General features: G+C 44.9%; 3 protein-coding genes and 1 non-coding gene across 6 annotated transcripts; 1 reads left to right on the top strand and 3 right to left on the bottom strand.

The window, feature by feature from the left end:
• Positions 1 to 21,671: 21,671 nt before the first annotated feature.
• Positions 21,672 to 33,547, bottom strand: TMEM230 (transmembrane protein 230). 3 transcript variants are annotated; one of them, XM_033185710.1, is made up of 5 exons: positions 33,391 to 33,523; positions 31,995 to 32,100; positions 29,822 to 29,935; positions 26,368 to 26,490; positions 21,672 to 22,768 (listed from the first exon to the last, which is right to left on the bottom strand). In XM_033185710.1, the coding sequence occupies exons 1-5, from the start codon at positions 33,456 to 33,458 to the stop codon at positions 22,628 to 22,630; spliced, it is 552 nt and encodes a 183-aa protein (XP_033041601.1). In that variant the 5' UTR covers positions 33,459 to 33,523; the 3' UTR covers positions 21,672 to 22,627. The 3 variants fall into 3 exon arrangements, with proteins under 3 accessions (XP_033041601.1, XP_033041599.1, XP_033041600.1); XM_033185708.1 differs by lacking the exon at positions 31,995 to 32,100 and having other exon boundaries at positions 33,391 to 33,547; XM_033185709.1 differs by lacking the exons at positions 31,995 to 32,100; positions 33,391 to 33,523 and adding an exon at positions 33,186 to 33,361.
• Positions 33,548 to 35,147: 1,600 nt separating this feature from the next.
• Positions 35,148 to 40,172, bottom strand: PCNA (proliferating cell nuclear antigen). The gene is made up of 6 exons (XM_033185707.1): positions 39,722 to 40,172; positions 38,893 to 38,990; positions 38,733 to 38,800; positions 37,604 to 37,798; positions 35,640 to 35,763; positions 35,148 to 35,558 (listed from the first exon to the last, which is right to left on the bottom strand). The coding sequence occupies exons 1-6, from the start codon at positions 39,940 to 39,942 to the stop codon at positions 35,479 to 35,481; spliced, it is 786 nt and encodes a 261-aa protein (XP_033041598.1). The 5' UTR covers positions 39,943 to 40,172; the 3' UTR covers positions 35,148 to 35,478.
• A 1,820-nt stretch (positions 40,173 to 41,992) lies between these two features.
• LOC117069155 lies at positions 41,993 to 42,115 on the bottom strand. The gene has a single exon (XR_004431405.1). It is a non-coding gene; the product is annotated as a small nucleolar RNA SNORA26 (small nucleolar RNA).
• Positions 42,116 to 50,943: 8,828 nt separating this feature from the next.
• On the top strand, positions 50,944 to 123,140 carry CDS2 (CDP-diacylglycerol synthase 2). The gene is made up of 13 exons (XM_033185706.1): positions 50,944 to 51,332; positions 98,191 to 98,327; positions 99,558 to 99,654; positions 100,989 to 101,086; positions 103,136 to 103,275; positions 107,155 to 107,213; positions 107,833 to 107,915; positions 110,075 to 110,162; positions 110,975 to 111,043; positions 111,905 to 112,057; positions 114,337 to 114,456; positions 115,014 to 115,117; positions 115,383 to 123,140. Exons 1-13 carry the CDS (start codon positions 51,276 to 51,278, stop codon positions 115,513 to 115,515), a joined length of 1,338 nt encoding a protein of 445 aa, XP_033041597.1. The 5' UTR covers positions 50,944 to 51,275; the 3' UTR covers positions 115,516 to 123,140.
• Positions 123,141 to 142,644: the final 19,504 nt, after the last annotated feature.

Raw genomic sequence — 142,644 nt, 5'->3', positions numbered from 1 at the left:
GGTTAGAGCCGCTACTCAGGAATGACACATATTGCTTGAACTCACATTTCCTCGCCAAGGCAAGTCACGTGGGAAGTCACCCTCCTTTAAGAGATGAGGAAGTTCAATCCAAACATGAGCCCAGACAACTGGGCCACTTGTTTTTTGTGTTTTTTGAGACACAGACTCTTGCCCTGTTGCCTAGGCTGGACTGCAGTGGTATGATCACGGTTCCCTGCAGCCTCAACCTCCTGGGCTCAAGCAATCCTCCCGCCTCAGCCTCCCAAATAGCTGGGACTACAGGCGTGTGCCAACGGGCCCAGCCTACATTTGTTAATTCATTATTCCAACACTATTTATTAAATAAGCTATCCTTTCTCTAGTGATTTTAATTGCCCATTTATCATATACAAAACTTTTGTTGATATTTGTGACTCTTTTTTTTTTTTTTTTTTTGAGACAGAATCTTGCTCTGCCACCCAGGCTGGAGTGCAGTGGCCGGATCTCAGCTCACTGCAAGCTCCGCCTCCCGGGTTCACGCCATTCTCCTGCCTCAGCCTCCCGAATAGCTGGGACTACAGGCGCCCGCCACGTCGCCCGGCTAGTTTTTTGTATTTTTTAGTAGAGACAGGGTTTCACCGTGTTAGCCAGGATGGTCTCGATCTCCTGACCTCGTGATCCACCCGTCTCGGCCTCCCAAAGTGCTGGGATTACAGGCTTGAGCCACCGCGCCCGGCGATATTTGTGACTCTTTTTGCATAGTGTTTCTGTTCCATTGTTTTTTCTTTCAGTGCCTATGCAGAATTACCCTGTTTTAATTTCTGTAGGTTTATAATGCTATTTTATCTTATTGTTTTAGAGACAGGGTCTTGTCATGTTGCCCAGGCTGGCCTTGATCTCCTGGGTTCAAGGGATCCTCCTGCCTCAGCCTCCTGAGTAGTGGGACTACAGGCATGAGACATCACGCCTGATTTATAATGTCATTTAATATCAAAGAGGTTAAGTATTCTCAAGATCCTCCTTTGACCTTTTCTTGGCTATTATCTTAATCTTTTGTTTCTAGATAGATTTCAGAATCACTTTGTCAAATCCCCCCACTCCTTCTACGTGATTTTGATTAGAATGGAATTGCATTTGTACATGAATTTGCATTTCTTTATAATATTGAGACATTAGGTTTTTGTTTTGTTTTTAGAGACAGCTTGCTCTGTCACCAAGGCTGGAGTGCAATGGCACAGTCATAGATCACTACAGCCTCTAACTCCTGAGCTCAAGTGATCTTCCCACCTCAGTTGGGACTACAGGTGCAAGCCACTGAACCCACTTTTACTAGTGGAATGAAATAATCTTTCCATCCCCTGGGAGCATGGTCACTCATGACTGAAATCCACTGAAATTTTTAAAAGAGAAGAAAAAAAAAGTGGAAAGCCTTATTTTCTCCTTCTCTTTTCTTTCTTGAGACAGGGTTTTGCTCTGTCGCCCAGGCTGGAGTGCAGTGGCGCAATCCTGGCTCACTGCAACCCCTGCCTCTCAGGCTGAGGTGATCCTCCTGCCTCAGCTTCCCCAGTAGCTGGGACTACAGGTACGCACCCCCATACCTAACTAACTTTTGTATTTTTAGTTTAAAAAGCTAACTGCATAGTTTTTGTTCGCTTGTTTGTTTGAAAAAAAATCATAACATCTTACTGAGATACTTAAAAAGATTATTTTATAAAACTAGTAGTCAGGCGCAGTGGCTCAAGCCTGTAATCCCAGCACCTTGGGAGGCTGAGGCGGGCGGATCACAAGGTCAGGCGTTCGAGGCCAGCCTGGTCAACATGGTGAAACCCCATCTCTACTAAAAATACAAAAATTAGCTGGGCGTGGTGGTGCTCGCCTGTAATCCCAGCTAGTCATGAGGCTGAGGCAAGAGAATCACTTGAACCCGGGAGGCAGAGGTTGCAGTGAGCCGAGATCGTGCCACTGTATTCCAGCCTGGGCGACAGAGTGAGATTCTGTCTCAAAAAACAAAACAAAACAAACAAACAAAAACTAGTAAAAGCCGGATTACCATATTCAGAAACTTTCTATTAATTTGATCTTCAAGTATTTTGTTTTATAGTTATTGTGAATGAGACAATGTTCCTAAATGTTATTCTAGTAGAGTAGAAGTTCTCTCAATTTTGATATTATTTGTAACCATCTATCCTGCTGCTGAACTCTCTTATTAGTGCAAACAGCTGTTTGAAAAAAATCTCTGTGTCCTTAATGTAAAGGTTGAAAAAAAAGAAGAAAAATCCTCTTGGTTTTTGTAAGTTGCAATGAATGTGTTCACAAATTATGATTAGTCTCTCATTCTTTCTTTCTTTCCTTTTTCTTTTTGTACCAATTTCATACTTCTCATTTCTACAGCAAGACTGAAAGTTGCTGTGTTAACCAATACATTTTAATTTCTACTGTCTTCTGTGACCCCATGACTGCTTCTCTCCAGTCTGGCAGCAGCTAGGGTGTTCAGTGCCTATTGGCTTAGGGAAGGAATGACACAGCAGAATGTAGAAAAAGGAAGTCAAGTTCTTGAACTTTTTAGTTTCTAAAGTCTTTCTCTCTCTCTTTTTTTTTTTTTTTTTTTTTTTTTTGAGATGGAGTCTCAGTCTGTCGTAAAGTTGGAGTGCGGTGGCGCAATCTCGGCTCACCACAACCTCTGCCTCCTGGATTCAAGTGATTCTCCCGCCTCAGCCTCTTCAGTAGCTGGGTCTACAGGCATGCACCACCATGCTAATTTTCACCATGTTGCCCAGGCTGGTCTCAAACTCCTGGCCTCAGGTGATCTGCTCACCTTGGCCTCCCAAACCTGGGATTATAGGTGTGAGCCACTGCGCCCAGGCTTCTTTCTCAGACTTGAAATAGCAGATGAGGTGAGTGAGACTCTATACCAGGTTACACACTGTGGCCCTTGGACCCCTGCTGATCCATGAACTGTCTATTACTGTCCATGATGAGTTAAGTACAGATACTGAGAACATTTAGCAGCTGTTATAGCAATATGATGTTGTCACAATATCCAAGTGCATGATTGGCAGACTCATTCAACAGTGTACAGGCCAAAAAGATTAATTCATGGCAACTGGAAGTAAAACAAAACTGGTCTTCCATCATAGATTGCTTGATAAGTGCTTCTTTAACTAGAAGTCTCTAGATGCAGAGAAAGAAGAGAGTTAGAGAGAAGCACGTGGGTTTGAATCTGAGATGTGCCCCTGCATCTTGTCCCCTCCCCTAGAAGCCCAAAAAATTGCTGTAAGTGGGTGGTGGGGGATGGAAGGGGTGAGCTGCCAGCAGGAGAACAAGAGATATCCTTGACGAACCAGAAAGCTGGAATCTGAAGGCACCCATGCCCTTTTTCTAAGTAGAGTCTGGTAAGTAGCAAGACAGTGAAAAGGCTATGGGCACAGCAGGGCAGCTGGGTCTGGCAGCCCACATGGTTCTCACGCACGCATCCCAGCATGGGCTGGGAGCAGCAGAACAATTTGATGTGTGTCCAGAAGGAGCCCAAAGGCAGCAAAAAATCTTGAACACTCCCACGAAGTAGGCACACACGTCACCTAAAGCTCCCACGTGCCCAAATGGGGTGCAGAAGGAGCTAAGAGACACAGATCAGAAGAATGTTCATAGCTGAGAACAGGGAACAAAACCACAGCTACCTGTATCACCAGTACCCAAGGTCTAGACAAAACAAAACACATCTTAGCCATTGTGGACACTCAAGAGTCAGATGCTCCTCCTTTCTGGAGGCCTTGACACCAAGTGACAGTCCTCCCTGCTTGCTATCAGAAAGGGGAACACTCTTATTATGGCCAGGAGTAAATTTCCATCACCTGGGAGAATGGTCACTCATGTTTGAAATTCACTGAATTTTTTTTTTTTTTTTTAGACAGAGTCTTGCTGTGTCACCCAGGCTGGAGTGCAGTGGCGCAGTCTTGGCTCACTACAAACTCTGCCTCTCGGGTTCAAGCAATTCTCCTGCCTCAGCCTCCCGGGTAGCTGGGATTACAGGCACCCACCACCACGCCCAGCTAATTTTTGTGTCTCTTTTTTAGTAGAGATGGGGTTTCACCATGTTGGCCAGGCTGGTCTCAAATAGTTGACCTCAGGTGATCCACCTGCCTTAGGCTCCCAAAGTGCTGGAAGCCACCACGCCCAGCCATTCACTGAAATTTCTAAAAAAGAAGAAAAAAATAGGAAAGCCTTGTTTCTCTCTCTCTCTGTCTTTTTTTTTTTTTTTTTTCCGAGACAGGGTCTTGCTCTGTTTGCCCAGGCTGGAGTGCAGTGGCATAATCCCGGCTCACTGCAACCTCTGCCTCCCAGGCTCAGGTGATCCTCCTGCCTCAGCCTCCTGAGTAGCTGGAACTACAGGTGCATGCCACCATGCCTGGCTACTTTCTGTATTTTTAGTTTTTAAAAAAATAACTGCATAGTTTTTGTTTGTTTTGAGACAGAGTCTTGCTCTGTTGCCCAGGCTGGAATGCAGCGGCATGATCTAGGCTCACTGCAAGCTCAACCTCCTGGGCTCAAGCAATCCTCCCCACCTCAACCTCCCGAGTAGCTGGGATTACAGGTGCCCACCACCACACCCGGCTAATTTTTGTGCCGTTAGTAGAGACAAGGTTTCACCATGTTGGCCAGGATGGTCTCAAACTCCTGACTCTCAAGTGATCCACCCACCTTGGCCTCCCAAAGTGCTGGGATTACAGACTTGAGCTACCATGCCCAGTCTTAAGGAAACCCTTATTTCTTTTTTTTTTTTTTTTTTTTTTTTTTTTGTGGCGAGTCTCGCTCTGTCGCCCAGCTGGGTGCAGTGGCCGGATCTCAGCTCACTGCAAGCTCCGCCTCCCGGGTTACGCCATTCTCCTGCCTCAGCCTCCCGAGTAGCTGGGACTACAGGCGCCCGCCACGTCGCCCGGCTAGTTTTTGTATTTTTAGTAGAGACGGGGTTTCACTGTATTAGCCAGGAGGGTCTCGATCTCCTGACCTCATGATCCCCCGTCTCGGCCTCCCAAAGTGCTGGGATTACAGGGAGCCACCGCGCCCGGCAGGAAACCCTTATTTCTTTTTCTTTTTTTTTTTTTTTGAGACGGAGTCTCGCTCTTTGGCCCGGGCTGGAGTGCAGTGGCCGGATCTCAGCTCACTGCAAGCTCCGCCTCCGGTTCACGCCATCTCCTGCCTCAGCCTCCCGAGTAGCTGGGACTACAGGCGCCCGCCACCTCGCCCGGCTAGTTTTTGTATTTTTAGTAGAGACGGGATTTCACCATGTTAGCCAGGATGGTCTCGATCTCCTGACCTCGTGATCCGCCCCCTCGCCTCCCCAAGTGCTGGGATTACAGGCTTGAGCCACCGCGCCCGGCCTGGAAACCCTTATTTCTTGCAAGGCTGTCTGTATACTGACATTCACACCTCCTTTGGCTTTGTTCAATCAAAATGACAGATGTGGGCATTTTTGCCTTGTTTCTGATTTTAATGGGAATGCATTTGGTATTTTATTATTAGTTATGGCATTTGTGATTAATTCTTCATATTCTGTTTTTGTTTGTTTGTTTGTTTGTTTTTTTCTTTTTGAGACAGAGTTTCACTTGTCACCCAGGCTGGAGTGCAATGGTGCGACCTTGGCTCATTGCAACCTCTGCCTCTCGGGTTCAAGCGATTCTCCTGCCTCAGCCTCAAGAGTAGCTGGGATTACAGGTGTGCACCACCACGCCCAGCTAATTTTTGTATTTTTAGTAGAGATGGGATTTCACCACATTGGCCAGGCTGGTCTCAAACTCCTGACCTCATATGATCCGCCAGCCTCAGCTTCCCAAAGTGCTGGGATTACAGGCGTGAACCACCACACCCGGCCTAATTCTTCATATTCTTGGTGATGTTAGGACCCATCTTTTTGAAGTTGGTTAGGGAGATTTTTTTTTTTTTTCAGGAGCGGCGGTTTAATACAAGAAAGAGAAAGAAAAACAGCTCTCTCTATTGAGAGAATGGGGACCTGTGAGAGGAAAGACCTGGCTAGGGAATTTTAATATGCCTTTTTAGTAAATCAGGGATAGATGTTGAATTTTATCAGACGGTTTTTGGCTTCTATCAAGAGAGTCATACGATTTTTCTTCTTCAACCTATTAGGGCAATCAAGTACACACAGATTTCCTTAATAGACCTTTGACTTTGCCTATTTGTTTTAATCCACAGCTTGGTTTTGTCTTATTATAATTTATTTACAATCTTAAAATCAGTATTTATAGATGAAGTTGGCATGTACATTTCTTAACACATTGGTTTGGATGAGCTTTGATATAAGTGTTCTACTAGGCTTGTTAAATGGATAGTGATGCTTCTAAACTTTTCTCTTGCTTTATTTATTTATTTATTTATTTTATTTTATTTTTTGAAACAGAGTCTCGCTCTGTCACCCAGGCTGGAGTGCAGTGGCGCAATCTCAGCTCACTGCAAGCTCCGCCTCCCGGGTTCACACCATTCTCCTGCCTCAGCCTCCCAAGTAGCTGGGACTACAGGTGCCCACCATGCCTGGCTAATTTTTGTATTTTTTTTGTAGAGATGGGGTTTCACCGTGTTGGCCAGGATGGTCTCAATCTCCTGACCTCGTGATCCGCCCGCCTCGGCCTCCCAAAGTGCTGGGATTACAGGCTTGAGCCACCGCGCCCGGCCTGGAAACCCTTATTTCTTGCAAGGCTGTCTGTATACTGACATTCACACCTCCTTTGGCTTTGTTCAATCAAAATGACAGATGTGGGCATTTTTGCCTTGTTTCTGATTTTAATGGGAATGCATTTGGTATTTTATTATTAGTTATGGCATTTGTGATTAATTCTTCATATTCTGTTTTTGTTTGTTTGTTTGTTTGTTTTTTTCTTTTTGAGACAGAGTTTCACTTGTCACCCAGGCTGGAGTGCAATGGTGCGACCTTGGCTCATTGCAACCTCTGCCTCTCGGGTTCAAGCGATTCTCCTGCCTCAGCCTCAAGAGTAGCTGGGATTACAGGTGTGCACCACCACGCCCAGCTAATTTTTGTATTTTTAGTAGAGATGGGATTTCACCACATTGGCCAGGCTGGTCTCAAACTCCTGACCTCATATGATCCGCCAGCCTCAGCTTCCCAAGTGCTGGGATTACAGGCGTGAACCACCACACCCGGCCTAATTCTTCATATTCTTGGTGATGTTAGGACCCATCTTTTTGAAGTTGGTTAGGGAGATTTTTTTTTTTTTTCAGGAGCGGCGGTTTAATACAAGAAAGAGAAAGAAAAACAGCTCTCTCTATTGAGAGAATGGGGACCTGTGAGAGGAAAGACCTGGCTAGGGAATTTTAATATGCCTTTTTAGTAAATCAGGGATAGATGTGAATTTTATCAGACGGTTTTTGGCTTCTATCAAGAGAGTCATACGATTTTTCTTCTTCAACCTATTAGGGCAATCAAGTACACACAGATTTCCTTAATAGACCTTTGACTTTGCCTATTTGTTTTAATCCACAGCTTGGTTTTGTCTTATTATAATTTATTTACAATCTTAAAATCAGTATTTATAGATGAAGTTGGCATGTACATTTCTTAACACATTGGTTTGGATGAGCTTTGATATAAGTGTTCTACTAGGCTTGTTAAATGGATAGTGATGCTTCTAAACTTTTCTCTTGCTTTATTTATTTATTTATTTATTTTATTTTATTTTTTGAAACAGAGTCTCGCTCTGTCACCCAGGCTGGAGTGCAGTGGCGCAATCTCAGCTCACTGCAAGCTCCGCCTCCCGGGTTCACACCATTCTCCTGCCTCAGCCTCCCAAGTAGCTGGGACTACAGGTGCCCACCATGCCTGGCTAATTTTTTGTATTTTTTTTGTAGAGATGGGGTTTCACCGTGTTGGCCAGGATGGTCTCAATCTCCTGACCTCGTGATCCACCTGTCTTGGCCTCCCAAAGTGTGGGGATTACAGGTGTGAGCCACCGCGCCTGGCCTCTTTTGCTTTAGATTCTAGAATGCAAAATTACCTACAGTCTTTCTTCGATGTTTAGTAGAAATTTTCCATAATTTTGTTCAACTAGGTCTGAAAATTTGGGGGCATAAGAACTTTTTCTCTCTATTTTAGGTTCAGGGAATACATGTGCATAATTTGTCACATGGGTAAATTATGTATCATGGGGGTTTGGTATACAGACCATTTCGTCACCCAGGTAATGAGCATAGTACCCAAAAGGTAGTTTTTTGATCCTAACCCTCCTCCCACTATCCACCATCAAGCAAGCCTCAGTGTCAACTGTTCCATTCTTTGTACCCGCGTGTGCTGAAGGTTTAGCTTCTGCTTACAATAAGTGAGAATGTGTGGTATTTGGTTTTCTGTTCCTGTGTTAATTCACTTAGGAAAACGACCTTCAGCTCCATCTGTATTGTCGCAAATAACATGATCTTGTTCTTTTTATGGCTGCATAATATTCTATTTTAATTTTTATTATTATTGCTTTTTGGAGACGGAGTCTTGCTCTGTTGCCCAGGCTGGAGTGCAGTGTCACAATCTCTGCTCACTGCAACCTCCGCTTCATGGGTTCAAGTGATTCTCTCCCTCAGCCTCCTGAGTAGCTGGGACTACAGGTGTGTGCCACCACAGTCAGCTAATTTTTGTATTTTTAGTAGAGATGGGGTTTCACCATGTTTTCCAGGCCAGTCTCCAATTCCTGACCTCAGATGATCTGCCTGCCTCGGCCTCCCAAAATGTTGGGATTACAGGTGTAATCCACCGCATCTGGCCCCATAATATTCCATGTTGTGTATGTACCATGTTTTCTTTATCCAGTCCACTGTTAATGCAACATAAGATCTCTGGTGACCCTTTTCCTATCCTCCAGAGTTCGTTGGTGTATTCCAATTTTCTATTTCTTTCTGAGTCAATTTTAGTAATTTATATTTTATCTTTAAAATAGTCCATTTCCTTTATTTTTAAAAAGTTCATTTCATTTCCATTTTTTAACTCACACACAAGGTTGTACCTAATATTCTGTTATCTGAATGTTTATCCCTGAATCCAGAATTTCATCTGAAAATTGTGTTCTTGGACTCCAGATCGCCCCCTACAACAACCTCTCTGATCTCACTATAGGTACGAACCTTCTTTTTGTACAAGTTTCTCCTGTTGCTGGTAGCAACTCTCCTCCAATTCGCCTGTTCCATTTTTTTTCATGCTACTGAATCTTTTTTCTTTTTCTCTCTCTTTTTTTTTTTTTTTTTTTTTTTTGAGACAGAGTCTCACTCTGTTACCCAGGCTGGAGTGCAGTGGCACAATCTCAGCTCACTGCAACCTCTGCCTCCTGGATTCAAATAATTCTCATGGCTCAACCTTCCAAGTAGCTGGAATTACAGGTGTGCGCCACCACGCTAATTTTTGTATGTCTCGTAGAGATGGGGTTTCACCATGGTTGCCAGGCTGGTCTCAAACTTCTCACCTCAAGTGACCTGCTCACCTCGGCCTCCCAAACTGTTGAGATTACAGTGAGCCACTGCGCCTGGCTTCCTGAATCTTTTCATGAGCCAAGTTCCTCTTTACATCTTTACCCGAAGGAGCCTGTTTTTTTCTGGCATCAGGAGTTGTGATACGGGTTTCCTGTTCTAATCTTGTAGTCCCAGACAAAAAAAGCCACACTCTCTTTAAACTTATTTATCAGATTTAGATGATGAGCTGAGAGTGAAGAGAAGGGCTGGACCCCCAGCTAGGGTAGGGGACGGGAGGCCAGGCTCCTTTCCATGACATAAAGGACTCTTCAACATCTCCCCTGCCTGCATCCTAGCTACTCAGGAGGCTGAGGCAGGAGAACTGCTTGAACCCGGGAGGTGGAGGTTGCAGTGATCAGATATTGTGCCACTGCAGTCTAGCCTGGGGGACAGACTGAGACTGTCTCAAAAAAAGAAAAAAAAGTATCTGTATATATTTTTATATATGCTTTTTTTCTGGAAGAATACAATGACAGATTGTTAATACGGAGTCTTTAATATTTTGCTTAATATAATTCCATCTTTAAATGAACAATTCTTTTTCTTTTTCTTTTGAGGTAGGGTCTTGCTCTGTTGCCCAGGGTGGAGTACAGTGGCACAATCACAGCTCACTGTAGCTTCAACCTTCTAGCCTCAAGCAATCCTCCCACCTCAGCCTCCCAAGTAGCTGGGATTACAGGTGCACACTGCCATGCCTGGCTAATTTCTTATTCATTTGTTTAGTTATTTTTTTGATGCAGAGTCTTACTCTGTCCCCCAGGATGAGTGCAGTGGTGTGACCATGGCTCATTGGGGCCTCTACCTCCCAGGCTCAAGCAATCATTCCGCCTAGCCTTCCAAGTAGCTGGGACTATAGGCATGTACCACCATGCTCAGCTAATTTTTGATTTTTTGTAGAGATGAGGTCTTGCTATTTTGCCCAGGCTGGGCTCGAACTCCTGGCTGCAAGCAATCCTCCTGCCTCAGCCTCACCAAGTGCTGGGATTATAGGCATGAGCTGCGATGCCTGGCCAACAATTATTTTTCAAAGTCTGGAAGATGACATAGGAAAACCCAAGACTGACTCTAGAAGACAGAGACACCATCACAGCCTCACCTGTGTCCAGATTTCAACACGTAGCTGTCTCCCTCTTAGACAAAAGACAACCTTGCCTTCCAGCCTTCACTCCAGAGTATCAATTACTCACAGGGTTTTGAACTTTGGAACCTGATCATTTCTAGGTCTTTCCCAGTGCTTTGTACACTCCAGGTGCTTTCCAGATTTAGATGATGAGCTGAGAGTGAAGAGAAGGGCTGGACCCCCCGCTAAGGTAGGGGATGGGAGTAAGGAATGAGCAAGAGGACGTATTTCTTTTTTTTTTTGACACAGAGTCTCATCCTGTCGCACAGGTTGGAGCAGCGGTACGATCTACAACCTGTACCTCCTCTCCCCTGGCCTGGGTAGAGGCTGGCTTCCCGTCCCCTACCCTAGCTGGGGGTCCAGCCCTTCTCTTCACTCTCAGCTTATCACCTAAATCTGGTAAACAGGCCCAAAGAAAGTGTGGCTTTTTTTTTTTTTTTTTTTGGTCTGGGACTAGAAGATTAGAATAGGAAACCCGTATCACAACTCCTGTCACCAGAGAAAAACAAGCTCCTTTGGGTAAAGATGAGAAGAGGCATTTGGTGGAGGAGCTGGGATGACAGGCACGCACCACCACGCCTGGCTAATTTTTGTATCTGTAGTAGAGATGGGGTTTCATCATGTTGGCCAGGCGAGTCTGAAACTCCTGGCCTCAAGAGATCTGCCCGCGTTGGCCTCCCAAAGTGCTGGGATTACGGGCATGAGCCACCACACCCAGCCAGGACATACTTAAAAAAAAAATGTTTCAAGGTCAGGCACGGTGGCTCACACCTGTAATCCTAGCACTTTGGGAGGCCAAGGAGGGTGGATTGCCTGAGGTCAGGAGTTTGAAACCAGCCTGGTCAACATGGTGAAACCCCATCTCTACTAAAAATACAAAAATTAGCCTGGCGTGATGGCATATGCCTATAATCCCAGCTACTCTGGAGGCTGACACAGGAGAATTGCTTGAATCCAGGAGGCAGAGCTTGCAGTGAGCCGAGGTCATGCCACTGCACTCCAGCCTGGGCAACAGAGGGAGACTCCGTCTCAAAAAAAAAAAAAAAAAAAGGTTTCAAACACAATTGATTCAAATCAACCTCCCTCAAAGAGAAGGAAAAAAAAGCCAGCATTTTCCATAGGAGACAGAGATTTGAAAAATGAAGCTGTGTTCATGTCTCCTAACTCAGCCAGGTCAGCAGAAGGGCAACCCGGAAGCAATCAGGTGTTTTTTTATTTTTTTGACACAAGGTCTCAAAAAATCCTCCTGCCTCAGCCTCACAAAGTGCTGGGATTATAGGCATGAGCCTACTGCACTCAACTGGCTGGAGTGCAGTAGCATGATCACAGCTGACTGTAGTCTCCACTTCCTGGGCTCAAGGATCCTCCCACCTTAGCTCCCTGAGTATCTGGGACCACTGGTGCATGCCACCACACCTGGCTTAATTAAAATAAATTTTTTTTGTAGAGATGGGGTCTCACTATGCTGCCCAGGCTGGTTTCAAACTCCTGGGCTCCGGGAGGCGGAGCTTGCAGTGAGCCGAGATCGCACCACTGCACTCCAGCCTGGGCGACAGAGAGAGACTCCATCTCAAAAAACAAACAGACAAACAAACAAACAAACAAACAAAAAATCCTGGGCTCAAGAGATCCTCCCATCTTAGCCTCCCAAAGTGCTGATATTACAGGCGTGAGCCACTATGCCCAACCCAGAACCAGGTTTAAAAACTGTGGAGGAGGCAATGGCGATAGGCGGTCTAAGCAGCAGGTGGAATGGTACTGTTAATGATATCAAGTTCATCTGAGTGGGGGTGGGAACTTAGTATAATAGATCTTAAAGGGATCACTCTCACTGCTGTGCTGATAAGTGACTATTTTATGTTGATAATATACTGAGATAAAAATGTTATGGTCATAAAATAAAAGTTGATTGCTGTAAAATGTAAAAAAGAGTTCTTGGACATTAAAACCATGATACCAAGTAACAGAGCTGGGTGGTGGCTCACGCCTGTAATCCCAGCACTTTGCGGGACTGAGGTGGGCGGATCACGAGGTCAGGAGATCAAGACCATCCTGGCTAACATGGTGAAACCCCGTCTCTACTAAAAATACAAAAAATTAGCCGGGTATGGTGGCACGTGCCTGTAGTCCCAGCTATTCGAGAGGCTGAGGCAGGAAAATTGCTTGAATCTGGGAGGCAGAGGTTGCAGTGAGCCGAGATCACACCACTGCATTCCAGCTTGGGCAACAGAGTGAGACTCTGTCTCAAAAAAAAAAAAAAAAAAGAAATAAAAGAAAAAAAATAATAACAGAAGAGTAGACGGCCAGGCATAGTGGCTCACACCTGTAATCCCAGCACTTTGGGAAGCTGTGGTGGGCAGGTCACTTTGAGGCCAGTAGTTTGAGACCAGCCTGGTCAACATGGTGAAACCCCGTCTCCACTAAAAATACAAAAATTAGTTGGGTGTAGTGGCACAGGCTTGTAATCCCAGCTACTTGGGAGGCTTAGGCAGGAGAATTGCTTGAGCCTGGGAGGCAAAGGCTGCAATAAGCTCAGATCGCCACACTGCACTGCAGCCTGGGCAACAAAGTGAGACTCTGTCTTAAAAAAGAAAAAAAAAAAACAAAAAACAAACAAACAAAAAACAAACAGTAGTAGAAAGTATAACAGAGGGCTGGGCACAGTGGCTCATGCCTGTAATCCCAGGACTTTGGGAGGCCGAGACCTGAGGTCAGGAGTTCAAGACCAGCCTGGCCAACATGGCGAAACCCCATCTCTAGTAAAAAATACAAAAATTAGCCAGGCATGGTGGCACGCGCCTGTAATCCCAGCTACTTGGGAGGCTGAGGCAGGAGAACTGCTTGAACCTGGGGGGTGGAGGTTGCAGTGGGACGAGATCACGCCACTGCACTCCACCCTGGGTGGCAGAAGACTCCATCTCAAAAAGAAAAGAAAAGAAAAGAAAATATGACAGAGGAGTTGAAAGAAAAAAAACTGAGGAAATCTTCCACAAAGGAGATCAAAAAGACAACAAAAATATGAAAAATAGAAAAAGGGGCCGGGCGCGGTGGCTCAAGCCTGTAATCCCAGCACTTTGGGAGGCCGAGACGGGCGGATCACGAGGTCAGGAGATCGAGACCATCCTGGCGAACACTGTGAAACCCCGTCTCTACTAAAAATACAAAAACTAGCCGGGCGACGTGGCGGGCGCCTGTAGTCCCAGCTACTCGGGAGGCTGAGGCAGGAGAATGGCGTAAACCCGGGAGGCGGAGCTTGCAGTGAGCTGAGATCCAGCCACTGCACTCCAGCCTGGGCGACAGAGCGAGACTCCGCCTCAAAAAAAAAAAAAAAAAAAAGAAAAATAGAAAAAGGACCAACATCTAATGAAAAAATTCCAGAAATAGGAAACCAAGGTATGAGTGAAATAAATTATCAAATAAATTAATTTCAGAAAATTCCCTAGCACTAAAGGACATGAGTTTCCAGACTGAAAGGGCCAAGAGCACCTGGCACAATGGGTAGTGGGTGCTGAATAGAAATAGGCCAACAGCAGGACATGCATTGTGAAATTTCAGAGCACTGAAGACAATTCTACAAGCATCCAGAGAGAAAAATGATGACAAAGGAAGAACCAAGAATCAGAAGTCATGCGGGAAGCTAGAAGGCACTACAGTCACTTCCTCCCCTCGAGGGACAATGGGCAGGAAGAGGACAGGGCAGCACCCTCCTTTATGGAGAGAGTTCTTTCTGATGAAACGGATGGGAGACTAGGGGATATATACAAATAGGGTCAGTTTGGGCTTAACTAGGGACACATAGATACATAGAAAATCATGCAAACAAACCTGATTACTAACTCCAAGGAAAAACTAAAAGTTGTGTCAGAAGGAAAAGAAGTCAGTCATACTAAGTGTTCTGGCTCAGCTATGAATAGCGTTTGTGTATCCTTAGTAACATCAACATTAATATTGATCCAACCAAAATGACACAATTATATGGACAAATGGAGGGACTGAAAGTACGTGTCTGTGTCGAAGGATGATCAAACAGCAGCCCAATCTGCAGCACTAGATACAGTCAGTTGATAAGGCTTAATACTGAACAACTGTGAAATGGTAATAAAAATATTTCACATGGACATGAAAGTCAATACTAAAAGCTTCATCTGGAAGAACTGAAGGTGGTTGTCTCTTGGACAGAAAGGAGTGGTTGCCAAGAACTACTGATTTTCATGATAAGCCTTGTTGAATTTTTTTTTTTAGGCAGGGTCTTGCTGTCACCCAGGCTGAAGTGTAGTGGCGAGATCATGGCTCACTGCCTCCTTAAATTCGTGGACTCAAGCGAACCTCCCACCTCAGCCTCCCAAGTAGCTGGGACTACAGGTATGGGTCACAGAGCCTGGCTAATTTTTTTTATTCTTCGTAAGGATTTTTTTTTTTTTTTTTGCTGTTGTTGCTGTTTTTTTTTTTTTTTTTTTGAGATGGAGCTTCGATCTTGTTGCCCACGCTGGAGTGCAGTGGCATTACTTCGGCTCACGGCAACCTCTGCCTCCCAAGTTCAAGCAATTCTCCTGCCTCGGCCTCCCAAGTAGCTGGGATTACAGGTACGCATCACTACGCCTGGCTAATTTTTGTATTTTTAGTAGAGATGGGGTTTCACCACGTTGGTCAGACTGGTCTTGAACTCCTGATCTCAGGTGATCCACCCACCTCGGCCTCCCAAAGTGCTGGGATTACAGGTGTGAGCCACCGCACCCAGCTGGTATTGTTATTTTTGTTGTTTTTTCTCCCAAATATTTTTGATCTGCAGTTGGTTGAATCTACAGATGTGGAACCCAAGGATATGAAGGGCTGACTGTACTTATTTATTAATATTACTTATTGGGCCGGGCGCGGTGGCTCAAGCCTGTAATCCCAGCACTTTGGGAGGCCGAGACGGGCGGATCACGAGGTCAGGAGATCGAGACCATCCTGGCTAACACGGTGAAACCCCGTCTCTACTAAAAATACAAAAAAAAAGTAGCCGGGCAAGGTGGCGGGCGCCTGTAGTCCCAGCTACTCGGGAGGCTGAGGCAGGAGAATGGCGTAAACCCAGGAGGCGGAGCTTGCAGTGAGCTGAGATCCGGCCACTGCACTCCAGCCTGGGCGACAGAAAGAGACTCCGCCTCAAAAAAAAAAAAAAAAAAAAAAAATTACTTATTATATTTGTTCAGTTATTTCAAATATGGATCTATTTCTATGTAAGTATACTGCAGACTTCTGGAGGATGGGCATGGTGGATGATTCCTTTTTGATACCTACCAAAGCTATGTCCATAGTAGATGCCCCAAAGATAATTCATGGATAAACATAAACGTCGAATTCAAGGTGACTTGATATGCAAATTTAAATCAAAGTCTGGAGATAAAAACCAAGGTTAGATTAGAGCTGTCACTGTAGTTAAGACATTTGGAGAATGTAAGTACATCAAGATAGAGCTGCATTCAAAGTTCTGTGGTCTACTTTTTTGGTTAATTTTTTTTTTTTAATGAAGAGATATTTTTGTTCTCAAAGTACTCTCAAGTTTCAAGTTTTGGTGACCTGGGACTTGGTATATAAATATGAATTTACTCTGCCAACACCCTATGTGACTTTCTAGACTTTATGCCTGACTCCTTTGTTTTCCTAGATTGCAAAGTCGTAATTTCCACACACTGAGATACTGAACTTCTTTTATTGCTGGTCTGATAAGATTGGCAGAGAGAGGTTAGTTTCTTGCCCCTTGCTGGAGGTGGGGAGATGAAAACACCAGGGAGAAAAATATAGTGGAAGATCATCTTGAGTTGATGTTCAGAATGAGGAGTCCTCAATCCTGGGCCAGCATCAGTCCATGGTGCTTTTGGTCTCACTGTGGTTTCACTCCCCATTACATGGGGAGAATACTTGACATTTTCTGACATCCCGGGTCCAACATATGCATATCAGTAAATGTAATACACACGTAAAGAGAATGAAAGGCAGGCTAGGCATGGTGGCTCATGCCTGTAATCCCAGCACTTTAGGAGGCCAACGTGGGCAGATCACCTGAGGTCGGGAGTTCATAACCAGCCTGACCAACACGGAGAAATCTTGTCTCTACTAAAAATACAAAATTAGCCTGGGTGGTGGCACATGCCTGTAATCCCAGCTACTGGGGAGGCTGAGGCAGGAGAATCGCTTGAACCCAGAAGCGGAGGTTGCAGTGAGCCGAGATTGCGCCATTGTACTACAGCCTGGGCAACAAGAGTGAAACTCCATCTCAAAAAAAAAAAAAAAAAAAGAGAATGAAAGGCAAAAATCACATGATCATCTCAATAGATGTAGAAAAGCATTTGAGAAAATTTGACAACCTTTCATGGTAAAAACTCTCAACAAGTTAGGTATAGAAGGAATATACTTTGATGTACCTGGGAATTTACCTTGTATGACAAATTTGCAGTGAACATACTGAAAGCTCTTCTACTAAGATCGGAAACAAGACAAGCATCCCCACTCTCACCATTTCTACTCGACATAGTAATGGAAATCCTAGCCAGAGCATTAGGCGAGAAAAAGAAATGACAAGCCTCCAAATTGGAAACGAAGAAGTAAAACTGTCTCTACTTACAGATGGCATGATCTTATATATAGAAAACCCTAAAGACACCACCAAAAACCTGTTAGAACTAAATAAAGTTGTAGGATACAAAAGCAACATATAAAAATCAGTAGTGTTTCTATACATTAACAAAGAACTATTCAAAGAAAAAAATGAATAGAAAAAAACCCATTTTATTTCATATTTTATTTTAATTTTGTTATTTTGTAGAGAGAGGGCCTCACTATGTTGCCCAGGCTGGAGTGCAGTGGTGCAATTTTGGCTCACTGCAACCTCCACCTCCTGGGCTCAAGCTATCCTCCCATCTCAGCCTCCTGAGTAGCTGGGACTACAGGTGCATGCCACCATACCTGGCTAATTTTTTTGTAGAAATGGGGTTTTGCCATGTTGCCCAGGCTGGTCTTGAACTCCTGGGCTCAAACGATCTGCCTGCCTCAGCCTCCCAAAGTGCTGGGGTTACAGGCATGAGCCACTGCGCCTCATTGATTTATTTATTTAGAGATGCCTGGAGTGCTGTGGCAACATCTCAGCTTACTGCAAGCTCCACCTCACGGGTTCAAGCGATTCTCATGCCTCAGCCACCCGACTAGCTGGGATTACAGGAGTACACCACCATGCCTGGCTGATTTTTGTATTTTTAGTAGAGACACAGGGTTTGCCATGTTGGCCAGGCTGGTCTTGAACTCCTGGTCTCAAGTGATGCGCCTGCCTTGACCTCCCAAAGTGCTGGGATTACAGGCATGAGCTACTGCACCCAGCCTAAAAGGCCCCATTTATCAAGGCTATATAAAACGTAAAATACTTAGAAATAACTCTAGGGGAAACTTGGAGCTATCAACAAATCCGAACAGTGATTTTTTTTTTTTTCCCCCTTTTTCCTTTGTGAGATGGAGTCTTGCTCTGTTGCCCAGCTGGAGTGCAGTGGCACAATCTTGGCTCACTGCAACCTCTGGCTTCCGGGTTCAAGCGATTCTCCTGCCTCAGCCTCCTGAGTAGCTGGGATTACAGGCGCCCACCACCACACCTGGCTAATTTTTGTATTTTTAGTTGAGATGGGGTTTCACCATGTTGCTCAGGCTGGTCTCGAACTTTTGACCTCGTGATCTGCCTGCCTCGGCCTCCCACAGTGCTTGGATTACAGGCGTGAGCCACCGCACCTGGCCTTTTTAAGTGACAAGGTCTCATTCTGTTGCCCAGGCTGGAGTTCAGTAGACCATCGTAGGTCACTGTAACTTCAAACCCTGCGCTCAACTGATCCCACCTCAGCTTCCTAAGTAGCTAGGATTACAGGCACACACCACCACACCTGGCTAATATTTTTTAAAAAAAATTTTTGGCCAGGCATGGTGGCTCACGCCTGTAATCCCAGCACTTTGGGAGGCTGAGGCGGGAGGATCACGAGGTCAGCAGTTCAAGACCAGCCTGGCCAACATGGTGAAACCCCATCTCTACTAACAATACAAAAATTAGGCATGGTGGCACATGCCTGTAATCCCAACTACTCGGGAGGCTGAGGTAGGAGAATAGCTTGAACATGGGAGGCGGAGGTTGCAGTGAGCCGAGATCCTGCCACAGCACTCCAGCCTGAGACAGAGCGAGACTCTGACTCAAAAAAAAAAAAAAAAAAAATTTGTAGATCTGTTGCCCAGGCTAGTCTTGAACTCTTGGCCTCAAGGGATCCTCCCACCTTGGCCTCTTAAGTAGCTAGGACTACAGGTGCTGGCCACCATGCCCAATGCCATCAGTCAGCTAGGTCTTATACTTTTCTGATCACAGCTACAGGGACAGTTAGTCTTACTGCCCAGGTTCCTCATGGTCACCTCCTATTTCCCAATGCAAGTCACCTCCTTGCAACTACGGGCAAAGGGGCACTGCTTTTCTTCAACCTATCAGGCCACAGACCCTCCCAGGATGTGCTGGTGATTTTGCTGCTGCCATTATTTCAGCTGTGGGGCAAAAGCAGCCCTGTGGATGGTGGTCTCAGGGCAAACTCTGTAGACATTAATTCTAGAGAAAACCCTCTCGAAGGATTAGCATCTTAGCCAAGAAACTTTAACCCTCAGACTGGAGCATTTTCTAGTTGGCTCTTCTTGTGTTAGTGAGAGGAATGAAAGAATGGAGGCATTAGAGATCCATGGATGGAGGCAAGGCAGCACCTCCAGCGTTCGGAGTAAACTCCTGGGTCACCAGGCCTGTCTCCCACAGAAACAGAAAGAAAACCTATGCTGCCTCTCACCGGGCCATAAATTACACATCGTCCCTTTGCCTGGGCCTTCAGGGAACCGAAGCATGTTCCACTCCTGCCACCGACCTTCCTCATCTTTGGGACTCCTGTTCTCACTGATCACAAAAAACTTCTCACTGATCACAAAAAATGATCTTCACAAAGTCTTCCTGCATTTTCTCGGCCATTTCTGCAGACTTTGGGAGTTACTGTCTTAGCTGAAGAATAATAGTGGATCAAAGAGGGGGGACTATACCTTCTAAGTGCCCCTACACCCAGGGCCACCCATTGGCACTGCCTGAGGAGGTCCAGTCTCAAGGTGAGGAGATGGACTAGGAGGGAAAGTGAGCCCCCATCAGCCAGTGCTTCTCAGACACTGACATGCAACTAATAGGTAGGGTTCTTGACATACAGGGCTCTTGCTACAATGCAGATACCGATTTAGGAGAGGAGCCCAAGATTCTGCATTTCAAATTTCCCAAGTGATGTTGATGCTGCCAGTCGACAGACCAGACTGTATTTGCATAGCAAGGAGCAAGACTGAGTGGAGGTGAAAAAAAGAGAGGAAAAACAAGCTCCATGAGAGGTAATCTGATGATGCTCCAGCTGCAAAACCTCTGTCTTCAAGGACTTCCCTGCAGGGCCTTTCACCTTTTCCAGAGGATTGGAGCACACACAGCCTTCCAGGCCCAGCCGAATGCTGGTAAAGGGCCAGGGGCCTGAGACCTCCTCACACCCTCCATCAGCAGCTGTCAGGGAGAGGAGCCCTGCCTGGGCTGGGCAATCAACCCTCGCCCCTGCCGCTGGCTCTGGGGTGGTTCCGCCATGGAACAGCAGATTCAAGATGGCAACAGGGTAACAGATGGTCTCTCTTCCCTCCACCTCTGCCTCATCCCAGGCTCTGCTCCCTGAAGCCAAAGCAGTGATCCTCTTTACTTTCTTGAACGGCAGCTTACTTTGTGCCAGGCTGTGTGAACCACCATCTGGAACTGTTTTTATTTAATCCTCACAATCACCTTTTGCGGTAGGAACTGTTTTATCCCCACTTTAGAAGGAAACTGAGGCCCCATCACTGAACTACATACCTGTGAGGCCAGGAGCCTATGGGACCGAATCCAGGAGAGAAGCCTCAGGATAGGAATTTAATGAGAAATCAAGGCAACTAAGGTGCATTGACTGGTATACAACCCTTCAAAGGTAAGCAGAAAGCCAGTGTTACTGTCCGTCTACCAGGTTCCCTTACCATACACCAGTGGCAGGAGGTTCTCCTGTGCCAGCTGGTACAGGTAGGTCATGAAATGGGCTCCTTGGCCTGGGCAGAGGATGCCAGACAGAGGCATGACTGACCAGGCAGCACCAACTGTGTGAAGAGTAGCTGGCCTGCTAGGCAGCTGGTGGAGGGCCATTTAGGGAAGTCTGAAGTAAACGTAGGTCAGTACTTGCCTACCTATCCATACCTCAAAGGAACAGTGTCCTGGGATGGAAATGCACACGATTCCAGCTCTTCATTTGACAAACCTAAGTGCCTACAAGCACTGTGCTAGGCTTTGTGGGAGCGTTTAAGACAGTCTTTGTCCTTAGTGAGGAAAATTAGCATGCTGGATATAAAAATAAGAGTGCTGGAAACTTTGGTGAACTGGAGAATGCTGCTCAGTTAAAACTTGTACTACCTTACTTGAGTTGGCTGGAGCCTCTCAGCAATGAAGGACCACCTGATTTTTCAAGTCCAAAATCAAGATCATGTGAACATTTCCCTTTTCAGAAACAAAATGCGCAGAACTTGGGGACAGGTGGTCAGAAGATAAAACGAACAATTCAAAAAATAAATCCTCAAATGCAGGCCAACATGTGGCTGCTGGTTTGCAACCTGTGTTCCTCACTACCCAACTACACTCGCTCTACTGGTGATCTCAAACAGCCCTCTGATTTTTAAGATACAGTCTTAAATACTGACTCCCAAATTTCTATTTCCATCCAAGACCCACTCTTAAACTCTAGACACACACATGTATCGCAACTGCCTCCTCAACAGCTCCACTTGGATATTGAGTAGACATCTAAAACCTGCTCTTCCCATAGCCTTCCAACTCAGCTGATGGCAAGTCCATGCTTCTAGTTGCCCAAGTCCATACCTCAGAGTTAGGGAAAGTAGAGTGTGACCCACAATGCCAGCTACCTAGAAACTAAGGTAGATCTGGGTACTGGGATTAAAGATATCATAAAATCATTAAAATGTTTTCTGAAATGTTTAAAGTTAACTCATTTTAATTCCAGGATCTGGATTTCAACATTTTAATTTCTTTGGAACATAAGTCACCTTTTGCAAGCTAAAAATAGAATCAAACTAAGGTGATCTAGTCCTCTAGGCATCCAGGCTGATCCTTGGAATCATGAGCAGAATGATGACATCATACAAGGTGCTAGCAATAGGGTTATAAACTCGAAATAATAACCACTTATCTACATGTTTCATTAGGAAACAGCCAAAAGTCCAGCCATTAAAGGAATAATCTACAGAACATTTTTATTTACAAGGGACAAAATGATCCAAATTGTATGCTGTCCAATCTACTGGTGACCTGGATCAGAATGGGCCAAGGGCTGTTAAACAGAGAAAGTATTTACATTTTGAAAACTTGCTCCGCAGGAAAGAAAAAATTCCTGGTTGCTGTCAATAAGCAAGTAAAAAAACATTACCAATGAACTCACTGATCCTTGATTTTACTAAGGCCTTCCACTGGAACATGAAGGTAGGGATAAGTGTAGAGGATAATATACTCAGGTATTTTTAAAATAAATTACTTAGTAGTAAGAAATTAGCCATACTACATTCTTCCATTTGCTACAAGAGGAAATTGGCAATGAAGACTATTTAAAAGAAATGCTCAGCTCTACAGAGGGTGGTGGCAGGCAACACTTTTCCATTACAGAATAAGCTCTATTTTTCCATGATATTCCTGTGGAAAAACTTGTCAGGAGCTCTTACCAGGGCCAACGGATGAAAAACAGAGCATGTCCTAATTAGCAACTGTAGGTTCAGTTAACATCTTTGGGAAGGACCCATAAAATCTGGCCATTATTTTCTTAAACATCTGCAAGCAGAAGAATTCCTTAGTCCTTAGCTATAGTTTCTGCTAGGTATCTTAAAGCTGGGACAGTTCCACTGTGACTCTTCTCCTCAGCTATTAGGTGGGTGCTAGTCATCAAAGTCTGGAATGTCATCATAGGAGTAACCACGGTAGCCTTTGGATGCGTAGTAAGCGATGCGCAGGTGGTAAAAACCAGGTAGGAACACCAGAATGCCAATGATCAGGACTGGAACGGCCCGGTCTGCCCCCTGGTGGCAGAAGGAGGCAAACACGTTAGTATCGTAAGAGTTACACATTTTAAAATAAAAAGTCTCGTACCTAATCCTTAAATCAGTATTTTATACTCTTCAGTACATTTTGAGTTGTGTACTACCGAGGGAAAAGGTTTCCTCCTGATTATAAATTGAAGAAAAACTACAAAGTACTAACAATTATAAAGAAAAAAATGACCCATTCTCATCCAGATATTTTAGCGTCTTTTCCTTTTTTTAAAGCTCTTAGTTGTGAACACAACATACTCTGTGTCCCGTGGCCAATATTATTAAAACTTCTTCATATATTTAAACCGTAAGGATGTGTAACATTCCACTGAAATGGACATGCCAGTTTTACTTAACTGCCCCACATACAACTGCTGGACACTTTGGTTGTTTTTCACCTTTTGTAATTGTACAGCTACCACTACAATAAACTCTGTGCTTTTCTCAGAATTTCAGGTTTTTTTTTTTTCTTTTTTCTTTTTTGAGGTAAGAGTCTTGCTCTATTATTGCCCAGGCTGGATTACAGTGGCATGATTACAGCTCACTGCAACCTTGACTTCCAAGGCTCAAGTGATCCTCCACCTCAGCCTCCAAGTAGCTGGGGTTACAGGTGTGAGTCACCATACCTGGCTAATTTTGTATGTTTGGTAGAGATGAGGTCTCACTATGTTGCCCAGGCTGGTCTTGAACTCTGGGGCTCAAGAAATCCTCCTGCCTCAGTCTCCCAAAATGCTGGAATTATAGGCTTGAGCCACTGCACCTGGCTGGCTGTGTTCCCTGTTGTGTGTTAATTATAGTCAGAATTGGTTCAAAACAACTTAGACACTGTGTATGTGGGGACAGCCCAAGAGAAAGAACCACCAACTACTTTAGGTTTCTAAGGTTTCTTTTTTTTTGTTTTTTTGAGACGGAGTCTCGCTCTGTCGCCCAGGCTGGAGAGCAGTGGCCGGATCTCAGCTCACTGCAAGCTCTGCCTCCCGGGTTTATGCCATTCTCCTGCCTCAGCCTCCTGAGTAGCTGGGACTACAGGCGCCCGCCACCTCACCCGGCTAGTTTTTTGTATTTTTTAGTAGAGACGGGGTTTCACCGTGTTAGCCAGGATGGTCTTGATCTCCTGACCTCGTGATCCGCCCGTCTCGGCCTCCCAAAGTGCTGGGATTACAGGCTTGAGCCACCGCGCCCGGCCAAAGATTTCTTGAGTAATGCCCCCAAAAGCACAGGCCATCAAAGCAAAACCAGATAAATGAGATCACATCGGGTTAAAAAGCTTCTGTACAGCAAAGGAAACAATCAACAAAGTGAAGAGACAACCCACAGAATGGAAAAAAATATAGGCAAAGTATCCATCTGACAAGAAATTAATAACCAGAATATATAAGGAGCTCAAACTCTATAGGAAAAAAATCTAATAATTCAGTCAAAAATGGGCATTTCTAAAAAGAAGACATACAAATGGCAAATAGGTATATGAAAAGGTGCTTAACATCATTAATCAAAGAAATACAAATCAAGACTACAATGAGATATCATTTCATCCCAGTTAAAATGACTTTTTAAAAAATATAGACATGAGGTCTCACTATGTTGCCCAGGCTGGTCTCGAACTCCTGGGCTCAAGTGATCCTCCTGCCTCGGCCTCCAAAAGTGCTGGGACTACAGGTGTGAGCCACTGCACCCAGCCAAAATGGCTTTTATCCAAAAAAACAGGCAATAACAAATGCTAGCAAGGATGTGGAGAAAAGGGAACCCTCATACAATGTTGATGGGAACGTAAATTAGTATAGCCACTATGGAGAACCGTATGAAATAGAACTACCATATGATCCAGCAATCTCACAGCTAGGTATATACCCAAAAGAAAGGAAATCAGTCTGTCAAAGATATATCTGCACTTCCATATTTACGGCAGCACTATTAACAACAGCCAAAATTTGGAAGCAACCAAAGTGTTCTTCAACAGACAAATGAATAAAGAAAATGTGGTACATATATACAATGGAGTACTATTCAGCCACAAAAAAGCATGAGATACTGTCACTTGTAACAACATGGATGAAATTATGTAACATAACGTCTGGAGGACGTTATGTGAAGTGAAATAAGCCACGCACAGAAAGACAAACTTTCCGTATTCTCACTCATTTGTGGGAACTAAAAATTAAAACAATTGAACTCATGGATATTGCAGAATGATGGTTACCAAAGGCTGGGAAAGGTGGGGGGAAATGGGGATGGTTAATGGGTACAAAAACATAGTTACACAGAATGAATAAGCTCTAGTATTTGATAGCACAAAATGACTAGAGAATAATTTATTGTACATTTAAAAATATAATAACTAAGGCTGGACGCGGTGGCTCACGCCTGTAATCCCAGCACTTTAGGAGGCCCAGGCAGGCAGACCACTTGAGGTCAGGAGTTCGTGACCAGCCTGGCCAACATGGCAAAAACCCGTCTTTACTAAAAATACAAAAATAAGTCAGGCGTGCTGGCTTGCCACTGTAGTCTCAGCTACTCAGGAGACTGAGGCAGCAGAATCACTTGAACCCAGGAGGCGGAGGTTGTAGTGAGCTGAGATTACACCACTGCACTCCCGCCTGGGTGACAGAACAAGACTCTGTCTCCAAAAAAAAAAAAAAAATATATATATATATATATATATATATATGTATATATAACTAAAAGTAAGCCAGGCGCAGTGGTTCATGCCTGTAATCCCAACACTTTGGAAGGCCAGGAGTCCGAGACCAGCCTGGTCAACATGGTTCGTCTCTACTAAAAATACCAACATTAGCCGGGTGTGGTGGCGCACGTCTGTAATTCCAGCTACTCGGGAGGCTGACGCACAAGAATAGCTTGAACCTGGGAGGCAGAGGTTGCAGTTAGCTGATATCATGCCACTGCACTCCAGCCTGGATGACAGAGTGAGATTCTGTCTCAAAAATAAATACATAAATAAATACATACATAAATAAATAAAAGTATAATTGGAATGTAACACAAATGATGAATGCTTGAGGTGATGGATACCCCATTTAGAAATCCTGATGTGATTATTATGAATGCATAACTGTATCAAAATATCTCATGTATCCCCTAAGTATATACACCTACTACGTCCCCGTAAAAATTGGAAAAAAAATTGAAAACAAACAAACAAACAAACAAAAAAATTGGCCAGGTGCAATGGTTCACACTGGCAATCCCAGCACTTTGGAAGGCTGAGGCAGGCAGACTGCTTGAGCTCAGGAATTAGAGATCAGCCTGGGCAACATAGTGAAACCCTGCCTCTGCAAAAAATAAAACAAACAAAAATAAATAAAAAATAAAATTAGCTGGGCTTGGTGGCACACACGTGTAGTCCCAGCTACTTGGGAGGCTGAGGTGGGAGGATCACTTGAGCCCAGGGAGGTAAAGGTTGTGCCACTGCACTCTAGCTTGGATGACACAGCAAGATCCTGTCTCAAAAAAAAAAAGACCACTGGGAAACACACACACACACACACACACACACACACACACACACTAGAGCCTTGGCTAACATTTTTAAAATCTCACAGCTTATTCCCACATGCCCGTCAGCTTACCCCTTTGCTGATGTAGCCTGACAGCAGGAGGGAGCCTATAATAATGAGAAAGGCGCCAATCAAAAACAGCACAGTGGCAAGTGCGATGGCCTTATAAGGGATCTTAGGAGGAGTTTTCTTAAACTGGAAGGGAAACAGAGACAAAAAAAGACAATGAAGAACGTTATGCAAATACCTGTGTTCAAACATTTAATTAATTACTTTTAATTTTTATGGGGTTTTTTCTTTTTTTTTTTGCTTGTTTTGAGACGGAGTTTTGCCGTTGTTGCCCAGGGTAGAGTGCAACGGCATGATCTCAGCTCACTGCAACCTCCACCTCCTGGATTCAAGCGATTCTTCTGTCTCAGCCTCCTGAGTAGCTGGGATTACAGGTGCCTGCCACTATACTCAGCAATTTTTTGGGTATTTTTAGTAAAGACAGGGTTTCACCTTGTTGGCCAGGCTGGTCTCGAAGTTCTGACCTCAGGTTATCCACCCGCTTTGGCCTCTCAAAGTGCTGGGATTACAGGCGTGAGCCACAGCACCCTGCCTAATTTTTATGATTTTAGAGACAGAGTCTTGCTCTGTCACTCAGGCTGGAGTGCAGTGGTGCAATTATAGCTCATTGCAGCCTCAAACTCCTGGACTCAAGCAATTCTCTTGCCTCAGCCTCTCAAGTAGCTGGGACTTCAAGCGTACGCCACTATGCCCAGCTAATTTTTAAAATTTTCTGTAGAGACAGGTCTCACTATGTTGCCCAGGGTGGTCTCCAACTCCTGGGCTAAGGGAATCCTCCTACCTCTGCCTCCCAAAGTGCTGGGATTGCAGGTGTGAGTCATCAAGCCCAGCCACAAACACTTTAAAACAGGGAGGAGAGCTCACACCTGTAATCTCAGCAATGTGGGAGGCTGAGGCAGGCGGATCACTTGAGCTCAGGAGTTTGAGACCAACCTGGGCAACATAGTGAAACCTCATCTCTACAAAAAATACAAAAATTAGCTGGGCATGGTGGTATGTGCCTGCAGTCTCAGCTACTTGGGAGGCTGAGGTGAGAGGATGGCTTGAGCCCAGGAGGTGAAGACTGCAGCCAGCTGAGATCGCACCACTGCACTCCAGCCTGGGTGACAAAGCCAGAGCCTGTTTCAAAAACAACAACAACAACAAAAACGGGAGGGTAATTAAGAACCAAACTAGATGCTTTATGTGTCTTAAGTATGTCCTACCACCCAGTGCAGCGCTGAGAAATAAAAGGGACTGGCAAGAGATGCAAGAGATGAAGCTCTAGTTATTGCTCACACAGTTACTCAAAGGAATCTCAGAGGAATGTCATTCACTCTAGTTTGAATCTCATTCCATAAATCATTCATTGTATCATAAGAAACTTTTTTTTTTTTTGAGACGGAGTCTGGCTCTGTCGCCCAGGCTGGCGTGCCGTGGCCGGATCTCAGCTCACTGCAAGCTCCGCCTCCCAGGTTTACGCCATTCTGCCTCCGCCTCCCAAGTAGCTGGGACTACAGGCGCCCGCCCCGTCGCCCGGCTAGTTTTTTGTATTCTTTAGTAGAGACGGGGTTTCACCGTATTAGCCAGGATGGTCTCGATCTCCTGACCTTGTGATCCGCCCGTCTCGGCCTCCCAAAGTGCTGGGATTACAGGCTTGAGCCACCGCGCCCGGCCAAGAAACTTTATAAACAAAAAACAGAACTGACTTTATGGTCATTCATTTGTTAGACATATATTTATTAACTGCCTGGCACATAGATAGCTGTACTAACTTACGAGGATTTAACAGATCCTGTCTCTACAAAAAATTTTAAAATTAGCTGGGCGTGGTGGCACATGCCTGTGGTAACAGCTATTCAGGAGGCTGAGAGAAGACTGCTTGAGCCCAGGAGGTCAAGGTTGCAGTGAGCCTTGACTGTGCCACTGTACCCAAGCCCGGGCAAAAGGGCAAGACCTTGTCTCAAAAAAAAAAAAAAAGGAAAAGAAAAAGAAAGAAAGAAAAAGCGGTGGCTCACATCTGTAATCCCAGCACTTTGGGAGGCCAAGGTGGGTGAATCACTGGAGGTTAAGAGCTTGAGAACAGCCTGGCCAACATGGCAAAACCCTATCTATACTAAAAATACAAAAATTGGCCAGGCATGGTAGTGCACACCTGTAGTCCCCCAGCTACTAGGGAGGCTGAGGTATGAGAATCGCTTGAACTGGGAGAGGGAGGTTGCAGTGAATCAGGACTGCGCCACTGTACTGCAGTCTGGGCAAGAGAGCAAGACTACATCTTAAAACCAAAGCAAGAGGCTGGGCGCGGTGGCTCACACCTATAATCCCAGCACTTTGGCAGGCTGAGGCAGGAAGATCACCTGAGGTCAGGAGTTTGAGACCAGCCTGACCAACATGGAGAAACACCGTCTCTACTAAAAATACAAAATTAGCTGGGCATGGTGGCGCATGCCTGTAATCCCAGCTACTTGGGAGGCTGAGGCAGAAGAATTGCTTGAACCTGGGAGGCGGAGGTTGCAGTGAGCCGAGATGGCACCATTGCACTTCATTCAGCCTGGGCAACAAGAGCAAAACTCTGTCTCAAAAAAAAAAAGGAAAGGAAGGCAATTTCAGTTTATTCCAAACCATTAATTGTTTGTTCCACATAGCAAGTAAACCTGCCTTATGAACAAACTCAATTCAAGGTTAAGATTCAGAGACAAATTTTCTAAGGTTTGGCTCATGGTTGTGTCTGACCTAAGTGGCTGGAAGCTTTCCAGATCTTTCCAGATCTATTTTTATCTCTCCTTCAAATGTGGGTCCAAAGAGTAATTTATTTATTTATAAAGGATGGGTTCCTGCTACTTCCTCGTTGGCCCTAGTTCCACCTAGAATATTCTATTGTAAGGGGAAGTGTGTAAAAAGGAGATGCTATAATAGTACTGACTAGTTTATAAATGGTTAGGGTAGGATACAAATTTAATAAATACTCTGTTTTACTTACTGTTTATCACAAAGAATACCTTTAATAAATTGGATCTCATGACATCAGGAAAGAAGGAAGACTCCTACAATCTGCTGGCTTTAGCAATAAGTTTCTCCCTTAAAAGGTGAACTGGCTTTGACTAAAGTGTAAATAAACAGTGATAAAAAAATTCCACCTAACAAAAATTTTAAAGTTCCTTAAAAAAAAACAAACTCCATCTTAACAAAACACAATCTGATTAGTTTCTGAATAAAGTAAATAAAACCTGTAACTACAAGGCTCTGGCATTACAACTAAAAATTCTTAGAAATGGACAATACTGGAATTGGTTTGAAACTACCCTGCCACAGCCCTCTTCTGCAATTATAGCTGAAAAGGTCTCCGAGCTGAGTTTTCTTCTTGTTGCTCCCTCTAATCCCTAGGGACAGTTAGCAAAACCTCCATTTGGAAGGTCTTCCGGCTAACTCAACAGAAACACAGCCAGCCAGTCTTGCAGTTCTTGTCTGCATTTACCTGAAGGTCAATGTAGCCATCGTCTGTGCTGGAGAGCCTTGAATATTTCACTTTACTACTGGGGATTCCAGTAGTCAGGTTGGTACGGGACGGCATCATAACACGCTGACACAGCTACAGTTTGAAAACAAAAAACCCTGTTATTGTCTGTAGGTGACAATGGTGCATTAGAGCCAATGAGTTCAGGGTTATTGGATGCTCTGCATTGGAGTTCTGGGCTGCCACGTCAGACTAGCAATGGGCAATTTACACTTCCCTGCTAAATTTTCATTGTTTCAGAAGCATACGCATCTGGAGAACCAGATATGCCTCTGACACAGTGAAAACATTCTCACTATATATTAAATATCTAGTCTGGTCTGTCCTTGTAGAATGACAGTGAAGACACTCACCAAGAATCACATTCCAGTTTATTTTGGCACCAAGATTCCCTGACTTTTAATTTTTCCAAAGTCACATAGAGACTAGGTAGAATAATGAGGACTTAAATCCAGGTCCACCTGACACCACAGTATTGCCTGTCCCCTGCTCCCACTTTTAAGAAAAAGCAAGAGGAGCATATACTCAAATGATTCTCTTGTTTGACAGGGAGGGAGAAGAGGGCAGGAAATGGAATACACTCACATCAATATTTTGCCTATTGCCCCTCAATAGAGATCAACCCTTTAATGCAAAAGATCTGTAAAGTTTCTTGCCGTAAATTTGTGGGGTTTTTTGTTTGTTTGTTTGTTTTTCTTGAGATGGTGTCTTGCTTTGTCACCCAGGCTGGAGTGCGGTGGGTTGATCTCAGCTCACTACAACCACTGCCTCCCGGGTTCAAGTGATTCTCCTGCCTCAGCCTCCCGAGTAGTTGGGATTATAGGCATGCACCACCACGTCTGGTTAATTTTTGTATTTTTTAAGTAAAGACTGGATTTCACCATGGTGGCCGGGCTGGTCTTGAACTCCTTTTTTTCTTTTTCTTTGTGATAGAGTCTCACTCTGTTGCCCACGATGGAGTGCAGTGGCGCGATCTTTGCTCACTGCTGCTTTCACCTCCTGGGTTCAAGCAATCCTCCTGCCTCAGCCTCCTGAGTAGCTGGGATTACAGGCATGCACCACAATGCCCAGCTAATTTTTGTATTTTTAGAAGAGATGGGGTTTCACCATTTTGGCCGGGCTGATCTCGAACTTCTGACCTCAAGTGATCTGCCCAACTCAGCCTTCCAAAGCGCTGGGATTACAGGCCACCATGCCAGGACCCTTGTAAATTTGGAAAAGGGCCTGGCTATACTAGTGCCTCCAGAAGTGCCCACCTCTCTGTCCCATCCCAAGCACCAAAAGTAGTATTTCATTTTCCTAATTACTTCTGTACCAACCTTAAGAAACGGAACATGGTACAATATCATACAATAAATTTTAAAGAAAGAAAAAATGGAATAAAAACCTGGGTTCTTGTTCAAAATATTCAAAGCAGACAGCGGTAATGAAATCATGGCTATTATGTCAGTTTAAGAGACAGTGGATAAGTCTGAAAGATCCTAACATTTAAATTAAGGCAATTTGTATTAATACGCTGGGTGTGAATACGCTGGGTGTGGTAGCTCATGTCTGTAATCCCAGAACTTTGGGAGGCTGAGGTGGGTGGGTTACCTGAGGTCAGTAAGTTGAGACCATCTTGACCAACATGGTGAAACCCCGTTTCTACTAAAAAAACCACAAAAATTAGCCGGGCACAGTGGCACATGCCTGTAATCCTAGCTATTTGGAAGGCTGAGGCACGAGAATCGCTTGAGCCTGGGAGACAGAGGTTGCAGTGAGTCAAGATTGCACCACTGCACTCCAGCCTGGGCGACAGAATGAGACTCTGTGTCAAAAATAAAATAAAATAAAAATAATGTTTTTTATTTGTCCACTTTTCCTCCATAAAGTAACAAAGCTGTATGATCAAAATGGATAAATATATTTTAGTCAAAGTTTTTAAATTCTAAATTCAAAAACATATCCTTAAAAAAAGAAAACTGGCCAGGTGCAGTGGCTCACACCTGTAATCCTAGCACTTTGGTAGGCCGAGGCAGGTGGATCACGAGGTCAGGAGTTCAAGACCAGCCTGGCCAATATGATGAAATCCCGTTTCTACTAAAACTACAAAAATTAGCCAGGCATGGTGGAGGGCGCCTGTAGTCCCAGCTACTCGGGAGGCTGAGGCAGAAGAATCGCTTGAAGCCAGGAGGTAGAGGTTGCAGTTAGCTGAGATCAGGCCACTATGCTCCAGCCTGGGCAACAGAACGAGACTCCGTCTTAAAAAAAAATAAGAATAAAATGAAGTATTTCAATAAGGGCATAAGGGCAACATAAAAAAAGGACTAGTTTTTCTCTGGGTTGGCAATTTGAAAATTCATCATTATCATCATCACAATAATGGTGGTTAGTACCTAACTAGTCTTTGTTAGATGCCAGCTGTTCTAAGTACTTTGCACATACTTAATTCCAAAAATTAACAAATTTTTTTTTTTTTTGAGACAGAGTCTCGGAGTCTCGCTCTGTCACTCAGGCTGGAGTGCAGTGACCCGATCTCGGCTCATTGCAACCTCTGCCTCCAGGGTTCAAACGATTCTCCTAACTCAGCCTCCCAAGGGGCTGGGACTACAGGCGCCTACTACCATGCCCGGCTAATTTTTGTATTTTTAGTAGAGACGGGTTTCACCATATTGGCCAGGTTGGTCTCAAACTCCTGACCTTTTGATCCGTACGCCTCGGCCTCCCAAAGTGCTGGGATTACAGGCGTGAGCCAGCGTGCCCGGTCTAACAAACTGTTTTAAGTGGCTTGCAGTCAATGTAAAATAACTAGCATAATTAAATACTTGGTGCTAAATATTAGTGTCCCTTTTTATTGATTACATCCTGGTCTAGAAATCAAGTATTGAAAAATGAGCATAATGCTAATCTCTATACTTTTCAAAAAAGATTGGATCAAACTGCGTCAAATACTAGGTTTTTAGTGTTGTGATCCCGACTGCATTTAATTCTATAAAAGTTCAAACTACCAATATGTGTGGTTTTTGAAGGAATTTAACCACATCTAACTTGCACTTAGGCTTTTTTGTTAAGTATGTCCTGACATTATTCATACATCCGCATCAAAACAATACATCGCAGGGGCGTGAGGGAGGGGGAGACCAATGTTTACTCTTGGCAAAGAGGATTCTAAGAGGGGAAAAAGAAAAACGAGCATTTTCAAAGTATCAGTCTTCATTCCCAACAAGCTTTTTACCAGCTCACCGCTACCCCCAAACTCCCTCAGCACCTGAATGTTACGAGAGTTCTAAAAGCATCATAAAACGTTTGGCACAGTGCCTGCCTGGCATTACGCGTCTCTACATATGTTATTCTCCTGCCCGTCTTCAGACCTTGCCAGAGAGATAAATAAGAACCGACGCGAACTGAGACGTAAAACAAACTGTGCTAAGGGGGACGAATGCCCCACATGGATGGCTCAGAGCTTGATTTCGGCGGGAAGCGCGGTCTCGGACACGCCCAGAGCCCAAGAGGACGGTTCTGTCCCCCCCACCGTCGCACACACGCCTTACCGGAGCGCCGCGCCAGGCCGCCCGCACACCCAGAGCTCGCCCACGGTTGGCAGGGCCCGAGGTCGCATGGCACGGCCCGCTTAAGGGCCACTCAGCCCGCCCCAGACGGGATCAGTGCGCCGGAATTGGCGTGCCGGAAACAGGCGCGTCGGAAGTTGCGCCTCCGGAAGCGTTTGTTTCCTCAACCAGCTTCCCGGGCTGTCGTTTACCGAGTATCAGCTGCAGTAGGCAGCGGGCCTGCAGGGCCCGAATGCCGATTCATGGGTTTTTTTTAGGCAGCCGCGACCTTTGCCCGCCGCCGGCTACCTCCACTGTGGCGGGCGAGCACCTAGGGTCTTCGCCCACCTGGGTCACCGTCAGGCCCGGGGCAAGCCATCTACGTGGTTTCTCCCTTCCTCAGAACAGGGGCCAGGCTAGAGAGCGCCATGGCTTCCCAGGGAGGCAGAAGCCGAGTCCGTCGCAGCCTCAGGACCAGCAGTCAGAGCGGCCAGATATCCGCTGCAAGGCGCCAGCCTTCCACGGGCGCGCGCCGTCAACATCCGACTACCACACTTCCCTTGAATAGCACACTTGTCTGTGCTGTCAACACCCCAAATTCCATCAGCCTCTTTTGCAGCCTGTTTTCTTCTTCACTCACAGGCACACTGTAGGAAAGTGAATACTTAACTACTGAACATGGTTAATTCTCATGTCCAGTAACTAGAACTCAGTCCAAGTAATTTAAGAAACTAGTCATTTAATCTACCAAATACAAAAATGCACTGGAAAAAAGGATTATGATAAAGCAATTTTTAAAAATGTTTTTCCTAAAGCCAAATTCAGCAGCGGGGGTTGTATACCTACTTAAGTGACACTAATGTAAGTTCTGATAACCTACTACTATCAAACCAGCCAAAAATATATGTATTTTTGAGATGGAGTCTCACTGTTGCCCAGGCTGGTGTGCAGTGGCATGCTCGCGGCTCACTGCAACCTCCACCTCCTGGGTTTAAGCGATTCTCCTGCCTCAGCCTCCCAAGTAGCTGGGACTACAGGCATGCGCCACCCTGCCTAGCTATTTTTTTTTGTTTTTTCATTTTTAGTAGAGATGGGGTTTCACCATGTTGGCCAGGTTGGTCTCGAACTCCTGACTTTAGTTGATCCACCTGCCTCCCAGTGCTGGGATTACAGGTGTGAGGCATTGCACCACACAAAAAAATTAATACACAGTAGTTATCTTACAGCTATTAATGGGAATGTTTTTAAGTCTTTCTTCATAACTTCAGGGCTTTTTCACTTTCTTGGTTGGATCCAACATCCATGGAATTTAAGACCTCTTCATCCTTTATGTGAGTGAAGTTGCAAAAAGTGTACTTATACTAGAGAAATTTTGCAGAACCATACTCCTTGGGCCCCATTACAGATCTACTGAAACATCAAAGACTCTTGTAGGACTCCCTAGGCTAAAAAGAAACACTCCATTAACATCCTTATAAAGCCAACACGACTTTGGGTACACGAAGCTTCTGAAGAGTATTACTTTTGCCAAGTAAAATGAAATACACAGGATTTGTACTACTCTCGCTTGTTCCTTGTTCTCAAATTGGAATAAGTTTGACAAGTGAATCCCCCTAAAATATCTAGTAACCTACTGTATTTGAAATCCTTTTGATCTCCATCAGGCTGCTCTAAACTGAAAAACCATTTACACGAAAGGGTAGCTGGGAATTCAGTAGGATACTTCCAACAGTCCTGGTCAAAATGAAGGCACTGCCCTGTGATGTTTGAAATTCAAGTAACTTTATTTAAATTCAAAAACAATTCTAAAACTGCATTTAGAGTCAAGACCCTCTTGTATTATAAAAATCACATGTATTTCTAAGAGACAAAAATAATTCTAGGTTAACTAGATCAGATCTGACTTTGGACTTTATTCTTTAAACAAATTGCAGAGAATAGAGGAAAAAAAATAGGTTATTTACAGAAAACAATATCTACATATGTACTTAAAAGTACAAATTTGGTGACAGAAAAGACTTCAGTATATGCTGGCATCTCAGAAGCAGTTCTCAAAGAGCTTAGTTTTATTTTCTTGAATTTTAAGAATGCCTAAGATCCTTCTTCATCCTCGATCTTGGGAGCCAAGTAGTACTTCAAGTGTCCCATATCAGCAATTTTATACTCTACAACTGAAAGACAGGAAGATAGTTAATTACTGAGGAGTATCACATATACTACCTACAAAACAAGGTTCAAATTTATTATCTTACCAAGGGGTACATCTGCAGACATACTGAGTGTCACTGTTGAAGAGAGTGGAGTGGCTTTTGTAAAGAAGTTCAGGTACCTCAGTGCAAAAGTTAGTTGAACTGGTTCATTCATCTCTATGGTAACCTACAAGAGAAAACAGAAGATTCATCATTGAAAAACATCAAGAAAGTTGCAATCTATTAGCTTGCATTTATAAAAACCCACAAACACTTTTATTGGTCACTTTGGAGGGAGCTATGAAAATTTTGAAGACTGATGCATAAAGCAAAAGAATCGAGTATCTAGCTCGTCTTTCCTATAATTTAGATAACCAAATTATATAATATGGGAAAGCTTTTCTTTATGGAAAATCTCCTGATAAGCAGCCAATAAATGAATAAAACGTATTAATTTCAGCTCTGCAAACTCTAATTAATGACTTAATGGATCTAGACAATGACTATTATAGCTGCTAACATTGCGAAGACATCCAGACCCCTTGTGCCTTCTACACACACCACCACCTATAAAGTATTCTTGCTCTCTCACCCCCGAAACAAAACATCCTGAATATCATCAAGGCTCCAGGGCTATAGCTACCAGTCTGGAGGACACACAGGGTGGAAGAATTTACGTATACACAGGAATGCAATCAGCAAAATCCAAACTCTGGAAAACTTAACAAATCATCTAATTTCTTCAACAAATAGACTGTAATGGAAGGGGGAGAATGAAATTAGAGGAAACCAGGCTAGGTGTGTTGGCACACACCTGTAGTCCCAGCTACTTGAGAAACCAAGGCAGGAGGATCACTTAAGCCTTGAAGTTTGAGGCTGTAGTGAGCCATGACTGCACCACTGCACTCCAGCTTGGATGGACAGAGCAAGACCCTGTCTCAAAAACAAAGAAAAACAGAAAAAGAAAAAAATGAGGTTGGCAGAGGAGTGGAAATGTGATTCAGGAAACAGATAAAGAATCAGCTCCTAGCCTTTATTAATAAAAAAAAAAAAAACTTCCAACTGAATTTTACAACTTTAAATGTTGACTACCCATTCAAGGGACAAGAAAGCAATATATAGTATTTATTGTAAGCTTATAATATGCCAGACACAGCATATGCTAAGCTCTTTACCATATTTAATCCTAACAAGCTTATGAGATTACGACCTTCATCCTTGATTTACCAAGTTTTAATTTACGCTCAGGTTATCGAGTTTTTTTTTTTTTTTAAGATGGAGTCTTGCTGTCACCCAGGCTGGAGGGGAGGGGCATGATCTGGGCTCACTGCAACCTCCACCTCCTCGGTTCAAGTCATTCTCCTGTCTCAGCCTTCCGAGTAGCTAGGATTACAGGTGTGCACCACCATGCCCGGCTAATTTTTTCTATTTTGGTTAAGCAAGGGCTCTCTAGGTACTCTCAAAGTTGCATGGAGTCTGCTTTCTAGCCTTAGTGAGAAGTCTTCCTGTTTAACCTTTGATTCCTACAGCCTGTGACTTTGGCTGAATTGTCACTTAAGGTTGCTCAGCCTGCTTCTCCACCTTTAAAATGGGCTACCAATTGGATCCACAACATGTAAGCTAATATAAGGATTACATTAGTGCTCCTAACAGGTAGACTTTTACTCCTAACCACATCCTTCTGTTGAGTTGCTCTTCTATGCTCAATTATTTGGTAATACAGTAAATATCTCCAGAAAGCTAAAGGTTAGATGCCTAGCTTCCCAATCCTACCCTTAAGAGCCTGTGTGGGCCTGATCCACAAACCATTGTTCTGTGGTATGTATATGTGCTGAATTTGTATTCCCTTCTTGCAAATAATTCTAAATTGGATGACACTTAAGAATCAGTTGCAGATTTCAACAGTATCTCCATTTTCAGAAATTACTTGGGATCCAATTCTGTCTACTTTTAATTTTAGCAATCAACCTAATAAGCAGTATTAAAATCTCTTCAAACTATTTTCTTTTTACTTAAAAACTACTTACAGCTTCCTCCTCTTTATCGACATTACTTGTCTGTGACAATTTAATGTTTCCATTTCCAAGTTCTCCACTTGCAGAAAATTTCACGCCATCTTTTGCACAGGAAATTACAACAGCATCTCCAATATGGCTGAGATCTCGGCATATACGTGCAAATTCACCAGAAGGCATCTTTACTACACAGCTGTATTCTTGTTCCTATTATGAACAAAAATTTTCCAAAAGTTAATTGTTAGAAATTTAATGATTTGGCACCCTCACTTTCTTAAAAGGCAACATCTAAACAACTCAGAATCAAGATTTTCTGATTACTGACTCATGTAATTTCTTAAACTCCACTCAAAAAAAAATAAATGGCTATTAAATGCACTGTCCAGGGAACAAGAGCCTCCTCCTCCTCATCCTCCAGGGATAAAGTAAGAGAACATTAGAGTATGGCACAGAAATGATGACGGCGCAAGCAGGTCTAACTACTTTCTAAAAGAAAATGAGAGAATACGATATTAGGCATTTTCAACATTCCAACACTTCTTCTCTCCTTTGGTGTTTATAAACCTAACCTGGATAAATTTCTTCTAAGATAGCTTTCAAACCCACTTAATAAAAATCAAGCATCCTAGAAGGAAGCAAATTTTAAAAGAGGTTCATGGAAGTTAAAGCAAATAGACAACTGGCAGTAAACAATAAATTTAACCAGTGAGTTTTAGACTTGTGGTAAACAACTATCCAAATACTAAAATCTCTTTAAAACATGCACCAGTAGATATGTTTCTAGAAAAAGTTTTGTTGTGAAGTAGGTAGGCTTAAATTATATTAATATATCTTGACGGAGGAGGATCATTGAGGCCAGGAGTTCCAGACCAGCCTGGGCAAGACTGCCCCCACACCCACACACAAAAATAAAAAAATTAGCCAGGCGTGGTGGGACAGACCTGTAGTCCTTCCTAGCCACTTAGGAGACTAAGTGGATTGCTTGAGCCCAGGAGTCCCAGGTTACAGTGAGCTATATGGCACCACTGCACTCCAGCCTGGGCAACAGAAGAAGACCCTGTCTGTAAAAATAAACAACATTCTATGACATAACTATCATGCCTGTGTACAGCACTCGCTACAATCAGAAACTGATACTCACTGGAATTCCAAGTTGTTCAACATCCAAATCCATCAACTTCATTTCATAGTCTGAAACTTTCTCCTGGTCTACCAAAAAAAAAGCAAATGCTGTTGAGAAACACTGGCACAGAGTTTTGATCTTCTGTAGCTTCATAACTCAGTAAAAAGGTATGACTTACTTGGTGCTTCAAATACTAGCGCCAAGGTATCCGCATTATCTTCAGCCCTTAGTGTAATGATATCTTCATTGCCGGCGCATTTTAGTATTTTGGACATACTAGAAGACAGGAGACACATGGTTTAAAATCAACACCATCTGCTGAAGGTCTGTATTTCTAATGCAGTTAGAAGGGGTTACCACTCTCACCCATAGGCTGTCTCAGAACTGGTGGAGGGTAACTGCACTGCTGGAGGGTAACTGCACTGCTGGAGGATGCGACTATTAATGCAGACATTTTGGGATGCATCTGGCAGTATTTATACTAAAATACCACCAGCAGTTTCTCTTCTGGATAGAAACAATCTCCTGCCACTAAGTAGGATGACAAGCTGATACACTTCTCGCAAGGGCACAGTATAAAGCATTTAAAGTCAACTGCGACTGAGCCGGGAGGATCGCCTGAGCCCAGAAGTTGGAGACCAGCCCGGGCCAATACATCGAGACCGTCTCGGAAACAAAAAAGCCACAACTAAAGCGTCCATTCAAGGCCAACAGGATTTAGTGAGCAAAAGCTCTGGAGCAGTGTTCCTGGCACTGCAGAAAAACCAGTCATTTTCCCGCCACCACCCGCTTTGTGACTTTGGCGCGAAAAAGGAGGTTCGCGCAGCAGCCAGCGCGGGCTTTTCCGAACCGCGCGCTCAGCTGGGCCCCACCCCCCTGCATGGCAGGCCAATGAGAAGGTGCGGATGGTCCACGCCAGCCAATGAGGGCTCGGCTAGGAAGCGATCCCGCCAAGCGGCGGAGGTGGGGGTGGGTCGGGGCCGGCTTCTTTGCGCCGCGAGGCTCACCTGGTGAGGTTCACGCCCATGGCCAGGTTGCGGTCGCAGCGGTAGGTGTCGAATCCCTCAGACCGCAGGGTGAGCTGCACCAAGGAGACGTGGGACGAGTCCATGCTCTGCAAGTTTACGCCGCTGGAGCTAATGTCCCAGCAGGCCTCGTTGATGAGGTCCTTGAGGGCCTCCAACACCTTCTTCAGGATGGAGCCCTGGACCAGCCGCGCCTCGAACATGGTGGCGGAGTGGCAACAACGCGGCTACAGGCAGGCGGGAAGGAGGAAAGCCTAGCCGGTTGCAGCTTCAGGAGCCTCAGAGCGAGCGGGCGAACGTCGTGACGACAAGCTGAGACCTAGAAAGAAGACTACCAGTCGGCTACGCCTGCAACCGTTTAATGCCGCCGCGTCCGCCAGCGCGCGCTCTCACCCTGCGCCGCGTTGCGACGTCACCACGCTGCCCGGCCCACGGCCTGGGCGGGGAAGAATTTAGGGCCAATCGTGTCGATGCTCCCCGCGAGGCCCGCCCCCTAGAACATACATTGGAGGAAGCGGGTGCAGGGCGGGGCAGCGTCCCGCAGGTCTCGCCGCCTCTTCGGCTGACTCCTGAAGCTGGCCACTGAACAAGTCTGGGCGTATGTGGGGATCCGGCCCAGGCCCAGGTTCGTCAAGCCCCAGCTTTATGGTGCCTCCTCAGCCTCCAACTCCGTGGGTAGAAAGTTTCCAGCCACGAAAGTGAAAGTGAAAAGCAAATCAAGCCTACCGGGAGGAAAAGCCTCCTTGCAGCCTGAAGAGTACAGCTGCTGCAAATATGCACTTTATTTTTATTTTTCAATTACAGAAGTGATGCGCTCCTAAGTGTCACACGATAAAGAGGTGAATTGTTATGTTAAACTTAGCTCCCTCTCACCCTCTTAACATTCCACCGTCAGCTCTTATAATCACTCAATCGTTCCTTGTATAAAGCTTTTAAAGCTTTTTTGAAAGTTCGAATACACTTTTTTTTTCAAAATGCACTCATTCCGTAAACATTTCGAAAAAGTACTTAATAAAGTACATTTAATTTTATGCCACGTACATCTTTTTTATATCAGTACCTCTTTAAAAGATAGCATCATATGTATGTAACTTATCAATCTCCTGTTGTTAATTACAAACACCTTTGAGCACTTAGGCAGTTTTGGTGATACCAACTCCTTGAAGTAATACAGCTGAGTCAAAGAGCGTACACATTTACTTTCTTTTTTTTTTTTTTTTGAGATGGAGTCCTGCTCTGTCATTCAGGCTGGAGTGCAGTGGCGCGATCTAGGCTCACTGCAACCTCCGCCTCCCAGGTTCAAGTGATTCACCTGCCTCAGCCTCCCGAGTAGCTGGGATTACAGGCACTTACCACCGCGCCCGGTTAATTTTTGTATTTTTTTTTTTTTTTAGTAGAGACGGGGTTTCACCATGTTGGCCAGGCTGGTCTTGAACTCCCGACCTCAGGTGATCCACCCGCCTCAGCCTCCCAAAGTGCTGGGATTACAGGCATGCGCCACCATGCCTGGCTAAATTTTTGATAAATGTTACTAAATCTCTAAAAGTTTGCAATTTACATTCTAGCCAAGACTGTGTATGAACATGCTCCTTTATCTTTATTTTCCTAACTATAGATATTAGCAATCTCATTTTTTAATCATTGCTCATCTGTGTCAAAAATTCAATTTTTTTTTTTTTTGAGATGGAGTCTTGCTCTGTTGCCCCGGCTGGAGTGCAGTGGTGCTATCTCGGCTCACTGCAACCTCCGCCTTCCAGGTTCAAGCAATTCTCCTGCCTCAGCCTCCCAAGTAGCTGGGATTACAGGTGCCTACCACTACTCCCGGCTAATTTCTGCATTTTTAGTAGAGACGGGGTTTCACCATGTTGGCCAAGCTGGTCTCGAACACCTGACCTCAGGTGATCCACCCACTTTGGCCTCCCAAAGTGCTGGGATTACAGGTGTGAGCCACCGCGCCCAGCCAGAAAATTTCAATTGTTACAGGATGGACAGGGTTTGTTGTTTCTCTCCTGCTTTGTTTACACCATTTCTCTTTAGTTACTTTTAATATCTTGGTCAGTAGAATTCTTTAGTTTTTCTACCATGTATCTAGGTATGGATTTAGTTTTCTTTATCTTGTTGAAGGAACTGAAGATTCATTTCAAGTCTGACATATTCTCAATCATTATGGCTTCAGGTATCTCGTCTCCTTAAGTCTATTCTTTACACTGGAATGCTTTTCTTTCCCTTTTTTTTTTTTTTTTTTTCTGGTTCAGCTATGACTCCATACAAGGTTCTAAGAGGAGTTTCACAGTCCCTTCCCTGGGTTTTGTGGAGATTTAACTTTACCCTTCTGTATCAGCCTCTTAAAGCACTGGGTCAACCTTAAAAGGGAATAGGAAAGGGCATTTCTGGTATTTCTATTATAAGATGCCTTCAGTTGTAATGTGTACAATTATTTTATGTAGCACAAGAAAGAAAACTGTCAAACTATTAGTTTTTAGAGGGGGGGGGTCTCCTTTTGACACCCAGGCTGGAGTGCAGTGGCAAGATCACTGCTCACTGCCACCTCCAACTTCTAGGCTCGAGGGATCCTCCTGCCTCCCAAATAGCTGGGACTACAGGGGTGCACCACTGTACCTGGCTAATTTTTAAATGTTTTTGTAGGGAGGAAGTCCCACTATGTCGCTCTGGCTGGTTTCCAACTCCTGGGCTCAAGCGATCTTCCCAATCGGTCTCCCAAAGTGTGAGATTACAGGCATGAGCCACTGTGCCCAGCCTCAAACTGTTATACAATGCTTTATCACTTAGAATTTCTTTCTTTTTTTCCTTTTTTTTGAGAAGGAATCTCGCTCTGTTATCCAGACTGGAGTGCAGTGGTGCGATCTTGGCTAACCACAACGTCCGCCTCCTGGCTTCAGGCAATTCTCATGCCTCAGCCTCCCAAGTAGCTAGGATTACAGGCAAGTGCCATCGCACCCAGCTAATTTTTGTATTTTTAGTAGAGACGGGGTTTTGCCATGTTGGTCTTGAACTCCTGACCTCATATGATCTGCCTGCCTCGGCCTCCCAAAGTGGTGGGATTACAGGCGTGAGCCACCACGCCAGGTCTATTTTGTTTTAAAAGAACTTCTAGACTTTAAAAACATTCTTATTATATATTACTCTTGTGCAAACATGAAAAAATTTAAGCTACATTGGTTAAGGCATTCCTACTGTTTCTCCACTCAGTTGCTGATACTGCTGTTTTCTGTATAATATCCTACTCTGTGTTGTCAAGGGTATTGATGCAGCATTTTTCAATAGTGCTATTCTATTGTCTCTCGAATTTCTTGCAAGCCTTTGCTACTCATTTGTAAGTTTTGATGTTGGCACTTTCTTGCTTTATGTGTGATGGACTATCCATTTGCATACATCTCAATATCAAAACATAATACAGCATCATCTGTTTGTGGGTATTTTCCTTTCTTGGGTCCGTTAAAATCTCAGTTCCTTTGCAAAATGTGGAATGTGTTCATTCCTCCAGTGAGGAACATTTGCTTCACTAAAAACAAATGCATATGCTCCACTACTCTGTTTCAGTTCTGTCTGCTTACATAATATCATTTTGGTTTAATGCCAAATCACAATGTAATAGATTTGAAGACATTTTAATGTCAAACTCTCCCCATGTGGGACCCGCGATGTATGTGAATCTGTTTATTTCTGCTATTATAGAAGTGATGTGCTCCTAAAAGTGTCCGATGATAAAGAGGTGTATAGTTATGTTAATTTTATGTTAAACTGAAATGAGGACATAAACATGTCTATGACTGTGGTCAGAGAAGGCCTCTCTGAGGAGGTAGCATCTTATCAGAGAAGGCAGCTGTTTGGAGAGTTGGAAGAAAGCTTTCTAGGCTGAGAGAATAGCATGATTATAAAGGTCAGCATACTTGGAATATATTCAGACAAGTTTGATGTGGAACTCAGACTGATGTGTCTGAAGCAAGAGTGGTGCACTGTGAGGTTGCAGAGAGGCTGGGGTGAGCTCTTGCAGGACTTTGTAGGCTCTCTAAAAGTGCAAGGGAATGTGGTCAGCAGCAGGTCTTTGATGTGATCCAATTAACATTTTAAGCGGCTACTTTAACATCTAGTAAAGGTACTACTGGATCAGTGGAAGAATGAAGTAAATTTTGATCAGATAGTTGGTTAAACTATTAGAAGAGAATCAAAGCTGTAGACTTTTCTGGACGGGCGCGGTGGCTCATGCCTGTAATCCTGGAACTTTGGGAGGCTGAGGTGGGTGGATCATCTGAGGTCAGGAGTTCGAGATCAGCCAGGCCAACATGGTGAAACCCCGTCTCTACTAAAAATACAAAAATTAGCTGGGCGTGGTGGTGCACGCCTATAATTCCAGCTACTAGGGAGGCTGAGGCAGGAGAATTGCTTGAACCTGGGATGCGGAGGTTGCAGTGAACCGAGATTGCGCCACTGCACTCCAGCCTGGGTGACAGAGCAAGCCTCCATCTCAAAAAAAAAAAAAAAAGACTTTTCCTAATAATTATTCACTAGAATAAATTCTAGATAAATAATTCAAATCTTAACCCAGTAAGAAATGGAAAAATATTTTGGTAAATATTAATGAGATCTTCCTATGGGTTCTAAACATAAGAAAAAAACCCATAAAACATAATGAATGACTATATAAGTTTTAAGACTTCAGTATGCCTCAGAGGATTCTATTGGTTAGTATAGTTTAGGTTTCAGTGACAGAGAACTCAACTTGAATGGATTAACAGAAAAAGAAAATTTATTCATCTAAACAAAAAGCCAGAGGTATCTGGCCTCCACTGTCCAGTCCTAGTCTTAGTAAATAAGTAAAGGTTATTAGCCACATTAATAAGCAAAGAAATGTAAATTCAATGGAGACAGAATTTTAACCTATCAAATTAATAAAAATCATGTGAACACCCGGTGTGTTAGGAAGGATTCAAGGAAGTAGGCACTTTAATACATTGCAAGTGGGAGTATACATTGGTATAATTTTTCTGGTGGAAACTTAGAAATGTGTATCAGAAGCCTTAGAATTTTACTTATTCTTTGACAGAGAAATTCAATCTCTAGGTTTTTTCCCTACAGAAGAAATCAGGGGAACTTACCAAGATCAAGCATGCTTAAGAATGTTTCTTGGGCCAGGTGCAGTGGCTTACGCCTGTAATCCCAGCACTTTGGGAGGCCCAGGTGGGCAGATCACCTGAGGTCGGGAGTTTGAGACCAGCCTGGCCAACATGGTGAAACCCCATTTCTACTAAAAATACAAAAATTAGCCAGGTGTGTGGCGGACGCCTGTAATCCCAGCTACTCAGGAGGCTGGGGTAGGAGAATCGCTTGAACCCGGGAGGTGGAGGTTGCAATGAGCCAAGATCACGCCATTATACTCCAGCCTGGGCAACAGAGCGAGACTCTATCTCAAAAAAAAAAAAAAACCACCAACAAAAAAAGAATGTTTCTTGGCTGGGCATGGTGGCTCATGCTTGTAATTGCAGCACTTTTATCGCAGCACTTTGGGAGACCAAGGAGAGCAGACTGCTTGAGGTCAGGAGTTCCAGACCAGTGTGGCCAACATGGTGAATCCCTGTCTCTACTAAAAATACAAAAATTAGCTGGGCATGGTGGCACACACCTGTAATCTCAGCTACTCAGGAGGCTGAGGCATGAATTGCTTGAACCTGGGAGGCGGAGGTTGCAGTGAGCCAAGATAGTACCACTCCCCTCCAGCCTGGCTAACAGGGCAAGACAGTGTCTCAAAAAAAAAAAAAAAAAAAAGAATGTTTTTTACAGAATTATGATGATGATTATTATTTTTGAGACAGTTTCTCACTCTGTCATCCAGGCTGAGGTACAGTGGCACAATCTTGGCTCACCACAGCTTTGACTTTCCGGGCTCAGGTGATCCTCCCACCTCAGCCTTCCAACTAGCTGGGACTACAGGTGCACACCACCATCCCAGCTAATTTTCTGTACTTTTTGTAGAGATAGAGTTTCACCATGTTGCCCAGGCTGATCTCAAACTCTTGGGCTCAAATGATCCTCCCACCTTTGCATCCCAAAGTGCTGGGATTACAGGCATGAGCCACCATGTCTGGCCTCTTACAGAATTATTAATAATTCCCCAGAAATTGGACATAACCTTAAGGTCTAACAATATTTGCATTTGTTAGGTAAATTATGATAAATTTGTAAGATGGAATATTGTATAGCCTCTAAAGTACCATTTGCAAAAGGCATTTAACGATAAAGAGAAAAATCACATTATGAAACAGAATAAACAAAGATATTCCAATTTTCTAAAACTGTTATATCTAGGTATATGTGTACAGTAAATTGAATGGAAAAGCAAGAATATAAATATTAACATCTGTGACTGATGGTGCCACAAATAATTTTAATTTTTTCTTTTACCTTTTTGTATTTTCTATACTTTTTTCAGTAAAAATGTATTGTTGATCAGAAAATGAATACTGAGATAAAATGCTGTATTTTATGTAGTATCTGGCAAATTTCTTCACAAGATAATATGTATCAGTATTATTCTCAATCCTGGCTGCACTTGAGACTCACCTGGGGAGCTTAAAAAAAGTCTATTCCACTTGGCCCTCCTCCAGAAATTCTTACTTACTTTAGAGTGGCCCCTCCATCAGTAGTTTTAGCAGCTGTCCAGATAATTCTTTTTTTTTTTTTTTTTGAGATGGAGTTGCCCAGGCTGGAGTGCTGTGCTGCGCTCACTGCAACATCTGCCTCCTGGGTTCTAGCCATTTTTCTGCCTCAGCCTCCCGAGTAGCTGAGATTACAGGTTCCCACCATCAAGGCCAGCTAATTTTTATATTTCTAGTAGAGATGGGGTTTTGCCATGTTGGCCAGGCTGGTCTCGAACTCCTGACCTCAAGTGATTCACCCACTTTGGCCTCCCAAAGTGATGGGATTACAGGCGTGAGCTAGTGCGCCCAGCCTTGTCCAGGTAATTCTAATAAATAATCAGGACGGAGACGTACTTTACAGCGTGTGTGGTCAATAGATGAATATTTGTGCTTAAAACCACGATGTAGAGTATTGGTTTGAAAAAGTGAGGCCTCCAGTTTGTCAGAGAGAAGACTGACATCATTCAGATTCTATATGTCATAATCTAATAGGCCTGTAGGTTTATGGGAGTGCAGGATTTACATTTTTTGAAGCTGTAAGAAGTTTGACAAAGCTGGGCATGGTGGTTCACCCCTCTAATCCCAGCACTGTGGGAAGCCAAGGTGCGTGGATCCCTGGAGCCCAGGATTTCAAGACCAGCCTGGGCAACATGGCAAGACTCCATCTCTATACAAAAAACAAAAATTAATTGGGTGTAGTGATGGCGCCTGTAGTCCCAGTTATGCGGGAGGCTGAAGTGGGAAGGTAACTCAAGCCCGGGCAGTGAGTTCAGCTGTGACTGTGCTACTGCACTCCAGCCTGGGCGACAGAGCAAGATCCTGCCTCAAAAAAAACAAGAGTTAGACAATTCTGCATAGCTTATTCTCACTTTCACTTTGTATGTCATTTCATTAAACTGAATAAGAAGTTTTAGCTATCTGAAAACATTTCTCAAACTAAGAACTAGAAAGGCAATATAAGGGGCAAGAGAAAGAGCAGATCAGATAAAGCCTGATTTTATGTATCAACAATTCTTCAGACCAGTCATGGTGGCTCACACCTATAATCCCAGCACTATGGGAGGCTGAGGCAGGTGGATCACTTGAGGTCAGGAGTTCAAGACAAGCCTGGCTAACATGGTGAAACCCCATCTCTGTTAAAAATACAAAAATCTGCCGGGCGTGGTGGCACATGTCTGTCCTCCCAGCTATTTGGGAGGCTGAGGTGGGAAAATAGCTTGAACCGGGGAGGCAGAGGTTGCAGTGAGTTGAGATCTTGCCCCACTGCACCCCACCTGGGCGGATGGAGTGAGACACCCTGTCTCAAAAAACAAAACAAAAAAACAAAAAGAAATTCTTTTTCAATGAATTTATTGTTTAGTGTTCAAGGAATGTTTAGTGACAATTCTTCCCCTCTTAAGAGAAGGGAAATCACTATTCAGGGAACTGAAGAATTGTCATGCCACTTGTACCATTGTAGTTTTCCAGTATCAAGATGAAGGAAGGTGTTTTCATTATAGAATTATAATAGCTATAGCAACAGCTGCCCAGTTATACTGAGCTTGCAGTCAGCCTGCATATTCTGGGGGACCAGGAATCCCATGCTAGTGACTTCTGTTAATCAACATAGCATCTAAAAATAATGAAACTAACCAAGGAGTGCAACGAAGAGAAATCACTGTGTACAAGATGTGCCCCAAGCCTGGAGGAAAAAGTTAATATAAGTAACATAACAGAAAAATCAAGAACAGAGGAGGAGGTGCAAGGTAATGTAAAGTAACAAAATTCTTTTAGCTGAAGGTGGAGAGAGACTTTTACTTTTAATTTCTTTCTACAATTAAGAGAAAGGCCTGACCGGGCATAGTGGCTCACATCTGTAATCCCAGCACTTTGGGAGGCTGAGGCGGGCAGATCACGAGGTCAAGAGTTCAAGACCAGCCTGGCCAACATGGTGAAACCCTGTTTCTACTAAAATACACAAAAAATTACCCAGGTGTGGTGGTGTGCACCTGTAATCCCAACTACTACAGAGGCTGAGGCAGGAGAATCGCTTGAACCCAGGAGGCAGAGGTGCAGTGAGCCGAGATCATGCCACTGCACTCCAGCCTGAGCAACAAAAGTGAAACTCTGTCTCAAAAAAAAAAACCAAAAAAACTCAAAAAAACAAAAAACAAAGAGAGAGAAAGGCCCTAAAGCTTGCCTAAAGGCCTATTAGCATGACTTCCACCAGACCCCTGTTCGTTACATAGCACTGGCTTCAGGAATATACTTGATCTGAGTTCCATTAACCTGAGAGGGCTGAGTGTAATGGATGAGAAGTTTGTTCAGAGCACATTTTAGGATATTATCCATCCTAGTAATCATAGTGTGCATTCTATAATTCTGACTTACGTGCATTGGTTCTCCAAGCCTCCTTTTATTAGGCTGGATTTGAAAAGGAACAGCTGAGTTTCTAGAAGGACTGACATGACATTCACTTAGATATGACCTTTCATAACTATGTGCCCCTAAAGGTGAAGTTCTAGACACTAACATCTCCACCTGTCTTAGACGATCATTTTGCTCGAATGCTGTGGCTCATCCCTGTAATCCCAGAACTTTAGGAGGCCTATGTGGGAGGATTGCTTGAGCCCAGGAGTTTAAGACCAGCCTGAGTAATAAATTGAGACTTCATTGCTACACAAAAATTTAAAACTTAGCTGGGTGTGGTGCTGCACACCTATAGTCCAAGCTACTCGGGAATATACTCACATAGAAACCAGGAATATATAATGCTGTTTTCGGAATTCTCACTACCTGCCCCAAAACTCACAGCTCAGGTCAAAATTACCAATAGGAGATTTTAGCCAGGTGTGGTAGCTCTTGCCTATAATCCCAGCACTTTGGGAGACCCGGGTAGGAGGATCTCTTGAACCCAGGAGTTCAAGACCAGTTTGGGCAACATAGCGATACCCTGTCTCTAAAAAAAAAAAAAGAGAGAGAAATAGGCCGGGTGCGGTGGCTCACGCCTGTAATCCCAGCACTTTGGGAGGCCAAGGCGGGCGGATCACGAGGTCAGGAAATCGAGACCATCCTGGCTAACACGGTGAAACCCCATCTCTACTAAAAATACAAAAAAATTAGCTGGGCCTGGTGGCGGCGCCTGTAGTCCCAGCTACTCAGGCAGGAGAATGGCGTGAACCCGGGAGGCGGAACTTGCAGTGAGCCGCGATTGCGCCACTGCACTCCAGCCTGGGCAACAGAGGGAGACTCCGTCTCAAAAAAAAAAAAAAAAAAGAGAGAGAGAAATAAATTTATTAAAATTTAAAAATTGAAAATAAGAAAAATGTAAAATTATATTTTTTTAAAAAAGGAAATTGCAATTCTTTTGTGTGCAAGTGTCTCATTGTGAGATTACAATATGCTTAAATTGGGGACCCAATGTTATATGTGTTTTACATCACTTACAGGGCAGTGAATAGAAAAGAACAGGAAACACCAAAGGCAATGCTGGAGCAACACAAATGTTAATAAATTCAGGCAGGCAGTATAGTATGGTCGTTAGAGTGTCGGCTGGTAACAAACCTATTTGTGTTCTAATTCTTGCTAGGCACTTTCTAGCTGGGAGACCTTGGCTAAGGTCCTTTTAAAAGTTTTAAATCCATCCAACAAGTACTTAAGATGGATGTGTCAAAGATATACAAGATGCACAGTAAACAAAGTAGACAGCGCTTCTGTCCCAAAAAAGGTCTTTCCATAGTCCAGAAGACAAATTTGAAAAACTGAGGAAGGGCCGGGCGCGGTGGCTCATGCCTGTAATTACAGCACTTTGGGAAGCCGAGGCGGACGGATCACCTGAGGTCAGGAGTTTGAGACCAGCCTGACAAATATGGTGAAACCCCGTCTCTACCAAAAATACAAAAGTTAGCCAGGCGTGGTGATGCACGCCTTGGAATTGCTTGAACCCGGCAGGCAGAGTTTGCCGAGATCACATCACTGCACTCCAGCCTGGGCGACAGAGCGAGACTCCGTCTCAAAAAAAAAAAACCAAACTAACAAACCAACCAACAAACAAAAAAACACTGAGGAAGATCTTAACTGTAAAATGCAAATCATACCCACTTCCAAGCCAAGTGTGGATTAAATGAAATAAGCCAACTAAAGAGATTACTCAGCTCAGTGCCTAGTATACAATTAGCGCTCAAAAAGTACTAGCGACCCCTTGGCAAAGCAACACAGACTGAAGTGTGGGTTTCATTTCTCATCATGTGATAGGTGATAAAATGCTCTTAATCAGGTCGGCTCACCTGGCCTCTCCATTCGACCTAAATAACATCTACTTACTTGCGTAAGGGAAGAGCCCTGACCCAGGTCAGCAAGCATTTGTCCTCTGGGTGGCGCCTCTCGCCTTCAGTAACCCGTCACCTCCAGAACCAGGGCGCCAGCTCCGGCCATCCGTGGTCAAGCGGGAGCTCCCATTGGCTAATCGCACTCTGAAACGCACGCCTTTTCCCGGCCCTGGCGCTGCCGTCCAATGTGCGCCTCTCGACTCTGCTCCGCCCCGCCCCCGTCGCCCCGCCTCCCTGTCGTATTTGCGCCATTGGTGGATCTTCCGGATTGTGATGGCGACGCTGCGCATGCGCATTCGCTCCGAGCCCTCCTCCCGGGAGAGGGAGCTCGCGGGTCGGGGCTAGGGAAGGCTGACCCAGCTCGGACCGGGTGAAAGGGCGGCGACGGCACTGGGTGGGGCCGAGCTTCAGGGCTGGCTGCTGGGCTGCTAAGGGAACTGTGAGCCGCTCGGAGCCGCGCGCCTCTCGGGCGGGGCGGGGCCGGCTGAGGGAGTCCGCGCGTGCCCGCGCCGAGCTGCCTGCTCTGGCGGCTTCGCTGCTAGCTCGCGGCGACGTCGGGCCGGTTTTTCCAGGATGACCGAGCTGAGGCAGAGAGTGGCCCATGAGCCGGATGCGCCACCCGAGGACAAGGTAGCGGCAGCGTCGGGGTGGGCGCGGCCGGGATAGCGGCGCGTCCGGGAGGCCCGCGGGGGACGCGCGCAGAGGGGTCGTCTTGTCCTCTGACCTTTTGTCGCAGCCGACGGCGGACCCGAGCCCGGGTAGCGCGAAGGGTCCTCGGGTGCCCGGCCCTCGCGGCGCGCGCGTCAGGGCTCGGCGGGTCGGGGTCCCGGCTCAGGGTCTGACTGGAGTGGCTCCCCCGCGGCGCAGGAAGGAGCTCGCCAGGAGTGGCGTACGGCCTCCTGCCTCGCTGGGCTGGCTGCGGGGATTCCCTTCTCCCCTAACTCCCTGAGGCCTTCCTGGAGGTGAAGCTGTGCAGAGCCTTCTTAGGGAGGCGGCTCCTCTGAGCGCAACTTAGGCTCTCCGTTCCCTTTTACAATATTATTATTTTGTGGGGGTGAGGGAATCAGGACAAGGCCCTAGCATTTGCCTCCTGGGAGATGTAAGTCCCTTCTTGGGCATGAAATCATCAACTTTGAGCAGAGGTGTTAACGCAGTCAGCCAGCCCGTCATCAGCAGGTGTTGGAGGGCGTCATCCCGGTTGATGGGTTTCCTGCACCGTGTGGGCTCTGGTGGGTAGGAGAGGAGAGTAGGAAGGAGGCCATCTTGGCAGGGACAGTGGCCCGGGGTGGGGGTGACGGGTGGGGGAGTACACTCCTTTGGGTGAAGTGAAAGGTCTGTGTAGGGGAGTTAAGGAAGGTAGGGATTGATTTTATTACTGTGGAGGTTGAATGGCAATGTAGGACTTTGTAGCAGTAGTTGTGCTTTCCGAGATAGCAGTGATCAGGAGCCCTGTATTTGGAAAACTGCTCTGGCAGTGATGTGTATGGACTGAGGGAGCCTGGACCAGAATGAGCGAGACTGGTTCACTCAGGGATTGCCCATGAGTGACCTGTAGATGTTTTCTTTGGCCCACATGTTGTCTTAAAAATCAGAAAATTTATCCTAACAATCTAAATTTCTTGCCTGTCTTAGATAACTGGAGGGTCCATCATCACTTTGTCACCCGATAAATGGTTGGCTGGAGCTGAGGATTATCTGTTCCCACCAATCCCTGTTGCCTTACACCAGGCTCACACCTTCCCCTAATGCAGCCTGTAACTTTTTGATGACTGGACACAATGGGCATTAGGGAGACACGAAGAAGGAAGAAAACACAAGATTTGGTGACAGGATGTCAACAGAGCAGTTACACTAGGAGGAATGTTTTGGGTGAAAGATAATGAGATTATGGGTTTTTTAAAACAACTTTCATGTTACTGCAGCTGACAGTGGACCATCCAAAGATAACTGTTCTACTGATTTTTAGAACATATATTTTGGCCAGGCACAGTGCTGCACGCCTGTAATCCTAGCTTCTAGAGAGGCAGAGGCAGGAGGATCGCTTGAGCCCAGGAGTTTGAGACCTTGTCTCAAAAAACAAAAACATATTTTGGAGAACATTTAGGACTGGGGCTGAGGATTTAGCAGTCGCTTGCAGAGACAAGATACTTTGAAGTCTCTAATTTTTCATTTGGCTATCCTGGTTCAGCCTGAAATAATTCTGACTCACCTTTTACTGCTAGTTGATTAGTATGCAGATGTTTGGAGGCTCTGTAGCTCTGTTTAAGGGTGAGATCATACTTGATGTCAGTGGGACTTTGTGGACCTAGAAGGTGTGAGGAGAGAGAGAAGAAAGAAGGCATGATAGCTGGTGGGCCATGTTTTTGAAAAGCTAACTATGTACAATAATTAGAATGTCAAAAAACAACCTTGGGGTTATGATATGCAACATAAAGATTCTACCCTCCTTCCCGGACTCGTTAGCTCCATCCCCCAGAGATAAAGTGCCAGTTGAACCATCTTACTTTCACATCCCGTACTTTAGACAGGAAGGACATGAGGAGCTGTCCAGCTAGAGGTGCACTTACATCACTTACACAGTGACAGAATACCTGGGGTCATGAGGTCCATTCGTGGCATGTTGTTCCCTAAAAGACAGCTGCTGTGCACTGTTTTAGAAGCCTGATGTTCGTTACTGAGAACAAGAAAAATCAGTTCCTCACCCCATCATTCAGAACTTCTGAATTGTCACTGAATTGTCATGTATGGGATTTTTTTCTTTTCTTTTCTTTTTTTTAGACAGAGTCTCTCTCTGTCGCCCAGGCTGGTGGTGCAGTGGCACAATCTCCCAGAACCTCTACTCTAACTTCTGAAACAAAATCTCCTGAAATGTCAACTCAATCATAAATTTTAAGATGCCAATCTTTCAGACCACATCTCATCCTTTGCTTTCCTAAGCTCCATCAGAAAAATATGGTTGGGTAGGAAGAGGATCATTCCCAAAGCCTAAACTCCAAGTTTCTTAGTTTGGCAACTATGCTGTGCTTTGGGACTTTAAAATTATAAGCACAGTTCCCAGAGGAGAACATTTCCTTTATTAGCAATTGGCTTTGAAAATTCCATTCCCAGATGCTAAATATAACAAAATACCTTCTGACTTTTATAAATAAACATTCTCCAGACTATTTTGATACTAATGATTTTCTATTTACAAGACAGTTTTGCCATAGCAGTTAAGCAACTGTAACATTTTGAGGAATCTTTCAAGTTTATTCCAGAGCTTTTTTTTTTTTTTTTTTTTTTGAGATGGAGTCTTGCTCTTTCACCCAGGCTGGAGTGCAGTGGCGCCATCTCGGCTCACTGCAAGCTCCGCCTCCCGGGTTCATGCCATTCTCCTGCCTCAGCCTCCCAAGTAACTGGGACTACAGGCGTCCGCCACCACGCCTGGTTAATTTTTTGTATTTTTAGTAGAGACGGGGTTTCACCATGTTAGCCAGGATGGTCTTGATCTCCTGACCTCGTGATCCACGTGCCTCGGCCTCCCAAAGTGCTAGGATTACAGGCATGAGCCACTGCGTCCAGCCTCCAGAGCTTTTTTTTTTCCTTTTCTTTTGAGACAGAGTTTCGCTCTTGTTGCCCAGGCTGGATGGAGTGCAATGGTGCAATCTCGGCTCACCGCAACCTCCGCCTCCCGGGTTCAAGCGATTCTCCTGCCTCAGCCTCCTGAGTAGCTGGGATTACAGGCATGCATCACCATGACCGGTTAATTTTGTATTTTTAGTAGAGGCGGGGTTTCTCCATGTTGGTCAGGCTGGTCTCAAACTCCTGACCTCAGGTGATCTGCCTACCGTGGCCTCCCAAAGTGCTGGGATTACAGGCATGAGCCACCACACCCGGCCTATTCCAGAGCTTTTAAAGCACTGACTTGAAAATTGTTCACTGGATTCTTTTATGAAATTAAGAAGTTCTTGTTTCATAATGCATTTCCTTAAAAAGACAACTCTGTTTTATTATTTCTAATTTCCTCGGGTTCTAACACAAGAATATTGGCAAAGCCAAAGTCATAGACGTAAGTGTTTCCCAAACTATGAAACAGAATAAATTAGGATTTTTAAAAAGTTTACTATGGGCTGGGCGCAGTGGCTCACACCTGTAATCCCAGCACTTTGGGAGGCCAAGGCAGGTGGATCACCTGAGATCAGGAGTTCGAGACCAACCTGGCCAACATGGTGAAACCTCATCTCTACTAAAAACACAAAAAAATTAGCTGGGTGTGGTGGCAGACACCTGTAATCCCAGGTAGTGGGAAAACTAAGGCAGGAGAATTGCTTGAACCCGGGAGGTGGAGGTTGCAGTAAGCTGAGATTGTGCCATTGCACTCCAGCCTGGGCAACAAGAGCGAAACTCTGTCTCAAAAAACAAAAAAATCAAACAAAAGTTTACTATATACATTCAAAGACAAATAATAGATTTCGCAGTTGTTAAAATGTTCCCTTATTAAAAATCCTATACATGGCCAGGCGTGGTAGCTCATGCCTGTAATCAGACAGGCGGATCACAAAGTCAAGAGTTCAACACCAGCCTGGCCGATATAGTGAAACCCCGTCTCTACTAAAAATACAAAACAAAACAAAAAAAGACCAGGTGCAGTGGCTCACGCCTATAATCCCAGCACTTTGGGAGGCCGAGGCAGGAGGATCACCTAAGGTTGGGAGTTTGAGACCAGCCTGACCAACATTGAGAAAACCTGCTTCTACTAAAAATACAAAATTAGCTGGGTATGGTAGCACATGCCTGTAGTCCCAGCTACTCGGCTGATGCAGGAGAACTGCTTGAATCCGGGAGGTAGAGGTTACGATGAGCCATGATCGTGCCATTGCACTCCAGCCTGGGCAAAAGAGCGAAACTCCCTTTCAAAAAAAAAAAAAAAAAAAAATTAGCTGAGCATGGTGGCAGGCACCTGTGGTCCCAGCTACTTGGGAGGCTGAGGCAGGAGAATGGTGTGAACCTGGGAGGCAGAGCTTGCAGTGAGCTGAGATCGCGCCACTGCACTCCAGCCTGGTGGACAGAGCGAGACTCCGTCTGAATTAAAAAAAAAAAAAAAAAGGCGGGGGGGAGTTTAAATTTTAACTGAAGATAATGTGTAAGAGCAGGGGCTTGAGTCGGTTACATCTACCTTGAGCCTGGGCTCCGCCACATAGAAGCTGTGTAACTCTGAGCAGATCACTGAAGTTGTGGCAGCCTCAGTTTGTCCATCATTAAAATGGGGGTCATAAAATTGTATGTGCTTCACAAGATATTCATGTGGATTAAATGTATGTATGGACTGCCAGCAGAGCTTATCACATTGTAATATATTAGCTATGTTGCTACTGATTAAAATAGATTTTTATAGAAAAAACTTTAATATTCATCTTACACTCGTGAAAGGTGATGAAATCTTCAAGTTATACATATTTGTAGAAACTATTCATATTCATTACCTTTTAAGGAAAGTTTTAGAGAAAGGACTTAGCCTTCTATGACCTATCTTTTTGGTTTATTTTCTTGAGGAATTTTTCAGTACTCCGAATACAAGGTTTAACTGTAGAAGGACCACTGAACGTTGTTGTATGCAATTATCTTCTTTTATAATTAAAAAATGGTTTTCAATAGACTTTGAGATTGAACTACTCAAATAAAATATTAAAGAACTATAACTACTTCAGGTGTAAGAGAAATGCTTAATTTTTTTCAAGAAAATTTTTTTATGTTGAGAAGTAATTTGGGAATTAAATATCAGTAAACTTTTTTTTGTTTTTGAGACGGAGTCTTGCTGTGTCACCCAGGATGGAGTGCAGTGGCCAGATCTCAGCTCACTGCAAGCTCCGCCTCCCGGGTTTACGCCATTCTCCTGCCTCAGCCTCCCAAGTAGCTGGGACTACAGGTGCCCCCCACCTCACCCAGCTAGTTTTTTTGTATTTCTTACTAGAGACGGGGTTTTACCGTGTTAGCTAGGATGGTCTCGATCTCCTGACCTCGTGATCCGCCCGTCTCGGCCTCCCAAAGTGCTGGGATTACAGACTTGAGCCGCCGCGCCCGGCCTATAAACCTTAACTATGATTCCCAGGCTTAACACGGAGAGGAGGTGAAAGATTGTTTTGTCATATAACCCAGTATTTTATGTTTCTTATTTTTGTTGCTCAAACAGTATGATTTTATTTAAAAAACTCAATTACTTCACGATTTTTGACTAAAGTTTTTCCAAAATCTGTTTTTAAAAAATGTTTTGTGTTTGCCCAAGTTAATATGGTATTTCATTAGAAGAATCTTTATTGGCCAGGCGCGGTGGCTCACGCCTGTAATTCCAGCACTTTGGGAGGCCGAGGTGGGTGAATCACGAGGTCAGGAGATTGAGACCATCCTGGCTAACACGGCGAAACCCCTTCTCTACTAAAAATACAAAAAAAAAAATTAGCTGGGTGTGGTGGCGCCTGTAATTCCAGCCTCTCAGGAGAATGGCATGAACCTGGGAGGCGGAGCTTGCAGTGAGCCGAGATCGCGCCACTGCACTCCAGCCTGGGGGACAGAGCGAGACTTCATCTCAAAAAAAAAAAAATAATTTTTATCGTCTTTTAAAAATGTTAAATTGCTCTCCTTGGATGTTAGGACTAGAAGGGACTTTAGAGGTGTTTTTTATTTTTAGGGATAGGGTCTCACCTTGTTGCCTAGGCTAGAGTGTAGAATGGCACAGTCATAGCTCACTACAGCTTTAAACTCCTGAGCTCAAGCCATCCTCCTGCCTCAGTCTCCTGAGTAGCTCAGGACTACAGGCCCGAGCCATGTCACCCGGCTTGAGGCAGTTATTTTATAGAAGAGGATGCCACAGCTCAGAGAGTTTTAAGTTATTAGCTCAAGACGACATAGTTGGTTAGATACAGAGTGGTTCATATTATGAAGGGCTTCTATTTATTTATTTTTTGAGACGAAGTTTCACTGTTGTTGCCCAGGCTGGAGTGTAATGGCGTAATCTCAGCTCACCACAACCTCTGCCTCCTTGGTTCAAGCAATTCTCCTGCCTCAGCCTCCCAAGTAACTGGGATTACGGGCATACGCCCAGCTGATTTTGTATTTTTGGTAGAGATGAGATTTCTCCACGTTGGTCAGGCTGGTCTTGAACTCCTTACCTCAGGTGATCCTCCCGCCTCGGCCTCCCAAAGTGCTAGGATTACAGGCCTGAGCCACCACGCCCGGCCTTTGAAGGTCTTCTAATTCCCAGTTGTTGTTTTTTATTTTTTTCTCATAGAATTAATTTACAGACTTTAAAAGCTTCTGTAGTGATTAACGTTGATAGATATGATATCCAAATATTACCTATTTTTCTTATTTGGCTACAAAATCAGAAAAATACTATATAAATCTTTCAAAATGTTAAATGTTTAAAAGTAAGGTCTCAGAGAGTAAATGTGGAGACTCTGTGAAGAAAAAATATATTTTTTTTTGTAGAGAAAGTTGATTAGGTTCAGTTTTCCTGGTTATTGGATGACTGTGATTTAGACATTTGTAAGCACTTTTCTGGGAGTGGCCACTCTGGTATCCTTGAAAGTCACTCCTAGCACAGTGCTTGAAGACCACAAGGCGCCTCACCCAGGCAGCGGGTGAGGCTGCTTGGAAGAAATGCTTTCCAGTTAATGACTGTTAGTATGAGAACGATTTGTTCTAGTAAGAAGCAGTCATTCGGTATTCAACACTTCTCTTTAGAACATTCACTGACTCCAGGGTCTGCCATGGACAGTGTCTGTGTTTCTGCGAGGGGCTGGTATTATCAGTGTTCATAAGGATATTATTGAGAATTTTATGCCTGTTTTGACTCCACATAATCAATTTTTTCCTTACTGATTTAAAGAAATAATACAATCTTTTTTAAATCAATAATATTTAATAGTTTTATTTTTATTTATTTATTTTTTGAGATGGAGTTTCTCTCGTTGCTCAGGCTGGAGTCCAATGGCTTGGATCTCTGCTCACTGCAACCTCTGCCTCCTGAATTCAAGTGATTCTCCTGCGTCAGCCTCCCAAGTAGCTGGGATTATAGGCGCCCACCACCACGCCCAGCCTTTTTATATTTTTAGTAGAGATGGGGTTTCACCATGTTGGCCAGGCTGGTCTCGAATTCCTGACTTCAGGTCATCTGCCTGCCTTGGCCTTCTAAAGTGCTGGGATTACATGTGTGAGCCACTGTACCCAGCCGACGGCATTTTTAAATTGGTAAGGTAGAAAGTGATCATGAGAGTCTAACAGCTGATGGATATGGGAACATAATACTTGATAAAATCATTCAGAATATGTTTGACAAACAAGAAGGTTGTATAAAACCTTCATTGCCCTACTAATGTAAAGCATTTCCCCTCCCTCACTTTATTCTCAAACTTACAACTGCCAGAAATTATATAATCTTTTTTTTTTTTTTTTTTTTTTTTTGAGACGGAGTCTTGCTCTGTCGCCCAGGCTGGAGTGTGGTGGCCAGATCTCAGCTCACTGCAAGCTCCGCCTCCCGGGTTCACGCCATTCTCCTGCCTCAGCCTCCCGAGTAGCTGGGACTACAGGCGCCCGCCACCTCGCCCGGCTAGTTTTTTTGTACTTTTTAGTAGAGACGGGGTTTCACTGTGTTAGCCAGGATGGTCTCGATCTCCTGACCTTGTGATCCGCCCGCCTCGGCCTCCCAAAGTGCTGGGATTACAGGCTTGAGCCACCGCGCCCGGCCAATTATATAATCTTGAATATATTTGAGAAACTTTTAAAATGAATCTTGTCACTAATTTCTTTAATTTATGTATAAATATATAAAATATATATACAAATATATATTTATTTTATAATAGAGACAGGGTCTTAAAATGTTGTCCAGACTGGTCTTGAACTCCTGGGTTCAAGCGATCTTCTCGCCTCGGCTTCTCAAAGGGCTGGTACAGCGTGAGTGAGCCACTGTGCCTGGCCATTGTAACTAATTTCACAGGGCAGATAACCGTCCTTTAAACTGTTTGAAAACATTTGAGTGTTACTGTTTCTGGTTTTCACACTTTCTGTCTTTTCTAGGATCCACATAGGTGGAGGGCATTCCTCTCCACAGTTTGTTAACCTCCATTCTGTGGTGTTAAGGTCTCCCAGGCCTTCTGTACTGGCACTAGAGGCTGCTGGGGGTGAAAAAGTACAGCTGTTTGTGTGTCATACTGCCTCTGGTTCAGAAAGGAGACAGACACTGACTCTTCACTATTAATTTTGCCAAAGTCTCCTTGAAAGAATGCTAATTTGTTCCTGGCATTGGGCAGGGTTCCTGCCTTCCAAATCTTGTCACGTGGTGGTTACTTGGTTGGGGTAATAGTGAGGCACCCCCTCCCCACCCCCATGCATGGTCCCCACCAGGCAGCTTCCTATGCCAGTCACTGATCTTTGTTCTCATGTTGTTTGCCCCAACAGTAGGGATGGCATTGAGCCCACTAAGTTGAGTGACCTTTTGAAGAAAGTTAAACTTTATGATGTTATTTTGAGTAGGCAATGTGTGGTTCAGAATTTTTAGGGAGCAAAGGGTACTCTGTGAAGGTTTCCTTTCTCCCACCTGCCTCTCCCCAGGGACAGCCTTATGCCACACTGTGGTTCTCATGAGCACTGCTGTCTGTGTGGAAGGACCTGACCTGTCCTACCAAAGTCAGACATCTTTTTGATTTGTTGCCTTCGGCAGAAGCTCCTTTGTATTAAGGTCACCATAGGGCCAGCTTGGGACTTCTCTGTGAAGACTTTGCTGAGGTTTTGAGAGTTCTTGGGACTTGGGATTTACGGGCAACACTCTCTGTCTCTGGGTCTCTGATGTGGAGAGGATGTCTGCCGTTGACGCCGAAGCCCTGAGTGGACAGCTCTCAGAGTTGTGTCTCCACAGTCCATGCCCGGCTAGTCCTGTGGTTTCAGTGGTCTACAGGACATTCCTAGGTGCATGCCCTTCAGTCCACACAAACTGACTTTGTCTCAAATCTGAATTCTCTCATTCTACTCTTACCACCCTCCTTCAGTTTCTTTTTTCTGTGATAAAATCACAGATGACTCAGTTACTCAGGTTTGAAATCTCCTATGCCTTTGTTTGAATCTGCGGGATGCAGATTCGAACCAGGTGTGACTTGGAATCCTTATCTGTTTGTTGTTTGTTGTTTGTTGTCTGATTGTTGCTTTTGGAGATTTCATCATTTCAGGACTGCAGTATTGTAAATGCCTGCAGTATCCTTCTAAATCCGAGTTCCTTACCTCTCCTGGAATCCTTATCTGTCTTTTGCTCTTTCAGATTTCCCAGGTTTCAGGATTTATTGCTTGTCTTATTGTAAACCCTGTGATTTGAGCTCCCTCCTGTTAGGATTTGCTCTAGGTCCCTCCTAATCCATCTGTCCTTTGTCTCTTCCAGGAGTTCTGAAACTACTCTAATAATTATTGGGGGGTGGGGTGGAATGGTAGAATTCTGGCTCTTTTTTATAATACTTAAACTTTAAGATCCTTTGTAGCCTTCTGTCCCTCTGTTTCCTTCCAATTCTTATTTTAGGTTCAGGGAGTACATGTGCAGGTTTGGTACATGGGCAAATTGCATGTTGCTGAGGTTTGGTGTACAAATGATTTTGTCACCTAGGTAGTGAGCATAGTACTAGATGGATAGTTTTTCAATCCTCACCAGCCTCCCACTCTCCACCTTCAAGCCCTGGTGTTTGTTGTTCCCCTCTTTGTGTCCATGTGTAGCTCCCAGTTCACTCTACAAGTGAGAACATGCAGTATTTGGTTTTCTCTTCCTGCATTAATTTGCTTAGGATAATGACCCCTAGCTGCATCCATGTTGCCGCAAAGGACACGATTTTATTCTTTTTTATATAGCTTTCTCTCTTAACTGGCCTTTCTCCCTGCTGGGTGCCTCTGTGTCATGGATCTTGATTCTTGCTCTTTCCTACCCCTGAAATGTGTTCTTTCTGTCACCCTCCCTCATTTCTACCTATTTTTCTACCTTTTTTTTTTTTTTTTTGAGATAGAGTCTCGCTCTGTCACCCAGGCTGGAGTGCAATGGCGTGATCTTGGCTCACTGCAGCCTCCACCTCCCGGGTTCAAGCAATTCTCCTGCCTCAGCCTCCCTAATAGCTGGGACTACAGGTGCATGCTACCACGCTTGGCTAATTTTTGTATTTTTAGTAGAGATGGGGTTTCACCATGTTGGCCAGGCTGGTGTCGAATGCCTGACCTCAAGTGTTCTGCCTGCCTTGGCCACCCAAAGTGCTGGGATTACAGACGTGAGCCACTGCGCCTGACCTTTCTACCTATTTAAGTCTTATTTTTTCAAAATGTGTCTCAGAGCATCCCTGGCTAGAAGTGATGTAAGCATGTATTATTAAAAATTACAGAAGTAGGTCTCTACAAAAATATTTTTTAAAATTTGCTGGGTGTGGTGGTGCGCGCCTGCATTCTGAGTTACCATGTGAGGCTGGGGCAGGAGGATCAGTCGAGCCCAGGAGTTTGAGGCTGCACTGTAGCCCACTACACTATAACTTGGGCAACAGAGCAAGACAATGTCTCAAAAAATACACATGTGCCCTAAATATTGCTCAAGTTTTAAAATATTTTAACCCAGCATTAAAAAAAATTTTTAGTTGACGTATATTTATGGGATGTAGAGTGATAGTTCCATACATGTGTTCAGTGTATAATAATTAAATCAGGGTAATTAGCATATCCATAACCTCAAACATTTGTCATTTCTTTTTCTTTTTCTTTTTTTTTTTTTTTTTTGAGGCAGAGTCTCGCTCTGTCGCCCAGACTGGAGTGCAGTGGCACGATTTCGGCTCACTGCAAGCTCCGACTCCTGGGTTCACGCCATTCTCCTGCCTCAGTCTCGCGAGTGGGACTACAGGTGCCTGCCACCGCACTCGGCTAATTTTTATATTTTTAGTAGAGATGGGTTTTCACCGTGTTAGCCAGGATGGTTTCGATCTCCTGACCTTGTGATCTGCCCGCCTCAGCTTCCCGAAGTGCTGGGATTACAGGTGTGAGCCACCGCACCCGGCCACATTGATCATTTCTTTAAATTTTTTTTTTTTTTTTTGTAGAAACAGGATCGTGCTATGTTGCCCAGGCTGGTCTTGAACTCCTGGCCTCAAGTGATCCTCTTGCCTCAGCCTCCTAAAGTGCTGGGATTACACATTAGCCACGACGCCCAGCCTCGAGTTGATTTTTGTATATGGAGAGAGATAGGGTAGGGTTTTAGTTTCACTCTTTGACATATAGATATCCAGTTTTCACAGCACCATTTATTGAAGAGGCTGTCCTTTTCCCAATGTGTGTTCTTGGCTCCTTTGTGGAAAATCAGTTCACTGTAAATGCATAGATTTATTTCCGAGTTCTCAATTCTGTTCTGTTGGTCTGTGTGTCTGTTTTAATTTAATTTGTTAATTAATTTTATTTATTTTTGAGCCAGAGTTTTGCTCTTGTCACCCAGGCTGGAGTGCAATGGCGCCATTTTGGCTCACTGCAACCTCCACCCTCTGGATTCAAGCCATTCTCCTGCCTCAGCCTCCCAAGTAACTGGGATTACAGGCATGCACCACCATGCCCAACAAATTTTTGTATTTTTAGTAGAGACAGCGTTTCACCACGTTGGCCAGGCTGGTGTCAAACACCTGACCTCAGGTGATCCACCTGCCTCGGCCTCCCAAAATGCTGGGATTACCTGGGAGGCTGAGGCAGGAGAATCGCTTGAATCAGGGAGGTGGAGGTTGCAGTGAGCCACGATCGCACCACTGCACTGCAGTATGGTTAAAACGACCATACCACCTAAAACAAGGTACAGATTCGCAGATATTTTTTAAATCCTGAAATCTGTATGGGATCACAAAAGATCCCAAATAGCCAAAGTGATCCCAAGCAAAAAGAACAAAGCTGGAGACATCACACTACCTGATTTCAAAATGTACTATGAAGCTATTGCAACCGAAACAAGATGGTATTGGTGTAAAAACAGACACACGGGCTGGGCGTGGTGGCTCACGCCTGTAATCCCAACACTTCGGGAGGCCAAGGTGGGTGGATCACTTGAGGCCAGGAGTTCAAAATCAGCCTGGCCAAAATGGTGAAACCTCATCTCTGCTTAAAATACAAAAATTAGCCGGGTGTGGTGGCCTATACCTGTAATCCCAGCTACTTGGTTGGCTGAGGCAGAATTGTTAGAACCTGGGAGGTGGAGGCTGCAGTGAGCCGAGATCATGCCATAGCACTACAGCCTGGGCAACAGAGCCAAGACTCTGTATCAAAAACAAACAAAAAAAGAAATGCTACTAATTTTTGTATGTTGTTTTTGTGTCCTACAACTTTACGGAATTATTTTATTAGTTCCAGGAGTTTTTTTGATGGTTTTCAGTTTTTCTGTGTGTAAGACCATGCCGTCTGCAAAGTGGGAGAGTCTGACTTCCTCCTTTCTAATTTGGATGTTCTTCATTTGTTTCTCTTGCTTCATTGCTCTGGCTATGATTTCCAGTACTATGTTGAATCAGATTGGTGAAAGTGGACATCCTTGTCTTCTAGTGCTTAGAGGAAGGCTTTCAGCTTTTGCCTATTTGGTATGATGTTAGCTGTGGGTTTGTCATATATGGCCTTTATTATGTTGAGATATGTTCCTTCTGTACTTAAATTTGTTGAGAGTTTTTATTGTGAACCATTGTTAAGTGCTCTTTCAGCATCAATTTTTTTTTTTTTTTTAGATGGAGTCTCGCTCTGTCACCCAGGCTGGAGTGCAGTGGTGCTATCCAGCTTGCTGCAACCTCCACCTCCTGGGTTCAAGCAATTCTCCCTGCCTCAGCCTCCCAAGTAGCTGGGATTACAGGCGCCCGCCACCATGTCCAGCTAATTTTTGTATTTTGTAGTAGAGACGGGTTTTTGCCATGTTGGCCAGACTGGTCTTGAACTCCTGACCTCAGGTGATCTGCCCACCTTGGACTCCCAAAGTGCTGGGATTACAGGCATGAACCACTGCACCCGGCCAACATCAACTGAAATGATCATACGGTTTTTGTCCTTCATTCTGTTGATATAGCATCATTTTTAGTGATGTGCCATTTCATTTTGTGACTGTATCTCAACTTATTGAACCAATCAGGCATTTAAGTTGTTTTAAGGTTTTTGCTATTGTAAGTAATGCTACAGGAAATAACCCTTGTTAAAGCAAAAACCTTTCTGCACATGTATGGTATTCTTAGATAAGTTCCTTTGTTTGGAACTGCTGACTCAAAGGGATGTACTTTGTTTAGGTTTTGATACAATTAATATATTCTCTTCTGCAGTAAATTTGTAGCCACTCTAACTGTATGAATGCCTGTCTTTGTGGTCTCTCCTCCCTGCAGAGTAATACTGAGTATTCACTTGTGTCTGGATTTTAGGAGAGGCATTTTAGCCTGCTGATTACAATCATAAACTCAGGAGTTGGACTCCTTGATTTATAGCCTAGTTCCATCATTAACTTGTGTCAGTTTTGTCATCTGAACAATAGGGCTGAGAATAGGATCAACCTTATAGGGTTGTTCCAAGGCATTATCATTTCTTTCCTTTAAAATTGTACCTTAGAGCTCAAGTAGTTGATTAGGGGGAGTTTCTCTTCATAGAATAAATGATGAAGTGATGTAATTAAAATACTTAAAATTTCCAATCCCCAGTGAATTAATAGAATGAAGCAGTAATCATCAATGCTACTACCATCACAGAGACAACCAAATACTATGTACCTCCTGATGGAGAAATCTTGCCATAAAATCATATTTGAACTTGATCAAGACTCTAGTTCTAAGTGCTGGTTTATAGGAAATTAAAGAGACAGAAGAACACATGGACCTGGTTGCTTTAGTAAATAAGTGTGTGTGTAAATTTCTTTGGGTGTGTGTAAATTTCTTTTTCCATGTCTGTGATTTCCTGGCTTATAATTCTCAAAGCCCTCATTAAAATCTCTTGTTATAACTTTGGGGCACTTGGAAACTCAGAAGCAGGCCTCAGAAAATAGAATCTCCCTCTCTGACCATCTCCTCCTCCCCTTTCACCTGCTCCTTTCTCTCCCCAAGGCAGGAGGAATCTTTCCCTGCCTTTCTATCTTGGAGCTGGCCATAAAAAATTATCTGGCTTTCCTTGTTTGATTGCTATAAGACCTCATTTCAAAACCCTGTAGCCTGGAGGAAAGACTGCTGCACAGGGAGGCTAAGAAGAATCTGAACAGACAGGCCTTGCTGGGTTTCCCTACTTAGTCTGTTAGTATTAGATAGTATCCTTTTTGTTTAGTCACATTTCTGCATGGTTGTCCATGCAACGTGTGCATCTAATGAAGTCTCTATACAAGGCTTTAGAGGACAGGGTTCAGGGAGCTCCTGAGTAGCTAAACATGTGGAGGCTTACAGAAAGGTAAACACATGCTGGGAGGGTGGTGTACCCCAACTCCACTGGGACAGAAGCTCTCACACTAGAGACTCTGAAGCTCTTGCAGTGGGGACTCTTCCAGATCTCTCCCTATATATCTGTTCACCTGGCTGTATATTTGTATCCTTTAAAGTGTCCTTTGTAACAAACTGGTAAATGTAAGTAAGTGTTTTACTCAGTTCTGTGAGCCATTCTAGCAAATTAGTCAAACTCAAAGGTGGTAGTGGGGGCGGGAGTGATGGGGACTCCAGCTTGAAGCTGGTAGATCAGAAGTTCTTGAGCCTCAGATTTGCAACTGATGGGAAAGAGGGGGTGGTCTTGTGGGACTGAGTTCTTAACCTCTGGTTTCTGAAGCTATCTCCAGGCAAATAGTGGCTGAAGTGAATTGAATTGGAGGGCACCCAGCTAGTGTCCGCTGCAGAATTGATTGCTTGTCGGGTGTGTGGGGAGACATCCCCACACATTTGGTCACAGAGCCTTCTGTGATTGTTGTTACAGTGTGAGAACAGAGGGAAAAAAAACAGTTTGAGTTTTACCACTTTCACACACTACTCTCTCTGATGTAAAAAAACATGGAAGAGAGGGGAGAGATAGAGATAGATATGAAAGGTAAAACCTATAGATTAAAAGACTTTAGGTGCTGGATGTGTTCACTTGTGCCTGTAATTCCAGCGCTCTACAGGCTGAGGTGGGAGGATGGCTTGAGGCCAGGAGTTCCAGACTAGCCTGAGCAATAGAGTGAGACCCTATCGCCTAAATAAAAGATTTAAGGCTGGGTGCGGTGGCTCACATCTGTAATCCCAGCACTTTGGAAGGCTGAGGCAGGCAGATCAGTTGAGGTCAGGAGTTTGAGACCACCCTGGCCAGCATGGTAAAACCCCATCTCTACTAAAAATAGAAAAATTAGCCAGGCACGGTGGCATATGCTTGTAATCCCACCTACTCGGGAGGCTGAGGCAGGATAATCGCCTGAACCCAGGAGGTGGAGGTTGCAGTGAGCCAAGATCACGCCACTGCACTCCAACCTGAGTAACAGAGCAAGACTCCGTCTTAAAAAAAACAAAAACAAAAACTTAAGGCATATTAATGATTTCTGGACCTAATTTGGATCCTGATCCAATCAAACTGCGATAAAGAGAAAGAATTTGAGTTATTGGGTAAATCTGAATATTGGATATTTAAAATAAAGGAATTGTTAATTTTTTAGGTACGATATTGGCATGGTGATGTTTAAACATTACTCCTGTATAAAAAGCACTAACCATAAAAGACACTATTGATAAATTGAGCAACATTAAAATTAAGAACTTATGTTTATTGAACTACAGTATTAAGAGTGAAAAGGAAGGCCACGGGCAATGAGGAGATATTTATAACAAATGTATCTGATGCAGGACTAATTTCTAGAATCTATAAATAATTAGTTCAAAATAAATATATATAAAAAGACAACTCAGTAGAAAAATGGGCACTTTGTTTTTTTGAGACAGGTTCTCACTCCGTTGCCCGGTTGGAGTGCAGTGGCTCACCAAAGCCTCAAACGGCTGGGCTCAAGGGATCCTCCTGCCTTCGCCTCCCTAATAGCTGGAAATAGAGGCAAACACCGCCATGCCTGGCTAATTTTTGTATTTTTTTGTAGAAACAGGGTCTCACTATGTTGACCAGGCTGGTCTTGAACTCTTGAGCTCAAGCATTCTTCCTACCGCAGCGTCCCAAAGTGCTGGGATTGTTGGTGTGAGCTATCATGCCCAGCCAAAAATGGGTACTTTAGATGATCAATAAACATGAAAAGATGTCTAGTATCATTGGTCATCTGGAAGATGCACATTAAAAACCTTGATAAGATACCACTGCACACCCACTAGATTGGCTAAAATTAAAAAGAATGGGCCGGGCGCAATGGCTCATGCCTGTAATCCCAGCACTTTGGGAGGTGGAGGCCGGTGGATCACAAGGTCAGGAGCTCAAGACCATCCTGTGAATGGTGAAACCCCGTCTCTACTAAAAATACAAAAAATTAGCCGGGCGTGGTGGCAGGTGCCTGTAGTCCCAGCTACTCGGGAGGCTGAGGCGGGAGAATGGCGTGAACCCAGGAGGCGGAGCTTGCAGTGAGCCAAGGTTGCGCCACTGCACTCCAACCTGGGCAACAGAGCAAGACTCCATCTCAAAACAAACAAAAAAAGAATGAAAATGTTGAGGGTTGGCAAGTATGTGGAGCAAGTGGACATTTCTTAGACTGCTTGAGGGAGTATAGATTGGCACAATCATTCTGGGAAACTATTTGACAATATTTACTAAAGCTAAATATACACAGACTTTATGATCAAGCAGTTCCATTCTTAGGTGATTGCCCAGTAGAAATCTGTACATGTATTCACTGAAAGTCAAGTTCCAGAACATTCAAGCAGTGTTCTTTGTAGTAACCCCAAACTTCAAACAATCCAAATTGTGAATAATGATGCTAGAAACATAAGTGTACAGATGTCCGTTTGAGTCTCTGCTTTCAGTTCTTTTTCTTTTTTGAGACAGAGTCTTGCTCTGTCATCCAGGCTGGAGTGCAGTGGTGTGATCTTGGCTCACTGCAACCTCTGCCTCCCAGGTTCAAGCGACTTTTGTGCCTCAGCCTCCCGAGTAGCTGGGACTTCAGTAGTGTGCCACCATGCCCTGCTAATTTTTGTATTTTTAGTAGAGACAGGGTTTTCCCGTGTTGACCAGGCGGGTCTTGAACTCCTGGCCTCAAGTGATCTGCCCACCTTGACCTCTCAAAGTGCTGGGATTATAAGCATGAGCCTCCACGCCCCGCCTGCTTTCAGATCTTTTGGCTATATACCCAGAAGAACTGGATTGCAACTGCCACACTTGGGTATTCTTGTATTTTAGAAACTTCCTCAGTTTTAATTTATTCTGTAGATATAATCTACATCAATAACTATTGGGATCCTCAGTAATTCAAGAACTACTTTAATGAACTGTATTATCAAGGAGAGGGTTGAAGCAGCCATTGTCAGTGAGTATAGAAAATGATAACATGGGTGAGTTGGGTGACATACTCTTTTGCTCTCAAGTGACCCAGTTTGGGTGATATATGGCCCCCCTAGTAATGGAGTTCATATTAGGCAGATGGTCACACTTGGTAATGAAGTCACCTTAGTGTTGGTGTTGCTGTGGAGCTCCCTGAACTCACAGACTTAAATCTTCCTTTGATGGCCAACCTTGGTGGACCAAAGTTTAGGATGAAAGAAACGGCTTTGGAGAGTACATATCTCTTTTGAGATTTGACATACTTACCAAAATGAGTAACAATTCTGATGTTCTTCCAGTGTTATTTGAAATTCAACATGAAACTTTTCCTATACATTTCTTTGTTAAAAATGTTGAGTAAATTTTGAGACAAAATATACATTTTTTTCTTTCTTTCTTTTTTTTTTTTTGAGACAGAGTCTTGCTCTGTCACCCAGGCTGGAGTGCAGTGGCGCGATCTCGGCTCACTGCAGGCTCCGCCTCCCAGTTCACGCCATTCTCCTGCCTCAGCCTCCCCAGTAGCTGGGACTACAGGCACCCGCCACCACACCTGGCTAATGTTTTGTATTTTTAGTAGAGACAGGGTTTCACCATGTTAGCCAGGATGGTCTCGATCTCTTGACCTCGTGATCCACGCACCTCCCGAAGTGCTGGGATTACAGGCATGAACCACCATGCCCAGCCACATTTTTTTTCATATAAACATTGAAACCATCATGTTGAGGATTACATGCATTCTGTGAAGTTTGTGTATTAACAATCCATGTATGTCTTCCTAGGAAAATGTTAACTGCGGAGGGTTTGCAGGGTGTGTTGGCTTGATCCAGTCCTTTCCCCTCTGACTTGCAGAACATATCGCTTCCTCCCCAAGGGAGGCAGCATGAAGCCCCATCCAGTTACTAGTATTGTGAGTGGCTCAGAGTTCAGCATCACAGTTTAATGCCCAGTAGTCTCTTTCTTGGGTCTAGTGACTGTGCACCAAAGGGTCATCTGTCCTCCCTTTCCCCTCCAACTGCAGTTGTGGAAGAGGAACAGGATGGAGTGGGGCAGAATAACCAAAGTAAGCTTTCCTGTTCTGACAGGGAAAGAATGGGGAGACAAGATGCAGTGTCTTGGCTCACCTCTCTCCTGAGTGGAAATTGGACTAAGATCTCTGGGTGTGTAGATGGAGTCTTTTGCCCGATAGGCCTCATTTAAGGATGAATGGGGAGAGAGGAACGACCCCCCGATCCCCCCACCAAATCCAAGAATTGGGAGAGTTCCATTCTAGGGTTCAGTATTCACGCTGGAAGCTTAAATTAACCCAGATGGTCTATTTGGTTTATTTAAAGATAATACCAGTTTTGAGCCTGGAGGAATAGCCACGTTCTCCGCAGGTGAGTCTGGGAATAGAGCTTGTAACTTGCATAGTTGTTTCAGTGTACAGACCTTCAATTTCTGTTACAATCCCTAGTTCTTTCTGTCATCTGCTATCCCATTTGCCAGATATTGGTCTGGAGCTTCTCCAGAGTTTCAGAGGGCAGAGGCGCCTACTTCCTCCAGAGCCTTCCTGAAGTACACTCTTGGCTGCATTTTCTGTTTTGTTTCATCCATCTTAGCTCTTCAGACTATTTTGTCATCTAGAAATATGCTGAAATCTCATATCCACTGGTGATGCCTGTCCCCTGCTGTTTCTAAGGCCATAGTTTCATTCCTTACTGTACTTATTGACATTCATTTCACTGGGATATTGGGGCCCAAAGCATGGGCTTTGTCTCCTAGCTTCTGCAGGAAGTTTCAAGTTGTAGGTGCCACCATGCCCAGCTATTTTAAAAAAATTTTTGTAGAGATGGGGTCTCACTATGTTGCCTAGGCTGGTCTCAAACTCCTGGGCTCAAGTGATCCTCTCACCTTGGCCTCTCCAAATGTTGGGATTACAGGCATGAGCCACTGTGCCCATTCAATTTTGAGAAACTGAGCTGGCATTACAACATAGAAGCAGGCAGTTGCAACACTTTTGTTGACATTTTTTGGTTTGGTTTTGTGTATGTGGTGAAGGATAAAAATGGTTCCTCTTGATTGATGACGCTTGTGAATTCTGGGCTTCTGCTCTTGGCATTAAGACAGACAGGCACTGACAATGACCCTGGGAAGTGCTTGTGCTTGGTTAGAGGTGGGTGATGTAGCAGAGGAGTCAGGGAAGGAGACCAACGAAAGAGTCAGGAGAGTGTGGAGTGCTACCAAAGCCTGAATGTTTTTGAGAGGGAGGAAGAGGTCAGTGTCAAGTGCCACGGGAGGGTGCGAGTAGCATAAGGAGACATGATTTATCCCACCCTTGTGGGCTTCCCACAGTGGCCCAGATGGCAGATGAAGATGCTGTCATCTCAGGTGATAGGACCTAAATTTTTTTGAGCAGTAAACCTTTATAAAATATATTTGCTATTTTCTGGATACTGCTAAGCTGTTGTTTATGATTTTTTAAGCCTCTATTCTCTTATGAAATAACTACCACTATGCATTTATAACCTGTTTCTTTAAACCATTACAACAAAATTTCAGACTTTTATACCAAAAAATAGTACATGTCTTTTTAACTGCAAATGACTGAAAACTAAATATAATAAACAAGCTAGAAGTTTATTTTTCCTTGCTTGAAAGAAGTCTGGAGGTCAGATTTCTAGCAGCTTCATGGTGTCTAGGATTCAGGTTTCTATTCTCTTGCTCTTCTACCTTCCTGAGTGTGTGGCTTCTATCTCTAGTATAGGATGGCTGCTAGGACCATCACTTCATACTTCAGTAAGCAGGAAGGAGAGAGAAGTCTGCTCCTTTCCTGTAAGGATACTTTCTGAAAAACGCATGATTTCTGCTCATATCTCATTGGTCAGAACTAATTTGCATTTTCTTACCTAACTGCAAGAGAAGCTGGGAAATGTCCCTCCTGAGGGGTCATGTGCTTGGCTAAGCATTGAGGTTTCTATTACAGTGGAAGAAAAGGCGAATGGATGTTGGGAGACAACCAGCAGTCTCTGAGAACTCCTAAAGGCCTGAAGATGCCTGTTAAAAATGGACAGATCTAAGACGCAATACAGAGGAGATGCTGGGAGATTATAAGGATGGAGAGTAGATAAGACCAGTTGTGGTTGCTGGGAGTCTTCATTAGCAGTGGTAAGAGCTGATTCAATGACAGCCAGGCAGAAAGGGAAGGGAGACTGTTTTGTAGACTTGGGGATAGGAAAGAGGGGGGTCAAGTATAGTCACAAGCAGCTGCCTGCACATCAGCAGTGGACCCCAGGAGAGCACAGGCCTTGCAGGTCTTTTGGTGTCTGGTACATAAATGTTTGGTAAATAAAGGGATTAATCTGCAGAAAACTCCCTGCATCCCAGTAGCTCTCAAGTATGTCCAGGCCCACTTCTTTCTTTTTATTTTTGTAGAGACAGGGTCTCCCTATGTTGCCCAGGCTGGTCTCGAACTCCTGGCCTCAAGTAATCTACCCGCCATAACCTACCAAAGTGCTAGGATTACAGGTGTGAACCACACTGCCTAGCCACATTTGTTTTCCTTCTTTCTTTCTTTTTTTTTTTCTTTGGTGACAGAGTCTTGCCATGTTGCCCCAGTTGGTCTTGAACTCCTTGCCTCAGCCTCCTGAGTGGCTGGGACTGTAGCGGCACACCACTGCACCCAGCGGGGCACGCTTTTCTAAAAGTAGAGGAAAAACCAGTCTTTCAGCTCTCTGTCTTTCATTGTCTGATTTGTGTCTCTTCTTGATCTCTAAGAGCAGTACTTGTTTTTTGTTGTTGTTGCTGTTTTTTCTTTTTTCTTTTTTTTTTGAGACAAGGTCTCACTCTGCTGCCCAGGCTGGAGTGCAATGGCATGATGTTGGCTCACTGCAACCTCTAAGAGCAGTAATTGTTATCTAACATGATCTTGAGCTCTTACAAAATTGTGTGGAAATGACCTGTTGAAGAGAGCCAGTAATGGGGCTGCTTTAACAAGATGACTTTGGATACGAGTTATTGCAGCTGCACCCCCTTCCTGCCATCGCAACAGAAACGTCTCCTCCCTAGATGCTGCAAAATGACTTGCTAGAGATGGCACAGGTATCAGTGTGGCTGAGATTGAAACCCAGGTGTCCTGCTGTCTAAAGGGCCTTTTGAGGACGCCATGGTTAGGCTCTTATCAGCTTTATGGGGACACTTCTCTCTGGGGAAATGAATCAGTCACTAATGCAGTTTAGTAGACAGTCTTCAAAATAAGAGATCTTTGGTTCAAAAATATGAAAGGATAAGGTTAAGAAGTAGGTCTAGGCCATCTGTTTTGTTACATGTGGAAACTGAGGCTCATGGAGACTGGCAGGCTGGCCAGATGTCTGATTGCTTCTGGCCAGTTTTTTTCCATGGGCTTCACTCTGACGGCATAAAAAATGAGTCTTTAGTCCCTTCAACTGTAGGTTTATGGTGTCCCATAAATCTGCTTCCAGTGTGAAGGTGGCGTGTAGATGCCCTGCAATCCCTCCTCATTGCTGATCTTTTGGCACTTTGAGTAGAATCTCCCCCTACAATGCTATCTGCACTGTGGTTGAGTCAGTATCTGTCCCCTCTTGTGATTTTTGGGAGCGTAAAAGCTGCCTGAGCTTTGTTTTCTCACAGGGATGTCAGCCAAACGCCCAATTTTCTCTTGAACAGTTGCTCTTTCTATCTCCTATTGTTCAACAGAATTCTTTGTACAGAGATTTTTTTCAATATGTACGCAGTGACCTCTCTGTTGAAAACGTACCACTAAGGAGTAACCATTTTGAAAATTTACCAAGAACTGTTTCTTCAGAGATACCAGTCTCTTCTGGGGACTTTTCTTTTTTTTTTCTTTTTCTGGGTTTTTTTTTCTGGGTGGTCTCGAACTCCTGGGTTCAAGTGATTCTCCTACCTTGACCTTGTAAATTGCTGGGATTACAGGTGTGAGCCAGTGTGCACCGAGTTCTCCTAGTGTTTTTTGTTTGTTTGTTTGAGATGGAGTGTCGCTCTTTTGCCCAGGTCTTGCTCTGGTCACCCAACCTGGAGTGCAGTGGCACGATCATGGCTCACTACAGCCCTGACCTCCTGGGCTCAAGTGATCCTATAAAATGGTGTTAATTTCCATTTCCATGAGTACTATTTGAGTATAATATACTAGTTTTCTCCAATCCTGGCCCATCAACCTGATGTGAGAAAAATTGTTTCTCATGGCTATTTTATTTTTTGTATCATGGATTATTAGTGAGATTGAGTATTCAAATATACATGCTATTTATATTTGGTAAATGACTTTTCTTTTTTGCTAATTTTCCTATTGGCATGTTCACATTTTTCTTATTGACTTATAAGTTATTTAAATAGTTAAAGAGGTTGGACCCTTTGTTACATGCTGCAGATTTTTCTCAATTTGTCATTTTTAGTGTTGTTCCATTTGAAGTGTTAAATTATTTTCACTAAACCTGTCAGTCTTCCTGTGTTTCTGCTTGTGATGACATGCTTAGAAGGGCCTTAGTCCTCCTCTCCTTGCTTCCCCCACCATATAGGTACTTAACTTATATGTTCTTTTAGTTTATTTTTAGAAATGGGGTCTCACTATGTTGCTTAGGCTGGTCTCGAACTCCTGGGTTCAAGTGATCCTGCTACCTCAACCTCGCAAAGTGCTGGGATTACAGGTGTGAGTCAGTGTGCACAGACTTCTAGCATTTTTTGCTTGTTTGTTTGAGATGGAGTGTTGCTCTTCCGCTCAGGCTGGAGTGAAGTGGCACGATGTTGACTCATTGCAACCTCTGCCCCCTGGGTTCAAGTGATTCTCCTGCCTCAGCCTCCCGAGTAGCTGGGATTACAGGTGCCCGCCCACCACGCCTGGCTAATTTTTTTTTTTTTTTTTTGAGACGGAGTCTTGCTCTGTCGCCTGGGCTGGAGTGCAGTGACCGGATCTCAGCTCACTGCAAGCTCCGCCTCCCGGGTTCACGCCATTCTCCTGCCTCAGCCTCCCGAGTAGCTGGGACTACAGGCGCCCGCCACGTCGCCCGGCTAGTTTTTTGTATTTTTTAGTAGAGACGGGGTTTCACCGTGTTAGCCGGGATGGTCTTGATCTCCTGACCTCGTGATCCGCCCGTCTCAGCCTCCCAAAGTGCTGGGATTACAGGCTTGAGCCACTGCGCCCGGCCCGCCTGGCTAATTTTTATATTTTTAGTGGAGATGGGGTTTCTTATGTTGGCCAGGCTCTTCTCGAACGCCTGACCTTAGTCGATCCACCCACTTTGGCCTCCCAAAGTGCTAGGATTACAGGTGTGAGCCACTGTGCCTGGCCCTCTTAGTATTTTTATAGTTTGCTTTTGACATTGAAATCTTTCATCCATCTGGAATATCTTTTAATGGGGTGTGAAGTAGAGATCTAAAATGTGACACTTTCTTAAAGGATTTTAAAAAATGATCAATTTTTCTAAGTGCTGTGACTGTGATAACTGAGGAGGGTTTCGGGCAGTGTGACTTTGTGTTGGCTTGGCTGGCTGCTCAGCAGGGCTGACCATGCAATAACCAGCTGTCCTCCTGTGTCCATTTCTAGAAACGGGCTCACTGGATTATCAGAAGCATTGGCCCTTATTTTACCATGATGAGCAAACAGACCTGCAGTTCAGTAACTTGACATGTTGGAGTTTGAACCCAGGTGTGCTGAATCTCAGTTCCATGTTCTTTGCGTTACAATTCTGCCTTCCCAGCTTCCTGGTTTCCGCCAGTCATTTTTCTCCCACAGGTTGGCCAAAGAGCCCCTAACACAGGGAAGACTTGGAAGTTTCTCAGCGTCAGCCAGCAGGGCCATAAGGAGTGGGGCAGCCCTTGCCTTACTCTGTACCCAGTCTCAGAGAGAAGAGGAGGTGACAGGGGCCACTGGGTTCCATGGGGCCTGCAGGTCAAAAGCCAGGGCACCCTGGAGCAGTGCCAGGCCTGTATGGCACAGTGCCCTCATCCCGAGGCTCAACTCAGCTCCATCCCCAGCCTCTGCTGTGGAGCTCTCCTGACGCTCCCACCCTATTTCCTCATCTCTGTCTCCTCTCCAGGCTTCTTTGGAAATTGACTGTCCAAACCCTCATTAGGTACTGTCTCCTCAGCAGATGGTCTCTGGAGTCAGGTTATTTGTCTTAGATTTCTGTAGCTCCCACATGATTCAGTAAAAGCGTGTTGATTCATCATAGGGGTTCCTGGCAGAAGGGCAAAACTATCAGGGGAACAAAGTAGCCAGAGATCACATGCTGAGCCACTTTCTGACTTGGTCATGAACTCCTTGCTGGTCAGACCTGGCTGTTCCAAGCACGTATGGTTGTCAGGAGGTTGAGTTGGTACTAAATCAGCTTTGAAGATTAGCAGCTGCCTGGGCAGTGAGACCCAGGCCTCTGGTTTCAGCAGGAATTTGTTGTGCAGCAAAATAAAATATTGCCATGTTAGTGTTTATTTTTAGTGTTGAAGCACCACCTTAACAAGTTGACAGTGTTAATGCTTCATTAACATATGATATACTTAGTATCAGTCCCAATATTTCTTTTATTTTTATTATTTATTTATTTTTTTTTTGAGACAGAGTCTCGCTCTATTGCCCAGGCTGGAGTGCAGTGGCGCGATCTCGGCTCACTGCAAGCTCCGCCTCCCGGGTTCACGCCATTCTCCTGCCTCAGCCTCCCGAGTAGCTGGAACTACAGGTGCCTGCCACTGTGCCTGGCTAATTTTTTTGTATTTTTAGTAGAGACGGGGTTTCACCATGTTAGTCAGGATGGTCTTGGTCTCCTGACCTCGTGATCCGCACGCCTCGGCCTCCCAAAGTGCTGGGATTACAGGCGTGAGCCCCTGCGCCCGGCTAGTCTCAATATTTGATTAAAAAGTACTTAGAATTTATAAAACTAAAAAAGTAAAACTGATGCAAGTGCACCAAGTTTGGACACATTAGAGAATATCAAATAAAAACCAAATTTGATAAAAATTAAATGCACAACATAAATTACCATTCCTGTGTAGGTTAGTAGATAAAATTTAATGTTTACTAAGATGTACTAAATTACATTTACTTCATTTACTGCATTTAATTCAGAGTTAAAACTAAGATTTAAAATGCAGTGATCAGTGGGCAAGGTGGTATGTACCTGTAGTCTCAGCTACTTGGGAGGCTGAAGTTGGAGGATTGCTTGAGCCTAGGAGTTCAAGTCCAGCTTGGTAACATAGCAGGATCCCATCTCTTAAAAATAAATAAATAAATAAAATTTTTGTAGAGGTGGGGTCTTGCTGTATTGTCCAGGTTGGTCTTGAACTCCTGGCCTCAAGCAGTCCTTCTGTCTGCACCTCCCAAAGTGCTGGGATTATGGGCATGAGCCACCATGCCTGGCCTAGACTCCATGTCTTTTTTAAAAAAACAAATAACAATAACAATAACAACAGAAAACAGGCAATGATCTTTTAAAATATTCATAATTAGTGACATTGATATGTGTATTTTCAATTTTTTTTTCCTCGTGCTGATAAACTAACTAGGAGTAGGGGAGTGATGAGAGCACTGAACTGCAACTCTTTCCTGTTAAACTTTCATCTCTAAAGAATCCCACCGGCCGAGACGGGCGGATCACGAGGTCAGGAGATCGAGACCATCCTGACTAACACGGTGAAACCCCGTCTCTACTAAAAACTACAAAAAACTAGCCGGGCGAGGTGGCGGCGCCTGTAGTCCCAGCTACTCGGGAGGCTGAGGCAGGAGAATGGCGTGAACCCGGGAGGCGGAGCTTGCAGTGAGCTGAGATCCGGCCACAGCACTCCAGCCTGGGTGACAGCGCGAGACTCCGTCTCAAAAAAAAAAAAAAAAAAAAAAAAAAAAAAAAAAAAAAAAAGAATCCCACCTTGTGTTTGATAACTTTAAGGATTCCTTTTTTTGGCCGAGATTGCAGCCTTTTTATTGCTAGTGTCCTATGGTTTTTGTTTCAAAGACAGCATTTCCTGTTTATCTTGGTGTACTTTTGTTTCATCTTTAGTTTGGAAACTCTTTGAACTGGCATAAGAATTAGTCTCCAGGCAGGCCAGGCACAGTGGCTCATGCCTGTAATTCCAGCACTTTGCGGGGCCGAGGCGGGTGGATCACTTGAGATCAGGAGTTCGAGACCAGCCTGGCCAACAGGGTGAAACCCTGTCTCTACTAAAAATACAGAAAATTAGCCAGGCATGGTGGCACACACCTGTAGTCCCAGCTACTTCGGAGGCTGAGGCAGGAGAATTGCATGAACTCGGGAGGTGGAGGTTGCAGTGAGCCAAGATCACGCCATTGTACTCCAGCCTGGGTGACAAAGTGAGACTCCGTCTCTCTTTCACACACACACACACACACACACACATGAATTAGTCTCTAGACAAAAACTTTGCTTTACTGATTGGTTTTCTTCCTCCTCTTGAGGATTATGGAGGAAAAGAAGAAGGCTTTTAAATGAGGACACCTTGGTGTGGATAGCTCTCAAAATATAAGTGGAGTAACTGGAAAAGCATGCCATTTAGAATGCATTTGTACCACACAGGCATTATGGCTTTGTGTTTTAGGTTCTCATCTGTAAAAGGTCAGCCATACTGTGTCTCCTTTCCCTCCTGTTTTGTCCCACAGTGATAGGCAGCTTTTGTGTAGTGTAGTTTACAATATTTTGTCTGGATTATCTTGGGGCCTTTGGGGCTTGTTTTGAACCTTGATCCACAGGAGCAAATAACAACTTACAATGTGTCCCAATACCACCTTGCAGGCATGTATCACTTGGATACAAAAGTTTAGAGAAACAGTACTTACTATTTGTGATATATTCAGAAGTTTTCTTTTCTGTTTGAGTCTATCTTATACTTTTTATGTACACTTTTTATTAAAGTATAACATACATATAGAGTGTGTACATATCATATTTTTACAATGACTTTTCATAAAGTAAGCACATCCCTGCAACCAAGATAAAACAAAATGGCACCAGTCCCTGGGAAGCATCTCTCATGATATCTCCTGGTCACTGCCCCCACTCAGGGGAGCCACTAGCCTGACTTCTGGCTCCATATCTTATTTTATATTTTGCTAGTTGTGACCCACTGAATTGATTTCAAGACCCAGTAGGTCGCAACCTATAGTTTGAAAAACACAACTTTGTTTTATTTTCCCAATAACTCTTAAGATAGGAATTCCTTTTTATGGATGAAAAAGGTAAGACTCAGTGGTCAGATTTCTCCCAAGATCTTACAGCTTGTACTGTTTCCCCTTTTCCCCATGCATTTGAGCTACTCTTCTCCCTGAGATGAGGAGTGACTTGCTTTGGAAAGACAGTGCAGCCCTTTTTGTTTTATGTCTTGTTTATCACTCTCCCTTAATGTATTTACAAGATTGATATTCATTATTAATGTAGCTTTAGTGAGTTCCTGATCTTACTATTCTTAAGTACTGAGAATGGTTTGTGTTTTTGTGACTGAGTCGGAGGCATTTGCTTTTGCTTTGGAGGTTTGTGGCTTGGAAACTTTCATGGCCTCCCCCTAATAGGATGAAGCTCTTCAGGTGGCGTGCGGGTATGACAAATGATGACTGTGCACAGCTCCCCACCCTCACTGTGCTGACCTGCAGTTCCTTCCTTGCTTGTAGGCTTTGCCTATAGAGAGATTTCTTTCCACCCCGTTCCCACCTCATGTCTCCCTCAGGCTCCAGAATACCTACGTGGAGGGCCTGAGTGCTAAGCTGTCCTGTCATCTGCAGGCTTGTCTGATTGTGAGATCGTTGCTCCCAGCCAGCACCTCTGGGAGTAGAAGCCCATAGCCCATACCTGGAAACTTTTTCCCCAGCTGCCGAGCCTCGAGGCTCTCTTGGGCTGTGAGGTGTTCACTGGCTGTGGTAGTTCACAGCTGAGGCTTTCATTCTAAGAGCCTTGACCTTCTGGGTTCACCACCCTTGGTAGTTCTCTGGGAGAGAGGCAGCTTGGAAACACTGTCAGGGTATGTCCCAGGCTGTGTTGTAGGCCATGGGGATATAGCAGTGAATACGGAAAGTCTCTTCCACTCTGAGCATTTGTCCGAGTGGAGGAGACAGACAAATGTGAAGTCATTTCAGGTGGTAGTGATGGTAGAAGAATAAAATAGGTGTTTCTTAATAGGATACAGCCTTTTGAAGTGCCAGTATCTGAAGGAGCTTTCCAGTGTGCTGTCCAGTTGGCACAAAGGACAGATGTCTTTTTTTTTTTTTTTTTTTTTTAACGAGACAAGATCTTAGTCTGTTGCACAGGTTGGACTGCAGTAGTGTGATCTTGGCTTACTGCAGCTTCCACCTGCCGAGCTCAAGAGATCCTCCCACCTCAGCCTCACGAGTAGCTGGGACTATAGGTGCGTGCCACTACACTCATTTAATTTTTGTATTTTTAGTAGAGATGTGGTTTCACCATGTTGCCCAGGCTGGTCTCAAACTTCTGAGCTCAAGGAATCTGCCTGCCTTGGCCTCCCATAGTGCTGGGATTACAGGCATGAGCCATTGCACTCAGCTGATTTGTTCCGACTCTGCTTAGAGCGTTTCCCGTTATTCAAGGGAAATGAAGGAAAACATCTATAGACCTACACATTCCGTAGGGCAAGATTGAACCGCTTAGGACTCTAAAAGTTTTTACTTTGCCTACTTAGTCATTATCCCTGGCAGGACCTTTGCTGCTGTGGGAGATGCAGCTCATTTATTACCACGCTCCATTTTATGGTCGTTCCTTGGAGGCACTCCCCCACCCCAAGTCATTTTAACCTTTGGGAAGGGCTGAAATGCTGTGCTTTTAGTCATTAGTTGTGTTTATGTAACTGTAGCTCTAAGGTTGTCTTTCCCACACAAATGCTGGCAAGGCAATATTGCGCGCCTTGTAGATAAAGGTTGATGGATTTCATTCATTTAAAAAAAATTACTCCTTGAATTTTTAACAGGTTCAAGGCAAGGAGCTCTCAAGGTAAACAGAGATGAATAAGGCAGTCCCTACTTTTTATAATCTCAAAGTCTAAAATTATGGAAGGTGCCCTCTTACTGTAAATATAACTCATAAAAAAAATCATATGGGGCCTCTAGGGAGGATCTAGCTGTCTCCCTTCCAGCTTCTGTTGGCATTCCTTGGCTGTAGCCATGTCTCTCTCTGCTCTGTCGTCACATTGCTCTCTCCTCTGTGTCTAATCTCCTCCCTCTCTCATAAGGATATATATGATTACATTTAGGTCCCACATGGATAATCCAGGATAAATCCCTTCTCTCTTAGCTTAGTCATATCTTTTGCCATGTAAGGTAATATTTACTCTTCTTGCTGTGTAAGATAATATTCACAGGTTCCAGGGATTAGGAAGTGAATTTTGTTGGGGGGAGTTTTCTGCCTACTCATAGACAACAATCAGAAGAGGTTTATCTTAGTGGCTTGTAAGGATGAACAGGGAGGAGAAAAGATTGAGAGTAAAGGGGGAGAGGAGGGAAGGGTGGGATGTAATCAGGAACAGGGAGCGGCAGTTTTGCTTGGCTGGAGCAGGTGGTGTGGGGGATGGACTGGGATGGATTGTGAAGGACCTTGAGTGGGAACAGTTTGTCTAATTCACTAGGCAAAAATGAATGGAGGAGGGGTGTAAATCAGAGCTGTGCTTTTTGAAGATTAATATGGTAGTGTGTGGAGAATAAATGAGAGAAGGGAGGAGTTTGTGGAGATGCCAATTAGGAGGCCAGCGTAGTAGTGAAGGGTTGATCTGCAGGCTTCAGCAAGGGTGCTAGCTGTGAGAATGGGAAAGACCCTAAATGAAAGGGTCTACATAGTGTGAGAACTGAGGAGGTATATAGGGCAGGGGATTTGGCAACAGTGATGTGGACAGTCTTTTCCATGGGGCACATTTCAGGTAGATTAGGGTCTTGAAGGAAAGCAGAAGGATGAACTAGTGTGGGTGGGAAATATGGTGGTTGTTTTTGAACCCATTGAGTTGGAGGTATCTTGTTGACAGGTTGAAAGGTTGCACTGGAGCTTGGAGGAGAGGACATAACTCGTGTTATGGGAGCTGGTCCACAGAAGAGAGGCTGAATGGCAGGGTCAGCTCACTAAGGGGCAGTGTGGAGATACAGCCTGGGGGAGCTACTGGCATTTAGGAAGTGTGGGGAGGAAGAACAGAGAAGATGTCATTGGAGAGGATTCAGATGTGATTAATTGTAAATGCAGGCAGCCACTCAAATTGACTAAAAAGAAAAAAAGGAATCCATTGGCTCATGTAACTTAGAAGACTAAGGTAATTCTAGCTTCAGGCCTGGTTTAATCCAGGTTCTCAGATGTCACCAAGCTTTGGTCTCCCTCCATCTTTGGCTCCCCCTTGTGTTGGCTTCATTTTTGGGTTTTAAATGGTAGTAGCTAGATGTAGAAAGGTGTCGGCCAGCAGGTGAGAGTCCCATGGGAAAGGTCATGCCTTCCTCCTGGTGGCTTCAGAAGCACAGGAAATCGCTGTTATGTGTTTTTGTCATCTCTGACCTGGTCACTGTGGTCAAGGGAGCACAGTGCTCTGATGAATCAGGTCTAAATTATGTGCCTACACTTGGAGTAGGGGGTGGGAGGAGTACTCAAAAGCAAAATAAAGGAACCGTTAATGCACAGAGTGGAACGAAGCTGGGTAGTAAGACACTAAATGTCCAGGACACCAGGGATCTGGATGGGAAGGGGAATGGTGGTGCACAAAACAAGAATTGGTTGGATGCTGCTGAGATAGCTGTGAGGATGCTGGAGAACAGTGTGTGGGGCTTGACAGTCAGGAGCTAATCTTTCAGGAAACGGTTTTCTGACACAGTGTAGGCTGAAGCCAGACTCAGGAAGTTTGAGAACATATGGTAGATGCAGACTTTGTAAAAGAGTTTGGAAGTAAAGAGGAGAAGTGAATTGGTGACTCCAGGCCGAATGGAGTTGAAAGGAAAATAGTTTTAGGACAAACATCTGAAGAGTGGAAAAAAATCTGAGAGAAAAGATCATATGGTAGAGGTAGAGAGAGGAGGAGTTGATTGGTGTGGGAGAGCACTGGAAGATGTGGGATCTGGGGCCTGGGCAGGGAAAGAGAGGCCATGTGTCAGTCTGTTTGGGCTACTATTATGAAACACCATGAACTGGGAAGCTTATAAACAACAGAAGTTTATTTCTCATTGTTCTGGGGTCTGGGAAGTCCAAGATTACGGCGCCAGCAGATTGTGTCTGGTAAGGAGCTGCTTTCTGATTCATCCATGGCTTCTCACTGAGTCCTTATGTGGTGGAAGAAGGATTGCTCTGGGACCTCTTTTATAAGGGTGCTAATCCCATTAATGAGGGGTTCAGCCTCATGACCCAATCACCTTCCAATAGCCCCGTCTTCTAATACCACTGAGTTGGGGGTTAGAATTTCAGCGTATGAATTTTGGGGAGACATAAATATTCAGACCACAGTAGGCCAAGACTTCAGATTGGGGTAGATGGCAGGCATTTATTTCACTTCTTTCTGAAGGAGCTTGTTACTGACAGATTATCATTTTAGGTCCTTTAGTTCAAATTTGTCCAACCCACAACCCAACACAAATTTGTAAACATTCTTAAAACATTATGAGTTTTTTGGTTTTTGTTTGTTTGTTTGAGCTTATCAGCTATCGTTAGTGTTAGTGTATTTTATATGTGGCCCAAGACAATTATTCTTCTTCCAGTGTGGCCCAGGGAAGCCAAAAAATTGGCTCCTGCTTTAGGTCTTTTTTTTTTTTTGAGACAGAGATTTGCTCTTGTTGCCCAGGCTGGAGTGCAACGGCACGATCTCGACTCACTGCAACCTCTGCCTCTCGAGATCAAGTGATTTTCCTGCCTCAGCCTCTCAAGTAGCTGGGATTACAGGCACCTGCCACCATGCCCAGCTAATTTTTGTATTTTTAGTAGAGTTGGGGTTTCACCATGTTGCCCAGGTTGGTTTTGAGCTCCTGACCTCAAGTGATCTACCTGCCTCGGCCTCCCAAAGTGCTGGGTCGTAAGCCACTGCGCCCGGCCTAGGTCATCATTTTTTTAAAAACCCTGTAAAATCTCACCAGGATTTTTCAGCTGTTTCCAGATTATAATGGCATCTGTTTGACTCTGGTCTCCAGGTCATCAAATGACATATTTTCAGGATATAAGACTATAAGTAGACTTTTCTATTAACAGTAAAGCTTCTGAATCTTGGTTTGATATGTACAAACAGAGCCACCAGTATGTACCCCAACTTCTGGTTGGAGTGACAGAATGAGAACACAGCCAGTTTCTGAGCAGCTGGTGGTTTGGGGACACAGTAGGAATTTAATACTAGGTGATTGTTATATCTCACAAGGTACATCCTCAAGTAGTAATGACTCATTTGTCAGAGATGTAAGGTGGTGTTTTGCAGTGATTTGCAAACTGTGTTCTCTGCTGATATGTTAGGGGTTCTCCAAACAAAATTTAAATCTGACAGTGAAGATGAACTGAGACTCATTCACGCTGTTATTTCAGCACAGGTGAGGGTGAGGCACTTGATGTCAGGAAAACCTTGCTTTAACCCATGTGTCTTTGCAGTGGAACAGAAGGGTAAGCAAGCTGCTTTGAAAATCAGATTGAGGGAGGCTGAGGCAGGAGAATGGCGTAAACCCAGGAGGCGGAGCTTACAGTGAGCTGAGATCCGGCCACTGCACTCCAGTCCGGGCGACAAAGCGAGACTCCGCCTCAAAAAAAAACAAAAAAAAACAACAAAAAAAAGAAAATCAGATTGAAATTTTATGTCAGAAAATGTAAAACAGAGAAGCATCAAAGAATGACTCAATGGTCTTGATAAATTCATTTGAAGATGAAATTATGTTAAAATTTTATAGTTCAGTAATTTAAAAGTATATTACAGTTTTTTTTTCCTTTTTTTGGATGATGTGCATGTAAACAAGTGTAAGGAATGTTTGTAAAGCATCAGAAGCAAATTTTAGGTGTTTTGATCTTCATTAAAAGACTATTAGTAAGATGTCAAAGGAATAATAATGCCTGTGCAGATGGTAACCAGCTTTGTTTTGTTCATCTTTTCCCCATAACAGATTGGTAAAAATTGTATTTGTTACACTATTCACAAACCTTTTCTACTAAGTATATACCAAACTGTGTTCTTTTGAAGGATGTTTCTAGTAATTGTCAGGTCATTTCCATATACATTATGTGCGGTTAAAAAGCAAACCAACCCTGGTTTGTTAAATAATTCCCCTGTTTTTACTTTAAAAATAATGGTGTTGGGCATCTGTGTAAAGTGTGTACATCTTAGCAGTATAAATTACTGACACATTTTAAAAAATGAAGTAAAAACTCAGAATCGTTGTGATTCAGTGCCCTTATGTTTTTTAAAAAAAGGGAAAAGTAATGCAAGATTCAGAATATTGGAGTGGTTGGCATGCCTCTCTTCATTTTACTTTTTGACCGGCTGCCCATATGCCGATGATGATGAAGCTGAGCTGTTTGTGCCATTGCCATTTGATGCTGCGAGAATCACAACTGTTATATCTGTTGCTGCTTCTGTTAAAAGGCAGAGTAGTAACTGGCCACTGAATTAAATTTAAAAGAAAGGCAGGGGAGACCTGGAATCTCTGCTGAGGATGGCTTTGCTCAGGTCTTTTCTTAGCCCTGCAACTACTTAATGCTTCGTATGCTTGCTGAAGGGATAGGTCTGTCCTTGACTGGTTGAATCTTGTTCAGAATCGTGTTGACCTGGCTATTGAGGACTAAAAGTTGTAGGTTGCTGAGGTGGTATCGGGGGTTCTAGCCCCCTCCTCACAGTAGTAGGGGAATCAGAGCTTTGGGGAACCTTAGCAGTTTTCTCCCTGGTTGCAGGTTGGGGTAGATACAGCTGTTAGACTGCACTGTCCAGTATAGTAGCCGCTAGCCACATGTGGCCAATTAAACCTTTTCTTATTGTGGCTAAATATTATATATAACATCAAATTGATAATTTTAACCGTTTTCAAGCATATGGTTCTACGGCATTGAGTACATTCACATTGTTTTGCAACTATCACCAGAACAAACATTCCAGAATATTTTCATCTTCCCCAAATGAAACTCTGTACCCATTAAGCAACTCTCCCCCTCACTCCCCCAGCCCCTGACAACCACCATTCTATTTCCTGTCTCTATGAATTTGACTACTCTAGGTACCTCATGTAAGTGGAATCATATATTTGTCCTTTTGTGTCTGGCTTATTTCGCTTAGCACAGTGTCCTCAAGGTTCATCCATGTGGTAGCATGTGTGAGAATTTCCTTCCTTTTTAAGGCTGAATAATATGCCATTGTGTATGTATACTACGTTTTGTTCATTCCTTTGTTGATGGATACTCGGATTGCCTCTACATTTTTGTTTATTGTGAATAAGGCTGCTATGAATATGGGTGTATAAATATCTCTTTGAGTCCCTGCCCTCAGTTCTTTTGGGTATATACCCAGAAGTGGAATTGCTGAGTCACGTGGTAATTCTATGTTTGATTTTTTTGAGGAACTGCCAGACTGTTTACTATAGCAGCTGCATTATTTTACATTCTGACCAACAGTGCACAAAGGTTTCAGTTTTTTCACATCTTCACCAATACTTGTTATTTTGGTTTTTCTTTTTTGAAAATAGCCACTCTAGTGGATGTGAAGTGTGTGGCAGTTTAAATTTAATTAAAAATAAATACATAAATTCACTTCCTTGGTCACACTAGCCACATTTTAATTGTTCAATAGCCATACGCAGCTGTGGCTCTCATATTGGACAGTACAGAGAGAACGTTTCCATTATTGCAGAAAGTTCTATACTGACAAAACCTGGAGGTAGCAGTGGACCTGAAAGGGATTGATCCAAGCCCAGCAGAGTCACCAAGGATTTAGTTAATTTATAACTGATACATACATTGAGAGGCAATCCATTGATAACTGACACATACATCAATTGTTTTCATACTTTGTGTATGTAGTATAGCCCAGTATAGACATAGTTTTATATTCTGCCTTTTTCATGTTGCTGCACGGTGTTTATAGTTGTCTTGTTAATAGCTGCACAGAAAATTGATTTACCATCATTTACCTAATAATTTTTCCTTGTTAGGGACATAAAACCAGTTTCTCCTTTTCAGTACTGCAGTAGAGTATGCTCATTTCTCAGTTGTCTCCACGCTTAGCCCTTCTGGTTTCTTCATCTATTCATTTTATCATCTTGCTCTTTTTGATCTCCTTACTGTTTTAACCACTCCATTGGACATATTTGGCCTCTAGGTAAAGTCTGACTAATGCTAACTAGAACCAGACCATGCCTGTGTTAATATAGCCTAAAATACCACTACTTATTTTTGCTATTTGAACTGATTGTACCATCTTGAGTCAAGTGCCTACTCCAAAACAGTCAAGGTGCACATTGCCTTAGGCTGGGGTAAATGCCTGTTCGTGAACCTATCACTATGGCAGAGGGGCAGGATTAAAAATAAGTAGACTGTACAAGCTACTGTATACCATGAAAGAGTTGAATGGATTTTTAGGAGGGAACCAACTGCAGTGTCCAGTACCTGGGGGAAGATGGGGAGATAAGAATTAAGGGTTGAACATCCCAAAATCAAAAATTTGAAATTTTCAAAATCTGAAAGTTTTTGAGTGCCAATGTGATGCTCAAAGGAAATGCTCATTGGAGCATTTTGGATTTAGGATTTTCTGATTAGGGATGCTCAACCAGTAAGTATAATGCACTTATTCCAAATTCTGAAAAGAATTCTGAAATGCAAAACACTTCTGGTCTCAAGCATTTTGGGTAAGGGATATTCAATCTGTACCTCTCAGGTTTCTGGCTTATGCAGGGTACATAGACTCGCATGCTGTCAACTGATTGACTAGGCAAGACTTCGGGATTAACAGTTTTACGGACAGTGTCAAAAGCACTCTGTTTAGATGTGTTATTTTTGAGATGGCTGTAAGAACTTTCTCGTGGAGATGTTGGTAAGTGGTTGGTTGGAAATAGGAGTCTGAAGCTTGGGGGAGAAGTTCGGGTTGGACATACAAGTGTTGGGGTCATTGGCATGAAATTGGGAATTAAAGCCAAGGGGCTGGATGATGATACCTAGGGAGAGAGTGTGGTAGGTCCAGAACTGAGCCCAGGTCTCATTCAACATTTTGAAGTCAGATAGAGATAAAATAGCACAGGAGACTGAGAAAGAGCAGCCAGTCAGGTAGAGTGAGAATCTGATAAGTATGGTATGGAAGTAGCTGAGCGGAGAATGTTTCAAGGAGGAGATGGTCAACTAGATCTGACATTGCCAAGATATATGATAAGATGAAGGCAGGAGAGTCTGATTTGGCAGCATGGAGGTTGTTTTATTTACTTATGTTTGAAGACTTTAGTCTCCAGAGCCTGGGGAGATCACACTGAGGCCACACTGACTTTTCTTTGCTGGGGTAATGGATATTTGGAAGTAATTTGATGGCCAGGTGCTGTGGCTCATGCTTATTCTCCCAGCACTTTGGGAGGCCAAAGCATGAGAATTACTTGAGGCCAGAAGTTCGAGACCAGCCTGGGCAATGTAGGGAGGCTCTTTCCTTTTAATTACTGGTTTTCAAAAAAAGATTTGGTGTTTCAGCACCTTTCAAAGGTGGCCAAAGTAGTTTTGTTTTCTTTTTTGAGATGGAGTTTTGCTCTTGTTGCCTAGGCTGGAGTGCAGTGGCTCAATCTCGGCTCACCATAACCTCTGCCTCCTGAGTTCAAGCGATTCTCCTGCTTCAGCCTCCTGAGTAGCTGGGATTACAGGCATGGGCCACCATGCTCAGCTAATTTTGTATTTTTAGTAGGGATGAGGTTTCTTCATGTTGGTCAGGCTGGTCTCAAACTCCCAACCTCAGGTGATCCGCCTGCCTTGGCCTCCCAAAGTGCTGGGATTATAGGCATGAGCCACTGCGTCTGGCCAGTAGTTTCTTATAGTTGTCATTATGAACTCATAAATTTTTATATACTTGTGTTTAAATCACTTTTTGTTTATTATTTTAATGCTCAAATTGTCCTATCATTGGCCATTAGGAGTCTTTCTTCAATGCCTTTCTCATTTTCAATTTAATTTTTTCCCCAGGCATCCCTAGTGATTTATCAAAAAGAGAAACTATTTAGCATTGTGGCTTTCATAATTCCCTCCCTCCCTTCCTTCCTTCCTTCCTTTCTTCCTTCCTGAAGCAGAGTCTAGTGACACCCTCCTGAAGCAGAGTCTAGCTTTGTCACCCAGGCTGGAGAGCAGTGGTGCGATCTCGGCTCACTGCAGCCTCCACCTCCCAGGTTCGAGCAATTCTCTTGCCTCAGCCTCCCAGGTAGCTGGGATTACAGGTGCCTGCCACCACGCCCAGATAATTTTTGTGTTTTTAGTAGAGACGGAGTTTACCATATTGGCCAGGCTGGTCTTGAACTCCTGACCTCAAGTGATTCGCCCACCTCGGCCTCCCGAAGTGCTGGGATTATAGGAGCGAGTCACTGGGCCCAGCCCATAATTTCTTCTATAACTAATATGACAAATTTGGGATTGAGAACACTGTTAATTCCATGTTCTTCAAGGGAGAAACATACTAGTTTCTCCCTTGAATAGTTAGAGTCTATTTGATTGGTACTTGATTCCATGAGTGTTGGTTATAAACCAGGAATAGTACAAAAGTGACAATATAATGTTCCAATATGATAAACAGCCCCAGGGTACTTGCCTGCCTACAGGAGTAGGAGAGTTTGGGGCATGAGACACTGGGGACATTTGCTCTCATGTCTACTTATTTTGTCTAGGAATCTTAAGCACTATTGTGAGGTGAGTGACAGCGAAGCAGGTACCAGAGAGCGATTTATGATTTAGGGGCTTGTTGCATGTGGAACCCAGCAGCTATCCTGGTTCTGCTTCCTGGCAGGGGTCTGGGGAGCACACTTGAGCCCAGTTTTGAGATTGCAAATATATTTTTCTTCTCCATCTTACTAGATCTTTTGGCAGTATTCGACGTATTCTGTCCTTGGAAGAGCTTTATCTTAATAAACTGAAAAAAAAAAAAATTCCTTCCTTTCCCAGTAAGGCTGAAAACTCATTTTCCTTTAAATACTAAATAGAGATGCCCGACTAAGGAACTGATAGTAGGAGGACCTATTGAACTCCAGTGGGGCTTCTGATTTTTGGTGTCTTTCCCCTAACCCTGGAAGACAATAGGAAAACAAGTGATGTCATCAGAACACAGCCATTGGCAGAGCCTCCTGGGGACCTGAGTGGTTTTCCTGTCTCTGATAGTCTCTGTTCTGAATTAAGTAATGGCTTGTGATGGAGGTTGGTACTTCCTGCAACTCTTTCACATTTATAGTTTTATGCTTGCTGTTAGTAAACAGATGCATTTACTCTAGAAGGAGGCTTTAATGGGCAAGGTGTGAGAGGGTGTTGGGAGAAAGAAGGATTCCTGATCATTCCTTGTCACAAAAATTACGGGTTTAATGTATGAGATTGGCAGTTGTGCAGAGGTTGGGACTCAATACAACTGTATGTATTTGAATTAGAAAGCCTTGCATTCCTAGAAACTGGATTTCAGACAGGCTTTCCTTGTCCTTTCTGAGACATACAGACCCTGTACTTTTTTTGGAAACCCCCGTATCACTTAGGATACATTTGGCCACAAACGCCTAAGAAGACGGGGAGATAAACAGTGGGACAGCTGGCTGCAGCCCTAAAATGCCTCCTATAGTGCTATTGAGTGCAAAAATGAATGGTTGGCCTATGCTATATGTAGCCCAGCTGTACCTGCCACTGTAGCAAACCCTGGATTCTCTCAACATAATTGACTGTGGCTGCCTATGCAGATGTGGTTCTAGGTGCCAGGCCAGGTGCTGGGGGTACAGTGATGAGGATATCAACATGGCTCCCCCAGAGAGATGATGGTCTTGAGGTGGAGACTGTGCAGTGTGGGAAGCAGGCCTTTTTTGTTTTTTGTTTTTTTTTTGAGACAGGGTCTTGCTCTGTCATCTAGGCTGGAATGCAGTGGCGTGATCAGGTCTCACTGCAGCCTCAACCTCCTAGACTTCAGGCGATCCTCCCACTTTGGCCTCCCAAGGTTTTGGGATTACAGGCATGAACCACGGTGGGGAGCACTCCTAAGGAAGGACAGGGGCTGCTGGGACACACAGGCAGCTGGGGAAGATTAGGAGAGAAAGAGAACTCTTGAAGGATAAATGAAAATTTGCCGGAAGAGAAGTGGGTTTCAGTAGAGTGTGGTTTGCAGACTGTTTTAGATAGGAACAGAGGAGCAAAAATCCTAAAGGTAACAGTTTCCTGTTCTAGAAACTGACTCTAGTTCAGAATGGCTGTAAGAGATAAGGCTGGATGAGTAGATAAGACCCTTCTCCCAAGGGGCTTGTACGCCATTTTAAAGAGCTGTTATCTAGGTACTGGGGAGCTGTGGGAGGGGTTCAGGATGGAGCGTGACCCAATCAGAATTTCTGGGAAGATCCTTGTGCTGCAGTGGTGAGAGTGTAGGTGGGAGTGGACTCTAGGCTGAAGGTGAGGTAGCCAGTTAGGCTGTTGCAGTTACTCAGGGGAAGGATGATGTTGGCTTGAATTACGGGAATGACGGGTGGCATAATGAGTGGATGCAGCTGAAAGCTGTTTTGGAGGTAGCATGGACAAACTTGGTGACAGATCTGCAAGCTGAGGAAGGAGCCACTAAGGGTGATGGCCACCTTGTTCCCTTGAGAATTCAGGGTAAAGGGTACCATTTGCTAAGATAAGTCACATAGTAGAAGGAAGATGTTTGTGGGAAGCGATGATGAGCTCGGTTTTGGACACATGTTGAGTTTTAGGTGTCTGTGGAGACATCTATTCAGCATTTGGAGTTAGGGTCTATAGCTCAAGAAGAGACAGCAGGGAGCATGAAAATGAATGGGAAAACTCAGGGAGAGTGGGAGGCAGCAGAATAATAAGAGAGCTTAGGACCAACACCAAGGAACCCTCAAAATGAAGGGACAGGCTGAGGAAGAGGCAGTTCCTAAGGAGAAGGCCAGCTAAAGATGCCTGGCCAGAGAGGCAGGTGGAAACCTAGGGGGAGGTGCTGCTTGGAAGCCAGAGGAAGAGTGTTTTTCAATAATAGCATTAAAAGCTGCTGAGGGATTGAACGAGGTGAGGACTGAGTACCCGGTGGGTTTTGTGACAAGGTCCTTGTTGACCTGGGAGAGCTGCTTCAGTGGAACAGGTGGGGCTGAAGTTGGGTTGTTGTGGTTTGAGGAATGATGCACAGCCAGGGAGGGGAAATGAAATGTTGACAGCTCTTCCCAGAGGTTTACCCATGAAGTGGGGAAAAAAGTGTATTGGTTGGATGAGCTGTCAAAAGTTGTTTGTTGAGCCTGCCTAGATGGTTGTAAGTAGGGCTGTAGTGAGGGAGAGAGGTGAGAAGATGGGGAGGGCAATGGAGTGAGTCTCTGAGGAGGTAGGAAGAGAGGGCATTGCGAGCACATGGCTGGCTCTGAGTGTAACTGTCCTGGGGACAGTTGTCCTTTGCCACCAGTAGTGTGTCCTCTACCAAGTCCCCTGTGGTCCTTTGTAAATAGCTTTATCTGGAGGCAAAATGGCTCACAGCCAGAGTTAGGTTTTAAGAAGCTAAATCTGCTACATTCATGTATTTTTTTGTCCTTTCTCTGAGTGCAGTTAACCTGTTAGAGATGCCAGAAGTGAAGCTGTCCATCTGGGTAGCTTTGGATCCCATCATTGCTATGAGGCTTTTGAAGGACAGGGTATGGCCATACTGGCGATGATTGTAAACTCATTCAGAGTGGGGTCCTCCTTCTGCTTGGTGTTTTGTTCTGACAATCGAACTTGCCAAATGGAGTTAGTATTAGGACTAAAGTATTTCTTTGTTATTCCTAACAATACACACACACAGATGCACACTCTCACATATATATACGTATATATTTTTTTCAGTAGGAACTCAGATGAAAGCCTACTTAGCTTTTTCATTGAGACGGCCACCTAAGTCCCTGACACTTATTAAGGATGCTTATTAAGGATAGATCTCTGGTAATTTCTCTCCTAGGATCCTGTCTGTGTGAGTGGGGAGTTGCCCTCCCTGGCAGCTGGCCACAGGGCTTGATCTAGAAGATGGAGGCCATAGTATTCAGCAGAAAGGTTAGGCTTAGACTAATGACTTTCCTCCAGGAGAAAGTTGATAATTTGTGTATAAAGCGATACAAAAAGTTGTGTAAGTTATGGAGTTAGTCAGTGAAACTTGTGAATTTGAATGCAGTGTCAGTGGGAAAGGCAGAGTTGTTGGAGGTATAACCCACCAGTACCTTGAACTCTGCCTTTTAATGAAATTTCCTTCCTCCTGAGGTGAGGAGTTCAAGACCAGCCTGGCCAATGTGACGAAACCTCATCTCTACTAAAAATATAAAAATTATCTGGGCGTGGTGGCGGACACCTGTAATCCTAGCTACTTGGGAGGCTGAGGCAGGAACATCCGCTCCCGCCCACTGCTCCCTCTGGTCCTTCCTCACTGCCTTCTCTTGCTTCTGTTCTTTTCTGATCTTCGGGTCAGTGCTGTGTGTGTCGAAGCTTCTGGGCAGTTGGTGGAGAAGCTTTCTAAGCATGAGTTTCTCCAAAAATGCTAATGGCTCTTACTGAGCCCCTGGTGCACAGGACACTATATGTGTCCCTCATCCTAAGTGCTTCTGCCTTTCCCTAGAGGGTCTATGTAAACCAAAAGGGGTGGGCCCTCAGAGGAGCTTTCCCCCTTCCTTTAAAACAGCACTCTTGTTTCCTGTTTATTCCAGCACTACAGCCCCCTTGGGAAGTGGCTGAGGAACCGTGGGAGGATGGGCGGTGGTTGAGAGAGAACCTGAGAGGGTCTGCCCCACTCGGCCTCTGTTCCTGGCCCTTGGGATCAAAAGGGAAGGAAGGAGGAGGGGTGCCTGGGAGCTGGGCGGGTATGAGTCAGAAGAGGCATGGCAGCCTCTCCCTGCCGTGCTGGTCTCGGCTCCCATCAGGAGCAAGGCAGGAGTGGATGCTGGTCCTGCTTCCAGGGCTGCTGCAGGGGCACTAGTCAGGCACACGAGCAGGAAAGTGTGTACTATCGTATCTCAGTGTAGTCTGGACACTTTGGTCCATCATAGGTCAAGTAGAATTAATTAGCTCATCAGTTCAGCAAATCTTGGAGCACCTGCTATGTTCCAGACACCGCTCAGTGCAGTGGTGAACAGGTAACTCCTGGCCCCTGACACACCACCATGCCTGACATGTATGTGGTGTTTTTACCATGTGTCCCAGTTTACACTCATGAACATATACATATGTCCTGATAATGCCTATTACAAAGCATACATGGGAAAGAAAAGAATGAGGTAAGTAGAAACAAGTCCTAAGATTTCCTCCCACACTTTGGCAGATGGTTCAGCTTCAGAGTCTACTAGCATGGACTGTTGCTTTAATGGGTAGCCTTTGTGTTTCAGACACCACCTTACACAGTTTTGAGTCGGGGCAGCTGGTGTGAAAGAGCTTGAAGCAAGGTAGGCAAATGCTGTGCCCAGATCATTTATTAGCACTTGGCCCCAGCAAGGCCTGATGCTCTCCTTGGGAAGGGTGCCCAGCTTGTCTGGGGTGGGTGTTTTAGGCTCTCCTGCTTCTGTCCTGTGTGCTGTGGTTAGGCTATTGAGGGGAGTGCAGCAGGCACCTGCTGCTATTCAGTACTTTATAGTTTTCATAGTCTTTCATCGAGGTCACATTGGTCATCCCAACAACCTTCCGAGATAGGGAGTCCTTTCCCCACTGAAGACCAGAGTATGGAGGCCTGTGCTGCGTGTCATGAGTGTCAGAGCCAGCCCTGGGCCTTGCTTTCCTGGACTGGCTGCTGCCTCATTCTGCAGAAAGTTTTCCTTGACATCTTCCCGCCTCGCTATGCCCCAGAGGAGCAAACTGATGAACATGTTCAGCATGTACCACCTTTCTTGTGGGAAGAAGCATGGGTTCCAGGTCCCTGTCTCCTTCCAGACCCCCTGTGGAAGCTGCCGCTGGCACGCAGCTTCCTTTTCCCAGGTGTGAGCAGTTGTTTCCCCAAGCAGAATGACTTTGTCCACGGGGTGGGGAGGAGCTGGAAGACTGCAGACCTCCACGTTCTCTCATGTTTCTGTTCCCTTTGGCATCCACAGGATATCAGGAGCTGGGTGGCTGGCTGACCTGTCCCCCCTACCCCCCGCCACCGTGTCTTCCCCAGGCTGTGAAGTTTCCCCCCTCACAGGGATTTGCCCTTGGCACATGTTCGGCTCTATTTCAGCTTTTGGGAGAGCATGGTTTGTGTTGGTCTCCTGCTCAGAGGATCCTTCCTTAGCAGGCCCAGGTGAGGCCCAGGGAACCTGGAGTTCCTCACTTAAAGGCAGGGATAAACCTAGAAAGTGAATCTCTTTCCTCACTTAAAGGCAGGGATAAACCTAGAAAGTGAATCACCTGAGCCTTGTTTGCTCAGGTGATTACTTCATTTCTTAGTTGTTCAGATCGGTCCCCCCTGAGGTCTTCTTGGTAACAATAGTTGCGGTATCTTTGTAACAGTTCTCTATCCCTTTTACTACTCCCTGCTTCCGGATACCCCTCTTCAGTTCACCCCCTCCTACAAGGAAGGAGAGGAGTCAGGTCTGACAGTGTTGCAGGATGCAGTGCTGGGCTAACGGGAAATCCAGAGAGGCTCTTAGCACGGAGCTGGAGCTGCCTGCTCCTCCCTCACAGGACGCTGCCTGGGTTCCGTTCCTGTCCTTTCCTGCCTGGGGAACTAGCAGCCTTTGTGAGTCTCCTTGACAACAGGATGGATAAGTTAAAAATAACCTTGTGCCGAGCTTTCTGTGTGTGAGTGCCCTCTCGCCTGCTATGCTAGAGCACAGTCCCTGCAGCTTCTAGAGGCTCTTGGAATGCATCTGTGGGAGCCTCGGTAGGGTCCAGGTGCTAGCATTTTGAAGCCCCGAGATTTTAGAGGTCAGAGCCAGATAATCAGGCAGCATCATTACCTTGTAACTCGTAATGATTACCGTAATATTACTGGCAACTGGTGGTTGCCGATGGTGTGTGGGTGTCAATGTTGAAATAAAGACTGGACAGCTGTTCTGAATGCTTCGTCTTCATTTAGTCTCCCTGGAGAGGGCGACTCTGGAGACCTTACTGTGTTTCAGAACCTCTGGAGTGGTGTACTGGGACGCAGCTCCAGGTGAGAGTTCGGTTATACCTCTTCAAGGAATCCCCACTGGAAGGAGGGTCCTTACCTTACTGGGCCCCTTTTATCAGGTGAAGACGCCAAAGTATAGAGGCACTTGGATGACTTATCCAGAGCCACCTGGCTCGGCTGTGGCAGAGTAGGGAGCAGTCACTGTCATCAGAAGCTGGCTTTACCAAAGCCAGCTGTCTCTTTTTTATCAGCAGTCTGCACTAGGCGAGGCCCTCTGTTTTGCTGATCTGTTTTGTGTTTCTGTTTTGCTAATCTGCACTGGTTAAGGCCCTCTGTCTTGTCACAGTTGTAAATTAATTTAGAAAGAGCTGTCTCCCTGAGGGCAGGGGCTGGGTTTTTCTTTACACACCTGAACCTAATTCCTCTCTCCTCCTTCCATCCATTAGTAAGTGTCTTGCTGTGTGCCACGCATGGGGATAATGAGAACAAGAAGTTATGTTCTTGTCTTTAAGGAGTTTATTGTCAGCCAAGGAGACATTTATGAAAGTCCCCATTGTGGCCAGTGCTGAGAGGGAGAAGGTCCGAGTGTTAAGAAAGCAAATAACTGGAGTGTCTAACCTTGCCTGAGGTGAAGGTGGGGGTTAGAGCAGTCTGAGAGAACATATTAGTAAAACAAAGTACTCAAATCTGGAGCACATAAACCACTACAAATCAATAAAAAAAGGAAGGCAGAAAACTCCGAGAAAAACTCGCCAATAATTTGAAAAACACTTGACAGAAGAAGATACCCAAATGGCCAATGAACATGTGAAACAGTGCTCAATTCCATGTATTTATCAATCATCAGGGAGGTCAGAGAACCTGGTCTCATATTAACATATGTCATATTAACAATGTCTCATATTAACAATGTCTCATATTAACATATGAGACATTGGGCCACATGTTGAACGTCCCAGATCCTGTTTCTTATTTGTAAATGGGGCTTCTGTCCTTTCCCTTCCTCCCAGTACTGCTCTGAAGCTTGCAGGCATGGGAAAGGCTCTTCAGACCCTGCATGCTATACAGATACTAAGTAGTGTTGTTACTCTAAGTGATTTAATTTCTCCTCCACCTCTTCTCATAGCAGCTATTCTAAATTCCCTTACGAAAGAAAAGACTTGAGTAATAGGATAGTTCCTAGGATTCAGAATATCCTGTCCCTTGATACTTTGGGTAAAGAGCTTGCGGCTGGCATGGCTCTGGTTCCCTCACCCAGGCTGGGAGCAGGGTGAGTTCCTTCAGGTCTTTTGACACCCAGGGCCTGGTGGCAGGGAAGGGACTGAGGTGCACAGTCCTAGCTCAAGCATTGGCTGGAGTAGGCTGTCTGGTTCGTCGTCCACACTGACTGTGATTGACCTCCTTACAGAGTGCTCTAGTGAAGTCCAGAAATAACACTCTGGACTTGGGGCATGTTGACATTAACGGGTCTACAGGGGCAATAGCCCACACTACCTGGCTTCCCCTGAGAGAGCCTGGTCAGTGCCATTTGCTGCGCTAGCAGGCTCAGGGATAACCTCCTGGTAAAACCGGTCCCTGCCTCCCTTTTGCATTCTTTGGATACAAAGGAGCCATGTTCTCTCTTCTGGATCTGTCCTCTGCAGTTGGGCAGATGGTACATGGTGCAGATGCACACCTCTCTTCCAGCAGAGTGCGGCTGGCCACCTCGGCACATGTCACAACAGTGTCAGGATTGCTGCTAGTCCTGTCGGTCCCATCACTTGACTGTGCCAGGTTCTTAGACCCTGTTTGGAGTCTTTCCCCACAGATCTCTCATGACAGGCATAGACTTCTCAATGGTCGACTCAGCACTTTTGACCTTTTTCTCTTCTGTTTTTCTGCCACATAGGAGTCAGAGTCAGAAGCAAAGGTAGATGGAGAGACTGCATCGGACAGTGAGAGCCGGGCAGAATCTGCACCCCTGCCAGTCTCTGCAGATGATACCCCGGAGGTCCTCAATAGGGCCCTTTCCAACTTGTCTTCAAGGTAACCTGGCTTAATGATGCAGGTGCTTGTTGGGGGGTTTGCACCATGTCCAAGTGCCCTGGAAGAGCCTGCAGAGAGCCCGTGGTCTTGCAGAGCAGGCCTGCTCCCTTGCCTCAGCCTCCCATGCCACTGCTCCAGGCTCCGTTGAGTGTAATCTGGTGCTTAGCGATGGCAGTTAGCACAGTGACCAGGAGGGGAGGGCAACCAAGGCTGGAAGGATCTGGCCCTGGAAGGGTGCTCCAAACTGGACTTAGGAAGTGCAGTCCAAAGAGGAAGAGGGGACAGGAGGGATGGAGGTGGGTGAGGTCAGCTGACACTGCACAGCACAGGAAACCGGCCTTGGGTTTGTGATTAATGGGCAGGCTGCTTTTCACTGAGGAGTCTATGTTTCCAGTTCAGTTTAGTTTCTCTCTCCCACATCCATTGTGAACAGTTCCTTAAATTCTCCAGAAGAACTGGGAAACATCTTAACCTAGGTGAATCTAGTTAAAACTTTTGGCCCTTGAGAACTTGGTTCTTTTAACACAGCTATGTGAGTAGATCAAAAACAACTTATACGACCCCAAAGTATTATCCCAGTGTTCCTATGTGTGCCTCCAGCTGTCCCCTTGGGAGTCTGAATTGTGCAGTGGTTAAGGACGTGGACTTTGCAGCCAGACCCCTGGATTCAGATCTCAGCTTTACTGTTTGCCAGCTGTTCAACCTGTGCCTCTGTTTCCTCGTCTATAAAAGCGAAGTGTGTTGAGGATTGAAGGAGTTAATATATGTAAAGTCCTCATAAAATTACCTTATGCATATTTGTGGTAGCTGTTATTATCATTGCATAATGTTACTGTTATTCCCATAATTATTCAGGGCAGTACAGTGTAGGATCCTGCTGTCGGAAAAAAAGTTTTTTTTTTTCTTCAGATAGTCAGCTGTAGAAACCATCCAAGTGGATACAGAAGCAGAGGGTACTACATTTCCTTTGGTTTTTTGTTTGTTTGTTTGTTTTTTGCCCGATACCTTCTTTAAGATATAAGCTAGGTGTATTTTTCTGCCAAGTTTGGTTGTGGCTGAGGCATTGGTACTGTGGCCCTGCTCCTGCCAGGATGTGGCTGGTGCTTCTGTCAAGGTGAATCTGGAAAGGACTGAGCTCAGGGCCCTCAAATCTCAGAAAGATCCATGTCCCTTGAGTTTGTACATTGGTTTTTTTAACTGGTGTTTTCTCCTTCCCCTACTCTGACATAGATGGAAGAACTGGTGGGTGAGAGGCATCCTGACTTTGGCCATGATTGCATTTTTCTTCATCATCATTTACCTGGGACCAATGGTTTTAATGATAATCGTAAGTGCCATTTCATACTATTTTAGTTTTCCTTTCAGTTTTTGCTGCAGGCCCGGTTGTCTTAAGTGCCAGGTATTGGGTTGGTTGGGGGAACTGACAGGGGTCCAGGCTGCTCAGAAAACCTCTGCCATAGAACATCTGTGACTTCCCACTTTTCAGTAGCCACCTGGAGGGCCATTGATGAGGCTAGTTGTATATGGTTGAAGATGTATCTTCATTTAAAAAACTGACTTTATCGCCTGTAATCCCAGCACTTGGGGAGGCAGAAGCGGGCAGATCACAGGGTCAGGAGTTCGAGACCAGCCCGACCAACATGGTGAAACCCTGTCTCCACTAAAAATACAAAAATTAGCCATGCGTGGTGGCAGCCACCTGTAATCCAAGCTACTCAGGAGGCTGAGGCAGGAGAATCGCTTGAACCAAGGAGGCAGAGGTTGTAGTGAGCTGAGATCACACCAGTGCACTCCAGCCTGGGCAACAGAGTGAGACTCTGTCTCAAAACAAACAAACAACCGACTTTATTATTCCAACTCTGTAAAATTTTACCCTAGCCATGTCTCTATGTGACTCCTGGTTTTGTTTCTTGTTTTCATGGGGCCTCCCTCCTGGGTGTAGAACTTTTATTAAGAAATCCCAGTCCACAGAGCTGCTCTCTCTGTCTTCCCACTGTCCTGGACAGAGTCAGGTGACCATCAGCTGCATGTGAGCTAAGCAGATGAGACTTTTAAAGTACTCAAAGTCAAAAGGAGAATGGATTGTTTGAATCCTCGGAGGTTCTAGAATAAAAAGTTAAAAAGGAGGTTCTAGAATAGAAAGTTAATTGAGGGCGGGGCATGGCGGCTCACACCTGCAATCCCAGCAATTTGAGAGGCCAAGTAGGGAAGATTGCCCAGGAGTTCAAGACCAGCCTGGGAAAGAAGGTGAGACCTCGTCTCTACTTTAAAAAAAAGTCTTTTTGGCTGGGTGCAGTGGCTCACGCCTGTAATCCCAGCACTTTGGGACGCTGAGGCAGGTGGATTGCTTGAGCCCAGGAGTTTAAGACCAGCCTGGGCAATATGGTGAAACCCTGTCTTAAAAAATAAAAAAGTTAATTGAAACATCAGGGTGTGTATTTTATTGTGAGTGGAAAATTGGATCTACTCCCTGTTACACAAAGGGCTGCATTGCTCTGTGGGATGGTGTGAGAGAGGAAGGAAGAGGAGGCAAGCAGAACCATTGAAAGCCCGATATTTTTCTTAAGTACAATGGATTTTCTGGAAGGCTCATGACCTGTTGGTTTCCATTTCCAAAAATCATAAGAATTGGGGTGTCAGTGAATGTTTTGTGTCCCGCAGGTGATGTGTGTTCAGATTAAGTGTTTCCACGAGATAATCACTATTGGCTACAACGTCTACCACTCCTATGATCTGCCCTGGTTCAGGACCCTCAGCTGGTAAGCTCTCCGCCTAACAGAGGCCCTTAGAATTTGGATGATGTGCTTTTTGGCAGGTATTTACAGTGATGGTGGGTATTTCTGTTACTTGCTATAGAAATAAATGCTGGGGAGGCAGATATCATGTTAGGTCATGCAAAGTTTTATGAAGAAAATGGTATTTGAGCAACGAGTAAAGAAATGGGTAAGAGAATGTTAGCAGGAAAAAGCAGGAGAAAAGGAGGTGACTGCTGCAGACTTGCACCGTGCCTTTGAGACCTGAGTATTTTATAGGCCAGACTGTGTGGTTGGCCTTGGAGGAGTCTTTAATAGTTGCTTGAAGTCTGGACTCTTCCTGAGAAGAAACCAGATGGGCTGCATTCTGTGACTGTGTTTGCCTCGGTATTTGGATTCCTTAAACTCTGCGTGATGATCCCTTTTTTCTAGATCAGTATATTTTTCATGCTCTCATATCTCAGCATCCCACTAGAGTTGTCTGGAAGTTGTTAGGTTCTGCTGCCGGCTTTGCTTGTTATCCCTGGAACTTGGTTTCCTTATATCTAAGACAGATGGTTGAGACTTAGTGGTTTCCAGACTGGTGTTTGAGCCCTACTTCATCAGAGGTGTTTTGAGTGCCAGAGTGGACAGGAGTGAGACTGAATGCATGGGATCTGGGCTCTGCTGGGAAAGTTGGCTTTCTCTGTTTCTTAGGAAAGGACTCAGCTTTCTTAAAGCAAAAACGAAAGAAAAACCTGTAGCACATGTCTGAGACCCCTTTCTGATCTGAAACTCTCTGCTTTATTGGCTGTAGTATTCTCAGGTGGTGACCTTTGAGCAGAGCACTGCACAATGCCGAGAAGACCTGGGGCAAATGCGGACCTTCTCACCCCACTGTGCAGGGGATACAGGGGTTGAGGCCATGACTTAGCTGGCTGGAGAGTAGTGGTTTTTGCCCCAGCAACCTGGTCACCGTCAAGGAAGCCGATGTGCTCAGATGTAGGCTGGGCACCTGCTTCCTGAGGTGTTTCCTGTCACCCAACAGCACGGGCTGCCTCCCAGCCTCCAGATGGAACTGTGATTGCCCCGTGGCTTAAGATGCAGGTCCCTGTTGCGGCTGTTCTTTAGCTGGAAAGCAGTGTTTTGCGTTTTGTTAACATACTCAGGAGGCCTGACTCCTGGCTGTGGTCACTTTACAAAGAAAGCTTTTTCCATGTAACAGAAAAGAAACGAAATATGAAGTTTTTGTACTTCATAATTAAAAAAAAAGAATGGGAAAGAAAAGCTCTCCACTTTCTTCTCTGTCTCAGGATCTTTGCTGGGGGTTTGCAGTGGTGGCTGCACAGTCCCATACTCAGCAGTACTATGGAGGCTGCAAGGGATGGCTTCTCTTCTCACGAACGCCAGTTGAGGAGAGAGGATATGCAAGTGAAGAGTTAACGCTAGCGGAAGGTCTGTGTCAGAGCCAGGCTTCAGAGAGGGAGATGCATCATGAATTGCTTAGTCAGATAATCACATATTACTTGCTATAGAAATAAATGCAGGGGAGGCAGATGTCATGTTAGGTCATGCAAAGTTTTATGAATAAAATGGCATTTGAGCAAGGAGTGAAAAAATGGAGATGCAAAGAGAATGTCAGGAGCAGGAAAAAGGAGAACAGCAGACAGGCGGCATAGCTGGAAGAAACCATTTTGATAGGAGTGAAGGGGTTCCTGTTGGGAAGAGTGGAAACGAGACTGGGGAAGCAGGATGAGGCGTGTTTTTGAAGGTCGTATGGTTCAAAGATCCCTCAGTTAGGTATGGGAATGCTACAAAAGGGGCAAAAATGGAGTCTCAAGTTTGGGAGAAATGGAGAGTGAATGAAAGCTGCTGTCTGTTTCTAGATAAATTTCTCACCTATGGTGTCACCAGAGAGCAGGAAACCGTGGTCTGCCTGTCCCTCTGTGAGCTGTGCTGGGGGGCTCAAGGATGGAGGGTATTCTGCTGCCCTCTGTCCCCTCCTCTGGGATGACTGACTGCCTTGCTGTAAAGGCAAGGGTGCTCTCCGCGGCAATGACCTGTCTTCATTTACAGGTACTTTCTCCTGTGTGTAAACTACTTCTTCTATGGTGAGACAGTGACGGATTACTTCTTCACCCTGGTCCAGAGAGAAGAGCCTTTGCGGATTCTCAGTAAATACCACCGGTTCATTTCCTTTACTCTCTATCTAATAGGTATGCATTAAGCAGTTCACCACTTCTTGTGTCTTATTGTTTTTGTATATCTGTCAAGTAGGAATTGGGGAATTTCTTGGTTAGTGTACAGTTTTGTGACATTAACTCTGATCATGGAGGGGAGCAGAGCTGATGCTCTATGTCAAGCTGTAGCAGGTCTTTCCTTTTTTTTTTTTTTGGAGACAGGGTCTCACTCTGTCACCCAGGCTGGAGTGCAGTGGCATGATCTCAGCTCACTGCAACCTCTACCTCCCGAGTTCAAGTGATCCTCCCACCTCAGGTCCCAAAGTAGCTGGGACTACAGGTGCATGCCACCACGCCCAGCTAATTTTTATATTTTTAGTAGAGACAGGGTATCGCCATGTTGGCCAGGCTGGTCCTGAACTCCTGAGCTTAACTTATCCACCCGCCTCAGCCTCCCAAAGTGCTGGGATTACAGGTATGAGCCACCACGCCTGCCCTTGTAGGAGCACTTTTAAGAGAAACGGAGTGTGGGGATGGGACTGTAGCCTGTGCCACCTGCCCCTGTGTTTCAGCCACCACTGAGGAACAGCACAGCATGGTCCTGTCTTGACTCTCCTGTTGGCAAAGATTCTGCAGTGGGACTGAAACAAAAATCATCTAGGAACTTACCATCTTTAGGGGAGTCATTTTAGGAGACCACCTTGGGTGACATTGTAGCATGGTGGAAATTTTACTGGATTTAGGCTTAAAAAGACTGCAACCTCGGGGGAGCTAGGAACCTAATATTTCTGAGTCTCAACTGTTTTGTAATCTAGAGCTAAAACTGCAGGGTTACTCTGAGGATTACATCAAATACTTTAAAACTTCACAAACATTAAAGCGTTATATTAATATAAACTCAGTTGAGGCCACGTACTAATTCTAATAATGCTGATAATTTTTCATAGCTGCCTTCAAAGCTAGTTTGAGGTGCACGAAAAATTTCTTCTGACCGCAACGTCAGTCTGACCTATTTTTTTTTTTTTTTGAGACGGAGTCTTGCTCTGCCGCCCAGGCTGGAGTGCAGTGGCCGGATCTCAGCTCACTGCAAGCTCCGCCTCCCGGGTTCATGCCATTCTCCTGTCTCAGCCTCCCGAGTAGCTGGGACTACAGGCGCCCGCCTCGTCGCCCGGCTAGTTTTTTGTATTTTTTAGTAGAGACAGGGTTTCACCGTATTAGCTAGGATGGTCTCGATCTCCTGACCTCGTGATCCGCCCGTCTCGGCCTCCCAAAGTGCTGGGATTACCGGCTTGAGCCACCGCGCCCGGCCCTGACCTATTTTTGATCATCTTGACAGCAACACTTCTGTGAATGACACCTGACTATTAAAATATAAAATCTGCGAAGGGGTCTGCTGCCATTGAGGATATTCAGAGAGTATGCTGCAGACGCCGAAAGCAGCCTTCCACAGTGGGAGGTCAGGGGTCTGGAACAACGACATGCTTATTTCTGGGCAGGACTGCTTTTGAGGGGCTCTGCATATTTATGGGTAAAGGTTCCTTTCCTTCCTGGAGAAGGGGTCTGCAGATATGTTTTGCTACCACCTAGGTCACTGTGAGAGAGATAAAAAGGTGGTCTTGACCCTATACCATGTGGATCCCTCTTCTCCCAGCCCTGTGAATACTAGGATGGGTGTTGGCAAACTTTTTTTTTTTTTTTTTAAGAGGAAGCAAGTTTATTAAGAAAGTAAAGAAATAAAATAATGGCTACCCCATAGGCAGAGCAGCCCCAAGGGCTGCTGGTTGCCCATTTTTATGGTTATTTTTTGATTATATGCTAAACAAAGGGTGGATTATTCATGTCTCCCTTTTTTAGATTATATAGGGTAACTTCCTGACATTGCCATGGCATTTGTAAACTGCCATGGCACTGATTGGAGTGTAGCAATGAGGACGATCAGAGGTCATTCTCTTTGCCATATTGATTTTGGAAGGTTTTGGCTGGCTTCTTTACTGCAAACTGTTTTCTCAGCAAGGTCTTTATGACCTGTATCTTGTGCGACCTCCTGTCTCATCCTGTGACTTAGAATGCCTAACCGTCTGGGAATGCAGCCCCGTAGGTCTCAGCCTGATTCTATCCAGCTCCTATTCAAGATGGAGTTGCTCTAGTTCAAATGCCTCTGACATTTCCCCCATCACTTTTATAAGAGAACCCTTAATCCTAAGGGTTGCAGAGGGATGAAGATCCATCCTCTGTAACTTCTTCAGGCTGATTAGGGGCAATGATATTCCTGCCTACCTATCAAGGTCTCTCGTATTCAGGATAGAGAGGAGCTCAGTCAGAAAGTGTCAGTATGGTGAGGGCCATTCACAACTGGGACACAAAGTGATATCTGCAAGATTTTGTAAGTGTTTAAGAGAACATTGAGTAAGCTTATCCTGCATTCCTACACAAATAGTACAACAATATATTCCATATCAGTAAAGCAAAATAAGCAAAACTATCCCAAGTAAACTAAAGAAGGCTTTCCACGAACTGGGTAGTTGTTGGAACCAAGCTGATATGGAGTCGGTAGCTGATTGCAATATGTTCCCAGAATTAGAATACTGATTCAGATTTTTACATCACCAGTCCCTCTTGTTTCTTCTGAGCTGCAGCCAGAGATCACTGGTTGGTTCACAGGAACAAACAGTCTAAATTGCAGGAAAAAAAAAAAGTCAGCCAATCAGTGCTGCAGTCTATTTCCTTTGGGTTGGAGAGGGGGTCTCCTCAGTATTGTCCCTTTGGGGTTCACCAGAAAGATGTTACCAGAAAGGGGTCCAGACCCAGACCCCGAGAGAATGTTCTTGGATCTCATACAAGAAAGAGTTTGGGGCGAGTCTATGGAGTAAAGTGAAAGCAAGTCTATTAAGAAAGTAAAGGAATATCATGGACCATGAAGAAGCAAGATGAAAACACACAGGAGGGAAAATCCTGGGATTCTTTTTCTAGGGATGTAATACATATATTTACAAATAAAATGTCTCATGGAAAAAAAAAAAAAAAAGTAAAGGAATAAAAGAATTGCTACTCTGTAGGCACAGTAGCCTGCAAACTTTTTATTAAAGTTCCAAACAGTAAATATTTTAGGCTTTGGGGACCATAGGGTCTTTCTTGCAATTACAGCCATGTGTCGTTTAATGATGGGCTACGTTCTGGGAAATGCATTGTTGTGATTTTGTCATTGTGCAAACATCGTAGAGTGAACTTACACAGACCTAGATGATATAGCCTCCTATACACCTAGGCTATAATGTGTAGTCTATTTCTCTTAGAGTAGAAACCTGTACAGCATGTTACTTTACTAAATAAATACTGTAGTCAATTATATCACAATGGTAAGTATTTGTGTATCTAAACATATAAAAGGTACTATATGGTAGTTAGTAAATCTTATGGTATTACAATCTAATGGGTGTTATAATCTTAGGGAACCGTTGTTCATATGTGGTCTGTTGTAGACCAGAACCTCGTTGTTCAGAGCATGACTGTACTCAGTTCTGCTGAGTTGTAGCTTGAAAGCAGCCATAGACAATATGTAAACAAATGGACATAACTGTGTTTGAATAAAACTTTATAAAAACAAGCAGCTGGCCTGACCCCTGTTTGCTGGTCCCTGTTCTAGGAATAAACATTCCTATCTGATGAACCATGTTCTAAGTTTAGTGTGGTCTGCATGACTATAAAATATTGCCTTCCTTTTACTGTTTTGGAGGAGTTATTTTTTCCTTGTGACTGTTTATCTGGATACTGTTTTCCTCCCCTGGGCTTTGACATTGTGCACTGGTTAGCTGCTGGGAATAAATCAGCCAAAGAACCACTTAACATAGCTAAAGAAGGGCAAAGATAAATGCAGAACATAATTAATTTTTCTTTTCTCCTCCCACCTCAAACTAGGATTCTGCATGTTTGTACTGAGTCTGGTCAAGAAGCATTATCGACTGCAGTTCTACATGGTAAAGGAAATGCATGTGTGTGTGTCAGAATTCTTGATTTAAATGAAGTTTTTCAGGAACTCAACAAGGCTTTCATGCTTTCTGTAACAAATCGAAACTCAGGAACATGGTCTGATCTGTAAGGATCTAGAGCATGAAGGAAGAATGCTCATTTAGGTTTAACGACTCTACATTGACTTAGACCCAGTCACTGTTACTTAACTTACACCTTAAGCAGCCTCTCCACTAGGACCCTGAGGTGGGTTCCAGAGAAGGCACAAGCTGAAGCTTCAGACGTTGCCCACAGATGTCCTGTCTGGTACATCACTTGCTACCGCTTATTCCCTGACCCACTAGAGAACAGCTCCTCTCTGAGTGCTCCAGGTGTTCAATAACTACTAAGAAAATGAAAAATACCCAGGCTTTCAGAGGATGGGAGAGCTCACTCACTAGTGGGCTGTGGGGGACAAAGTGTTACTCTCAGAAGCCTGATCTTACCTGTTCACTTTCAATAAGTCAGATATAAAAGCAGATATTTTTCCTAGCTGTTTCTCAGCGATTTTCTATTTGGTACTGATTGTTCTTTGAAGTTACTTTCAAGGTAAACTGGTAAGTAGTGTTTATTTTTCTTTTTTTGCAGTTTGGCTGGACCCATGTGACGCTGCTGATTGTTGTAACACAGTCACATCTTGTTATCCACAACCTATTTGAAGGAATGATCTGGTGAGAGTTGGGAGGTGGATTTTCCCTTTTATTTTGTGAATGTTTCTCGTGTACAGATACCCTCTAAGCCAGTAGCTGTCACCTTGAGCCACATTAGAATCCTCTGCAGGGCTCCTTACAACACAGATTGCTGAGCCCCACCCCTGAGTTTTTGATTCATTAGATCTGGGGTAGGCTTGAGAATTTGAATTTCTAATACATTTCTGGGTGGTGCTGATATTGTTGGACAGGACCCATGCTCTGAGAACCACTGTTCTAGACTAACAGGTACAGGAATATTTAAAGACGCAAAGACAATGCAACATGTATGGCAACAGATTTGAAAACCTAGAGGAAATATTCACGATTTCTTGGCAAAATGTGTACTAAAAGTCATGAAGAAGAAAACGTGAATAGATCAATAACTTTAAATGAGCTTTGAAAATTATGTAAGATTCCATATCTGGAAAAAGAAACAGGACCAAATGGGTTAACAGCTGAGTTTTATCTAACCTTTATACCAAAGCTGATGAGGAGAGAGAAGCAGGAATGATAAACCCATTTCTGCTACGATTATAGATAAATCATTCTAAATAAAATATTAGCAAATAGAATCTGACAGTGTGTCAAGGGAATAATATGCAAATACTGAGTGAATTTTATTCCAAAAATGCAGTGGTTTCATCTGTCAGCATTGATAGAAACCACTGGCCAACCAAAGCAGCTAGGTGATCTTAGTGAAAAGGTAAAAGGCCGGGTGCGGTGGCTCACGCCTGTAATCCAGCACTTTGGGAGGCTGGATATTAAATAATTAAATATTAAATAACTAAAACATATTATTTAGAATTGGGGAGGTAACCACTAGAAAAATAAAAATTAGAAATGATTAGAAGTGGTTATTTTTGGGAATGGAGATAGGGATGGGGGAAAGAATGAAAACTTTTTGTTCCTTTTACAATTAAATTTCATGAGGTCAGGAGTTGAAGACCAGCCTGACCAACATAGTGAAACCCCCGTCTCTACTAAAAATACAAAAAATTATCTGGGCATGGTGGCAGGCACCTGTAATCCCAGCTATTCGGGAGGCTGAGGCAGGAGAATCACTTCACCTGGGGGTGGAGGTTGCAGTGAGCCGAGATTGTGCCACTGCACTCCAGCCTGGGCAACAGAGAGAGACTCTGTCTCAAAAAAACAAAACAAAACAAAAAACAGTAATCAAAGAACTTTTTAAAAAGTGTCAGCGTGGAGAGTGAGGAGAGAGAGAGTGCAAGTGTGGAAACCACCTCTTTCATAGTGAGGATGACTGGGGAGTGGGGAGAGAGGAAATCTAGCTGTGCGTATTGGGGTTTCATGCTCAATACAGTCCTAGGGAAAGGTAGGGCCTACTAGAGCTAGTAATAAACAGCAAAAAAAAGTCAGTAATTGGACATTAAAGCGTATTATTTAGAATTGGGGAGGTAACCACTAGTAAAATAAAAATTAGAAACGATTAGGAGTGGTTATTTTTGGGAATGGAGATAGGGATGGGGGAAAGAAGGAAAACTTTTTGTTCCTTTTAAAATTAAATTTCTATCATCGTTTATGTATATTTCTTTATCATGAAAAAAAGGACAGATAACCTTTTAGTTTGCAACCTCCGCTTATTCAGTAGTTATTCAGTAAACACTTGAATGTGTACTTTGTGTCAGGTGCTAGGTATGACTTTTTTGGTATTTTTATGTTTTTTTTTTTTTTTTTTTTTTGAGACGGAGTCTCGCTCTGTCGCCTGGGCTGGAGTGCAATGGCCAGATCTCAGCTCACTGCAAGCTCCGCCTCCCGGGTTCACGCCATTCTCCTGCCTCAGCCTCCCGAGTAGCTGGGACTACAGGCGCTCTCCACCTCGCCCGGCTAGTTTTTTTTTTTTTTTGGATTCTTTAGTAGAGACGGGGTTTCACCGTGTTAGCCAGGATGGTCTCGATCTCCTGACCTTGTGATTCGCCCGTCTCGGCCTCCCAAAGTGCTGGGATTACAGGCTTGAGCCACCGCGCCCGGCCATTTTTATGTTTTTAACTTACTCCTTAATGGGTTACCAGAATTTTATGGGTGATTTTGGTACTGGAATTTAAGAATGGCACTGTTTTGTGTACTCTTGAGGCACTGTCACCTTGGTTGAGTTGATCCTTACTTTGGTTCATTTCTAGGTTCATTGTCCCAATATCTTGTGTGATCTGTAATGACATCATGGCCTATATGTTTGGCTTTTTCTTTGGTCGGACCCCACTCATCAAGGTAAATGGATTACCCTAATGTGAAATACCACTGTGAGGGGGAGGGTGGTGCTCTCAATGTGAGTAGATCAGCCTGGCAGACAGAAGAAATCTTGCTGTGTTGTATTGTGGCCATGTCTTCATGTCATCCTGGAGAAAGGCCAAAGGAAAACACTGACAACTGATTAAAAAAAAAAAAAAAGATAATAAAGAAAATAGGCTGGACATGGTGGCTCATTCCTGTAATCCTAGCACTTTGACATGCTGAGGCAGGAGGATTGCTTGAGGCCAGATGTTCAAAACCAGCCTGGGGAACATAGGCCGTGTCTTTACTAAAATATTTAAAAATTAGCTGGGCATGGTGGTGGCATGCACCTGTAGTCCCAGCTCCTTGGGAGGTTGAGATGGGAGGATCTCTTGAGCCCAGGAGGTTGAGGCTTCAGGGAGCTGTGATAGTGCCACTACACTCCAGCCTGACTGACGGGGCAAGATCATGTCTTGAAAAAAGAAGAAAGGAAAATATTTTTACAGAATTATATAATCTTTTTTTGGGGACACATTTTTTGGGACTTTGATCTGGATTTGAGTGTGGTCGTTTAATTAGTATATAGTTTTGTAATATAAAACTATTCAAATGACTGATTGAAACAGAAAGGGAACCAAAGGGAGGGTATAAGGTAGGGAACAAGGAAACCATATTTGGGGGAGCTTTGGAAGGTGACGTGGTTAAGAAAATGGGGTTTTATGAAGGAAAGGTTCTTAACAAGTACTTACTGTTCTCAAAGCTATAGTTATCAAAACATCCTTTGCTGAGAACTTGCTCTCTGTCCACAGCTGTCCCCGAAGAAGACCTGGGAAGGCTTCATTGGGGGCTTCTTTGCTACTGTGGTGTTTGGCCTTCTGGTAGGTGGTGGCTTCTAGCTGTGTGAGGGATTGGGTGGACAGAGGCCTCACACCACCTTCCAAGGCCTGTCCAGAGCTAGAGAGTGTCTTTGGAGACCAGGACTCTGTCCTGCTGAATGGCAACCTTGCCCTGAAGAGGGCCACTGGCCATGCCAGCCATCCACCAGCTTTCAGGCAGGGTGCTAGCAGTTGGAGAGCACCTTCTGTGCCCTCTCACGCCCAGGCACGGTGACATCAGCAGGTAGCCTTCTTGTCAGGCATTTGATGTTCCAAGGTCAGGGTGAGGGCACCCAAGGGAAGATGAGATACACAGCTTTTCTCCTACATGTGCCTTGCCCAGAGGTGGGTGATCTTCCCACCCTTTCCAGAACACCATTCTCTGCTTCTGACCCCTGGGCCAGTCCTCCTTCTTCAGCACTGTCTGACTGCCTCTCAGTGCTCCCCACCCAGCTTTGTTGCTTTCCAGCCTTGTTCCTCCTGAGGTCTGACTCTCACTGTGCCCCTTCCCCATGGCCTCTGTCCAGTTATCACTGAGTTCAGAGATTCCGAGGAAACTGGTCCTAGCTCCCCAAATGGGGAGAGTCTTCCTATAGTTTTTTGCCCCTGTCCCTTCAGGTTTTCCCAGATTATTTCGGGGCATAGGTGTTTGGGTTCCTATGTGTAACCTTGATGGGTCATGAGCCTTTTTTTTTTTTTTAATTGAGGTAAAATATGTATGGTAAAACATGAACCACTGAGCACATAGCTTGCAGTTAGCAGGGTACTGGGCACCCTGAGGAACATGGCCAAACCAGGTACCAGTGTCTAGGCTGGATGGCTGGAACTTACCTCCTTGCCAGTCTCTCTGTTACTCCTCCTCAGCTGTCCTATGTGATGTCCGGGTACAGATGCTTCGTCTGCCCTGTGGAGTACAACAACGACACCAACAGCTTCACTGTGGACTGTGAGCCCTCGGACCTGTTTCGCCTGCAGGAGTACAACATTCCTGGGGTGATCCAGTCAGTCATTGGTTGGGTATGTGCCACTCACAGGGGGTCAGCGGCCTCCGTGGACAGTGGCTACAAAGAGAGATCCCCCTCCACCACCTGCCTTCCAAAAAAAGCTAGCTTCCTCCTTCCCAAAGCTGTAAGCCCCAGGATGAGGGAGAATTGCTCACGCCAGGTCAGGGTACAGGCAGAAGATGTTTCCCCCAAAGTCAGATCGTTTAGACCAGTGGTTCTCAAAGTGTGTTCTGTGGATCCCTGGAAGGCTGTGGGGTCCTTTTAGTTGCAGGGGTAGTGTGGGGGGTCTGTGAGGTCACAACTCTTTCATAAATTAGACTGTGACATTATTTGCCTTTTTCATTGTGTTGACATTTGCTGTGATACGCGCAAAAGCAACAGTGGTTAAAACTGCTGATGCCTTCGTGTGAGTTAAGGCAGTGGGTTCCTCATGCCACACTCACAGTGCAAACAGGCCAGTTCTTCTAATGAATGTCTGTGAAATAATAAAGTTACTAATTTTGTTAAATCTTGACCTTTGTATACACACCTTTTTAATACTCTACTGAAATGGAAAGTATGTGTAAAACATTTCTGCTAAGTACTGCAGTACAGTGCTTGCCTAAAGGGAAAGCAGGTGTGCAGTTGTTTGACTTGTGAACTGAATTAGCTGCTTTTTTCTAGAAAAGAAAGTAAATTTTACTTGGAAAGAACAAACAAATTATAATTTTTCAGACTTGGGTATTTGGCAGACATTTTTCTTGAAAAGAAATGAAGTGAGCCTATCACTTTAAAGAAAATGACTGAGGCTAGGCATGGTGGCTCACACCTGAAATCCTAGCACTTTGGAAGGCTGAGGCAGGTAGATCTCTTGAGGTGAGGAGTTCCAGACCAGCCTGGAACTGGCGAAACCCTGTCTCTACTAAAAATACAAAAAATTAGCTGGGCATGGTGGCGTGTGCCTGTAATCCCAGCTACTCGGGAGGTTGAGTTGCTTGAACCCAGGAGGCGGAGGATGCAGTGAGTCGAGATCGCACCACTGTACTCCAGACTGGGCAACTGAGTGAGACTGTCTCAAAAAAAAAAAAGAAAAAAAGAAAAATGACTGACAGTAATTGTTACCAAGGATAAAATTTGGCTTTCAAATGAACATTAGAATTTTGGAAAACTTAACCTGCCAGTGTGAACTTGACAACTTCCTAATACTTAAAGCCTTTTCTGATGAGGTCTGTGATGATTCTTAACGTACGTGTGTGTGTGTGTGTGTGTTGATCACATGAGAAAAACAAACATATTTGACACTGTATAATGAAATGTGTCTACATTTGGAAGATTTACATAACTCAGCGAACCATTATTTTCAAAATGGCTGATGCACGGTGCTATATAGTCATGCATGGGTAAAAGATCCATTCAAGCATAAGATAGACCAATGGATTTTAATGTAAGAGAGAACAAAATACATTGATAGAATTCTGGATTCCATATCACACCTAATATTCAAGAAATGACTGCTTGTCAAGCTCTGGTGTAGTGTCAGAGAATACCCAAAACCATCTGAGACTATGACTAAAATACTCTTTTCAACTATGTATCTGTGTAAGGCTGGATTTTCTTTATATACTTCCACTAAAACAGCATGTTGCAACAGATTGAATGCAGAATGTTTTAATGTTTTCCATTAACTTCGATATTAGAAATTTACAAAAATGGGAAAAATTCACTCCTTTTATTGATTTAAAAACCTACATATATGCAATTAGTTTCATAAAGAGTTATGAGGTTGGATGTCTTGGTCTGTCTGTTGTTATAACATTATTATATATTTACACATTATATGTTATAGGTATATTATAACAATATAGTGTTGATATAACAGAACACTTGGGGCTGGGTCATTTATAAAGAAAAGAGGTTTACTTAGCTTGTTTCTGCAGGCTGGGAAGTGCGAGAAGTGTGGCATTGGCTGCTGCCTGGCCTCTGGTGAGGGCTTTTTGTGCTGCACTGTAACATGGCGGAGAAGGTCAAAGGTGGAAGCAGACACATGCGAAGAGGAAAACCAGGGGCTTCATCATTTCATAACAACCCATTTGCCAGTGCTCATCTCGTCTTTTGACAGAGAGAACCCACTACCAGGAGAAAGGCACCAAGCCATTTATGAGGGATTTGTCCCTGAGACCCAAACACCTCCCACTAGGCATCACCTCCCAGTGAGGCTACAATGGGGGTCAAATTTCAACATGAGTTGACAACTCAAACCGTTAACACTGGGCGTGTATGCACCTTAACTTTTACTTCATTTACTCTCCTCAGAAAACGGTCCGGATGTACCCCTTCCAGATTCACAGCATCGCCCTCTCCACCTTTGCCTCTCTCATTGGCCCCTTTGGAGGATTCTTCGCAAGTGGATTCAAACGAGCCTTTAAAATCAAAGTAGGAAAACCCTTTTGCGTTCCTCTCATCTCACTCCCTCCTCACCCATCTTCTGCCTTTCTCCCCCTTCCCTGCCCCCTCCAAAACACTGGGCTACACACCCTGGCATTTAATGTGTGATCTTGACCCATGCACTGAATTTAGGTGAGTTAATTAATAACAATACATTATTCTCAGGAAAATGCAATTGTCGTTTTTCAGTTTATTTGTTAATAATAGTTTTCTTCAAAAGAACATTTTCGGCCAGGCATTGGCTCATGTCTGTAACCCCAGCATTTTAAGAGGCCAAGCCGGGAGGATCACTTGAGGCTAGGAGTTCGAAATTAGCCTGAGCAACATAGCAAGACTTCTGTCTTTATTAAGTAAATGAAATAAGAACATTTTGTAATGCAATAAAATTATGTCCTAATATAGCCTCACCAGTAGATTTAATACTTCTCACCTTCTGTTGCCCTCAGCTACTCAGGACAGATGCCAGATATTGGGGTGGGACCATTAGGTTGGGATTGATCAGTGGCTGAACCCAAGTTCACCCGTCCTCCACCTGCCTCTAACAGGACTTTGCCAATACCATTCCTGGCCATGGAGGTATCATGGATCGCTTTGACTGCCAGTATCTGATGGCCACCTTTGTCAATGTATACATCGCCAGTTTTATCAGGTATAGTACCTTTCCATCTGAACCAAGTTGGTGGATTTTTAAGTACGGTGCAATTCTAGAATTTTAGCAGCATCTCAGTTCTAGTGAAAAGCATCCCAAATAATGCAATTTTCAGTTGTTGCTGCTTACGGATTTTCTGAGGCCTTCTCCTGCCATCTGTTAATAGATAACTCTCTGATCCAGAGATCAGAGCAGCCACTTGATAATCAGGCCCTGGAAGCTTCCGGGGCCCAGCTCAGTGCTGTTTCTTCACATTCTGTTCCAGAGGCCCTAACCCAAGCAAACTGATTCAGCAATTCCTGACCTTACGGCCAGATCAGCAGCTCCATATCTTCAATACGCTGCGGTCTCATCTGATCGACAAGGGGATGCTGACATCCGCCACAGAGGACGAATAGGGGCCACCCAGGGCCAAAAGAACAGGAGCGGAACTGAGCGGGGACAGGTCTCCAAGGCAAGCCCAGCTGGTGTGACTTAGACAATGATGAGGCTTCAACTCACTGTCTTTTTTTTTTTTTTGTAGGGTATTTTTTTTTTTGTGGGTTCAACAAATCTGTACATACAGCAGTCTATGTGTTTAGAATTTGCATTGTGAGTAAACTACAGCTTTGAGTTGGAAAGAAGTCATGGGTTGTAAAACCATTAGGATTTTTTTAAAACAAAAGTATTTATCTGGAAGACAGTGTTGCCCAGGTCAGGATTGTTTTCTTGGTGGTTCCAGCCCCTATCAATTGAACTGTTTCTGGGCTCAGTCAAACACAGACATTCATCTGTGTCCAACCAAATCAGGGGACTTCCCCACCTGTGGGGGGAGGCACAGCTTGGATGTTTTGTACACCTGGTCTTTTCTAGAAATCCCTGCTTGGAGCTGCAGGAGAGTTGCCTTCTGTAGGTCGGAGGAATGGAGGCTTACTAACCAGATAAGCCTTCTGTCCATCCACACCAAAATCCTGCAGAATGTAAATAAGCTCTGCTTTATAAGATGGGTTCACCTTCATCACAGACTGAAAGAAAGTTTCAGTTTTTATTTTTTTCAGAAAGCACGAAAAATTATTTATAGTAGTCTGGAGAAAAAACACACTGTAATATTTCAAGTGTATGCAGTAGGATGTACTGTAACTGAGCCCTTTCCCACATGTCTAGGCTCCAGTGTCTCCTGTAGGTCAGTCCACCTAACTGTGTGTTTTCAGGGACGATGCCATCCATGTATGTGCTGTAGACTTTCTGCTGCTGAATCCTTTCTGGGGACTTTCTCATCAGGCAGGGAGCAGAGGGCTTCTCGTTCATGCACCCTTTGCCTGAACACCCATGTAGCTGCTGTGTTGTGTATATATTACTCTTAAGAGGAGTGTGTGTGTCTGTGTTTGTTTTAAACGTTACTTATTTCTTACAGTGATTTCAATTGTACCATGACTTCTTCACTAAAACCACAAAGTCCTGCTTAAAACTATGGAAAACCTAACCTGATTAGAGGCTTGACTATTTTGAAGATTAAATGCACACTTATTATATAATGTGACCAGTTTAAATGTAGTTGATATTGTACTGGGGACCTTTTGTTGTTGTTTGCTTAAACTGTGATTTTTTTCCCCTCCCTAATTTCAGGGGTGAGATTGACTTTGGGAGGACAGATTAGTTCTTTGTCAGGCCAATAAGCAATGGAGTGCCGGAGAGAGAACTTGGTGCCCAAATATATTAAATTATTCGGTGCCATGGATGTTTTCATTGCCAATGAGGGTGTAATGATTTGCTTCAGCACCTTGGTCTAGTGCTGGTTTGTGGTGTCTTTGTTTGTAAATCAGCCTCACTGCCTCCCTGAAAGTGCACAGTCAGCCCAGGTCTCTAGAGCGTCCAGCAGAGGATGGAGTCCTCGGGATGTTTCAGCTCACACATCCTTGGGTGACTTCCCACATGTGTGCAGGGCTGAATCGGCTTCTTTCTGCTGAACTTTTATTTCCATTTCAGCCTCATGGCTTTTTAAATTCAGGTCCAAGGCCCCTTAAAAACAAAACGTATTATTACAAGGGGTTTCATTTCAGTACTGGCTGTGTGACCCCGGGCAGTATGCGTCACTCTCAAGGGCCCCTTTTTCAGAGCTACTCCCAGTTCCACTCTTCTGTGATTCTGGCTGAGCAGGTTCATGCCAGTAGAGGCTCGTTGAGTGAGGTCCTGGGCACCCCCCAAACAGGAAATGTTTTCAGGCCCTTACATGCTTATCCTCTCAGCAGCACACCCAAACAGTAAAGGCGATCAATAATGAAACTGTAGTTTTCAGATTGAAGAAGGAACCTTGATCACCAAACTAGATACCAAAAGGGCTCCTCATTTGTCTCTTTTGTCCCATTGTGGGCATATGGTGGGCTCCTCGAGAGGAGGGAGTCTCAGCTGGGGCCCAGCTGCAGAGACCTGCTTTTGAATAGGGCTGCCTTTGGGATCAGGGAGCCGAGCATACTGGGCAAGGCTTATGTTCACTTGTGGAAGTGGTGGGGGGTGGGGTGGGGAAGGGGGCTCCTAGGAAGCCAAAGCTGAGTGCTCACTAGAGCTGCCAGCAGGCAGGCCAGAGGGTCAGCTTGTGTTTTATTTTCTGATTTCCCCTGCATGCTTTCTGGAGATGAAGAATTTTTGTCAGGTAGCTGGGAGAGCACCGCCGCCTTGTGTCCGTATAGCACAATGTTTCTCTTTCTCCTATTCACAGACAAGATTCAAGAAACCATTTTTACATACATACATTCAGATCTTAATGAATGGCATCACTTGCTTTAGACCCATTTTTTTGGTCAGAAATAAAATGTGACTGCAACTGTGTGCCCTTCCTTGTTGTGAGTTCCCTGTTTATCACTTCCATGTGTGGTTTTATGCTTCTCATTTGTGTATGTATTCATAAATACTGCATAATCCTGATTCAGAGACTTTTGCTTTGCTTTCCAACTTCTATCCCTACATTCTCACAACAACCTTCTTACCCTGGGTGAGAGTCAGGAGCACCTTACCAGGCAGGGAGCTTCCCCAGCGTAGCGTGGTGGAGTCAGGGCTCACTCTATCCTGCACTTTACCCACAGGACACCTGGAGGGTCCCCCAGCCCTTCTTGCTTTTGTGAATGTGGTGTGAGTACACCGAGGTATTGCAGTTTCCTTCCCTCTAGCTCAGGAGGTGTGGCCTGAGCCAGGTGGGAGCTTAAATTGCTGTTGGCTCCTGCCTGGTGGAACAAGGGGGTCATAGAAACCAGGGCTGATGGGCACCACCCAGCCCCTGGGAGCTCTGCTCATGACTGCTCACAGGGTGCCAAGTCTTTGCCTTTTGTGTGTGTGCATGTCGCCCTTTTAGCTGCTTTTAGTATTCAAAAAGGTTCCATTTATGTTTTACTCCTGAAAGTGAAACCCTCTTAGGCGACTTGTTTCATGTTCTGGGCATTTTAATAGCTACAGTATTTTACATTTAAAATGTAATTACTCTTAGTATTGTACAGCCCTATAACGTATGAGAACTAGTTTCACATCCTTTGAAACTAATCTCTTTCATTGGGGAGGATATAACTTTTGATTTTACACAGGTGGACTTTGAAACCATTTTTATAGAATTTTTTTCCACTGGGTTTTTATCCTGTAACTTGACCTATTTTATGCAAGAAAATCCCAAAAATATGTTTTAAGGGAGACTACACAGACCTTGTGATTTGGATCTGAGCTAGTTGCTGAGTCAACTGGAGCCTTACTCGAATGGATCTTTGAGTTGAGATCTTCACACTGTCAGTGAGCCCTTGGCTCAGCCCTTGTCACCTGTTTGTATGGGGACCATGTTTCCCAAAGCTCAGGTTCATCTCCACTGTTGACAGAGTTGGGTAGTGGGAGGGTATCAATGACTTGGGACAGAGCATCCTTGCTCAGAAAACTGTGAAGCAGGGGTCTTGTTAGTTACAAAGCCAGTCCTAGATGCATGTCCAAGGCAGTAGATTTTCATCACTTTACTGAATGTGGTATGTCACTGCTGAAGCCTTTCCCTGTTTTAGTAATATCTTAGGCACTATTGTCTTTCATCTTCCAGAGTAACATATCTGGGCCCACGTTTCTTGCACAGTGATTATGTGCTAAGAAAGGGGTGGAGTCGGGAGGACAATTTCACTTGAACCCAGATTTCTGTTCTTCTGAGGTCAGGGTGGGGAGGATGTCCAGGTGACTTTTGTGGACACACTGCAAGACAGTAAGCTGCAGATGGACTCTCACTTGTGCTTTGGAACACTGGGCTCCAAAGAGCAGGTGGAACAAACTCTGGGCTCCTGAAGATGGTGGCTAATACTTGGGCAGAGCCTCATATTCTTCCCTGACTTGGTCAAAACAAACTTCCTTTTCCCTTTATTACCCTCCACACAGTTGCCCAGCTTCCAGTGTTTAAAGAGATGAATAGCTCCCACTTCTTGATTCATTTTCTCTTATTGGGTGGGGGCCTTGTGCCACAACCTGCATGGGGTGCTAGGGTTTAAACCAAGTGGTGACGAAGGATTCTTATCTCAGGGCTCTGCCTGGCCCACCTTCTCTTGGGCCTGGACTGTCCTTATCCCCATCCCTGCAGAAGGTGGGCCCTATTCTCAGAAAAGTCCTGGCTGCTGTTGCCATCTGAATGTGCCCCTACCTTTCAGGTTGACCAGCAGTGGCCTTACGTGGCCTCTCAGGTGGATGGAAGCCGTTCTCATCTGGGGCTGTCTCTTGATTAAGGCTGTCACCTGTTTGTATGGGGACCATGTTTCCCAACGCACTTTGAGTGCAGTTTAGGAGGTATCCTCTGGATGCTGAAGTGTTGGAGTTTTGAGGTCATGTGGATGATTTATGAGAATAGAGGGGCAGAATATGTGAAGTCTAGGGTTTTATGTCCAGTGGGTTTCAAATTCATTGGCTGTTTAAAGACCCTGTCTCCTCCCCAACCCTCCCCTTCCTTTTCCCATCAAATGCCTATCTACTGAGTTGCCTTCTCTTTTTATTGTTGAGCCAATGAGATATCAGTGTGTTTATTAATAAGGATTGCAATAGTATAGTGCTTAATATGTGCCAAGCATAGTGCTAAGGGTTTACATACGTTATCCTTTTTAATCCAGAAAACAACCTTTGATTAGGCATTATTATCTCCATTTTATAGATGAGGAAACTGAGGCAGTATGACTGAGGCCAAGAGCAGTGGTTAAGACCGACTTTGGGATCAAATCACCCTAGGTGTGGGCAGGTTACTAGACTGCTCTAAGCTTCCACCTTGAAGCAGTTGGGTCTGATAATAGTACCTTCTTCGTGGTGTGGTTGTGAGGATATAACGAGGTAATGCGTGTAAGCATGTAGTACCATGCCTGGCACATAGTAAGCGCTCAGTAAATCACAGTTACTTTTGTTGAGCTCAGCTGGTAGTTTGACCTCCGTTGGTGCAATGCCAGAGATGGGATTCTCAGCCACCGCACTGCCACCATCTGCACACAGTCTGGGTCCCTCCGAGAGAAGCAGGCCAACCTGAACATCCTCTACAGCATCTTGGTGCTTCACACACCATTTAAGAGGCCAGCCTAACGAGGCAAGAGGATATGAGGGTGTGCAGAAGTTCTATTCTTAGTGGGAATGGCTGGCCTGAGAATCCAGCTCATCTCCTCTGCCCACAGTCTAGACTGCTTGTGGGAAGGAGGCCATCTCCTCCTGCCTGGTGGTGCCTCCACTCTGGGCAGGGAGGGCCTGTCTGTGACTCGCTCTGGACCCCACTTCCCGCTCTGGCCAAGGGCTGTCCTCTGTGCACATAGCTCAGGAACCTGCAGCAGTTCCCTGTGTGGGTGGATGTCATCAGGGGCCAAGAAGAGAAGAATGGGACAACAGAAACCTGCTTTGTAGGGGATTATGTAGACTAAAAGCCTAGAAGTTCTGCCCACATCCTTATGACACAGCCAATTTGGAGCTTCATGTTTCCTTCTTAAAAGTAGTAACAGGATAGAAGTGGGTGACCCATTGAGGACACATGATGTGTGGTGTTTCTGCCAGATTCTAGGTTAGCAAAGACTCAAATGGGTGACTCATGAATGATGGGAGAACAGGCACAGGACTTAATGAAAAGAGTTTCTTGAACTTAGTTTTCTGAATGGGGATGGGGAGTTGGGGCACGTGTGTGTGTGAGGGGAGGCCACCTCAGTTTGAAGGAATGGTGTTGGCTAACAGGATCCATGGAATCCTTAGGTCAGTTGAATAATAACACTGAACTACTGGTTTGACTGTGGATTATTTCCTGGATATTTGTGGGACCCAATAGCACATTGCTATTAAGAGTGTGGAAATAATGGTCCCTCTGTTTCAGTGAATTAATGAAGTCATGATGATGCCATGAACCAGGAGAAGATGGTTGTGGGGGTTTCTAGGAAGCAGCTGCTGTGACGGGCCAATCCCAGGCTTCCCTCAGAGGCCTCTTGTCGTTCTGGGTTTGTGTTTGCCTGACCTGGTGCTTCCTCCCTCACTGTGTCGTTGAATGGACCCAGGTGGCCTTGTATCCATAGAAAGCCTCCACTCATGGGGGTAAGGGCCCTCTGGAAATCAAGCAGAGAATATCCTTGCAGTGGTCTCCTGGGCATTGGACAGGGCTTAGCCCTTTGCAGCCCCCAGAGGACCTTCCCTGCATAAAGCGCTCAGAAGCGTTAGCCACCTGGTGATTCTGTCTGTAGTGAAACTGTTTGCCAATAATCATCCACATAGCCACCTCTGTCCTTGCTGTTTGGGTGCCTTTTTTTTTCACCTGCGTTAGATTCTTGTACTGCTTATGCTGGTTTTTCTTAAAGCAACACCAGAGTAGAAAAGAGGTTAAGAATGTTTTCTGGCAGGCAGACTGTGCATACATGTTTTTATGAGTGTCCTTTGGGTGCATTTCTTTTAAATCCTCCATGCACAGGGCTCTGGCCTTTAGTAAACCTTTTTTCTGTCTTACATCATGCTCGCTGGGTGCTAGGGGCTGATTACAAAGGGGAAGAGTTGAGCAGACATCAGCGGCCGATGAAACCAAAGGACTAGGAGTCAGGAGAACAAGTCAGGGACTAGGAGACAGCGGTTTGGTTTATTGTTATCCAGCTGGAGGACTCCTAGGGGCAGCAGCAGGAGGGATACTAGGGCCAGGGAGGGGCCAGGAGTCTCACAGTGGAGGGCAGACTCTAACAGAGGCCAGCTGAACGCTCATTGGCCCTGGATGTCATGTGAGTTGAGGACCAGAAATCTGGGCTCAGAGAACCCATCCAGGGAGATTTGAAGCCATGGGTTATCTTCTAGAGTTGATACTGATAACAAGTTTTAATTTTTATTGATATTTAATACTTTCTAAAACAGAAGGGTAAGATCAGATGGAAAGCGCCTCAGTTGAAGGATCTTAGGAACCTTGGTTTTTGTTTTTTTTCTGGTTGAGTTGTGCACAGCTGTGGACATCCTTCTTAATTCCACTCTGAGGATTTGTTTAACTAAAAAGTTCCCAGACACAGAAAGGGCCTCCCCACCTGCTTTGGGGAGCTGTCTGTGCTGGGAGTGCCAGGCATCCCATGGGCCCCATCACTGCCAGCGTCTGTGCCTCCCAGCGGTCAGCCCTGTGTCTGCCCTGGCCCTGTCTCCTCTGTGACAGGGCAGAGCATTTCTGGTCAGTTTCTCCGTGGTGTCCCCTGCCCCTTTGTAAAGTGGATGGACATGACGGAATTCAGTTGTCTCACCCTGATAGCCCAGGTGTTAATATTCACTTTTCCCGCACTCAGACATGGGCGACCTTGAAGCAGCTCTCGGTTTGTAGAGTCCACGTCACAGTCCCCACGGCCTCCCCAGATAGGTGTGTGCCTGTGCGCTGCTGCTGTGCCATTTCCCCCACTTGGTGTTTCACTAAATGCGGCTGGTCTCTGTGCACTGGTGATCCGTGTTGAACAATACATGTAGGTTCTTTTTCCATGCAGTGTAAGAACATGATATACTGTACATTGGAAAGCATTTACCTTATTTATATACCTGAATGTTCCTACTACACAAATAAACATATTAAATTCTAGATCATGTGTGGTTTTTGATGGTGGGGTGGCGGAAGGCCAAGGATGTGGACGTTTGGTCACTTATGTGAAGCCAGCATTACTTTCCAGGATGCTACTGACCACCCCTTGCTTCTAGAGACTCCCTCTGTCCTTGGCCTTTGCAACTTGCCCCCCGGCTTTCCTCCTGCCCTTGGTTGCTCCTCCTCGGTCTTCTTTCTACGTGTCCCTTTTCTGGGCCATCCCTTGGGTGGTGGCATTCTGCCTGAGGCTCTCGCCCACTGAACTCTCCCCTCTGGGGGTTCCCACCCCCTCCCAGGGCCCTGATCACCACATTTCCCAAGTCCGTGTCTCTAGCCCAAGTGGACCTGCATTTCCAGCTGCCTGTGAGGCCTCTCACACGGACTTTGCGTGATAAAACCCAAACCTATGGCCTTTTCCTACCCATGTCCTGAGTCCTGTGTTCTCTAACTTCCCATGTGTTCTGTCACACAAGCCAGTAACTGGAGTGATCTCATCAGACACCCAAGCCTGCCCATTCTGCCTTCCAAACATCCTTGGAGTCATCCTTACTGCCAGCCTTCTGGGCCAGGCCCCACCTCCTGCCAGGATTTCTAAGGCTGCCTCTAGCCCTCTCCCTACAGCCTGGCCACCTCTGCTGATCCATTTCTTACATGATAGCTGGGATGAGCTCTTTGCTTGGAACCCTTTGGGGCCTGAGGTTAAAGTTCAGACTTGGTAACGAGGCTTCTGGGGCCATATGTGAGCTGGCCAGTGGCTGACCCACACGTTCGGGCCCTCACAGCCACAGCTGCTGCTTGTCCTTCCTTGTTCCAGGTGTGCGCCTGTCCCGGGCCCTGGCATGTGCTGTTTCCTCTGCCCAGTTTTTTTCCTTTCCCCAGCTCTTCCTCAGCCTGCCTAACTCCTCTTTTCCTTGCAGTTCTCACCGTCAACAGCACTTCCTTGGGGAGGCCTTGTGTTGTCTCCTCACTGTGTGTCTCCTGGCCCAGGACAGGAGGATCTGAACTCCTGGGAGCCAGCAGACCAACCTTACCAGAGCAAATGTCTGAGGCCAGTGGGACCTCTAGATTGATTACCTTTTGGACAGGGGCCTCTGCCATTTCACCCACAGGAAACCTACTACCATCGGAACTTCCACAGCGAATTGCTCACCCACATTCAAGATGCAAAAAAACCCGCTGCATTCACTTATTTTCCTAAACCCCACAAAATCTGACTCCAAGCCACCAGTTTCCAAGACTGTCGGGAAAACCAACATGAGTGGTTTCCCTGGCTGCCTTGCTCCCTTTTGTTGCACTAGGAGCCAAGGGCTCACATGGTGCTGAAGTGGTGAGGGCCCCTGGGCTCAACTCCATCTGCTGAAGGTTCTGTTGTCCAGGCCTGTGAAGTCCATAGGAGGCTCTAGGCCAGTGGCATCAGAGCACCTGTGCAGTTGCCTGCATCTGGCGTCCTTCCATATCCAGAGCCCCCACACAGTGGCCTTGATGATTTCTTTTTTCTCTTCTCTTTTCTGTCTTCTTTCTTTTTTTTTATTTTTCTTTTTTTTTTTTGAGACAGAGTCTCCCTCTGTTGCCCAGGCTGGAGTGCAGTGGTGGGATCTCAGCTCACTGCAACCTTCGCCTGCCAGGTTCAAGCGATTCTCCTGCCTCAGCCTCCCAAGTAGCTGGGATTACAGGCACGTGCCACCACACCCCCCTATTTTTTTTGTATTTTTAGTAGAGACAATTTCGCCATGTTGGCCACGCTGGTCTCGAACTCCTGACCTCAGGGATCTACCCGCCTTGGCCTCCCAAAGTGCTGGGATTACAGGCGTGAGCCACGCTGGTTGTGCATTCAGCCAGCACTTGTGGAGTGCCTGCTCTGGGGTAGGCCCTGTCCAGACGCTGCAACAAAAAGTCCTTGTTTCATGGAGCTAATTTTAGGGAAGAACCACTAAACCTGAGAAAGCTTGCTAGATGGAGAAAAACGTAGCCAGGAGGAGGGAAGAGGGAATGCTGGTAGGGAGAGATTGCCATTTTAAGTAGGGTGAACAGGGAAGGCCTCACTGCAGAGGTGGTGTTTGGGCAAATGGACACACCTCGAGGCTCTGGGGGAGGGGGCTGTTCAGGTATCTGGGGAAGTGCAAAGACACCTGTGTTGTGGAGGAACTGCAGGGTAGATGGAGCAGGGGAGTGGGGAGGAGCGCTGGCAGGAAACCCAGGGGTCGCAGGGATCCTGAGTAACGACACAGGGCCATTGGCTTTTACTCTGAGCAAGATGAGAAGCTGTTGGGGAGTTCAGAACCTAGGAGTGACCCTTCGGAGCCTGGCAGTGTCAAAGTGGTGTTTGTTTGCAAAGGGCTGCTATGTTGAGAACAGACTACAGCAGGCCAAGGGCGAAAGCAGGGTGATCAGAGAGGAGGCAGCAGCGATCCAGACACAGGTGACTCAGCAGGGGACATGGGAGTGGGGCAGTGGTGAGAAATGGTCAGACTCAGAATCTGCAGAAGGATTAGGTATGGGGGAGAGGGAAGAAGAGGAGTCAAGGATGGCTGTGAAGTTGCCTTGGGCAGCCAGAAGGATGGTGCTGCCATTTCTGAACTGTGGACGGCTGTGGGAGGACAGGTGCAGGTGGGAGGTGGATGCAGATGGACAGTCAGGAGTTTGGGTTTGGACACGTTCGGTTTGAGATGCCTGTGAGATACCCACACAGGGATATCCAGTCCCGGGGAGGAGTCTGAGATGGAAATAGAAATTTGAGAGTGATCAGGGTGTGGGCGTTAGTCTACACCAGGAGCCAGAAGACTGGATAAAGTCACCAACAGAGAGGAGCTAAGGTCTGGAGATGAGCCCCTCCATTGTTTTGGACTTGAGGATCTACTTTTTAGCTAGGGCTACTCCTTTCCCTTCAATAAGACAATCCAGCCTTCAGGCCTGGGGGAAGGCCTGGGTAGCGTTGCTTTCAGGTGGCCCCACTCCCACCTGACAGCAGAAGCAGATATTAATTTTCCCCTGGGGCCGGAATTCTAGAGACCTGGGTGCCCTTTCCTTGAGAAGAAAGGGCAGCTTTACCTTTTGGTCTCTTGGGGAAAGGAGAGGAAGGGAAACAAAGCAAGAGTAACTTATCTATTTGATTATTCAGAGGCCAGGCAGTCGGGCTGGGGAGCCCCAGAGATGGACTCATGGCCTGGCCATGGCATACTAACTTACCAAATTGACATCCAATATTTACCAAAGGACATTGCCAGTTCCCAAGTCAACCAAAACTTAGGGAGTTCTTTTTTTTTTTTTTTTTTTGAGACGGAGTCTCTCTCTGTCACCCAGGCTGGAGTGCAGTGGCCGGATCTCAGCTCACTGCAAGCTCCGCCTCCCGGGTTCACGCCATTCTCCTGCCTCAGCCTCACTAGTAGCTGGGACTACAGGCGCCCGCCACCTCGCCCGGCTAGTTTTTTGTATTTTTTTAGTAGAGACAGGGTTTCACCGTGTTATTAGCCAGGATGGTCTCGATCTCCTGACCTCGTGATCCGCCCGTCTCAGCCTCTGGGAGTTCTCAAATGAAAGAAACACCATTGTGTCATTTAAGTTAATATCACTTCTCAATTTTAACAAACTTCAGCACAGTTTTAGGGTAATAAGCACATCCATCAGACTGAGTTTAGGTTCAGGGTAAACTCTGATCTGGATTTGACTGAGGCAACTGAAGTTATTCCTGCAGCAAAGATGGGCTCTCTGATCTTGCCCACATGGTCTCTATTTCTCGTGGATTCCAAGAGTCGTAGAGGTAGAGCCTTTTAAGCCTTTGATTCTCAAACTTGGCTCAAAGTTAGAATTGCCTGAGGAACCTAAAAATCTACCAATCCCCGGGCGGTACCTCAGACCAATTAGATAAGAATCTCTGGGCGTGGGACGCAGGCATGAGTGTTTAAAAGACAGCTCCCCGGAGTGATTCCAAAGTGTAGCTGAGGTTAAGAAACGGTGGTTGAAACTTCCTCCAGTGAGTCCAGCCCCTCTCAGAAACCAGCTGCAACTGGTCAGCAGCACCCTCTGCTGGAGCATCCCAGGGTGAGCCTCAGGATGTCCCGAGGTGACCCTTCTGGGGCAGTGCTGCTGTTCTATCCAATGCTTTTATTCTACACCATGAGCCATGGTGCAGAATGGCGTGTGCCTCCCAGTGCCTCTGCCCAGGACTCCTGTCTTCTTCTTCTTTTTTTTTTTTTAAGACAGTCTTGCTTTCTTACCCAGGCTGGAGTACAGTGACACAATCTCAGCTCACTGCAACCTCTGCCTTCCGGGTTCAAGCAATTCTCCTGCCTCAGCCTCCTGAGTAGCTGGGATTACAGGTGCCCACCACCACACCCAGCTAATTTAGTAGAGATGAGGTTTCGTCATGTTGGCCAGGCTGGTCTTAAACCCCTGACCTCAGCTGATCCACCTGCCGCGGTCTCCCATAGTGCTGGGATTACGGGCCTGACCCACCGCACCCGGCCTCCTTCTGTTTTCTTACACCTCACAGACTGAATCTCATTCCTCTTTTGCATGACGCATGTCTACAATGATTCTTAAGTGCCTCCTGGCGTTCCCCTTGCCGCCCAGCCTTCTCTTCCCAAGTTTTCCATCTTGTTCTTTTCACTCTTTCTCATGAGAAATGCCTCCCACTCCTTTCACTATGCTGACCAGTTCTAGACACCCACAAGCTTATCCTTTTTGGGGGTCCCCAGTCACTTCCTGTAGTTGTGCACCAATGCGTGTGTTGGAGGGGGCATGCATGGGATCCTGTGAGAACTGAAGACCCCCGTAGCCACTGCCCAAGAGTGAGCTTCTTTCCCGCCATAGTCTCACGGGCCCCTAAATACCCTGTCTCCCATGGTGTTCATCAGGAAGCGGGGCCAGGAGGGGGCCCTCTGATAATCTGTGTGTTACTAGAGAACCTCCTGGATCTGGGGAGCTGGGGTTTGTGACTTCCTGAAGTTGTAATTATTTAACTTTGTATTTTGAATAGTTTTAGACTTACAGAAAAGGCCGGGCGCGGTGGCTCAAGCCTGTAATCCCAGCACTTTGGGAGGCCGAGACGGGCGGATCACGAGGTCAGGAGATCGAGACCATCCTGGCTAACACAGTGAAACCCCGTCTCTACTAAAAATACAAAAACTAGCCGGGCGAGGTGGCGGGCGCCTGTAGTCCCAGCTACTCGGGAGGCTGAGGCAGGAGAATGGCGTAAACCCGGGAGGCGGAGCTTGCAGTGAGCTGAGATCCGGCCACTGCACTCCAGTCCGGGCGACAGAGCGAGACTCCGCCTCAAAAAAAAAAAAAAAAAAAAAGAATAGTATAAAGAATTTCCTACATCCTTCACCCAAATTTTCCAAATGTTAACATTTGGCCACATTTGTTTATGTTCTCACTCCACACACACACACTTTTTTTTCTGAATGATTTGTAAATCATAGACATTATGTCCCTTTACTGTTACATAACCTTATTCAGATTTAACCAATTATCCCAATAATATCCGTCATAGCAAAGAATATTAATACGTATGTTTTTGACTGGTGCAATTTGAGGAACTCCGCAGGAGCTCTGAGAACAAGAAATACCCTTCCTACTTCCTTCCTGGCCACCCCTTCCCTCATGTGATAGAAACGCCTGGGGCCACTGCTGTAGACGCCTAGGTAAGATGTGGTACCCAGCATAGTGAGGCAGTGCTGTCATGGGCCCAGCAGAGGGCAGTAGTGGTTCAGGAGTGAGGCACAGGCAGGGCTTAGAAGTGAGACATCCTTATCTGCAGAGGATCCTAGCCCAGTATTCACTAGCTTTGTGGTCTGTAACAAAACCCTTAACCACTCAGCTTCCCCCTCTATAAATTGAGGGTAACTGAGAAAATTTGCAAAGCATGTGTCTACTCCTAGCATCTAGTAATCATCCAACAGAAAGTTTTATTTACACTATTTTAAACTTTTATTTGTAATATTACCACCTTGGCTGAGAAGTGAATTTCTCAGAGATGCCGGAGAAGAAGCAGAGAAATGTTCCAGTGAAGGCAGAGGCAGAGCTGGACATTGAGGCTGGGGGCACAGAGAGGGAAGGGAGTTCTTGGGAATGAAGGGGAGGGGAATGAAGTGGTAACTGTGGCTGACCTTACACTGAACACACCCAGGCCAGCTCGAACTGAAATTCACACTGGAATGCTGGCTATTTCATGACATCGTCCAGGTTCCCATCAGGTGCTAGAACCTCCTCCACAGCCATCCTTAACAAATCCATGAAGGAGGAGTGGCTTGTCTTCTTTTCCATTCGGGCTGGGGAAGTGCCTGAATTCGATTCCTGACTCCATCCCTTAGTGGCTGTGTGGCCTTGGGCAAGTTATTTAACCTTTCTGTGCTTCGGTCTCCTTGTCTGTAAAACAGGAGATAATACCATTTATACTATATGGGGATTATACTCACTCCCGTGATCATTGTGAGGATTAAATAAGTTAATAGTTTCAAAGAGCTTAGACTAGCTTCTGGCACACAGTGAGTTTTCATAAATATTATTATTACCGTTATTATTTCAGTGTCTGCTCCCACTGGCACCCCCTTTTCTTCCTGATCTGAAGGCTTGGCCTTTCCTTTTTTTTTTTTTTTGAGACAGAGCTTCACTCTGTCACCGAGGCTGGAGTGCAGTGGCACTACCTTGGCTCACTGCAACCTCCGCCTCCTGGATTCAAGCGGTGCTTCAATCTCACGAGTAGTTGGGATTACAGGCACTGCCACCACAGCCAGCTAATTTTTGTATTTTTAGTAGAGACAGGGTTTTGCCATGTTGGCTAGGCCAGTCTTGAACCCCTGACCTCAAGTGATCTGCCCATCGTGGCCTCCCAAAATATTAGGATTACAGGCATGAGCCACCGTGCCTGGTTGCTTGGCCTTTTAATGTAACCCCCGGGGTGGTCCCATTCTGGGTGGGGGAGTTACTCTTGGGTCTGGGTCTCCCTGCCCCTGAACATAGCTGTTGCACAAGTGGCTGCTCACACTGAACTCTACAGAGTCATCAGTCAACCTTGAGGGATTGTTATCTGACCAAAGACTTTCTATTTGTCCATTATTTATTGCTGCAAACATACTAGAGAGCAAGGAAGCCGTAAAAAGCAAACGGTAGGGTCATGTCAAAATGAGGCAGAGTCAGCAAGAAGAGGCTCCTAAACATGGGACATTTTGAACATCAATAAGGGTAATAACTGCAGTCGATGGAAACACATTGATTATATTTAAATACATGAATTCATAATAATACCTACATTCATGTAATCAGTATTGGAGGATGTGGGCAAACCAACTCTATTTCTAAAACTAGTTAGTGAAAGGAAAGAATCAAGTGCGTTTCCTGCCTTTTCTAAATAAACTGTACCGTTGGTGTTAAATATCTGGTTTCTAAAAAATGTTATTTTAATATATAGAGATGGGGTCTTGCTATGTTGGCCAGGCTAGTCTCGAATTCCTGGCCTCAAGCAATCCTCCCGCCTTGGCCTCCCAAAATGCTGGGATTACAGGCATGAGCCAGTGTGCCCAACCAGTCATTCCAATAAGTGTACTGGATCAATTATATATTCATGTGAAAAATTACCTCACACCATACCAAAAAAAAAAATCCGGCCGGGCGTGGTGGCTCAAGCCTGTAATCCCAGCACTTTGGGAGGCCGAGACGGGCGGATCACGAGGTCAGGAGATCGAGACCATCCTGGCTAATACGCTGAAACCCCGTCTCTACTAAAAAATACAAAAAACTAGCCGGGCGAGGTGGCGGGCGCCTGTAGTCCCAGCTACTCGGGAGGCTGAGGCAGGAGAATGGCGTGAACCCGGGAGGCGGAGCTTGCAGTGAGCTGAGATCTGGCCACTGCATTCCAGCCTGGGCGACAGAGCGAGACTCCGTCTCAAAAAAAAAAAAAAAAAAATCCAAATGGATTTTTAAATCCATCTAAACGTGAAAGGTAAAGCAATAAAGCTTTTGAAGAAAACATAGGAGACCACCTTCATGACCTCAGAGTAGGCAAAGATTTCTTAAACACGACACAAAAAGGCTCACTATAAAAGCAAAAAAATGATAAATTAGACTAAAGGGCCACTGTATTAGATACCTTGAGCGATTGCAAAACCTGGTTCTTGTCCTTATGAAGTTCATAATAAAGCCAATTGTTTTCTTTTTCTTTCTTTTTTTGTTAAGAGCAGAGTTTTAAAAGCTGACTGTCCTCCCTGTTCTGCTCTCCCTAGGTGGTAGACTACCTACCCTTCAGGCACCCTGCTGTTAATTCTCTGAGTTCCCAGAGAGCAAGGCTCCCCAACAAATAGCTGATATTTCTCCCTTGCCTGGCCTAGATCGGCCTCTATTTGGAGAGGTGGTTTGCTGGTTGAAGAATGAGAAGGGGGTGGGAGGGGGACAAACAGGCCTCTTCTATGTCATTGACAGCTGATTTTTGTCAACGTGCTAAGTTTATGAAGTTGTCAATCTGTGATGATTAAGATTCTGTCGGGGTCCTGTGGAAAGGAGAGAGGTGGTGGCTTCTGAGAACATAACCAGAAGGCATTTAGTGAAATAGAAAAGTCATTGTACAGAGCTTTAGCCTAGTTGTTCACTGAACTCAGAAGTGCTCCTCCCGGCCCCTCCTCTCCCTTCCCTTTCCTTTCTTTACTAGCTGGGATTGTTCTTTTATTTATTCACAAAATTATGTACAAAAACAAATCATGCCTTGCCCTTGTTATTAAGAAAGACATTTTAAGTGGATCATTGGAATACAATGTGGGAAGGCTTATTCATAGTTAATTATTAATGACAACTTATCAAAGCTTTTCCTGGACCAAGTAACTGTCTCTTTATTTGCACCATTTCATTTCATCTTCATAGCATCCTTATGAGCTAAATATTATTCTATGTATTTAATAGGTCATAATATTGAGGCTCATAAAGATTTAGCAGCTTGGTCACCTATATTGTTAGGGGTCTCAAGATAATCCTCTTTACAGGTCCAAGCCCATCAATCAAATGTCATTTGGCGATAACTCTTTCTCATTTTGTTATCAACGTGTCACCCAAATTATTTGGAGCCTGAGGCTTTAATTAAAAATCAGACTGGTGTGATTATAATGTGGCTGAGTGCTGATGCCAAATTTAAAGTCAGAGCGTGATTTTTTTTAAGCTATATATTTCAGAATGGTTGATGGTGGCTACTTGTCTTAGGCTCCAGAAGGTTTAGGGCCATAGCTGGCTGGCCCCAAGTAGAGAAAACCCAATGGCTGTGTTTCTGGAGTAACCCAAGGCACAGGAAACAAACCTGTCCATGCCACAATTATTGCACCTACTAGGACGCACTGATTAAAATTCTGTTTTCCCCTGAGAAGACATTTATTTTTCAATAAATTCAGGAAACCATTTGACGACATCCAATATGCTTTAATAATAAGAACACTCAACATGCTGGAAAGAGAAGGGAACTTCCTCAACCTGATAAAGGATATTTATATAAAAGCCACAGCAAATGTCATACTTAATGCTGACTGACTGCTTTCATTCTAAGACTAGGAGCAAGAGAAGGATGTCTACTTTCACTGCTTCTATGCAGCATTGTACTGAAGGTTCTAACTAGAGGAATCAGGGAAGAAAAAAATCATAAGTCATCCAGATAAAAGGAAGAAGTAAACCCATTTATATTTGCAGATGACATGAACTTGTATATAGAAAACGCTAAGAAATCCACTAAACAGGTATTAGAACTAAGAAACAAGTTCAGCAAGTTTGCAGGATACAAGATCAATATACAAAGTTAATTGAATTTCTATGCATCAGCAATGAACTATGTGAAAGGTAATCCAGAAAATCGTCTCATTTACAATAACATCAGGAAGAATAAAATACTTAGGAATAAACTAAACCAAGGGGTAGAAGACTTGTCCACTGAAAATGGCAAAACATTAATGAAACAAATTAAAGAATACATACATAAAAGACATTTTGTGTTCATGGATTAGAACACAATATTGTTGAGATGTCCATACAACCCAAAGCAATCTACAGAGTCAATGCAATTCCTATCAAAATCACAATGACTTTTTAAAAAAATACAGATTTTATGCATTTATTTTAAATTTACGGAGACAAGATCTTGCTCTGTCACCCAGGCTGGAGCACAGCGGTGCCATCCCAGCTTACTGCAGCCTCGAACTCCTGGGCTCAAGCAATCCTCTCACCTCAGCCTCCCCAGTAGTTGGGACTACACATGCCACCACACCTGGCTAACACAATAGCATTTTTTAAAAACAGAAATAGAAAAAATAATCCTAAAATTCATATGGAACCACAGGAGACCCCCAGTAGCCAAGCCAATTTTGAGAAAGAAGAACAAAGCTGGAGACATTGTACTTCCTGATTTCAAAATATTAATATATTACAAAGCTACAGTAATTCAAGCGGTATGATACTGGAATAAAAACGGACGTATAGACAGATAGAACAGAATAGATAGCCTGGAAATAAACCCACACACATAAGCACAGATGGTCAACTGATTTTCAAAAAAAGAACCCAGAATACACAATGGGGAAAGGATAGTCTCTTCAACAAATGATGTTGGGGAAACTGGCTATCCACATGCAAAATAATAAAACTGGATTTTTTTTTTTTTTTTTGAGATGCAGTCTCGTTCTGTGGCCCAGGCTAGAGTGCAGTGGCATGATCTCACCTTGCTGCAATCTCCAACCTCCCAGGTTCAAGTAATTCTTGTGCTTCAGCCTCCTGAGTAGCTGGAATTACAGGTGTGCACCACCCCGCCTGGCTAATTTTCATATTTTTAGTGGAGACAGGGTTTTGCCATTTTGACCAGGAGTTTGAGACCCTCGAGTGATCCACCCACCTCGGCCTCCCAAAGTGCTGGGATTACAGGCATGAGCAACCATGCCCTGCTTGAAATTGAAACAAAAAAATGAACTCAAAATAGATTAAAGATTTAAGCATAAGACCCGAAACTGTACAACTTCCCAGAGAATACATAGGGGGAAATCTTCATGACACTGGATTTCACAATGATTTTTTGGGTGGGGAATCAGAAGCACAAGCAACAAAAGTGAAAGATGGCCGGGCATGGTGGCTCATGTCTGTAATCCCAGCACTTTGGGAGGCTGAGGAGGACAGATCACTTGAGGTCAGGAGTTCAAGACCAGCCTGGCCAACATGGTGAAATTAGCCAGGCGTAGTGTTGTGCACCTGTAGTCCCAGCTACTAGGGAGGCTGAGGCAGGAGAATCACTTGAACCCGGGAGGTGGAGGTTGCAATGAACCGAGATCGCGCCACTGCACTCCAGCCTGAGCGACACAGAGACTCCATCTCAAAAAAAAAAAAAAAAAGCAAAAGACAAGTTGAATCACATCAAATTAATTTCAATTAAAATTTAATTGAAGTCCTGCTCCATCTAAGGAGTCAGGGAGTAGGATGTAATCTAACAACTGCAAATCTTCATTGTTTGAGGGCTGCTCCTTGGGGCATTTCTTCCTCAGCACTTCCGGTCTGCTGCCTGTTCAGATGAGACGGAGCGCCAAGGCAGAGCCGCAGGTGATTACAGTAAGAAGCTGCTAGTGGCCAGTACATGTAAAGGGAACTGAGAGCATCTGCCCCTGTTGTTCAGTGTGGTAGCCACCAGTTGCATGTTGTTGCTGAGTACTTGAAATTCGGCCAGTTGGAGCTGAGATATGCTGTGAGCATAAAATACATCAATAATTTTGAAGACAGTAGACAGAAGAAAGAATGTAAAGTATCTCACTAATAATTTTTAATATTGATTGCAGTGATAATATTGGTTGCAGTGATATTTCAGATATAATGTGTTAAAATTATTATTTAAGCTAAGTTCGCCTGTTTCTTTTTTACTTTTTATTTTATATAATCATTTCTTCTTTTGAGACAGGGTCTCACTTTCTGCCTAGGCTGGAGTGCAGTGGCACGATCATGGCTCACTGCAGCCTTGACCTCTGGGTCTCAGGTGATCCTCCCACTCAGCCTGTCAAATAGCTGGGACTACAGGCGCGTACTGCCATGCCTGGCTAATTTTTAATGCTTTGTAGAGACAAGCTTTTGCCATTGCTTAGGCTGGTTTCGAACTCCTGGCTTCAAGTAATCCTCCCTCCCCACCCCCTCTCACCTCAGCCTCCCATAGTGCTGGGATTACAAGCTTGAGTCCCTGCACCTGGCCTCGTTTTACTTTTTAAATGTGGTTACTAGAAAATTTTAAATTACCTCTGTAATTTAGCTGCATTGGTAGCTTGCATTATATTTCCTTTGGTTATTGTGTGCTCCACTCTTACCTCATACTAGGAAGTTAGGACTTAGGTTATAGCCCCAGCATCTGACAGCTGATAAGAAGTAGAATCAAGGTTCAAGCTGAGTCCAGAGCCCACACACTGAAATGCTGGACATGCAGGACACCATGGCAGCACTTTGGACATGCTCATTGCTTCTGCCACTGGTTTTCACTGAAGAAACCTCCCCCGGTGGCCTCCAGGCTCTGAGAACTTTGAACCTCATGCAGCAGCTGTTGCAACCGTAAGCATGGGAAATGACATCCCTAGATGCCCTTCCTGATGGGCAGCTGGTGAGTCTTCTTCCAGCTAGTTTAGTGAGGTGGGCAGCAGTGCACGGGGTTGCTGAGGCATGTGCCCTCTGAACGTATTGGTGTCTCTCCCCAATGGGACAGGCTACTCTGTACATTTCAGAAAAGGTGCCCGTGAAGCTGGCAATGTGAGCTTATATGATCCTGGCCATGTTGGCCACAGGTAGGATTAGCCATTGGCAAAAAGCCAGGTTGGCCGAGTTTATTTCTGGTGCCTTCTCACTTCCACACTCTTGTCATTGCCTCCTGTGCAGTCTTCAGGGTCCTGGAATTTCTATTTATCTTCTACACATCTATGGGGATCTTCTAACACATCCCAAGACACATCCTGGCCTCCGTGTCCATGCCAGGTTCCTCCATGCCATCTGGGGCTCCAGCCGCCGCCATGATGACTGTGTCTTATGTAAAAGAAGTCCCAAGGTTGAGTGCTGTGATTCTGGTGCTACAAAATTATCAGAAGCCCAAGCTCCTTCCAGCTTTTGGTTCTGGGGGTGGCCTTTGATTTTGTGGTCCAAGGTGGCTGCAGGAGCACTTGTCATCGCATCTATATTCCAGGCAGCAGGGAAAGAAAGGGAAGAGGAAATATCTACTAAATCCCCTTTTAGATTTCCCAGAAGTCCCAGCAATGTGTCTGCTTATAATCCGTTGGCCAGAATTGAGCCAAATGCAAATTCTGAGGTAAGGTAGCCAGGAGTTTAGTTCACTCCTTACAAGAGGTCACTGTGGAACGTGTTTCTGGTCTGTGCAGCCGTGGAATAGCTATAAGCAAGTGTGTGGCTTAGCAATAAACCCTTTCTTTAGCCTGTGGGTTCAATGGGGGGCTCAATTTGGAAATGGGGGAATTAAGGAGAGGAACTGTCATAATCTTTCATAGAGTTGTGAATTTCTAACTTATGGATATGTGGGCTTGAAAATAAATCAGGCAGCTGGAGAACTATTTCACCTCTTCTTTGTAGGTATTGTCTTTGAGAATTTATGGATGTCTATGGGAGATACAGTAGGTAACTGGAAAATTAAACATGAATAGGCATATCTGCAAATCCTCCTGGGGGGGCAGAGCTTGGGAGGAATGTGAGCACACACAGGACCACTTGGTGGGACTCTGATGCTTTGAGCTCCTTTCTCCCTACTATTTGGACAATCTTGGAGTGGCAGACACTTTTATGGAATGCCACATGGGAGCCACTGGGCATAATCCTGGGGGAAGAGAAATGGCTCTGGGGTGAGACTAGGCACTCTGGGTAGGGACAGGATTCTTAGAAGGTGCATGGGGGTTCACCAGCAAAGATGAGGAGGCGGCGGCTGCATTCAGGCTGGAAACTAAGGGCAAGAACCAGGGATATGTAAGGAGACCCCCTGGGAAGCACCTAAGTTCTTGGATATATTTTCCAATGGTTATGGGGAGAGTGATTACACATAACTTTAGTCTCCTCTTTTGAAGGGCTTATTAAACATGTTCTCAAACATACACCCATGCAATCTTTGTAATTCCCTTTTAGATACGGCAGTGGTGACAATCAGAGTTGGCCATAGGTGACAAATTCTTCAGCTGGGGCGAGCAGAAAGGGATTTATACAAAGAATTAGGTGCTTGCAAAATCACTGGACAAACTAGAGAATCAGACTCTAGGCTGAGCTCTGGGAATAATTTACAGAGTGACACTGCAGAATTGGCCATCAAGAGAGCTCCTCCTTGGTCAGGGAGCTACTGCCCATATGACTGGCTCTGGGGACAAACACCCCCTGCTGAGGAGACCAGGGAGTTGCTGCCACAAGTAGGCCAACCTGACCCTCATGAAGTAGGGGTTAAGGTACTAGGACCTTTCTACACTGCTGCCGAAAACTAAATCCTGCCAAGAGTGTGCTGGCCAGTAGAAGCAGCAGATATTGTGGAAGTGGGACTTACAGTGTAGTTGGGCTACATGCATCACAGGCAGGGGAAATTGATCTTTAGCTCCCCTGTAGGGAAACAAAGGTCGAAGCAGACATGACCAGTTAAGAAGCTGGTGCAGTAACCCTAGTGCAGGGTATGGTTTCAACCAAGGCGGTCAGGCTGGAAAGGGAGGCACAGAATCCCTTGGGATGTATTTTAGAGGCAGAACCATTGTAGCCTTTTGATGAATTGGATGAGAGTGGTGAGAAAAAGAGGAATCAAGAACAAGTCTTAGCCAGGTGTGTTGGCTCATGCCTGTAATCCCAGCACTCTGGGAGACCGAGGTGGGTGGATCACTTGAGTTGAGGTCAGGAGTTTAAGACCAGCCTGGCCAACTTAGTGAAAACCTGTTTCTACTAAAAATACAAAAATTAGCCAGGTGTGATGGTGCAAGCCTGTAGTCCCAGCTACTTGGGAGGCTGAGGCAGGAGAATCACTTGAACCCAGCAGACAGAGGTTGCAGTGAGCTGAGATCGCATTACTGTACTCCAGCCTGGGCAACAGAGTGAGACTCTGTCTCAGACAAAACAAAACAAACAACAAAAAACAAGTCTTTAGACTTGCCCAACAGTTGGACAGGATACCATTATTTCCCTGTAAGACTCTTACTGCTTAGTGTAGGGCAGAGGCTGTTATGGGGATGGGGAGGGAGTAGGAACATCACTGGGCAAAGGTCGTGAGGATGTTTCAGAGGGAAGAGGACCCTTACTTCTCCATTTCTCTATCCCGACTTTGGAGATCAGAGCTCTTGACAGCAGAGTCTTATTCATCTGGGAGTTGATGAGGCTGGCCAGGGCTGACTGCTTTGCTGCATTTGTTTCTGTTATCTTTGTTTTGACAGCCTCTCTTTTTCTGGCATTTGGTGGGTGTGAGCATAAGTAGGTTGGCAGAAATTACAGTAGTTCTTACTCTGGGACTTGAATGTCATTTGCATATTTTAAATTCCTCTGTGAAAATGACTTCCTGTCTATCCTGGACTCTGAAGAACAGGACCTAAGGGAAGACGTAAAGGAGAAATCAATTTAACTAACCCAGTAAGCAACTGGTTTGGGTTAGGCTTCAGACATCAAGACAAGAATCTGAGTGCAAGCAGTGTACTTGTAGGAGCTCAGGAAGAACTTGCAGTGCAGTGGAGAGGCGACACAGATAAATTTTATTGATGAGCAGGTTGCTGGCTGGGCACAGTGGCTCACAGCTGTAATCCCAGCATTTTGTGAGGTCAAGGCAGGAGGATTGCTTGAAGCCAGAAGTTTGAGCCTGGTCAACATTGGGAGGCTCCATCTCTACAAACAAAAAATTAGCTGGGAATGGTGATGTGTGCCTGTAGTCCCAGTTACTCAGGAGGCTAAGGCAGGAGGATTGCATGAGCCCAGGAGTTCAAGGCTGCTGATCTACGATCATGCCACTGCACTCCAGCCCAGGCGACAGAGCAAGATCCTGTAATGAGCAGGTTGCTGCTAAGGGCGATTGGAGCTTAATTCCACTGCAGAAACTTGGGCGATTATAAAGAACGCTTCTCAAAGTTGTTACCACTAAGAGATGAGGCAGGGGCATTAGATCCTGCAGCGTATCCTCCCTGCTGCACCTGCAGCCAAGAACATTCCTGCAGCGAGAGATAGCTCTTAGGCAATGAGTTGGAAGCGCTTGCTGTAGGAAGCCACTGCATGTGTGGGAATGGTGAGGGCCAAGGGCATGGGGGCAGGACACTGACAGTGCTGCTACAACTGCATAATACAAAGGATGCTGTCACTGCCAGTGACAGTTCACACTTTGAGATCCTCACACCTTAGAAACAACAGAAAAATAATTTCCATGATGGTTCCATCTTCAAAATATTACATGAATTTCCTTTTTCTTTTTTTTTTGAGACAGAGTCTCACTCTGTTGCGCAGGCTGGAGTGCAGAGGCCTGATCTTGGCTCACCGCAACCTCCGTCTCCTGGGTTCAAGTGATTCTCATGCCTCAGCCTCCCAAGTAACTGGGGCTGTAGGCATGTGCCACCATGCCCGGCTATTTTTTTTTTTTCCTTGTATTTTTTTGGTAGAGACAGGATTTTGTCATGTTGGCCAGACTGGTCTCAAACTACTGGCCTCAGGTGATCCACCTGCCTTGGCCTCCCAAAGTGCTGGGATTATAGGCATAAGCCACCACACCCAGCCGAAATATTATATGAGTTTCATATATATATATATATATATATATATATATATGAAATTATATATATGGGAGTGGCAGATCTTTTTCAGGAACGTGTAATATGGCTAGCTTTAATTTAGTGATACTTGGCTTGTGTGGGCTCAGCCTGCTGGATGCTGTGGTGCAGATTCCATGTTACACAAGGGGGCTTGGAGCTGGGGGTTGGGGCCACGGAGGCCAAAATGTAGCCCAGCTCACTTACCTTGTCTTGTGTCTTGCAAGGAGTCATGTCTGGAGGGTCTATCCTTTTCTCATTTGGACAGAGTTGCCATATGCATTAATGGAGTGCCAAGTAGGAAAGGTTTAGAAAAGAATGCTTTATCTCCATAGTTTGTCATTTCATCAACCATTGGGCACAATAGAGGCACTGCATTTGCGTCGGCATGGATATGAAGATGAGTCATAATCAGTTCTAGGAGCTGACAGATTTATTCCCAAATTAGTTCAAATACAGGCTGGTCCTTCTGGGGGCATTAACTGTTAAGCTCCAAAAGTCTAAGGGGAAAATCACCTCGGTCATCTTTAAGAACAGCTTTTACTTAAAAAAAAATAATAATAAAAGCAAGCACCAAATAACAGCTCACCCTTACGCTACAAAAAGGGGCAGAAGGAAACTCAGGAGCCCAGCAGTTGGATCTTAAAGACCATAACACTAACCAGCTTTGGGAGATGTGTGGAAATAAATGAGGCAATGCTGACTTTGGTTCCCCCTGCAATTCAATATCCAGTGAACATAGATTTAATCGGCCTTAAAAAATTTAACAGGAAAGTTGCAATCCAAGTTCTAGCTGTGGGCACCTTACAGGCCCGGACACTTGTGTTAGGTGGTTTGTACTGCTATAAAGGAATACCTGAGACTGGGTAATTTATGACAAAAAGAGGTTTATTTGGCTCATAGTTCTGCAGTCTGTACAAGAAGCATAGCACCAGCATCTGCTTCTGGTGAGGGCTTCAGGAAGCTTCCGATCAAGGTAAGGGAGAGCTGGCAGTGTCACATGGTGAAAGGGAGCAAGAGAGAGAAGGGAGAACTCCCAGAATCTTTTAAACAACCAGATCTCTTGTAAACAACTGGCAAGAACTCACTCATCACCCCTGGGAATGGCACCAAGACATTCATGAGGAATCCGCCCCTATGATCCAGTCACCTTCCACCAGGCCCCACTTTCGACATGGGAATCACACTTCAACATGAGATTTGGAGAGGACACACAGCCAAACCATATCAGCACTTCATGGGGAAAATAGTGACAGTGCAAAGACTGTCTTTGCCATAAGCAAAGGAATAGGAGGAAGGAGTGAGGCATTGGCCAAGTTGGGCACCCCCCTCCTTGCCTCTCTGAGTTCACATCTCATACTGGCAGTGTCCATGCCTGGCTCTCTTCTTGCTATTTAGGTTTTTGTGACATGGATCTCTGTAACATTGCTTTGGGAAAAAATGCATGTTTTATTTATACTTTCTCTTACAAGTGCTGCACTTCCCATCCCCTCCCTTGCTACCACCTTGAAATGTGCCACTGTAACCTTACCCCTGGATTATGGTACCTGCTTCCTGACTGGTCTCACTTCTTATGTCCCTGTTTCTGTCTTCGGCTGACAGAGTGAAACAGCTCACTCAGATCCTGTCCCTCCTCTACCTAGAACCCCGTCGGGGCTCCCGTCTTGCTTAGGAAAAGCCAGAGTTTTTACAGTGCCTCTGATCTGTCTTACCTTCCTCCTCGTGTCCCCTTCATTCCTTCTGTACCAGCTGCTCTGGCCCCTGGAAGAACATGCTGTCCCAGGCATGGCCCACCTTGGAGACTTTGCACTCACTGTTCCTTTGCCTGCATTGCCCTTCCAGGCAGTCTACATGGCTTAGTCCCTCAACTCCTTCAAGTCCTTGCTCGGATATCTCCCTTTCAGCGGGCTCTCTCAAGCAACCCATCTGACGGTGCACACACTTACACCCCTGGTCACCCCTCACCCTTTCCTGCTTTATTTTTTCTCTTAGCGCTTGTTGATACCTAACATATTACATATTTTACATATTTCTTGGTTCTTTATCTGTCTCTCTCTCTAGAGGGTGAGATTCTTGAGAGTGAGTTTCTTTTCACCCTCAGGTATCCCTGTTGCCCAGAGCAGTGGCTGGGACATGGTGAGTGCCCTGCAAAGACACATTAAGTGAACACATGCATGTGAACAGTGAGGACCTGGAGGTGCTCAGTCTATGAATTTTTCAGCAACCATGCCAACTGGCCACTGCGATCACTTCACTCAAGAATCCTCAGCCTAGGTATTCTCGTCCTCTCTCATCTCCTGCCTCTATCTGGCTGTATGGACAAAAGGGTGCCATTGAATCCTCTGGGCTATGGTTTCCTGCAAAATAATGCATTTGAACTGGATGATCTGAGTATCCCAGATCCTAATTTTAGTCTCCCAAGTCTTTGAGTTTTTTGTCTTCTAAATTTCTACCTTCACATGGCCAAGCTTCAAACAGGCTATATTATAACCAGGACATATTAGCAGAGTAGTTAGTGATTCCCTTTGTTGAGTCCGTGTCTCCACTGCTTGTAGCAGAAGCCATCAGTGACCAACCTAAGCTCTTGAAGCTGACTGTTCCAGGCCACGCCAACTGTACTCCACTGTGAGCTCCTGGGCCTTTGTGCTGAGGTTTTCTATCCACCAGGGATGGGCGGGCTGGAAGCTGTGAGGAGTGTGTGTTCCCGGGAGCGGCCTTCAGCCAGTGATGTATGAGAACAGGATAACCCAGCTCCTTTGCCCCTCTGGGGTGTAACTCCC

The sequence above is a fragment of the Trachypithecus francoisi genome, unplaced genomic scaffold (genome assembly GCF_009764315.1).
Source record: "Trachypithecus francoisi isolate TF-2019V2 unplaced genomic scaffold, Tfra_2.0 Lachesis_group21, whole genome shotgun sequence".
Taxonomy (NCBI): Eukaryota; Metazoa; Chordata; class Mammalia; order Primates; family Cercopithecidae; genus Trachypithecus; species Trachypithecus francoisi.
Note: the sequence above shows the minus strand (reverse complement) of the source record. Positions and strands in the feature narration are given on the sequence as shown.

Excerpts from the sequence above, each read along its gene's own strand:
- CDS2 (XM_033185706.1), top strand. The coding sequence starts at position 51,276 with ATGACCGAGCTGAGGCAGAGAGTGGCCCATGAGCCGGATGCGCCACCC. Across the intron at positions 101,087-103,135 it reads TGGTTCAGGACCCTCAGCTG|GTACTTTCTCCTGTGTGTAA; the intron begins GTAAGCTCTCCG and ends CTTCATTTACAG. Across the intron at positions 107,214-107,832 it reads ATCGACTGCAGTTCTACATG|TTTGGCTGGACCCATGTGAC; the intron begins GTAAAGGAAATG and ends CTTTTTTTGCAG.
- PCNA (XM_033185707.1), bottom strand. The coding sequence starts at position 39,942 with ATGTTCGAGGCGCGGCTGGTCCAGGGCTCCATCCTGAAGAAGGTGTTG. Across the intron at positions 38,801-38,892 it reads GCTAGTATTTGAAGCACCAA|ACCAGGAGAAAGTTTCAGAC; the intron begins GTAAGTCATACC and ends TTTTTTTGGTAG. Across the intron at positions 35,559-35,639 it reads GTCTGCAGATGTACCCCTTG|TTGTAGAGTATAAAATTGCT; the intron begins GTAAGATAATAA and ends CCTGTCTTTCAG.
- TMEM230 (XM_033185710.1), bottom strand. The coding sequence starts at position 33,458 with ATGCGACCTCGGGCCCTGCCAACCGTGGGCGAGCTCTGGGTGTGCGGG. Across the intron at positions 32,101-33,390 it reads CGGCCTGGCGCGGCGCTCCG|ACGGAGTCTCGTTCTGTTGC; the intron begins GTAAGGCGTGTG and ends TTTTTTTTTAAG. Across the intron at positions 29,936-31,994 it reads CTTCTGCCTCAGCCTCCCGA|CTGTGTCAGCGTGTTATGAT; the intron begins GTAGCTGGGACT and ends TTCAAACTGTAG.